At 39.0% G+C, this 121,896-nt stretch overlaps 3 protein-coding genes across 9 annotated transcripts in view; 2 read left to right on the top strand and 1 right to left on the bottom strand.

Annotated features, from left to right (window-relative positions):
- The first annotated feature begins 5,206 nt into the window (after positions 1–5,206).
- GNPTAB (N-acetylglucosamine-1-phosphate transferase subunits alpha and beta) lies at positions 5,207–78,916 on the top strand. 3 transcript variants are annotated; one of them, XM_003989173.6, is made up of 21 exons: positions 5,207–5,463; positions 29,364–29,449; positions 36,782–36,901; positions 38,211–38,252; positions 40,306–40,511; positions 45,945–46,009; positions 46,278–46,412; positions 54,946–55,107; positions 55,824–56,003; positions 56,232–56,402; positions 58,382–58,505; positions 59,823–60,026; positions 60,951–62,053; positions 64,549–64,748; positions 64,997–65,216; positions 66,356–66,469; positions 67,596–67,681; positions 67,928–68,026; positions 72,044–72,211; positions 75,189–75,279; positions 77,479–78,916. In XM_003989173.6, exons 1-21 carry the CDS (start codon positions 5,347–5,349, stop codon positions 77,554–77,556), a joined length of 3,771 nt encoding a protein of 1,256 aa, XP_003989222.3. In that variant the 5' UTR covers positions 5,207–5,346; the 3' UTR covers positions 77,557–78,916. The 3 variants fall into 3 exon arrangements, with proteins under 3 accessions (XP_003989222.3, XP_044918170.1, XP_044918171.1); XM_045062235.1 differs by lacking the exon at positions 56,232–56,402; XM_045062236.1 differs by lacking the exons at positions 5,207–5,463; positions 29,364–29,449; positions 36,782–36,901; ... (1 more) ...; positions 45,945–46,009; positions 46,278–46,412 and having other exon boundaries at positions 40,337–40,511.
- A 26,010-nt stretch (positions 78,917–104,926) lies between these two features.
- SYCP3 (synaptonemal complex protein 3) lies at positions 104,927–120,472 on the top strand. 3 transcript variants are annotated; one of them, XM_011284177.4, is made up of 8 exons: positions 104,927–105,060; positions 105,569–105,635; positions 105,775–105,809; positions 106,086–106,203; positions 107,050–107,149; positions 109,819–109,917; positions 112,693–112,797; positions 120,330–120,472. In XM_011284177.4, exons 1-8 carry the CDS (start codon positions 104,928–104,930, stop codon positions 120,348–120,350), a joined length of 678 nt encoding a protein of 225 aa, XP_011282479.2. In that variant the 5' UTR covers position 104,927; the 3' UTR covers positions 120,351–120,472. The 3 variants fall into 3 exon arrangements, with proteins under 3 accessions (XP_011282479.2, XP_023113139.1, XP_044918174.1); XM_023257371.2 differs by lacking the exon at positions 120,330–120,472 and adding an exon at positions 112,929–113,281; XM_045062239.1 differs by lacking the exons at positions 109,819–109,917; positions 120,330–120,472 and adding an exon at positions 112,929–113,281.
- CHPT1 (choline phosphotransferase 1) overlaps positions 112,835–121,896 on the bottom strand; it is a 35,835-nt gene continuing 26,773 nt past the window's right edge. The window contains exons 6-10 of one of the 3 annotated variants that reach the window (XM_045062237.1): positions 119,018–119,176; positions 118,439–118,564; positions 115,725–115,835; positions 114,377–114,454; positions 112,835–113,008 (exon numbers count right to left, since the gene is read on the bottom strand). In XM_045062237.1, the coding sequence (XP_044918172.1) occupies positions 112,964–113,008; positions 114,377–114,454; positions 115,725–115,835; positions 118,439–118,564; positions 119,018–119,176 (519 nt within the window). In that variant the 3' untranslated portion in view covers positions 112,835–112,963. Of the gene's footprint in view, positions 113,009–114,376; positions 114,455–115,635; positions 115,836–118,438; positions 118,565–119,017; positions 119,177–121,896 lie in introns of all 3 variants that reach the window. The other 2 variants (XM_019835408.3, XR_006601012.1) reach the window with 2 other exon arrangements.

Here is a 121,896-nt window from a genome sequence, read left to right as displayed (position 1 = left end):
ACCACAGAAAAAGAGAGGATGAGCCAAAGAGTAAGTGAAAAAAATTAGGAAAAATTTGAGAAAATACAAAGAATACATAAGATGAAACAAAGTAAATCACAGTAAACAACAGATTTTAAAACCTAGATGATTTGAGTACATTTCTGGAAGTCCCCCATAACAAAAATATCCAGGTCCAGATAGTTTTAAAAGTGAGTTCTACTCAAAATTTAAGCTTGTTTTCCATGACATTCTAGCTTCCTTCAATTCAATGCATCAAAACTTTAAGCTCTATGTGGGGCTTGAACTCAAGACCCAGAGATCAAGTGTTGCAAAAAAAAAAAAAAAAAAAAAAAGAGTCACATGCTCTACCCAACTGAGCCAAACAGGTGTCCCCAATTCATCAAAACTTCAAGAGCTGCCAACTCTATACTTGGTACTTTTATCAGTGCAAAATATGTTGACTCATATGATAAATTTTTTTGCTTGGCTACAATCAGCAAGGCACAATGCCATGGGTAGGGATATAGTTATGAATAACTTAGAAAAATCTCTCGCCTTTATGATGCCCATATTCTGTGGATAAAACACACACACACACACACACACACACACACACACACACACACAAAACACCCACAAGTAAATATCAAGCAAATAGAATGAAGTATACTCACACATGTGAACATTATGTATATTTGTTTATAAATACGGGATGTATTTGAATTCACAAAAAATAGTGGGCCATATTATGCTTTGGCTCTTGAAATTCAGAAACAATTAAATTTTTTAAATTAAAAAAAATTTTATTTTAGAGAGAGACAGCATGCATGTGAGCAGGAGAGGGGGAGAGGAGGAGAGGGAGAGAGGGAGAGAGAGAGAGAATCTCAAGCGGCTCCATGCTCAGCACAAAGCCCAAAGCAGGGCTCAAGGCCACAATCCTGGGATCACGACCTCAGCTGAAATCAGTGGGACATTCAACTAACTGAGCTATCCAGGCATCCCAACAATTAAATTTCTTAATAATTTTATTTATTTTCTATTTTTCAAAAAAAATTAGAAACTGTCCTGGCTTTCTTTTTTAAAATAAAGAAAGGGATGAGGTCACTTACAACAGGCATATCTTTTATGAACATGTACTATGTATCCTAAAAGGAGGAAAGGGGCAAAAATCAAAATATGTTTCCTAGGAATAAGCAAGTTTTTCAGGTCTAAAGCTTAAAATAAAGTAAAAGCGTTTCACAATGTGAACATTTTATCTTTTTTTTTGTTAAAAAATTTTTTTTAACGTTTATTCATTTTCGAGGGATGGAGAAAGACAGACTATGAGTGGGGGAAGGGCAGAGAGAGAGGGAGACAGAATCTGAAGCAGGCTCCAGGCTCTGAGCTGTCAGCACAGACCCTAACATGGGGCTTGAACTCATGAACCACGAGATCATGATCTGAGCTGAGGCTGAACGCTTAACCGACTAAGCCACCAGGGCACCCCCAAACATTTCATTTTCTTAATCTTGAATAAGGCAAGGACTCAGCTAAATATAGATTTATCAGGAGTTACTTTAACTTGGCTTAATCTGCTAGTTAAAGCTCTTTGTTTAGGTTCAATATTCTTATCAGCTCAAGGTAAGGCCTTCTAAGTACACCATCTTTATATACGATACATATGTTTTGTAGGCCCAGGGCAGGAGGTTCCTCTTTGTACAAGACTCTTTCCTTTTATTGTTCATTTTTCATCAAGGCCAAGCCAAAGGAGACTCACGCAAGGATGGTTGGTGTTTTAGGGCCCAATATGTAAAAGCATTCTTCCTTGTCTCTTGAATTTTGAACCAATTGAGAAAGCTGTGCAAGAAACAGACAGCTAGAGACCAAAGTGTTAGCTTTAGTACTGATAAAGTTAATTGGACAATGTTGTTTTCCGTTTGCAGACAAGTGGGCAACCGATATTTCGTTCTTGAATGAGACCGAGTTCCTAGGTTCTTGCTCAGGTCCTGGCACACATACTCCTATGCTGGGCAGATAGTGGATCAGAACTCTTGTCTCTGGCAGACTGGTTCAATTCCTTTCAGCCTCGCCAGTCAGGTACATTCCTCCTCTCGTGGGGTGAGGGGTGGGAATGAAGATCAGGAGAGCAAAGTTATTCTGTATTTTATCTGACAGCTCTACTCCCCCTGGTCCCATTTCAGCTCCTTGGGTCACCTCCAGTACATTTTCAACACCACAGTTATGATTCTTAAAATTCTTACCTGATCATGTCACTTTGCAGTTTTTATTTTGTTCAAAATTCTTTGTTCATGTTAAGATTAAGTCCTTTTTTCTAACTATGGCCCTCCTGTCCCTGCCAACCTCTCCAGCCCCTCCTGGTTTAGATTAGAGCCTTCAACGTGCCAATTTTGCCTCTCACCTTTAGTCCTCAAGCTTTGGTGTCAGCATCTCCTCCAGGAAGCGTTCCCTGATCTTCCAGGCTAAGTCAGCTCCCCTCACAATACTAACTTAATACCTATTTGTCCTTCTAGAGTGTAAAATCCAGGAAAGACCTATAGGTATCTAGTAGGTACCCTCAGGGCCTGGTTACATGTCCAGAGCAGAGTGTTCATTGATAAATGATGAATAAATGAACACAAAACATTTCTTGAACTTTTCTCAAAGACTGGGTTCACCACTGTATCACCCATTATCCTACTCTCTGGGAGATACTGGTGCCTCCACTATATCTCTCTGTTCTTGCCTCTATTTACGTTATTGGTCCCGAGGTGGTTATATTTTTTGAATCAATTTGACTTTTTAAAAAAATATTTTTTCTCTTCTTAACTCTGTTAAATTTAAATATCATCTGTTAAAGTTACTTCTTGCTTGGGAGAAGAACAGGAAACAGATATCTTAATTCTGCCTCACCCCCTCCCACTCCACACCAATCTGCCAGGGACTGAGAACCCAGACAACAAGATCTCTGAGAACCACATTTATTAGATTTTGAGAGGACTGAGGGGTTCACTTAAAAGGAAAACTCAGAAAAAGGAAAACTCATGGATTTCAGTGGGTTCCTGGCAGTCTTATGGTTTTCTTGTTTTTTCTGGCTATTTTAGGTTGACAGATAAGAGATTTTGAGATAAATGAGATGCCAATGCGTAATTTTCCACTGCTCAGATGCTGATAGTTTAAAATCGTTTCCACAAATTTCATACTGCTAGATTAATCTTCTGGAAGAGCATATTTAATTAGATCATTCTCCTGCTGAAAAGCCATTGCTTAATTAGAACAAAGCTAAATATTCTTTTCTTAACTTTTCTTACTTTGTAACTTTTTCTTAACTTTTATTTCTTTTCTAAACTTAAAATGTCCCAAGCACTTAAGTGCTTTCATGCATCATTTTATTTAATCTCCCTAATATCTCTATAAGGTAGGTACTAGAGATGTATCATTTTATACCAACACTTATTTTACTCAAGTTCAATAATACTGGCTCAGGAAAGAGACAGCAGGCAAGAGTGAGTTCTCTAGAAGAAAGGACTTCGACAATACTTCTGATACCCCTGAGGCTCTCTGGTTGGAGCATAAAGAGATAGGGGGGGAAAAAAAAGCATGCATCAAAACAAACTTCCTTAGACCCATGACTTCTAGGTAGGGCCAAGGCTAGGGGCCGGGACTTAAGAGAGTGAGACACTTGCCTTCAGTGCAAAATGTAAGGGAAAGCCAAACATTCACTAAGCAAGATGAAATATTTAATACTGTATTTAAAAAGATCAAAATTAACGCAAAATATCCACCAAAAACAAAATGTCAATTTTAAATGAAGACAAAATCTGTCTGACCTTGCACTTGTAGGACTCACCTCTCACTACTACTAGCCCTGTTTTTCAGCCTAAGTATACTATTCAAATCTCAATCCTGTCATTTACTGGTTGTGTGATGTTAGCCAGTTATTTCATTTCATGTACCTCAATTTCTTCATCTGTAGAATGGGGGATGATAATGCTATGTCCTTCATAAGGTTGTTGTGAGGATTAGCTGAACCCTGCTTACAGTGGATTCTAAGTAAACGTTGGCCATCACCATTGTGGAAACAAACACCTTAACAGAATCCTGTTGAATGCTAGATGGTTTTATACCTTTTCCCACTCTTGAAAAGACCTCAGAACTATGTGTCTCACACAACTGCCATAATTTTTGTCATGTATATATGGCATGTAATCAACTTTTCCTAAAGCAGGATTAAAAGAATTGACTAAAAAGTGTAAAAGCCTTACCTTGGATTGGAGTGAGGGTAACCCTTTTGCAAGTCTGTTCATTCCATCGACCATTCAGTTAAGTGCATATTTTGAATGTTTCCTTAAGCTAGTTCTGAAGATAATTCTAAAAATGCTATAAATGATGGCAACATTGGCTGAGTGCACTGTTTTCCAGGGTGACTAGATCAAGACAAAAATCATATTAATCAGGGTATACTGGGAAAAAAGAAAAATCTCTCTCAAATAAGAGGTACCGAGGGGAGGCCTCTTGGAAATCGCCTGGTGCCAAAGCATGATTAATTGACCACCACTGCCTTGGTTCCCCTGCTATAACTTAGCACGATTTCTATCTTGACTTTTTTGTAGTCAGTGGTTTGCGTGTTTATCTCCCCAGCCAGACTCTCCGGCAACAGCGGCCCGGTCTACTTCATTTTCTTGAATACCCGACACCAGGCACTTGCCAGGCACGGGACACTCACTACACACTCAGGGAATACATGAATGAATTGAATTTGGGTTTGGGCACATTTAGCCCAAAGGTTTCCTCTTTCAAACAATATAGTTAAGGAGACAAGGGAAAGGAGCCCCATACAGCATCTCCTCTTAACGCCGTAAAAATTATTTACCATAGTTTCCCAATTATTGTAAATGCAGAAAGGGGTTTGTGTACACAAGCACTCATAACGCCTTCTGTGGCACACCGATCTTGCAGGGACTGCTCTCGGTTGAGAGCCCAACCCAGCCTGCGGAGAGCCCGCTGCGCACGCGCTGACGGGAAGGGCCCTCGCCCGCCCTCCGCGCCTCCGCCCGCCAGGTGGCGCTGGCCGCCCCGCCGCCGCCTCCGCTGCCGCCACCTCCGCCTTTGCCTCTCGCCGGGCCGGACCGGGGCGGCGCTGGCCGCCTTGCGGGCCGCGGGTCCGCCTCCGCCGCGCCGAGGGCGTGGGCTCCCGGCTCCCGGAAGCGGCGGCCGCGGCGCGGAGCCGAGCGGGCGTCGATCCCCGGAGCAGCAATGCGTGGCGGCCGCCCCTTGTGACCTGAGCGTGGCGGCCGGGCTGGGGCCGCTGAATGGCGGCTCGCTGAGGCGGCGGCGGCTGTGGCTGCTCCGGGCGTGGCGTGGCGTGGCGTGGCGGCGGCCGGGGTGATGCTGCTCAAGCTCTTACAGAGACAGACCTATACCTGCCTGTCCCACAGGTATGGGCTCTACGTCTGTTTCGTGGGCGTCGTTGTCACCATCGTCTCCGCCTTCCAATTCGGAGAGGTGAGTAGCGGCGCGGGAGCCCGGGCCGGGGCGCCTTGGACACGCACGACCCCGGGGCGCTCCGAGCCCAGGCGCGCTTGCCTTTTGCCTCCCCATCCTCCCTGCAGCTCTGGGGACATGTCCCAAAGCCTGCCTTTTCCCCCGGAGGCTCCTAGAACTCAGATCTCCCCGAGCTCCAGTTTCAGCATCTGGGATCCAGATCTCGTCCGCCTCAGGGTTTGGGGGATAGGGTCTCGTTCTACCGATTCCTGTGCCCTCCAGGTGCTTTCTTCGGGGCCCCCAAGTTATTTGATTTTCTCGCTCGGGCCTTGTCCTCCCCGAAGCCCCCTCCCGGGACCCAGAGTCGGTGTCTTTTCCTATTCCTGAATTCTCCAAAATTTTCATTCCCTGCCCCTCCTACAGTTTTAATCCTCTGCAGTCACCCTTCTAATCTTTTCACTTTTGACAAAGGCACTTTGTCTTCTTAATCTCGTTTCTTTCCGGATTTCATAACTTTCTTCAAGGGGTGTGTGTTTCTTTGCACGTGAATTTGCAGTGAGGACCGGGTAGTGGCCCCAAATTTAAAGACTTACTTGTGAAAGGGAATTTTTTTTTTTTTTTTTTTTTTTTGCACTTTTGCTCTGTTATTGGGGACATCACCAGTTAGCCTGTAGAGGCTCTACTGGTAGATGTGCACACACAGATGTGAGAGATCTCTTGGCAGCCTCAGACATTCTTCCCTATCCTGAGATCAGCTGGAGGCTGGGCCCCTTCAATTGACCAGGAAGCCCTGTCTTAAACTCCAGCACCCAGTGTCTTGGGAGCCAACACAAGCCCTTGGGTCATGGGATATGCTAATAATTTAGACTCCAAATAGGAATCACACAAGCCAGGCCTTTCTTGATCTGTCCTTAGGTAATGTGCAATAAAGTAGTTCAGTTAGACTCTGTAAATTCTTTAGAGGGTCCACACAACAGGTTTGGGAGATGGAAACACCCAAGTTTAATAGATTTTGTGCCTCTCTGGATATGTAGATGAAATATTTTCTTGAATGAAACAACCCTTTGGTTTAGGTTGGATAGTTACATTACTGACAGTCTAATTTGGTATTCTTCATCATAAACAAGTGTACAGAGACTGGTTAGGTCAGAACTGGAAGAGCACATGCATATGATTTTAGAGAACATGTTTAAAAATAAGTATAGCAACTCAGAGAAAACTTGTATTTTCAAATTGTTAGAAATCTGTTTCCTTGTTTTAATATTTATTCCCCGCTTCCCCCCCCCCCCTTTTTTGGGTAGGAGGTTGCAGAAGATTTTAAAATTAAGAGAACGGTTTTTAGAAATACCACAGTCTACATTTGCTTAAGGTCTGTACGCATGCTGGATTGTAAACTTTTTTTTTTTTTAATTTTAACGTCTATTTATTTTTGAGACACAGAGAGACAGAGCATGAACGGGGGAGGGTCAGAGAGAGAGAGAGAGAGGGAGACACAGAGTCTGAAACAGGCTCCAGGCTCTGAGCTGTCAGCACAGAGCCCGCCACGGAGCTCGAACTCACGAACCGCGAGATCATGACCTGAGCTGAAGTCGGACGCTTACCGAGCCGCCCAGGCGCCCCGGATTATAAACTTCTTAAGAGAAGGTGCTGTCTGTTGAAATACTGTAATCCTGATGCAGGGTACCTGTGCCAGGTACTGCTGGAATATGCAGTCTAAATATTTGTGTAATGAGTGAATGATTTAATTATGTGGCATGATTTCAAGTGTACGCTTTTAGTAGTTCTTGTTCTAGAGAACTTTCCAGATTAAATTAAAATAAGTCTTAACAAGTAAGGGTGAGAAAGTGCCCCAGACTTGTAAGTGTGGAATATATACCTAATTATTATACCACCTGCTGTTTTATCTTTGTTCCATATGTTGCAACTTAATACAGTGAATATATCTATGCATAGTTGTCTTATTCTTGATAGAAGATTTTTTTTGGCCCCGAGTAATTTTAAGTTAGCTATTTACTAACACCCCTGCAGTGTGAAGGTGACTTAAAGGCATCAGTTGTTAGAATTTTTCATTTTCTGTATTCCACGCATGGTTATTTATTTACCAAAAGAAAGACGCTTGTCAGCTTTGAAATGGTCACAAACCTTAGAGTTTGGAATGGACGAAAGAAATAAGAGGCGAAGAATAGGCATGGGAGGTGGAGACAGCTGGTCTAATGCCACTAATATATTGCCTGTAATATAGTTTCTTTCTTTTAAAGATTTTGTTTTTAAGTAATCTCTACACCCAGTGTGAGGCTCGAACTCACAACCCTGAGATCAAGAGTTGTGTGGTCTACCGACTGAGCCTGCCAGATAACCCTGTAGTACAATTTTTGCAGCATAGTGGAAAAGAAAGCCATGGATCTGGGCAGGTCAGGGTTTGAACACTAGTGCTTGTATTAATGATCATGATGATAGCTAGTAGACAGGGCTTACCAGATACTAGGTGCTCTCTTAACTGCTTTACATATGTTAGTTAACTCATTTAATCTTCATGACATCACCCCTGAGATATGGGTAATATTATAATGCGCATTTTATAGGTGATGAGAGTGAAGCACTTGCACAGATTACTCCAGCTAGTTCATAGCAGAGCTGGACTTTAAATCAAGGCACTATATGGTTCCAGAGCTTGTACTACTCTTCCTGGTCTTTCACAGTCTGAGCTGTCGTTTTGTATGATCTTGGAAACGATACTGAACCTTTTGAACTTCAGCTTCTTTATCTTTGAAATTGAGATAAGAATACCTTCCTTGCAAGGTTGATAGGATTAAGTAAGGCTTTTTATGTAAGGTACTGCTTGAGGTTCCTAGTAATTGCAGACTTTCTTTAAATGGGAGTAATAAGTATCGGGGGTACCTGGTTGGCTCAGTCGATTAAGCGTCTGACTTTGGCTCAGGTCATGATCTTGCAGTTCAAGTGTGCCGTTGGGCTCTGTGCTGACAGCTCAGAGCTTGGAGCCTGCCTTGGATTCTGTGTCTCCCTTTCTTTCTGTCTGTCTGTCTGTCTCTCTCTCAAAAATAATCAATAGACATTAAAAAAAATGGTAGTAAGTATTGTTACTGTTATTATTCTCATCAACTATTTTATGCCGTTTCAAAATATTTAAAATAGTTAAAATATCAACTATTTTGAAATAAGCCCTTGAAATAGAATACTACCATCATACAGTTAATGTTACCAACTTGTTAATAACTTTGCTAATTGCAGTGGATAAAAGGACTAAAGTGGTCCTTGTTAATTGTGAGTTCATTAATATCTTTCTCCCACCTCTTGGTAGAAGTGGTATTGGCTGCTACCTTTTGATGAGCCATTTGTACACTCATCCAAATTTTGAGGAAGGAAAATGTAATTGAGGGAGGGAAGTATTAACACATAACAGTATTTAAAAATTTTTCCCTTTAAGTTGAGCCAGGTACTGTTTAGAGAACTCTTGGGAACTCTGATCAAACAAAAGCAGAGCTAGATCCAAATGCACAGGGAGGGCCCTCAGGATGGGGACTAATAACCACTGCAGTGCACTGCCTTGGGGTGAGGATAGCAGATAGGAGCTTGTCTGTTGTAAATTAGTTGATTGAACAAATCATGAGGCTCTGGGAGCCTCAGTTTCCTTATCTATAAATGAGGACACTAGATTAGATTACTATGCTCTGAAGATCATTTTTAGCTCAGCAACTTCTGATTTTAAATGTTTGTCCTCTGTTGGTTGCTACTACATAGAGTTTAAAACATGTGCTTTTGAGGTAAAATTTTATTATTTCAGGGCCATCATTATTTGTTGAACCATTTATATACAAATCCACAATTCCATATCTGAAAATTCTACTAAATTAACCTTAATTAAACATTAGTATCTTTTACAGTGAACATAGGAGTAATCTCACTCAGGACAATAAAGACTATAAATAGCTTCAGGTCAGTTTAGGCCAAGTTTTGCCACCAAATGAGTTCAGCTCAGATCAGATTTTGTTGCCAAGTAAGGTACAAAAAGGTCTTCAATTTTTGAGAACTTTTTGGATTTCAGGATTGCGAATAGAAGCTTGTAAATCACTGTTGGGTGTGTATGTGTGTATCTGCATGTGTGTGTGTGGTTTGTGTGTATATGAAATGTACCACTTCCTTGTTTCCTTATGGAAACAAGTAAATACCCCAAAATTAACTTTCATGAGGAAGCAGATTCAGATGGAATCTACCTGTAGTGGGTAGTTTTCCCCTGGCTTGGCTTGGCTTGTCTGCCTTCCTGCCATTTTGGATTAGTGAGATGTTACTGTTCAGCGAAAAAGAAGGTTGAAAACTGGGTCCAGCCAAAGTCATGCTCAGCTGCTGTGACCAGTTTCTCATCCTGGCTCCATTTCAAGAAAGAAATTAGTTACCATGTTTGTATTTGATTAGTTCACTCATTAAACATATATTTTGAGTGTGTTCTTTCTTTGCCGAAGGCAACAAATAGGTGGAGTCAAAGGGACCTGGCCTGAGAATTGGAAGACAGCCTCTGGCGTGATTCTAGCTCCTGGATAAACTGTGACCTAAGTGCTTTGTTACTTCCCCTGCTTTGTTACTACTTCTAGATGCCTCCTGGGCCGGCCGGCAGCCACTCTTATTTGTTATCTTATCTCCTGTGGATTTGTTTTGGGGTGAGGAAAGCTTTCATTGTTAAAAATAATGTCTTAAAATATCAAAATTTCTAAGACCCCCATTTTAGTTTTAATGTTCTATGAATATACATTTATAGAGTGCTTCCCATGAGAAAGCATGAACTATAATGTAACATAGTTGGCACTACAGAGAAAATGCCTTGGCCATGTAGAGCCTTTTTAAATCGTCTCTTTCTTTTGTGGGATTTGGGAAAGATACACAGTCTTGCTGTCAAAGCAGGGACCTTTTCTTAGTCCCTCTATATTCTTTGTACCTAGGAAGTGCTTGGTACCCAGTTGGTGCCAACTAAATACTTGATGCTAGATGGATGGATGAATTAATTGGGGTGAGCTTAACAAACGTCCCTTCAAACTCATTTATTTACAGTAAAGATAAGATTTCTACCCTGATGTTCAGACTGTCTCTAGCTACCTTTGATTTCTCAGACACAATTGGTCTGATTGTACTTTGTATGGTGAAAGGTTCTAGAAAAGATACAAAGAATTATAGCTCATCTTTGGCCATCTTTGTCTAGTTGAGGTGAGGCCATGCTATATATATGAGTAACAGTACAAGGAAGTGAGTGATTGAATGCCTAAATAGATACACAGTAATTGCTTAGAAAATCAGAGGAAAGGAAGAAAACCATGGGTTGAAACGTCCTAGAGGAAGGTGAAATTTTTTACAAGGAGGCAAACTTTTTCCTTTTGAACTATTAGTGGTTTAAAATTGCTGCAGGTGTTTGTTAGCAGCACTTCGGACAGAATCCGACTCAGACCTGCCTTAAGAAAAAGGTAGGGGCGCCTGGGTGGCTTAGTCGGTTAAGCATCAGACTTAGGCTCAGGTCATGATCTCACGGTTTGTGAGTTCAAGCCCCACATTGGGCTCTGTGCTGACAGCTTACAGCCTGGAGCCTGCTTCAGATTCTGTGTCCCTCTCTCCCTCACTCTGCCCCTCCCCCTTCATGTGCCCACGCGCTCGAGCTCTCTCTCTCTCTCATAAATAAACATTAAAAAAAGAAAAAAGGTAGTTTTGGGGGCACCTGGCTGGCTCAGTCAGTTAAGCGTCTGGCTCTTGGTTTGTCTCAGGTCATGATCTGCGCTGACCGTGTGCATACTTCTTGGGATTCTCTGTCTCCCTCCCTCTCTCTGCCCATCCCCCCTCACAGAGAGGTTGGGTTGGATAGAAGTGCTCACATGATGTCATCAGGAATCTCATTTATGTCCCTGTTCTCCAGCTTTGTTGGTTTAGTTCTCAGGCTAGTGCTGCCCATATGGGAGGAGATTGCTGCCAGCAACTCCAGCTTCTAGTCTGCCAGTTGAGTAACCCTAGCAAAAAGAGGGTTTCATTCTCGTTAGTGCCAGCTAGGTCCAGGGTGGCCTGCCCAGCCACAGAATGAGTGCCCTTGCTATGCCGTTGTTAACCATCTGAATCACCCCCAGAGTGAGGGTTGTGGGTGGCATAATCAGCCTTAAATGAACCACGTGAACTGAGGGGCTTCCCCAAAGGGAAATCATGAGGTTGTTATCAAGCGAAGGGCCGGAGCAACAGATGGCCTAGACACTGCCTCGAGCCAAAACCCATTTCCTTTCCTGGGCATTTAATGTTGACCTTGTGACTATGATAGCTCTTAGCCCTTTACCTTCTTCTAAAAGATGTAAAAATTGTTTCCCTTTTTTAAAAAGATTTGATTTTTTGGGGGCACCTGGGTGGCTCAGTCAGTTGAGCGTCCGACTTCGGCTCAGGTCATGATCTCATGGTCTGTGAGTTCGAGCCCCGTGTCGGGCTCTGTGCTGATGGCTTGGAGCCTGGAGCCCGCTTCGGATTCTGTGTCTCCCTCTCTCTCTGACCCTCCCCCGCTCATGCTCTGTCTCTCTCTCTCTGTCAAAAATAAATAAAAAACATTAAAAAATAAATAAAAAATAAAAAGATTCGATTTTTTTTTAAAGGTAATCTCTAACTCAACGTGTGGCTTGAACTCACAACTGCGAGATGGGTGTGTAGCAGTTGTCATGTTGAATGAGCACAACTGATGTGTAGCAAGTATCTTCATTTTTGTCTCCCGCTGGCCCTTTATATTAACTTGCGGGGTTGGTTCTGCCTCTGCTTCTGGGCGAAAACTCGGGTGGGCCTAAGCCTTCTCTTGTCACTCTAGGTAACCGAAAGTCTTGTGGTCACTTCAGGTTATAAAACATAATGTCATTTCAGCAACTTTGAGCCTGCTGAATTCATAGCCTCTTACCTCCCCGGCTCTGGCAGCTTTGTCTGCCTTTGACAGAAAGCTCTAGGCAGAAAGCCTGCAATTGAGGAAGGAAGATGAGGCACAGTGGGATGCTTTTCTCTTTCCTCATCTGGTGCTTCTCTTTCTCCATAGCCTGTTTCTGGCCCCTCTTAGGGGTCAGCACCCTAAGAGGTTGGAGCACCTAGAAGAAGGAAAGGAAGTGAGGGCAGGAAAGTCCTTCCGAAACAGGTGCCAGAGCTCTGGAATTTCCAGGTGTCAAAGCTTGTTCCCTCTTGAGTGCTTTCAATGCACTCCTTCAGAGACCACACCCTCAGAGCCATGACTGGCTTTAACTCTGATGAGAGCAAATGCGTCTTCATTTAGGCTGGTTGCTTATGCCTTCCTTGGTTCTTAGGAGTCTGATGCCATCGTAAGCCTCTCATCTCAGTCTCTGTCCTTTTCTTTTTGGGGCTCTGGACCTGATCTAAGTTGACCCACTGCAGGTATTCTCTCTTTTTTTTTTTTTTTAATTTTTTAAAATGTTTATTTATTTTTGAGAGAAAGGGTAGATAGAACGTGAGTGGGTGAGGGGCAGAGAGAGAGGGAAACACAGAATCTGAAGCAGGCTTCAGGCTCCAAGCTTCCAGCAGAGAGCCCGACGCGGGGCTCGAACCACGAACTGTGAGATCATGACCTGAGCTGAAGTCAGACGCTTAACTGACTGAGCCACCCAGGAGCCCCTCTGCAGGTATTCTCTTGTGCATGTAACTCATCTGGTGCATGGAGACCCACATACTTTGCTTTGTAGGGGAGGAATTTATCTTTTTCCTCTGCTCTTCTAAAGTTCTTGGCTAGGGCCCCCGTAACTAAAGACAGATTGATAAGAGAAAAGCATACAGGTTTGTTTAATATAAGTATTACATGTTGTGGGAGCCTTCATAAGGAAATAAAGACCCAAAGAAGCAGTTAAAGCTTAGTATTTTTATTGCAGGTTTGATGAAGAGTGGAGAGTTTGGGAAAAACGTGATAGGAGAGAAATGAGTATGAGCTAAGTGTAGTAGGCTGGGGAAACACGAGGCCTGTTTGTTCAGGTTCCTTTTGGCATCACTTGTTCTTCCGAGATAAGGATGCTCCTTTCCTCCAGGTGTAGGTAAGGCGTTTCTCACAGAGGGTCTGATGACCTGCTTCAGGGGAAGGTCATAAAACCCTTCCTGCACCTGCTGCTTCTCAGATCCCTTCAGCTTCAAATATTCAATAAGCCAATGTGCCATATTTGGGGGTAGCATATCCTGAACCCTGTCAGCTCGAAGTGAGGGAGGGTGGGCTGGCTCCAGCATAGCAGCAACCTCTTCCTTGCCCTCAGTGCAGGTAGCCGGCACTGTTTCTCAGCCCTTCTATTTCTCAGGTGTGATTGGGCATCCTCCCAATCACAGGGATCTGTAATGGGCTATCTTGGTGGTCTCACTGAGCCCTTTTCCTGCTTGAGGTGAATGGAAAGATTTTCCACCTGTCCTCTTTAGATAAGGGGGAACGGATGTGCAGAATGCCAGCAGCTTCCTAACCTGTACCCTTCTACCACAATTTGGATAAGTTTTCAGCCATCTCCTCCAGAAACTGCCTCTTGTTTCAACTCTTCATTTTGGAACGAGGTATCTGGTCTTTTGGTGCCTCAGAAGAAACTTAGATTTTTCTCAACTTACAATTGATTGAAAACTGAATCAAGTTTGTCCTGGAGATGAAACCTATTTGCCATTTCTGTACTCAGCATCCTCAGCACAAAGACATTGCCTTTCTTATCTTGCAGTCCCTGTGCCCCAGCAGAACACCAGAATCATTCATTCACTCAGTCAGTAAATTCTTTGTTTGAGCACAGTGCCGGGCCCCTGGGCATGGAGAGTGAACAGAGCAGACAGATTCCAGCAGAGGACCAGTTTATATTCTGGTTGTACAGTCAGACATTAAATGCTTCTTAATGACAGTTGTGAGAAAGGCTATAAGCAGGAGAGGGGGTTGTGGGAGAGACCAGCAGTGTCTAGTCTGGTTCCTGGGTCAGGAGAGGCTTTCTCAATGCAATTTGAGCTCAACTTTGAAGGTTGAAGGGTCAAAATTGCTGAGGCAGAGGACAGAGGTGGGCAGGTCTGTTCTAGGCCATTGGTTCTTAGCCAGGGACGATTTTGCCCCCAGAGGCATTTGGCAATGTCTGGAAACATTTTAGGTTGTCACAGATGGGGTGTAGAGTGGGGTTGGTGCTACTGGCATTCAGTGGGTGGAGGCCAGAGATTCTGTTAAACATCCTACAGTGCACAGGCCAGCCCCCACCACAAAGATTATCCAGCCCCAAGTATCAGTAGTGCCCAGGCCCTGGAAACAATGTGAAGGGCTTGAAGTTGGGGTACGTTTGAGAAGGTGAATTGAGGCATAAGTAGCTGGAGGGTAGAGAGCAAGAAGAGAAAGCGAGGATCTGGGGGACACTGGTACAGTTGGTGGCACCCTCTTCCCAACACTTGGGAAGATTAGGTGTTCAGGATTTGGGTGTTCTGAGAACAGTCAGATGCCATTCAAGGTTATTATGTACTGGCAGGTAGTGGGTGGAGGCCAAGGATGCTGCTGAACTTCTTGCAGTGCACAGTATAGCCCCCCAAACAACGTGTTTTCAGGTCCTAAATGTCAATACTGCCAAAGTGGAAAAACCCGGATTAGAGGGAGAGCAAGAATGGCTGCAGGGCACTTAGGAGCCTTGGACAAGGCTGGTAGAAGGGTATGTTAAGAGAAGTGGACAGATTGGAGAGATTTAGGAGGCAAAATTGTCTGGTCTTTATGTTGCATTATGTGCCAGATACTCTGCTGCCATGTTGGGATACAAAAGTGAGCAAGATAGACAAGTTCATCTCTCCCAGATGCTATCTATAGAGGCTACGAGAATGAATAGGTGCTTTGTTGAATGAATACTTATAAAATTTTATTTTTACTCAGTGATTGTGATCGAGCCTTAGGAAGGATGGTTTAAATGACATGCCTAACGTTTATCAGGCACCCTGCATGGTGCCTGGTACAAGGTGTTCAGTAAATGCCATGTGTCCCATCCCAGGATTGTTTTTCCCTTGGCCACGAGGCTCAATGAAGAGAGCAGCGGGAGACCTACCTTCTGGTCTGGTGCCCAAGGTCCCATTGAAGAGTATATTAATCCTTAGTGACAGAGCAGAAAGGTTCACAATTTCTTTATTATGGTTAATATGAAAACAGAGGGAGCAAGTGCATTAATTTAATACAGCTGTGCTTTACAATAATGCATGTTACTCTGGTTCCTCCTAAAATGTAACAATCAAGTGTAGCAGTGATGAGTTATGCATAGCTTTTAATATCTCTTATTGTCCTTTAGATTGATCGTTCCAGTCTTGTGATCCACATGCAGTATCTTTAGCAGGTGATTAGTCAGCCTATGTGTGATTCATACTTTGCACTAAATTAAGCAGGAAAAAAAAAGTGATCTTTCAAAAATGTTATAGACTAAGTCACACTTGTGCAGGGATATTGCCCACTTTAAAATTGCTTCCTAAAATTGTTTCTTCTTTTAGGTTCTAGTTTATTTTTCCCACTGGATATACCTCCCCATCCCCTTCATTACCTCATTCCATTAACTTCATTTCTATCTCTGATTAATTCCAAATTGGATAAAACCAAATTTTTTGAAGCTGATTATTCGACAGAGATTTATGGAAGTGTTTGCTCTGGGCCAGGTACTCTTCTGCTTACTAGAGACACAAAGATGGTTCAGTTTCTTTCTACTCTTGAGGAACTCGCTCTAGACAGGGAGATGGGCAAGCAGATAGATTAAGTTGAAGAAATAGGAATGGGTGTTTCTCAGACATAAGAGTGACATCTGAATTTGATGTTGAAGGAGATGGCTGAGGGAAGAAAGGGGAACTCCCCCGACCCCCTTTTTCAAAAGCAAAGGATGCCCTCGGTGTAAAGGCATTGGTTTGAGAGGCAAGAAGTTCTGAAGGGCTGCAGCACACTGGGAGTTGAAGCTGGAGAGGCAGTAGCCGCCAGGTTAGGACTTGCCTGTTGAGTGATGGGAAAGAATATGGATTCATCCTGAAGAAAGTAGGGGCCATGCAGATGATTATTATTTGGCCCTTTATAGAAAAAAATTTGCTGATCCCCTGGCTTGAAAGAACATTCCCTTGATGTGCAGGACAAAGGGAGCTGGCTGATCTGGGTTGGATTTGGTGGGCTCTGCTCCACTTTCCTTCCTCCTCCTGGGACCAGTGGGCCAGCCTAGGTGTGTTCTTCTCAAGATGGTGGTAAGGGCACAAAAAATCAGATGGATACTTGCAGACCTTTCTGAGGTTTAGACTTAGATCTGGTGTATTCACTGTCTTTTTATTCCCTAAACCCATCAAATTTGTTTCTGCCTTAGGACCTTTGCGTTACTGTCCCATTAGCCTGGAGAGGACTGCCTCCAGACCATCATGTGACGGGCTCCTTCTTGTCTTACAGGTCTCAGCTCAGTAGCATCTTCTCAGATGGGCCCTCCCTACCACCCAGCCTACAGTAGCCTCTTTCCCCAGCTCATTCCTTATGATAGTTCCCCTTTTCTTTTTTAAATAGTACTTAGTCTGAAAGTGTGTGTGTATTTGTATATTTAATGTCTTATCTCTCTCCACCAAAATGTAAGTTCAGGGAACAGGGTTTCTGTCTTATCCAACCTTTCTGTCTTATTTACCACTGTATCCTCAGCTCCTAGAATAGAGCCTGGCACCAAGAAGTAGAGTGCAGAAATACTTTGTCCTAGTATCTAAATATAGTAAGGTCACCTGCAATGATCAGTTTCGAAATTCAACCTTAACGGAAAGTATATAGGTTTAGATGATATACATGTGTACTTATATTAGGGTTCTTCAGAGAAACGGAATCAGTAGGATGTATGTCTGTGTGTGTATGGAAATAGATTTATTATTTAGAATTGGCTCACACGATTGTGGAGGCTGACAAGTCTCCAAGATCTGCATTTAGCAAGGCTAGAGACCCAGGAGAGCCAATGCTGTCGTTCTAGTCTGAGTCCAGAAGCTTGAAAACCAGGAAAGCTGATAGTATAATTCCAGTCGTAAAATTGGCAGGCGTTAGACTGAGGAAGAGCTGATGTTTCAGTTCGAATCCGAAGGCAGGAAAAGACTGGCGTTCAGCTCAAAACAGGTCAGAAGCAGTTTTCTCTTACTCAGCTTTTTAATTTTATTTAGGCCTTCAACTGATGCCTAAATAAAATTCAACTGATTTGAATCAGTCTGTTCATTCAAATGTTAGTTTATCCAGAAACACCCTCAATGACATGCCCAAAATAATGTTTGATCAAATATCTGGACATCCCCTGGCCTAGTCAAATTGACACATAAAATTAACCATCATGATAATTTAATAGGTTTTCTTTTCTTTTTTTTTTTTTAATTTTTTTAATGTTTATTTTTGTTTGTTTGTTTGAGAGTGAGACAGAGCGTAAGCAGGGGAAGGGCAGAGAGAGAGGGAGACACAGAATCCGAAGTAGGCTCCAGGCTCTGAGCCATCAGCACAGAGCCCCATGTGGGGCTCGAACTCACGGAACCGTGAGATCATGACCTGAGCTGAAGTCTGATGCCCAACCGACTGAGCCATTCAAGCACCCCCAATAGGATTTATTTTCTATAGCAGCTTTAGGTTTACAGAAAAAATTGCATGAAAAGTGCAGAGATTTCCCACATACCTCCTCTCTCCCAGCGTATTATCCCATTTTTAACACTTTGCATCAGTGTGGTGCATTTTTATAATTGATGAACCAACATAGATACATTTTGAAAAATTTATTTTGAGAGAGAGAGAGGATCCCAAGGGGTCTACAGAGTGCAACGTGGGGCTTAATCCTGCAAACCGTGAGATTAGGACCTGAACTGAAAGATATGGATGCTTAACCGACTGAGTTACCCAGGCACCCCGATAGATTTTTATTAACTAAAAATAAATTGAACATTAGAGTTCCATTACATTAGGATTCAGTCTTTGTGTTGTACTGTCATATCATGTATCTGCCATTTCACTATCACACAGAATAGTTTCATTGCCCTGATAATGCCCTTGCCCTGCACTATGCCTAGTGCTTGCTTGCTTCTCCACTGGCAATCAGTGATTTTTAAAACTTTTTTAAACTGTATATATAGTTATGCCTTTCCCAAAATGTCATTTAGTTCATTGCTGTTATATAGGAAAACAATAGATTTTTGTATATTAATTTTGTGTGCTGCAACCTTGTATCCTATAACTAATTGTTTATTAGTTTCAGAAGATTTTTTTTTGGTCAGTTCTGTAGGATTTTCTAGGCAGTCATGTCATCTGTCAACAAAGACAGTTTTACTTCTTCCTTCTCAATCTATATATCTTTCATTTCCTTTTCTTGCGTTATTGCATTATTTAGGACTTCAATATGTTGTTGAAAAGCAGTGGTGAGGGGTGATATCCTTGCCTTGTTCCTGACCTTAGTGGGGAAGCTTTGTGTTTCTCACCATCAAGTATAATGTTAACTGTAGGTCTTTTGTAAATAGTATTTTTAAATTGAAGAATTTTCCCTCTATTCCTAGTTTGCTGACATTTTTTAAAATCAAAAATAGGTATTGGGTTTTGTCAAATGCTTTTTTCTGCACCTATTATGATCATATGATTTTTCTTTTGCCTATCGATGTGATGGGTTACATTAACTATTTTAGAATGTTGAACGAGGATTCAAAAATTCATATCTAGAATATATCCCATTTGGTTGTGGTATATAATTCTCTCTGTACATTGTTGGGTTTGATTTGATAGTATTTTATTGAGGATTTTTATATCTATGTTCATGAGAAATATTATTTGTAATATTTTTCTTCATAGGATGAGTTAGGAAGTGTTCCCTCTCCTGTTCTCTGGAAAAGATTGTAGAGAATTGGGATAATTTCTTCCTTAAGTGTTTGGTAGAAATCACCTGTGAACCTCTTTGGGCCTGGTGCTTTGTTTTGGAAAGTTATTACTTATTGAGTCATATTCTTTTATAGGTATATGCCTATGCATGTTATCTGTTTCTTGTTTGAGTTTTGGTAGATTGTGTCTTTCAAGGAATTGGTCCATTTCAGTTAAGTTGTCAGACCTGTAGTCTTAGAGTTATTCAAAGCATTCCTTTATTACTCTTGTAGGGAGTATTGTAGTGACTGTTCTTCTTTTGAATTATTGTCGCAAACACAAATAACATAACATTTACCATTTTAACGGTTTTTAAGTGTACAACTCAGTGGCATTAATTACATTTTCATTGTTGTGCAACCATCACCACTATCTATTTCCAAAACTTTTTCGTCACCCCTAACAAACTCTGTAACTATTAAGCAGTAATAGGGACCTGGTAACCTCTGATTTCTGTCTGTATGGATTTGCCTGTTCTGAATATTTTATATCATGGATATTTCATATATTTCTTTACTCGTCCTGGCAACGTCTGCTTGTTTTTCAGTGTTTCGGGGGTTGGGGGGTAGGGGGGAGATTGGATTTGCTTACTCTGCCATTTTGCTGAAATCATGCTTCAGATTGATTAGTTTTGATTGTTGCTTTTTCACATGATATTTTTTTTTTAATTTTTTTTTTCAACATTTATTTATTTTTGGGACAGAGAGAGATAGAGCATGAACGGGGGAGGGACAGAGAGAGAGGGAGACACAGAATCGGAAACAGGCTCCAGGCTCTGAGCCATCAGCCCAGAGCCTGACGCGGGGCTCGAACTCCGGGACCGCGAGATCGTGACCTGGCTGAAGTCGGACGCTTAACCGACTGCGCCACCCAGGCGCCCCTTTCACATGATATTTTATCAAACACTTTATCCTTTGATGAGGTTGTTTGCTTTGTTTTGGCCATTGCTATGTCCTCAGAGTCTAGAATGGTACCACATAGTATTTATTGACTGAATTAAGTTACTAATTTTTGTAATTATTTGAGAATATGATTTTTAACAGCTTTATAATATTTGTATGACTGTACCATAATTTATTTTCGTGATTACCTATGTTTAAGTGTTAAACTACTGTGTCCAGGTTTTATTTTTTAAGTAATAATGGCCATTGTCATATTTATTCAGGTCTTTAGGTACATCTATGATGATTTTCTTGGCATGTATATCTAGAAGTGGCGTCAGCCAGAACAGAAGACATTTTGTTTGGTCCTTTGATACATGATGCTAATTGCCTCTCCTGAAGGGAGCAGTTTTTAAAATGGCCTTGCAGCTGTTTAAAAATATATGACATACTTTTCAACTTATTTATGACTTTTCTGTACTTCAGACTCATAAAAAGAGATCTCTTCTTGTCACATTTTTAAAAATGTTTATAACTAGCTAATAGTATGAGATAAAATTTGTTTGTTGATGGAAGCGAGTGCATTAATTATCACAAGCAGATACTTTGTGAAACTACTCATTTTACTAAACTTTTTAATGTAAATTAAAATTGTATTTAATTTTGCCAAAAAAAGTAAAAAAAGAAACCTTAATTTGATGAGTTTGGGATTCTGGTTTAATAGATTTTCTTAAAAATTTTTTTTAGTGTTTATTTTTGAGAAAGAGAAAGAGAGAAGGAGGGAGAGAGGGGCAGAGAGAGAGGGAGACACAGAATCCAAAGCAGGCTCCAGGCTCTGAGCTGTCAGCACAGAGCCTGACATGGGGCTCAAACTCAAGAACCGTGAGATCATGACCTGAGCCTAAGTCAGATGCTTAACCGACTGAGCCGCACCCACCCAGGTGCCGCTGGTTTAATAGTTATAATGGAAATATTTACCAGGTTCGACTATACTTTCATTCATATTTTGGTTACATTTTTCATGTGATACATTACAATTATTTGTATCATATTTGTCTCCCCAGCAGACTTAAGCCCTTTGAGGGAGTAAATAAATTCAATGTGTTTTCATAGTCTTAATATATTTCCTATAGTACTTTGTAGTTGTCAGAATATATAGATATACATCTGTTCACTTGTTTTTTGCAACAACCCCTTATAGAATAAGGTATTACTTAAATTTTACATTTGGCACTGAAAGAGGTTTAAGTGACTTGTCTAAAATCACAAAACTGGGGCCTTCTTGTGTGACTCTTGTTTAACTCTAAGGATTGAATGGCCACAACACTGTCCGATAGAACTTTGTGCATGATGGAAGTATTCTATAATTCTGAGCTGTCCCATATGGTAGCCACTAACCCAATGAGGGCTTGAAATGTGGCTGGTGTGACTAAGTTACTGAACTTTTTATTTAATTTTATTTAGTCTTAATTTAAATTAACCATATGTGGCTAGTGCACAGGGTTTTGGGCAGTGCAGGTCTAAACTCATAGGTAGAATAACTGTTTGCCAGGACATTATAGCAGAGATTCACACACTGGCTGCAGAGTAGAGCACTGGATTTAAAGTCCATCCTATACAATTCTGTGATTCTATAAACTCTGACCAGTAAAACAAGTAAACCTATGTATATCCCAGAAAGTCAGTTTGAATACATTTTGAAAGTCTCTTTGGTAGGGTTTTTTTTTTCTTTTCATTTTATTTAAGTGTGGTTGTAGGAGGTTTTTTTTCCCCTTTAGATATAAATTTTTACAGTGAACTACTATCAAAAGATTTAACATTTTTAATTCTGCCTTTTAATATGGTTTCTTCCATGATGTTGCCCACCTTTCTATCCCTGTGGCAAACAGTCCTCCTTTTCTGTCTGCTCCTTCATTTCCTTAAAAATCTCAGTTTTTGCTCCTAGGAAAAGGAGATTTTGTTAAGTTGCCATGATTAACCCTGTCTTTGGTTATCATTTTCCCTGACAGTAATCTGTTTTAATCTGTACTCATTTAAAAGCTGAAATATTCCTAAATGTTATTTATTTATAAGTAAATATTTCTAAATCATTTCATGTAAGTATTAGTCCTTAACAGGGATGTCAACTCTTTGAGGTCAGAGGCCTGATTTCTATCTTGTGCTCCTTAAAATGTGTAACAAATATATGTTGTGTGTCTAATTCTGTGAAGGATTCAAAGAATGTAGAAATGGTCTAGAAAAGTGTTCTTGAGTTTAATTAATGTTTGAGTAGATAATGGTCATACGTCTTGGGTTTGGGTCATTTCCTCTATGTGAAATGGGAGAAGTCACCCAGTTTTAGCAACCATTCAACTCCTAATAAGAAATGCGTTAATCTTTTAATTTAGTCACTTTGCATTGGGAAATGCTATAGACTGAGTGGTTGTGTCCTTCCAAAATTTATACTGTTGAAGCCTTATCTTCAATGTGATCGTATTAGCAGGAGGGGCCTTTAACGGTGGGTGGTGGGGAGGTCATGAGGGTGGACGTTAATGCTCTTATAAAGAGACATCAGAGAACTTCCTCACCCCTCTTGCCATGGAAGGTGACACAAGGAGAAGGCAGTCTGTGAACCCGGAAGCAGGCTCTCACCAGACACCCAGTCTGCTGGTGCCTTGATCCTAGTCTTCCCAGTCTCCAGAATTGTGAGCAATACCTTTCTGTTGTTTGCAAGCTACCCAGTCTGTAGTATTTTGTCATAGCAGTCGGAATGGTGATGAGCAGGTTGACTTCCTGATTGCTATCAAGGAGGAGAGGAGGGTTAGAAAAGATAAAACTTAGAATATCTTGTCTCTCTTTTACTACCTTTTAATGAACAAAAGTAAATTTTTTTCAGAAACTATGAAGAACATGTAATCTAGGAATATTATAAACTTTTTTTTTAGAATATTCTAAACTTCTAGTATTATTATTGATATGTGAAAAGCTCTGTCAGTGTTACAAAGGGTTCTTACTGCTTGAGGTTGGAGAGCCCCTACATTTTAAGTTTTACAGGGTAACAGGTCACATTTCTATGCTTGAAAAATTGAGGAAGGGATATTTGCTTTTACAGAGAGTTTTATACCCTTGTGTACCTAGCCTACTGTTGTCTCTTTATTAACTCTAGCCTTTAGCTTTTACCTTGAGTATCCTGGAATGAAATCTGAAAGCAGAAAGTCCTGGAGTGACACCATGTCATGTAAACTGTTCTAGGATGTTTGCCTTGTAAAACTAGTAGCCATATTTATTCATTCTAGAATGTTTATTGGTTTTATGTGAGGCACTGAGCAAGGTTCTGTGAAAAAAATTATAAAGAGATCAAGTTCGTGGCTTTGAGTTGCTCACAGAAGTTTACACAGATATTTAAACAGGTAAATTATATTGCAGCAAGAACCGGTGAACAATTTGCGTGGAGGTGTTGTATAGCGCTGTATGATCTGCACATCTCATTTACTCATCAGATCATGTGAAATAGGTGGCATTAATTCCCTCATTGTACAAAAGAAGAAATTGAGAGTAGACACATGCCCTAGATCATTTATTGATAAGCGTCAGATTTAAACTCATGTGTCTGATGTAAATCTTATGATCATTGCACTGTATGCCAGTTCTCTTCTGGATAATAACCTTCCTGTTTTCCTTAACTGGGGAATTCCTCTGATACAAAAGATTATGGAGTTTATGTCTCATTAACTATTATTCCACCACAGGCATGCATTTGAACTTGTTCTGTGGTGACAAAAATCTTCAACCAAAGCACACATCAGTTTTATAACTCTAAAAAGTTCTGATTGGTGCGCCTGGGTGGCTCAGTCGGTCAGGCATCTGACTTCGGCTCAGGTCATGATCTTACAGTTCGTGAGTTCGAACCCCATGTTGGGGCTCTGTTCTGGCAGCTCAGAGCCTGGAGCCTGCTTCGGATTCTGTGTCTCCATCTCTCTCTCTTTTTCTGCCTCTCCCTTGCTTGCTCTCTCTGTCTCTCTCTCAAAAATAAATAAACATTAAAAAATAATAATAAAAATAAAAAGTTCATCATCTAAAAATTTTAGTATTTGTGTGCACACACCAGTTAAAGGACTGTTAGATATTCTAAAAACCCTGGGGAAAAACATAAATTTATTATGTGATTGTGGTCATTTAGAAACATGCACGGGAAGCAGATTTGGGTTGTTGAATTAAGGATGGTAAACATACCAGTTTCAGAACTGGTTGAATGACCACATTTATAAATGTGTGTTTGACAAAGCTAGCTCTGTGTAAGTAAGCAACAGAGGAGGCAGCCTGGTGAGGCTGAGAGAGCCTGGGCAAAGCTAAACAGGATCATGGACTCCAGACTTGGATTGATTCACGTCTCAGCCCCATCATACATTGCTGTGTGGCCTGGAGCTTCTCTTTGGAAAATGAGCCATTGAAGTGCCTACCTTACAGTACCTTGTTGCAGGGATTCAGTGGGGAGGAGCACCTGGCATTATGGTGCTTGGTGAACGCGTGAACGTGCCCCTTCTCAGTGTTCGTTAAGACTAATCTTGGCTGCAATTTGTGAAAAATCATCAACAATTGATCTTGAATACCTTGAATGCCAGGATTATTAAAATAGAGTCTTAAAAGTAATAAATATTGTAAGCTAGTAGAAGAAACTACCTTTAGATGATTTTTTACAATACTTTATTAATAATACATTGTTTTTATGGTGTTTCAGAGCTCATATAGTATTTTAATAAATATTATTTTAGTTCCTTGTGTCTTAACTTTTACAACAAACTACTTTTAATAGCAGAAAAAAGTAAATACTTTGAAGAAAATAGTGTAGAGAGGAGATTTGGGGGGTGGGGGACGTGGAGATTGCTCAAAACGGTAAGTAGGAAATTTTTTGAAGGCCAACATTTTGCCTGTAAAAATCACATCAATTTCCTCTATAAAATGTTTGCATTACTATCAATACAATATTTTAAATGTCTTACCATTATAAAAATGATGGTTCAGGAAGATACGCTTTTTTTACCCAAGATTTCTAACATGCCTGGTACCTTCCTCATGCCTTTTGTTTACACACGTCAATTGAGAAGCACTCTTCTGCTACAGCGACACAGCAGACTGATGAAATACACTTTGTACTTAGTTCATAGTTGAGGAAATTGAGCACCCAAGGTTACACGGCTACTAAATAGAAGAACTGGGAGGGTCTTCCCCTGGAGGTGTCCCCTATCCCCAAATCCAGTCTTCTGCCACTCCTGCTGTAATCAGATAATACTTAAGAACAAAAAGATGGTATATAATGAATTGTGCTGGGCATGAATTGATAAGTAGAATTGTAAGTACTTCTTTACCCTCAAGCAGTTTCTAACTCCATTGGTCTGATAAGATGCTACCTTGAGGGGGTTGGTAAATAACAAAAAAGCTAAGGGATTCTAAGGCAAGCAATGCTAAGGGCAGTGAGTAATTGATTTCCAAGTAAGCGGTTGAGACAAATGTTAAAGTTCTGAGAAGGAAGCATTCAGGTTGGGCTAAAGAGTATAGGGAAGCTTTGTGGATGAAAATGGACTTGATTTTACAGTACAGTGTTTCTCCAGCCTTTTCCTCTGGTCTTTTGTTTATTGCTAATAATGGCTGAAAACAAGTTCTGATTGCAAGCTTAAGTCTATTTTGGCCTCTTTGTTGTTTGAAAGGTGTTTATATTTGTACAGCTTACCCCACAATAAATAATTTGGTAACTGCCCAGTCAAATTTCGACTCTTTTCCATCCTTGATAGTGTAAGAAAATGATCTGATGCTAGCCCTTAGATGATTTTTATTTTACAAGGCTCCTTTTTCATCCCCCATTAGCACATTACTCATTCACTTAAAGAATTTGGCAAGATTTCCATAATAGAGTGTAGTTGATGGTTGGGATTAAGCAGAAAAGGGAAATGGTTATGATGGAAGAGAATCCAGTTTCAGTGTTGATGGTTAGGTCCTGGGACCAAAGACCTAGAGGAGACCGAAGACAGGAGGAGAAGAGACATAGTGTCCCAGTGGTGTTGACCTGTGGGTGCAGGGAAAAAACCGTGCCAGTCACACTGCAGTCACACAGCCCTGTGCCTCCTTCTGTCATATGTTCTTAGGGCTGGAAGGTATTTCAAGGATGGTTTGGTCAGACCCACTTTACAAAATGTAAAAGAGGGGCGCCTGGGTGGCGCAGTCGGTTAAGCGTCCGACTTCAGCCAGGTCACGATCTCGCGGTCCGTGAGTTCGAGCCCCGCGTCGGGCTCTGGGCTGATGGCTCAGAGCCTGGAGCCTGTTTCCGATTCTGTGTCTCCCTCTCTCTCTGCCCCTCCCCCGTTCATGCTCTGTCTCTCTCTGTCCCAAAAATAAATAAACGTTGAAAAAAAAAATTAAAAAAAAAAACAAAACAAAATGTAAAAGAGATGAAGAAACAGCCTAAACAGATCAGAGAACTTGCTTAAGGTCTCATAAAAATGACAGAATTGGGATGAAACCCTGTGTCCCCCGAGTCATAACCCAGCATTCCTACTATCTCCCCTGAGAGCATAGTGTGCAGAACTCTGGGCTGATAGGAGCATTCCTCAGTGTATTAGATAAGGACCTTTTGCTGCTGCTGTTCTTTCTAATACACCAAAGTGGTTTGGAGATGGTGAGATTAATTTATCTGATGAAGGAAGGCACGTTGTGTCAACACATAGCGTGTCAGAATTTTTCAGCCATTTGTGAAGTGTGCTTTCTCTGATATTATCTTCCCATCTTCTAGGTAGCTCTGCTAGCCAAGAGGAATGATACTGAACTTCATTTTTTGTGGTTTGTTTTGTAAAAATAATAGATATACTGGTTGTCCTTTTGCAACTACATAGGGATGTTGATGGAGAGTCATTTCAGTTTGAGCTCAATTAGTTGATCCAAATCAATACAATCATATTATTAAAAATAGATATGTATTCTATATTTAGCAAGGAAGATGGCATTTTATAGCTATATGCCTGCTATATGGTTTGGTGCTATGTATGATACTAAAGTAGAGCTCATTGCCCCTCCTCTTGGAATTTCCAGTCCAGTTGGAGAGGCCAGTTGTATGCACATACGGCCTCAAATCTGCCATGACTAAAATGGGAATCCTACCAGCTCTCATCCCCACTACACCTGTTCCTCCCATGTCATTTAGTGGTCCCATTGTCTCTTCAGTCACTCATAGTAGAAATACTGGAAACCTGGCAATCACCTTTGCTTCTCTTCTTCTTCACTGCCCCATTCAGTCTGGTAGCAGATCCCTGTAACATACTCCCTGTCCCCCAGCTGAACTGCCATCAGACTCCTGTTCATCCTTTAAGACTGTTAACATTGCTTCTTCAGGGAAGTCTTAAGTGTCTTCCTTCAGTGCACTTGTAGCCAGCAATAAACTTTTCTATTAAGCACTGGCTATAGTTTCTTGAAGTCAAGGAACTTACCTTATTTCTTTTTGTAAACCCAGTACAAGGCACATTAGACCCTAAGTTTTTAAATCAGTACCTTGAGTGATGGGAGGGTTATTAGTTGTATTTATGGTGTTTATGAAACAGCCCAGTGAAGTAAGTCTATAAAGATAGGCAGAGGCCAGATGCTGAAAGCCTGAATACCATGCAAAGAAATGTTCAGTTGTAGTTGGGCACATGGGTTCACAAGGTCTTTCCTGTAGCCACATATTGTCATGTGACTGCATTCTGGCCAGTGAAAACAGAAGTGGTAGTGGCCCTTCCAAGTGAAGTGGCCCTTCCAAGAAGTTTCTTTAATGGAAGGGCATTTCATTCCCTCTCTCTCCTCTCTGCTGGCTGGAATGGAATCTAAATGACTGGGCTCCCCTGTAGTCATGTGAGTGTAGCAGGGCCACACATCCTAGGATTTGTAGCATGGGAAGGAAGCCAGAAGAAGCCTTCACAGAAAGGAGGACATTCCAGGAAGAGGAATAGAGTGAGAGGACACACTTGAAGGTCAGATAGAAGAAGATGACCTGGCAAAGGAGACTGAAAAGGAGTCACCAGAGTGATGGGAGGAAAACCAAGTGGTTCAATAAGGAGGAACTGGGCAGCCACTACCAACTAAGATAGAAATGGCAAAAAATGTCACTGGATTCGACAACATGGAGGCATTGGTAAGACCACTGATGTGGCGAGGGCAGAAGTGATATTGGGATAGGCTAAAGGGTGAATAGAGCCTAGGAGGTGACCTTCTAAAGACATTTGCCCTTGAAAGAATTTGGAACAGAGGGACCAGCTGGCAGAGCGTGTGGAGTGAAGGGAAGGTTTTCCTGAGATTACTGGAATATGCTGACGGGAATAAGCCTGTTGAGAGGAAAAGAGAGAGCAGGCAAGGTCTTAAGATGAGTTGATGAGATCCAGAGCAAGTGGACAGAGATGTGATATTTGCAAGGAGGAAGGACGCTTCCTTTGTGGTGAAGGGAATGAAGAAGAAATGGGGCACATTGGGTTGGCTTCTAGATTTCAAGTGCAGACATGAGGGAGCTCCTATCTAAAGACTTCCGCTCTCTCCTGAACTCTTCGGCAAGGTCATCAGCTGAAACTTCACAGATAGTAAGGCTTCATATCTTGTCAATTTCTTCTGTTTTAGCTTTGTTCTGTACTCTGAGGAGAGTCTCCAAAGTTTTGGATGGATCATGTCGCTTGCTTGAAAATCCTTCAGTGCCTCTGCTTCCCATGGCACACAGGGCACAACACAGTCAAGGCCTGTTCCCTTCTCAGCCCCATTCTCTCCACTTACTCCATCTTGCTGCAGCCAAAGCCAACTGCACCACTGCCCTGAAACAACTCATCCTTGCTGCTTCTCAGCCTCGGAACCTGTTCGTGTGATGGTGTCCTTTTCTCCCTACCTGGTGAACTCATTCTTGAAGACCCAGTTCTCATATTGCATCCTTTTAAATCTCTTTGATTTCCCTCCCCTTTCCACAGGCCAGTAACTATAGCTTTTATTTATATATCTGTATAACTTTATATATCTGTGTAGCTTTTTTATCTGGGTCGACCACAGTGTCTGGTATACATGAGTTGGCATTGGGTGAATGGATGAATTTTAATTGCTTTACCTGTTCCTTTAGTGATTTTTAATGAAATTGAAACGAAATGAAAGTTATATACTTTTAGTATTTGATGCAGAGAAAATATTGTTTCCTTTTTTTTTTTCCCTAGGTGGTTCTGGAATGGAGCCGGGATCAGTACCATGTTTTGTTTGATTCCTACAGAGACAATATTGCTGGAAAGTCCTTTCAGAATCGGTAAGAAGAAATCAGTTTTGGAGAGTAGCTTCTTTGGACTTAGAGGATGAGTCACGATTTCACTCTTGCTTTAAATGTAACAGTTCAGGTTGAAGGGGGGGCGGTGTCTTTCCAAGTGTAGATATGGTTTAACTTATTCAAGGCTACTCCTATCTGAAGGAACCTTGTAGTCTGTCCTCACATTTTATGGTTGAAAAATCTGATTCCCAAAGAGTAATCCTGCCTTGCGGTTTATTGAGTACTTTGAGTTACACGATCTCATTTTATTATTGCCCTAGTTCTATGAGGTAAAGGTAATTCAATCTGCCTGCAGGATGAGGAAACTAGCTGGCTACTCTGGCCAGTAGTCTTCTGGCCTGGCCCATATTCTTGTTGACCTCACTCTGTTAACCAGAGCCATTCTGTGGAAGCCACTGGAATTGACCCCCTACCTACCCCTGTGGTCACCATATCTTGCTGCCTCACTGTGAGGAGGAGCAAGCCTTACAGGTTGGGTCTTTTTCTCTTTAAGGCCAAGCTTCCTGGTGCAGCCACTCTTAGATGCTGTCTTCAACCTTTTCCTTCAAGATTTTTTTCCTCCTTCATAAGACAGACCTCAGAGTGGACTCAATCTTTCCCCACATCTTCCTTCCCTTCCTGCAGCTAAAATGATTTGCACAGGCTCTTTTTGTTTTTTGTCTATAAAATTAGTGCTTAAGTTGTTTTATATCGTAAAAGCAGTTTATGTCTGTGGTCGAAAACAGTTCAAACAGTACATAAAAATAAAAAGTTAAGCCTCTCTGTTCCATTTTGAATTTCCCCTCATCCAGAGGAACTGTTGTTAATGATTTTTTTAAGTTTATTTATTCATTTTGAGAGAGAGAGAGAGAGAGAGAGAGAGAGAGAGAAAGAAAGTGGGGAAGGAAGGGGCAGAGAGAGAGAGAGAGAGAGAGAGAGAGAGAATCTTAAGCAGGTTTCATGCTGTCAGCACAGAGCCCGACACAGGGCTTGATCTCACAAACCATGAGATCAAGAGTCGGACGTTCAACTGACTAAGCCACCCCAGGCGCCCCTGTTAACAACATTTTTGTTAATGATTCTTTTGGTAATCATCATTCTAACTTTAAAACAATAAGTGGAGTTCTCTCCTTTTTTATTCATTTTATGCAGTATCTATTGACTCTTTTCCATTGTAATGGTGCATAGCCAGTCGTTATGGGGCTAAGAGCAGTAGGTGATCAGAACAAATGTGGGGTAGCTAACAGGGGTAGTTAACCTCATTAGACCAGAGTCTAAATGTCAGAGGCCATAACCACAAACCTCCCTTGATCCTGACTGTCCATTTTCCCCTGAGGATAGTTCTCATAAACCTTTCCCTCTGCTCTCACTGAACCGGAAAACCTAACGAAACTGCAAATAACTACATTTGGTGTCGGTTGGCTCACCTTCAAAGTTATCTGAGGATCTGTAGACTGCATCACCAATTCCTCTGGAGCCCTTGCTCCCTGCTTAGAAGTACTTCCTTGTCCCTCTGTTCACTTTTTATGAGTCCCTATGTGGTTTCTATCAAATAAGTGTTTTTTAAAATTAGTGTGCTAATTAGATGTGTGCACTGTTATAGTCCTGACCATCTTAGGGAGGAAGGGCTATGGGATTCTTTGAATTGACTAAAGCTTTATTCTTTGCTCAGTGCCCTATGTGTGAATGACATCCCTCAATTTGCTCCTTTAACAGAAAAGGAATCTTTAAGCCTTACTCTGTTTTAGACACTGATATATAACTATCTGTGGTAAAGAATTTCATAGTGTGGTAGGGAGAATGGCTTGTAAGCAAGTAATTAGTGAAGTAGGGAAACTCTAGGCTTTTCTCTTAGGATCTCTTAAAGATAGTTTTCAAAGACTCTAGGGGTCTGCAAAATCCAAACTATTTTTTATAAGAGTTCCAAGGTGTTACTTGCCTTTTGTACTGTGCTGACATTTGCACTGGTGGTGTAAAAGCAGTGCTGGGTAAGATCGCCAGACCTTAGCATGAATCACTATATTCTTCACCACCCTATATTTGCAGGGGTAAGATAAAAGTTAGTTTCACTTAAAAATGTTCTTGTTGAAGCACTAAAAGTTATTCATTTGGTTATATCTTGACCCTTTGGCCACACATCTTTTTAATGTTCCGTGTGATGAAATGCACCTGACCGTATGGTGATTGTCTTGAGGAAACCCTGGTGTGGTTGAGTTGCAACCTAGACCAGCCCTTCTGTTTCATGGGACACCACTGTCATAACTTGAGAGATGACAGTGTGATTACTCACACTGGTCATTTGACAGATGTTTTCTTGACAGTGAACAAAGCAATTCTGTCTCTTAAAGGAAAATGAATAATAGTATCCATTGCCAATGATAAAATTTGAGCTTTCAAATGTAAATTAGAATTTGGGAAAACTTGTTTCTATCACTGTGAGCTTAACAGTTCACATATCATAAAGACTTCTCTGATTAGATAGATATGTGGCATTGTCCACACAAATCACATTCATTAATATTATATAGGAAAATTAAGGAAATATGTCACCATTTGGCAGATGTGTATAACTCAGTAAGCTGTTATTTTCCAGATAACCAATACATTGTTACAGGATCCTTACAGGTGTTTACAAAATCTTGCATGGGTAAAAAAGTCATTCAAAGTGTAAGAAAGACCAATGGATTTTGGTGTAAAAGCACAAAAAGTTCTTTAATGTGGCTTCAGATTCCACACTGCAACGAATTTTTAAGCAGCTACCACTTATTTTGGTAGGATCAAAGAAGAAAACCTGCTGTTACCTGAAAAGGCTATTAAAATACAACTCCCGGGGCGCCTGGGTGGCACAGTCGGTTAAGCGTCCGACTTCAGCCAGGTCACGATCTCGCGGTCCGTGAGTTCGAGTCCCGCGTCAGGCTCTGGGCTGATGGCTCGGAGCCTGGAGCCTGTTTCCGATTCTGTGTCTCCCTCTCTCTCTGCCCCTCCCCCGTTCATGCTCTGTTTCTCTCTGTCCCAAAAATAAACGTTGAAAAAAAAAATTAAAAAAAAAAATATAACTCCCTTTTCCAGCTACACTATCTGTGTGAGCCTGGGTTTTCTTTATACACTTCAGCCAAAACAACACGTGGGAACAGATTGCAGACAGAAGATGCAAGGTGCTTGTTCTTTTCTACTAAGTCATTAAAGAGATTGGCAGAAAAGTGAAACAATGCCTCTCTTCTCACTGTTTTTTTTTTTATTGTTTTGGAGAGTATTATTTTCATTAAAAAAGTTATTCATGTTAACATTTTAAGATGAATTAAGTATTTTTATAGTGTTTCATTTTCAAATATGGTAAATGTGAATAGTTACAATCTATAAACAAAAGTTTTTGGGGATCCTTAATTTTTTAAGTGTAAAGGGTCTGGAGAGTAAAAAGTTGGTAGAGAACCATTTCTCTCACATAGCAGTTCTTAAAACCTTAGTGTGCAGCAGAATGCCATGGAAGGCTTGAGAAGATAGTTTCCCCCACCCCAGAGCTTCTGCGTCTGGAGGTCTCACAGGCGCTCACAGAATTTCCATTTCTAACAAGTTCACTGGTGGTACCGAAGCTGCAGGTCTGGTGACTACGGAGAATACTACGGATTCTTGATGAAATACAGTTTTCCTACTTCTTCATTTTCATTTTAGCTGATTTTCCTAAGAAAAGCTCAAAATGGATTGTCTTTTTAAAATCAAATATTAAGCATCTACTCAACCTACTGTGCCTTATGCTGTGCTAGGTGCTGATGGTGCAGTTGCATGAATCCCTGCCCTGAAGGAGCATCCAAATTTTAGAAGGAAAAGTAGCTTTAGAAAATCCAGATACTGAGGTCAGCGGTTTTAATCAACCATTCTTGTTCTCTTTCTGAAAAATTTTGTGTATGGGTGTTAAATATTTCTCCTCCTAATTTTAGATTGCATTAAAATATAGTTTGGTTTTTATATAAGGATATTTCAAAATTGCCTAATTTTGAAGATGACAAGTAAATAGATCATATATAACATATCACATGTTCTAATGCATTTTAAAATACCATAATGTTTATAGGGAGTTTTCATCATTTTGCCAGTTTCTCTGCAAGTCTTTTTAATGTTATTTGAAGAAAAATTTTTTTTAATGTTTATTTTTGAGAGAGAGAGTATGAGTGGGGAAGGGGCAGAGAGAGAGGGAGACAGGATCTAAAGCAGGTCTCTGCACTGACAACAGTGAGCCTAGTGTGGGTCTTGGAACTCATGAACTGCAAAATCATGACCTGAGCCAAAGTGGATGCTTAACCGACTGAGCGACCCAGGTGTCCCTTTAAAAGAAAGGTCTATTCTATATGTCAGTAACAAGTGAATATGTAAATTATCTACTACTAATTATAAGGCATTAAGTCAGTCTGGGCCTAGTCTTGTCATCTCTAAAATGTAGGTATTAGATTAAGTGTAAAATCTCTTCCAACTCTTTGGCACTAAGATACCATTTAAGTTCTGAGTTTTCATACCTACTTTATAGAATGTAGAACCAAAGGACTACATTCGTAGTATCCTTTACATGTCATAGTGCCTGTGTATTCACTTAAACCAAACTGATTAAAATAAAAGCTGTATTACTGTCACCATGGCTTTGGTTCTGAGTCACAGGTGACTTGTTTAGTCTTCAACTCTAAGATAAAGGCTATCCTTCATCTGGAAACTTAGATATAGTGGTCTTGTGGTCAGAAATAAAGACTCAAACTCATTGTGGCCATGTCTAATAGTAGAAAAACAACTGACTCACTGACCTGGGGCAGATCACACGATCTCCTTAGTTTGTTAGTTTAACACCAGAGAATTAAATTGATCTTGTAATACAAACTTATTAGAAGAGCTAGTACATCAATCCATTATATACTTAATTATTTCCCCAAATGAACATGTATGGATATCTCTTGATTCTATTAAAAGATCTTTAATACCAGGTGATTACTTTTACAGGACAGCTTTGGAAAGTGCAATTCTTTAAAAAAAAAAAAGTTTAAAAAATATGTCATCTAAGCAGTTTTTTCAAATTAATTTTTAGTCTGAGAAATTGAGAGTGAGATGACCTTGGATAATTTAGATGTGGGTAATACAAGACTGGGCTTCCTTCCTTCCTTCCTTCCTTCCTTCCTTCCTTCCTTCCTTCCATCCTTCCATCCTTCCTTCCTTCCTTCCTTCCTTCCTTCCTTCCTTCCTTCCTTCCTTCCACAAAAGACTGATTTATATGTTGAGAGAATGAACTTAGAGTTTTAATTTAGCCAGTGAGTATATGTTAAATCCCATTCATGTACCAGGCCCTATTTTTAAGCTACTTGTGATGAACAAGAGAAACTCACTGACCTCATATAGAATTGGCATTTTAGTGGGGGAAACTTTTTTTTTTTTAACTTAAAAATGTGAACTACAACCTGCATATAAATCATTATTTCTCAGATTTCTGGACTGGCAGCATTGGCATTACCTGGGATCTTGTTAGAAATGTGAGTTCTCAGGCCCCACTCCAGACCTAATGAGTCAGAAACTCTGGGGATGGAGCCCAGCTATCTGTTTTTACAAGTCCGAAGGTGATTCTGTTGCCTGCTAACATTTGAGAACCATTGGTATAATAAATGTGATTAAAAAACCTAGCTAAGGAAGCTTTTGTGTACTGTTACTTATGGTGAGGAGAGAGAGTCTGAAGATATGGGAAAGAGAGGAAGTAATTGAAGCAGAGCACAGAATGCATAGTACCATTTCTGCCCTAGAGATACTCCATCTAGTGGAAGATAGACATGCATAAAAACTAGTACAACATAGTATGCTAAGAGTTCCTTAGAGTACAGAGTACAATGGAAACTGTGTGTTAAGCAGTACATTCTCTTTGTGGGAGGTGAGGGAAGAGGGCAATTGGGGAAGGAGGATATTTTAGACAGTGGGAGAGGCATGTTCAAAGGTGCAAAAGCTTGCAAGTCTTACCCTGCTTGGGTAAGCAATTGGAGTGTCTAGAGCACAAGGGGCACATTATGGAGGAGTTTAGATTTTATTCTGCAGACAGTGGTGAACATTAACGGGAGGGTTGGTAGATGCTCAGCTATCACATATGCCTGAGTATGAGGTGATTCCTGATTTCCTGTGAAGCTCTGGGTCCCTGGTTCCTCTTTGACCCCCATCTTCCTTTATGCTCTTCCTCGTGCTCCCCTTGTCTGTGCCACACTGGCCTCTAGTTCCTTAACTGTGCCTGTTGGGTGTCTGCCTCAGAACATTTGCACATGGTGTTCCCATTCTCTGGACCATTCTTCCCCTAGTTACTCACATGGCTTGCTTCCTCTCTTTCACGTCTTTGCTGAAATGCCACCTGCCTATGAGTCATAATGAACTACTATATTATAGATCTGAAGTAGACCTGAAAGATGGGGAGGATTTGGTTAAGTTGGTAAAAGAAAGGGGAAGAGAGCTTTCAGCAGGGTTAAAACTTGAACAGAACACAAACATGAGGCTTAGGTGGGATACTCAAGAATTAGATGCCTGCCTCACTCCTTATTTTGAGGAAAAGATAATAAGGAAAAACGTTAGCAGTATCAGGAAGGTCTGTGCTACTGTCTCACATGTATCATAGACTCATTGAACAAATACTGAGTGCCTGTATGCTGGGCACTTTTCCAATTGATTGGGTACTTTAGGGAACAAAACAAGAAAGTTTCCTGCCCTCTTGGAGCTTACATTCTGGGGGAGGGACACATACAATTACCAGTGTAGGTAACAAGTTAATTATTTAATATGTTAGAAAGGTGGTCAGTGCTATGAAGACAAGAAAATGCAGGGCAGGGTGAGGAGGGTTGGGAGGGGCTGGGCTTGGGGCAGCAGGGACTAGGAGGACTGCAGCATTAAATAGGGCTAGGTTTTCATTATGGACTGTTGGATAGCTCCTTTTTGGTAATTTTGTTTTGCTTTTAATTTCTTTTCTCTGTTTGGGGGCATTTGCATTGCAACACCCTTGTTTGTCAAACTGAGCATGTAGCAGTGTAAACTGAGCTTCTGGGACCTCCTGACGGTCTTAGAAGTGGAGTGATGGCAGCTTCTTTACAGGGTGGTTGTGAGGATTAAATGATGCAGAACTGCAGAAATTATCTGCGTGTATCTTGCAGAGAAAGATTTCAACAAGTCGTCTCCCAGCTCCAGCTTGAAGTCATGCAAGTCTGTGATACAGTTGGCTAGATTACCTTTTCATTGATTTTTTTCATAATCTTTGAGTTTAAGTCCTCTTATATACTCTTATTCCTAAATGTATTGGAAAAATGCGTGTAAGCTGAAGGTCCTGTGGCTTTGCCCTAGGCTCTGTCTGCCCATGCCAATCGACGTGGTTTATACCTGGGTGAATGGCACAGATCTTGAACTACTGAAGGAGCTACAGCAAGTCCGAGAACAGATGGAGGAGGAGCAGAAAGCAATGAGGTAAAATGGATTTTTAAAAAACAAAACACACTCTGGGGTGCTTGGGTGGCTCAATCATTTAAGCATCTGACTCTTGATTTCTGCTCAGATCATTATCTCATGGTTCATGAGATCAAGCCCCACATCAGGTTCTGCACTGACAGTGCAGAGCCTGCTTGGGATTCTCTGTATCTCTCTGCCCCTCCACTGCATGTACACATGCTCACCCTCCCCCCCCCCCAAAATAAATAGAACTTAAAAAAAAAAAAACTAACAATAATTGGAATTAAAAAGAAACAACAACACACAAAGTTCTATGAATACAAGTAACAGTGCATTTCAGAAGGGTAGGGTGATGTTCACGGTGCTAATCCAAACAAAAACCTGCATCTCAAATTCATGCCATTACAAGATTTTGTCACCCATGTGTCTCACCCTTGTTTCTTGGTACCCAGTGAGGACTCAGCCACTTCGTTAGATGGCCATTTTATGACTGTGCTATTCTAGTGATGCCTTGCTCTCTGAGGGCCTGAAAGGAAAGGAGTCTCCCACGGGTTCTTGCTTACTCAGTCTGAGTCCCATGTGTGATACCTTCATGAAATAAGGTGTTATTATGGAAAAAAGTTTCATGGTAAGACCCATTATTCCTTTGAAAATAAAACAGGCCTACAGACTTAACTTTTTTCCGTTTGATAAATACAGTACAAAGTATGTTCCCTTTACCCCTTTTAATGTTAAATCATACAATATGGAATTAGAAACTGCTAATTTGTTTATATGTGGAATTTTGATCATTTTAGTTCTTTTATCTGAGAAAGGTACAATGTACTTGAATGGAGAGCCTTAAGAGCTAAAAATCTGGCTGATATAACTTCCCCTCTGATTCCTTAGCATTTTCTGAGAATTTCTCCATTTCTCCATTTCTCCATTCATTTCTTCATAAATATGATGGGTGCTCCCCAGTTGCAGGTCATTGGCCATGTTACACTGCAACAAATTTTCTCTTTCTCTTTGTGTCAGAGAATAGGATACCTTCCCAGTGCATGAAAATAACTTTGGCAGCCTGGTACCATGTTTTAGTAGTAAAATGTAAAAGCTTAAGTCAACTTTCATGGTTACTGTGGGAGGTATGTGATAATAATTGTTGAGCATATTTCATTGAAACTTAAAATTTATTATGCATATTAAATGTTGTAAGCATTGTATTTCCTAACCTACTAGTTAGTCCAGTGGAGTAACTAAGAAAATCATTGTTGTTAGTTACCTTTTTTCACATTTAGGACTAGTACTAGCTCATGAATATGTAATAAAATATATTTGCTTTCATTAGAGAAATCCTTGGGAAGAACGCAACAGAACCAACCAAGAAGAGGTAAGTGTTTTGATTTTCCTTTTAGGAATAGAAGTTGAAGTGAAACTTCCAGGTTCTTACTTGTTTTTTGTTGGATATACAGTATTTTGTGTTTATTGTTCCTGTTTAATCCCTCATCTGCTAGCTTTTGACCCCCAAATTAATTGCCTCTTTTAGATGGGAAATCTTGCAATGCCAGAGGCATAGTTGATTGAGAACTCTTGTTTGGGTTGTAGCTAACAAAAGCTTTATTGTTTCTGGATGGGTTAGGTTTTTGGATGTAAGGTTTTTCTGCTCTGCTGTTTCCATCAGTCTGTCTTGGTGCGCTGTTCTCTTGGTCCACTTAATGTGTAACTTACACCCAGTGTTTTCATTTATAGGATTTATATCCATCATTCAATTGTGTGTTCATTATATATTTCCTTATTTTTAAAAGCTGTCATAGTTGTATGTCTTATATTTAAGGACTTGGGAAGGGGATTTAGCCCAATGCCAAGAATCAGATGTGTCTATTGTGATTTGAATCCTACCAGACTCTGGTAGGTCCTTAAAACAAAACTGCCTCACTGACAAGCAGAAATCTCTGTTAATGGCACTTTCTCACTTAACCATTAGTTTTAAAATAAAAGAGTTATTTTATAGAAATGATCCTGAGGAATTTTGAGATTTAGAAGTACCTTCTGAATCATTTCTTTATGTTCTGTATATTTATTTAGAAATATACCACTGTTAAAACTGTTATTTTTAAATGACATAAATAAAATTTTTAATTATTTAAAGTAATGATGCCATGTTACAAAGGATTGAGAGGAGTGAAAAGAAGATACTTCTACAGCCCCATTCAACAAACTGTGATCATTTTTTTATTCCCTTTTTGTGCATATATTTATAGTTGTAATTTGTAATCTCTGTGCAATTTTGTATCCTGCTTTAAAAATTGTATATAATCTACACAGCTATGTTCATAAATTATCTTCATGCTTCTTACTTATCAATTTTAATTGTTGTATAATATCCCGTAAAGTAACTGTACTATAATTTACTAAATATTAGGCACTTCTGTGTTTTCACTATTGTAAATAGTTTGCAATCTTATATTTGGGTCTGTGGCATTTTCTGTATGTGGGTTTGTTTTTCCTGTTTTGTTTCTCTTCTCCTACTTGGACTAGATTCCTGGAAGTGAACTACTGAGGTAGAAGCATATGTGTAAGTTTTTATGGCTCTGAGTATACACACATATACTATGAATATACACACATATACTATGAAATTGCTTCTCCAGAGAGAAAATGGGAACACCCATCTGCAGTGACACCAGCAGTGTTTGAAAGGGATAGGTTTACTGGGCTTGCAGTAACATTGAGTTCACTTTTTGAGCAATGCTAATTTAGTAAATAAAATGTGATAACTCATTTTTTTTTTTTTTTTGCATTTCTTTAAATATTAGTGTGGTTGGACAATTTTATATATTGCTTAACTAGTCATAGCTCTCTCTTTGTGAATTCTCTAGCCGTGTTTTGTCCATTGTTTATTTAGGTAATATGTTTATTCTAGGCATTCCTTACATTTAGATAGAAATACCTTATACATTCATATTAGAACCTTGTCACATTTGCTGTTGTTTCCATTGGTGTCGTGTCTTTTGAATGTACTTTATTGTATTCTGATCAGAATTGATAAATTGTATCTGGTAGGATGATACTCTGTTAAACAGAATTTATCTATTCCTGCTCTGCCAAATGATAGGCTTCACTGGAATTATGAATAATCTTTAAAACGGTAGTAATGAAATGCTTAAATGAAATGCTTAGTTTCTTGTGCACCTTTGAGTTAGTAAATTTTGGTGACAATCATATTAATAGGAGTTTGAAAGCTTGAGAGCTGTACTTGTTTAATAATTTTATGTCCTACTTGCTCTCTTTTTCTATTCTTGAGATAAAAATTCTTTATTAAAAAATTATGATTTTTTTATGGATCTAGAAAAACATCTGCAAAATTTAGTAGTACCAACAAGCTTTTTAGTGTTGATCACATTTTCACGAACGTTTGTGAGCATGTTGGTGTTTGTTTCCAGCGAGAAGCAGTTGGAATGTTTGTTGACATACTGCATTAAGGTGCCAATGCTCGTCCTGGACCCAGCCCTGCCAGCCAGCGTCACACTGAAGGACCTGCCATCTCTTTATCCTTCTTTTCATTCTGCCAGTGACGTATTCAACGTTGCAAAACCAAAAAACCCTTCCACTAATGTCTCAGTTGTTGTTTTCGACAGTACTAAGAATGGTAAGATCACCTTATGGGTATTTGAAAATCATGTTCTCATTGGCAGTTTGAATAACAAAATTCTGAATGGAACAGACATGATTCAATTTTAAAGAAGTGTCCGATAAACTGAAAACATAACAAGAGAGGCAGAAGAGCTGCCGCTGTATTTCAGCCCTAACTTCAGAAAGGGATTGCATACATTTTACTCTGTGTAATACACTTGTCTTTCTGTGCTGTGGTCAGGACCTTAACTTTGATACGTAGATTAACCTTATTCTCTAGCCTCTGAGTCATTGTGGAGGCTTATTGTTATTATTATTATTATTACCACCATATAACTCTTCAGCAAGGTTGTTTTCTACAGTATGGACAGAACATACCTGGAACATTCTTACTTTACGTCCTGAAATAACTGGTTATACAGTTGATTTGGCTAGATAATAGAATTGAAATTGTAATTTCCGGCCTAGAACAATACCTGCATCTAGAGATCCTATCCTCCTACTTGGCCACTGAGTTGCTGACCCCCATGCCTGTGTCTCCTCTGGTGTGCTGTCTCTCATGCTTCCTCTGCACTGAGACCCTCTCCTTAGAGGCTCTATGTTTTTCACTTGTGTAAAATGAGAGCTGTCACATTCCCTTTATAGCATTGAGGCCTAGTCTCAAGTTCCCATTCTTTCAGTGTCATACCTCCCAGCTTAAATCTTTGGAAGTATCTTCGATGTGTTCTTGCTTTTTATCCTCCATCACCAGTATATTGACCTCACCCTATTACTTTTGCTTTCTGCAAATGATTATTCTCCCCTTTCTTACTCATCTCACCTCCCCCACACCAGACCCAATTTCTTCACACAGGCTCCAGTGATAGCCACCTAGCTGCTCTGCCTACCTACCTATAAAGTTCTTCTCTAGTCTGCCCTGCATATAACTGTAAATAAACCAGAAAGCTCTGATTTTATTGGTTCGCTCCTTTTTTGAAGACAATACAGTAGTATTTGTTTTTCACACGATAGAGAATCCTTTTCCCTGGTGTTCAGGACTCAGCTTTGATTGCCTTGACTGCCCATTGTTCCTCACATTCCAGCCCTCCAGCATCTCCTCGAGGCTGCCCTTGTCATCACACGTGGTGCTGCTCTCCTGGTCCCCTTTCCCTCCTAGCCCATCTCCTGTTCTTTCCCACCCCATCTCAAGTTCTGTCTCCATGAAGATCCCGAGCAGTGCATTCACAGTGATTCTGTTTATTTTGACTTTTCTGTATCCCTGTACTTGTCACCCGACTCACAACTTAGTTGTTGGTTGTGCAGGAGTTTATGGTATTTTCATCTAATTTTTTAATCGAGCAGAAACCTTATCACTTACCAATTTGTGTCCTGAACATTATCTAACATCACACTATCTTCCTGGTACTTAATGAGGTATTTGTAACTTGAAAGGAAATTCAAGTTTCCAAGTTAACCTTTCTAAGTATAGATATCGTCCCCTTTATGCTATAGATTTGTTTCTGAACTGTTTTGTATAAAATATTTTTGTTTTTAAGTTACAGTTTAAATATATAGGGAAAGTAAAGGGATAATCTTGGACAAATTATAGCAAATTAATCTGTTTTCTTGTTTGGCTAAATTCAGCTTTGTTATGTATGTATGTATATATGTATGTATGTATTTCATTTTGAGAGAGAGAGAGTGTGGGTGGGACAGCGAGGGAGGGAGATGGAGAGAGAATCCCAAGCAGGCTCCACACTGTCAGCACGGAGCCTGATGCGGGGCTGAACTCATGAACTGTGAGATCATGACCTGAGCCGAAATCAGATTCTCAACCAACCGACTAAGCTACCCAGTCACCCCTAGCTTTGTTCTTTAAGTAACTATAGTTAAGGTGCTCTGATAACATTCCATCTGAAGAGAAAAAGGAATGACATTATGTTAAGAATTATAATAATTCAGTTATAATATCTATGGAGAGAGTCTTGGGTTTTTCCTCTGCTAATTTTATAACATAGTAAAGACTTAAGAGGTTGTAAATTTTGATATAAATAAAATCTATATTAAACTATAGTCTTCTAAACATTGCTTTTGAATTCCCACCTGGGTTTCTGTTTGCCTGCCCTACTTACTCATTTGTTGAGTAAAGATTTGTTGGGCCATTGCGGTTGTTCCAGGAAAAAGGGAAATGGCAGAGAACAAAAAAGACACATCCCTACCTTCACGGAGCGCATATTTCTAGTGCGCCATAGACACATTCTTTATCCTCAATTATCTAGATGAAGGATTGCCAAATTCTTTCTTAAAGGATCAGATAATAAACATTTTGGGCTTTATGGGCCAAGAGGCAAAATGGAGGATATTATGTAGGCATTTATATAAGTATTTAACATTTAGCCTTGTTAAGATGTCAAAACTGTCCTTCACTTGGGGCTGTACTAAAACAGGCAGTGGTTAAGTTTTGGCCATGGAATGCTGACCCTGATCTCGATAAAACATTTGTTCCACATTTGATGTTCCATTTATCTCATTTAACCTCTTTTCAGTTAATTATCAAAAACTGTTGACTTTTTTTCTCTTTATGAAATACGTCATTTCTGCCCCTCCGATGACTTTGCTACCCTATCGAGTGGACAGTACTTCAACAGCCACACAGTGTAGCCCTGTAGCCTGGGCCTGGGTTTCCTCAGCAAAGTGGTTTTTCCAGTTAAGCTTATTCCCTTTGATCTATAGGAATTGAATTTTCTCCTGTGATAGATCACTTTACCTCTTGACTACACTGACCTTTACAAGAAATTATAAAGTGTTTCCTTGTAGCTTTCTCGTGCTGGTTAAATTTGTACCCTTTGGGATCTTACAGAACTAATGTAATATACTCCCTTTCCCATGTGACATTTCTTTTCATTCTTACTCCTTTAGCTGTCTCTTAGGGGCTTGTGTTCTAGTTTGTTCTTCTCAGAATGAGTTTTAGTTTCTGTTACTTTTATAGTGTATCAAGTAGAATAGAACCTTTTTTTTCCCACTGTGGTTCAGTCTGCAAAGAGAGTGGGTCTGTTCATTCAGTAAGTATTTATTATTGAGTGCATACTCTGTGCCAGGTACTTTTCTCAGTGCTGAAAATGCAGCAGTGAAGAGAGAGACAAAAATCTTTGCCCTCATTGAGTTTACCTCTTGGCAGAAGGAGACAGACAAATACAGCATACAAATAAATTATATAGTTTGTAGGAGACAACTGGTGTACAGAAAAATTGAGCAGGGGAAATCGAGTGATGGGGCAGACTCACTGAGAAGGTGATTTTTGAGTGAAAATTTAAAGTAGGTGGGAGGACCAGCAACATGAATATATGGGGAAGGAGTGATTCACTTAAGTGGAATAGCCACTGCAAAGTCCCTGAGGCAGGAGTGTGTCTGGCAGGGAGGCTGGTGTGGCTGGAATAGGGTGAACAAGGGAGAGGGGCAAGAGATAAGCCTAGAGAAGTAATGGGGAACATAGCGGGTCTGCCCTGGCAGCCATGGTGAGGACTTTGGCTTTAACTCAGAGTGCAGTGAGCAGTCATTAGAGGGTTTGAGTACAGGAGTGATATGATCTGACTGATGTTCCAGAAGGAGCAGTCTGGCTGCTGTGGTGGGAATAAACTGAGGAGAGGCAAAGATAGAATCATTCAGGCAAGATTCAGGCAAGAGGGAAGGTGACTTGGATCAGAGTAGTGGAGAGAACAGGTTGGATTGAAGGTCAACCTAACACGATTTCCTGATGGGTTGATGGTGGGGAATAGAGCCCCGCTTTCGGTGAGCCCCAGTTCCTTCTCTCTCTCTCTCTCTCTCTCTCTCTCTCTCCCTCCCTCCCTCCCTCCCTCCCTCCCTCTCCCCCTCTCTCTCTCTCCCCCCCTCTCTCCCTCTCTCCCTGTCTCTCCCTCTGACCTTCATGGAACTCTCTCTCTCCCTCCCTCCCTCCCTCCCTCCCCTCCCTCACTCAGCACCCTCTCTCTATTAAATAAATGAGTGAGTAAATTAAGCAAGCAAGCAAGCAAGCACAGAATTACAGTAGAAATTCAGTATGGCCACAGCACATTGTTGACTCTTACTGAACTTGCCCTGGACTAAAACACCTGTCTTTCTAAAGAAACAATCCATGCTAATGCTCCAATACTTCTTAATTTATGCTCGTGTAGTTGGTTTTTGGTACCAGCTTAAAGGTCTTAACCTTTGTAGTAGATTTCATTTTGTTAGGTCTCACTCATTGCTCCAAATAAGAACTTTGGGGAACCCCTAGTATGTTATCCAGGATAATCACTTCTCTGTTGGCTTTATGTAAATCCACACATTTCATAGAAGCATGCCTTCTATGTTTTCCAAAACCTTGAAAGACTGTTGAACAACACAAACCTATGGCACGATCTTCGAAACCTCTCTCTAGGTTAATTGTGGCTTTATAATTTCAGTCTTCAGTCAGAATTGGTTATAATCCACTGAACTTAGGATCTAGGCTAAGTCTCTGTTATGTCCATAGAGATGACATGAGATGTCATTAGCTACCTTGCTGAAATTGTGCACAGATGACATACCACATCTCTCAGAGTTCTCTGATCTGCCAGCATAGGAGAGAGACAGAAAGAGACAGGTGCATATCTGATAAATTTATTTGTAATGAACTCATAATTCTTAGTGCTCAGTGCTTCCTTTAGAGATTAACAGTATACTGCAAAGGCTTTGATTTTTTTCATTGCTCACCAGTTCTATTTTTATGGTACCTCTGAAACTCTTTCCCAGGATCGACAGCTATCTTGACAGGCCAGACCCTGCTTTCCATGCCCATTTTGAAGATGACAGCCTTCTGACCTCTCCTGTTTTCCAAGATCCTTGGGATCTCCAGATGACAACAGCAAGCTGATGATCTCATTTGTCCCCGTCACTTTAGAACCCTCTCCCAGTTGGGCTGTGTCATCGCCCCTCTGCACCCTCCAACTTAATCTGCTCTATTCGGCCTTACCTGATGAATTTTAGGAATTCATTGTCACCCTTGAGGGAACCCTAGGACCTACAGTGGTTCCCTGCTGTTAATCATAATGCCATTGGCCTGGCTTTCAAGGGCCTTTCTTCTGGTTACCCCTTTTTCCTAGTACCCACCACTCCCAAATGTTTTACTTGCGCCAAATAATTCTTTTTTTTTTTTTTTATTAAATATGTCGATGTTTGCTCCTACATCTGTGATTCTCTCAATCTGTCATCTTCATGTTTCTGCTGCCTGTATGAATCTCTTCTACAGCACTGCAAAATTTAGCATTTAATTGCACACTGGTATTACATCATTCCCCTTTTGTGGGATGGGTTAATTTTGTTTCCCCAGCTACCTATTTTTGAGACCATATAACAGTCTGCTATACAGTCTCAAAATGCTTTGTAGTGTCCTGGCAGATATCATAGTAGTATTCATTAAGAATGTGCTTGCTTATTGTATTCTTTATTGTAGTTGAAGATGCCCAGAATGGAATGTTTAAAGGAAACAGCAAACAGACAGTTTGGAGGGGCTATTTGGTATGTTATTTTAAATCAATTGTATTTATACAGTAGGTTAGAATAAAAGTATAAGTAATAAAGCTGTTTTACCTTGAGAGGCTTTTTGATACTTTTCCTCTTAGCCTAGCTTACAAGTATTAATGAGTGCCGATTTAAGTAACTGTAATGTTCTGATTTTGAAGCTGGTAGATAGATGTAGTAAATCTTTACTAGTTTTCCCAGCTGTAAGTTTTTACCAGCCATATGGTGTGGAGAGTGAGTTGTGTTTTTCCCTCTCTTATTTTAGACCACGGATAAAGAAGTCCCTGGGTTAGTGCTAATGCAAGATTTGGCTTTCCTGAGTGGATTTCCACTGACATTCAAGGAAACAAATCAACTAAAAACAAAATTGCCAGAAAATCTTTCTTCTAAAATAAAACTGGTAAGAGCATAGGAACTGAGCAGTGAGTATAACACATTTCATGTAATGCCCGACTGTTCTCTGTGGTCCATTTGAATTCTAGCATAGCTGATAGTCATAAGCAGAGCAGGTCTCTATTCTGCCACAGTGTTGTCTTTCTTTATGGAAGATCCTTACTCTTTTCTTTTTATTTGGGCAAAAGTTGCAGAGTCTTACTTGGTTTACTGGATTCCCAGACAGAAACATGATTCATTTGTTTAACAAATGAGCTCCTACTGTGTCTCAGGTGCTGTTACACCTGCTGAGAGTATAGCGGTAGACAAAACAGACAAAAGCCCTGGTGGAGCTGACAGTGCAAGGAAATGGAAGCACAGAGGAGGGAGTAGGGGAGGTCAAACTCACAGTAAGTAGACAGGGACTGCAGCCTGAGCCTTTATTAAGAGCCTTCACTCATAGAGGGAGGATGCGTCAGATACTTGGAATTTTGATAACGTGAAAGCCTTCTTCACTAGTAGCTAATTGAGCCACCAACGTATTTAGAACTTGTACCTATTAACTCTATATGTTTTTGGTTTTTTTCTAAAATTTTTTATAACATGTATTCATTTTTGAGAGAGAGAGAGAGAGTGTGAGTCGGGGAGGAGCGGAGAGAGAGAGACACAGAATCCGAAGCAGGCTCCAGGCTCTGAGTTGTCAGCACAGAGCCCAACATGGTGCTCGAACCCACAGACCGCAAGATCATGACCTGAGCCAAAGTTGGATGCTCCACTGACTGAGCCACCCGGGCACCCCTAACTCTTAATGCTTTGATGCCATTTGTTAGGGTTGACTCTGGAGGCTGACCCAAGACATGCCTTTTCCTTAACATTTATTGTTTTCAAGCCACTTGCTCTATTGTGTGGGTGTTCTTTCCTTTTGACCTTATGTCAAGACGCCTGCGGTTCTGTCGGAAACATTCCTGGTTATGAAACATGAATGCCTTTTTCTTAGAAGGCATAAAGTTCTGGGCTCAGAAATTTTTAGGGTCTGGTTTTCTTGATTTTCCAAGGAAACATTCTTTAAATTCTGCCACGGTCAGGTTCCTGATTCTTACTTCCTTCTATTGATGTCGTTCAACAATTTAGAGGTGAAAGGGTAGAGATGAGGAAGCATTGGTGGGGGAGAGCAGTGATTGGAGAGTTCTTGAGTTCCTGTCTTGACCATATTTTTTATACCCTGCCCCACTCCTAAAGTTCCCTTTAACTTCTTTTCTCCATAAATGTACCACTGTTTTAAGATATACTACATCACCTCTGTAAGTGCGATGGTAATAGAATGATACTTATATTCTTTCTTTTCTTCATATTTTCCTAAGTTTTTTTTATGGTACCTGGAAATATGGTAGTGTGCAGCTAGATCAGGGTTGAATTATTACTTATCTTCAGTTATTTAAAAATAGATATTCCTGGGGCGCCTGGGTGGCTCAGTCGGTTAAGCGGCCGACTTCGGCTCAGGTCATGCTCAGGTCATGATCTCGCGGTCCGTGAGTTTGAGCCCCGCGTCGGGCTCTGTGCTGACAGTTCAGAGCCTGGAGCCTGTTTCAGATTCTGTGTCTCCCTCTCTCTGACCCTTCCCCGCTCATGCTCTGCCTCTCTCTGTCTCAAAAATAAATAAACGTTAAAAAAAAAAATTAAAAAAAAAATAGATATTCCTCCTTCCTCTAAGTTTTTTTGTTTGTTTGTTTAAATTGAAAAAGTTTGGCATAACACTGTGTAAATTTAAGGTGTACAACATGTTACTTTTTTTTTTTTAATGTTTATTTTGAGAGAGAATGAGCGAGCAAGAGAGAGGCAGAGAGAGTGGAAGAGAGACTGCCAGGGAGGCTTCACGCTGTTGGCAAAGAGCCTGATGCAGGGCCTAATCTCACAAACTGTGAGATCATGCATGACCTGAGCTGAAACCAAGAATCATCCGCTTAACCGACTGAGCCACCCAGGTGCCCCTATGATATGTTACTTTAAATACATTTATGTATTGTAATATGATTGCCATGGTAGCAGTATTTATCACTACATAATTATAGCACAGTATTGTCTATATTGATTATACTGTGTATTAGCTCTCTCTGGCTTATTTATTACTCATTGCAAAGTTTGTGTTTTAAAACATCGGTCTTATTCCCCAGTCCCCCATCCCCTGGTAAATACCATTTTACTCTGTTTTTTATGAGTTTGACTTTTTTGGACTCCACATATAATTTGTCTTTCTCTGACTTGCCTCACTTATTAGTGTAATGTACTAAGCGTTAGGTCCATCTATGTTGTAACAGATAGCAGGATATCCTCCTCTCTCACGGCCAAATGGAATATTATTATATTCCATTATGTATATATACTACATCTTTTTTTTTTTTTTTCTTTAATCTGTTCACCTGTTGATGGGCATTTTGGTTGTTTCCATATCGTGGCTATTGTGAATAATGCTGTAATAAACATGGGAGTGCAGATGTCTCTTCAAAATCCTGTTTTCATTTCCTTTGGATATATGCCCAGAAGTGGAATTGCTGCATCATATGGTAGGTTTATTTTTAATTTTTTAAGGAACCTCCATATTGTTTTCCATAGTGGTTGGACCAATTTACATTTCCACCAACAGTGGACAAGGGTTCCATTTTCTCCATGTCCTTGCCAGCACTTGTTGTCTCTTGACTTCTTGATAGTAGCCATTCTGACAGGTATGAGGTGGTATCTCATTATGGTTTTGATTTGTATTTCCTTGATGATGAGTGATGCTGAACATCTTTTCATGTCTGCTGACCACTTTAATGTTCTCTTTCAAAAAATGTCTACTTAGTTCTGCTCATTCTAATTTATTGTTTATTTATTTATTTATTTCTCCTTTTTAAATTGGATTTTGTTGTTGTTGTTAAGCTGTATGAGGTCTTTATATTTTGGATATTAACCCCATTATCCAATATATGGTTTGCAAAAATTTCCTCCCATTCTTTAGGTTTTCTTTTCATTTTGTTAATTGTTTCTCTTGCTGTGCAGAAGTTGTTGAGTTTGATGTAGTCTCATTTATTGATTTTTTATTTTGTTGTTTGTGCTTTTGGCATCACGTCCAGAAACTCGTTGCCAAGATTGCTGTGGAGGAGATCCTTCCCTTTGTTTTCTTCTACGAGTTTTATGGTATCAAGTCTTATGTTTAAGTCTCTGATCATTTGTAGCCAATTTATGTGTGTGGTGGGAAGGAGGGATCCCTCTTTTCACTGTTCTGCATGTGTTTTTCTCCCGTCACTTATTTTTCGTACTGATTTGGACAGATAAAAGCATAGATTAGCGTTCGTTTCCCCCGATGTTTATTTAGCTTCTTGGCTTCCAAGCTATTGGTTCGAGAATTATAGACACGTGTAGCTGTACTTCTGACTGTTAGCTCAACTTCCTTATGCAGAAAGAATGACATTCTTGAATCTGTTTATATGATTCCAACTGTAATACATTTTTAAAGGAAAGAAGGTTCATGATGCATCTCCATCCTCCACTCGGGTTTGACCACCCCACTGCTCTTTGGCTGCTGCAGGTGCTCACCAGTGCTGACGGCTTTTGGTGCGTCTGTTGGTGGATGGGTGTGTGCCACCAAAGAATGCCAATCCAAGTAGCAGTTAACCCTTCAGCAAACTATTTTGGGTATGGAGTGGTGTGTGCAGGTAGAAGTAGGGCGGGGGAGTAACTTGAATTGGACGAGGAGTACCAGCAAGCTCTGTGCTCTGTGCGTGATGATACCCCCTTCCACCATTCATTCACCCAGCTGGAGCTTTATTTGGACTCCCAGACTTGTCTTTGTGGAGGCTATCACCCCCTCTGAGGGTCAGGCTGAGTACCCACAACATTCATTACAGGTCATTTTCCTGATGCCAACACCTGTGATCACTTTCAGGGATTAGAACTTCTGGTTTTTGTAGGCTAAAGAGAAAATGACAAAGGGGAACAAGAGGAGTGTATCAGCAGTTGAGGCCAATTCTTCGAGTGACTGTTTTTCTGTAGGTTCCTCTTCCTGGTTTTATTATGAATACCTTGAGAATGAAGTTTCCTGTCACTGGGTTCCCAGTCCATTTAGAGTGTGAGCTTTTAGTAAATGTCTGCTGTTTGCCAGGGAGTGTGCTGAGGATCACTGAGTGAATAAAAGCATTTAAATAATTTTTGGGGGTGATCACTTCCAAGTAAGTGTTTCTACAGTGTTGTAGGAACACCTGGGCTTTAGTTGTACTGGGGCAAGGAAGGCTTTGAGAATAGAAGGAATCTTAGCTGGGCCCTGAACACAGCAGCCGTTCTCCTGGCAGAGAAGGGAGGGGGAAAGACCATTCCAACAGTAGGGAACAGCTTGAGCAAAGGACTGGAGGCCTATAAGTCAATGATTTCCTGAAAACCAAGGCAGCTGGTTCCCGGAGGCTAGAAACCAGGCAGGGATTTTGCTGGTGCTGAGAAAGGGGAAAAGAGATTGAGGCCAGATTGAGAAAGATCTCCTGTTAAGGTGCCTGAACTTTATCCTGGAGACAGGGGGCAACCAGGAGCACTTAATCTGTTTCTAAGGAATGTAATAGGTGAAGGTATGGTAGGCAGAGATTAAGCAAGATGAGGCTGTGCAAAAAACCAGTTCAGCCACTGTGGCTATAGCCCAGCAAGATGTTCAGGTTCAGCAAGTGCCTTGGCAATGGTGCCAGTGATGAGAATGGTTCCAAAAACATCTGCAAGAAATCCTCAGCATGACCTAGTGACTTATTAGCCATTGGTGAGAGGGAAGGAAAAATGAAAGGGGAAGTGGATGTTACTAGTGAAGATGGAAGTGATGGCTTCAACCACATTTGGAGCCTCCATGGGAGAAGCAAGTTTTTTGGAAAGGAAATCCAGAGCTTAGCTTAGGGCATGTTATGTTAGAGGTGCTTTGTGGCATGTGGGAGAAGAGGGCTATTGGACACTGGACTTCAGGACCTAAACGAGCTGGACCGTTTTGCCCTCCCAGGGTCCTCCAGGAGGACTTGAGGTAGGCCTGTGGCCTCCGAGTCACCCAGGGCTCGGTTCTGTCCTTCAGACCCTGCCTGGGCACGAGTGCCCAGGACAGGCACTGCCTGTTCACTTGTGTACCCCTCATGATTACCACAGGGCCTGGCACCTAGGGGGCCACTCCAGAAATGCTTGTGGAAGGCATGAGCAAGAAGAAATGCTGTGACTGAGAACATACCTGCCGTGTACCATGGCCTGGAATATAAAGGGAAATGTTTGAGCAGTGTGATTATTCTCAGAAGTCACTTTGGGTTTTGGTACCATAGTCATATACATACAACTTTGCATTTATCGTTCTGTTTAGAGCAAAACCAGATCTCCTCACTCCCGAGGAGGGGAAGTAGGGTTGAATGCAGTTGCAGTTGCAGAACAATAGATTTGAATTCATTAAAACTTTTATGTGGCCTATAGTTTTACAAATAAGCCTTTTCTATTAAAAGCTTTCTAGTTTGATGTGATTAATAACCCTTTATCTGTAGAATTTTTGTACATGATGGACACAGAATTCACCTTTTGGGAAATGAGATTATCCTTTGGTCTTTATTTTTAGCTCACTCTAAATCATTCTGTATTTTCAGACATTTTTACTCATAGTGGAGTTTTCACTTGTTTTTTGATTTTTTGTTCACTTCTTTAACATATGTTAGAGCATGTGGAAAAATCTTCCCAAAGCCCTCAAGTACATTCTACCATTCGGTTTATGATTCAGTACTACTGGTTGCTGAGTGAGTGTGCAAAAGAAGTGGAGAACATGGACTTATCTTCAAGCTACTTAGAATCATGTTTTGGAGATAGTATGTGTGCATGTGAAGTATTCAAGCAGCAAGACAAGACAGTGTAATATTAGGTATCGAGCAGAGTAGCAGAGGCTTCGGGTTGGCATTTAGAGTCAGGAAAGGTCTATGTGGATTAGAGACATGAGAGAAGTTTTCAAAGACTAAGAGCCTGTACAGATCCTTGAAGGCTGACCAGGGTGTTTGTTCCGACAGGAAGGACAGTGCGGGTGGGGTGAGAACAGCATATTGTCCTACCTGGACTCTGTTCCCTCAAACCTCTATCCAAGGCACATTCAAGGTAACAGTAAATTATTGTAATACTGTATTGATGCCCATTTTAGTGACTTCCCTGAAATTACCTTATGCACCTGCTCTTTTAAAGGATAGTACCCTTTGGCCTGTTTTATTCCTAAAGTAGGCACTTCAGTAGATTAAACAAACAACTCTGGAACTGATTTTAGTTTTAGAAAATTCTTGAGTTGTCTAATTACTGGAATGAGTTTATTTTTCATTTATATTAGTTGGCATGTTTTTCCCCCTAACCTTATGCCACCATGTATAGGTATATCGATCCATTATTCTAGATAATGCTATAGTAAACAAACATCCTGAAACCTCTGGCTTAAAAATAACAAACCTTTATTTCTCCATCAGGTTAAAGAAATGTCTGTTGTGGGTCTGCAGTGGGTGGGTGTAGAAGTTGTTCTCTCTTTGAGAAACTTATAATTTAAAGAACTTAGATGAGGGGCGCCTGGGTGGCGCAGTCGGTTAAGCGTCCGACTTCAGCCAGGTCACGATCTCGCGGTCCGTGAGTTCGAGCCCCGCGTCGGGCTCTGGGCTGATGGCTCAGAGCCTGGAGCCTGTTTCCGATTCTGTGTCTCTCTCTCTCTCTGCCCCTCCCCCGTTCATGCTCTGTCTCTCTCTGTCCCAAAAATAAATAAACGTTGAAAAAAATAAAATAAAAAAATAAAGAACTTAGATGAAATGATAGTTTCACATAAGAAGCTATATATGGAGGCAGTTGCCCATAGTTGCCCAAACTAGGAACTCCAGCCTTGGGCACTTACTACACCCACTTTTCCTTACCACCTCCTGTCTCCCTGCAGACGTAATTAAGTGTCCAGGATTAGGGTGCCACCTAGTGGCTATCAGAGGATACTTCCTCCCCAACTTTTTCACCACTCACAACTTGATGGCAGCAGAAAAGCTTGTTTCAACATGTAAATAGTTCCTGAAGCTCTTTACCTTTTATCTTTCTAATTAGGAAAATGTCTATGAAATTTCAGAATGGTTTCCCAGACTACAATCATTTCGGATAGAAGAGATTAAGATAAGGATATTTACCCAATGTTAAAACACTACATTTAATAAACATTTGGTGATTTTATATTCCAGGGAGCCCTCAGAGGTGCTGTGGGAGGCAGTGAGGGAGGGAGGGGAGGAGCAGGGGAGGCTGGGGTGGGCAGTGAGACTCGGTAGATGTCCAGATAGAAGAATATCTGCCCTGCCTCCTACCTGTCCCACCACATAGCAAGGTAGGATATGACAGCAGTGGGAGCTGACCTTCGGTGAGTGCTTAGTATATGCCAGGTGCCATTAGCATGGAAGAAAGTAATCTGTCAGAAGACAGTATCCACTTGTGCATGGACATGCCCATACACCCACACAATTTGTGTTAAGGGGAAAAATATAAATGAAATTCTAACTTTAGCTTCTAGTTTTTGGCATAAATAAGCTGAGGAAACATTGAAAGATGAGGTAAATATAGTCATGTAGCATATACAAGAGTTCAAAATGAGCCCACAATGATTTATGTTTGCTCTGTTTTATAAAGAAAGGATGCCATAAATTAAGGAACTGGCCCTGTTAGAAGAGTCAGTTGGGCAGAAGGTTTTGCTTTCCAAGATTAGTAGTTTCCAATCCTCCCTACCCTTTAAGGTCTGAAAGCCTCTTTTCATAGGAAATTGAATGATACAGAGTTAGAACATGAAACAGCTCAAGGGTGGTGTGGACTCTGGTAGTGGTGGGAAAGCCTGTTTGTAAAACATGTTGATGTTTGTGATGTTCCCTTAGACATGATTTCTTTGAAAGCTTTGCCCCCAAAAGCACTTTTTGTATGGAAGTCCTACAGTCAGTCGTGTCAAAGGTGCTCCTCTTAAATGTGGGGCACAGAAGCCGATTGGAGGCCCTGCTAACGGGCGTGCTCTCTGCCAGTCTGGGCAGTTACTTTGCAGGTTTCTCCCAGTAGAAGCAGATTGGTAATATTCTAGAACAAAGGTCACAATTGGTGACCAGTTGTGTTTTGTTTGAGAGCATGACCATCAAAAACATTCGAGTCAGCATTGAAAAATGGGGAGATTTCTTACAACACTCGGGGATCCTGGTGTCTCAGGATCTGGCCGCACTTGTCAATGTTGAGCAGTGGCTGCAGCTTGTGGATGGCCCTGAAATGTCCCATTTCCCACAACTCCACCACTCGCTCTGCTTTACATGCCTGGTCTCTTCCGTTCACTTGGGAAGTGTGTCTGGCGTGTTCAGGTCTTCTTTTGGTGATAACAGCCTTACTAGTTCATAATCTATATAAAGAGATACATTTAATCTTTAAATATATATACAATATATTTAAGCATGCATCATACACTATGTATATATTTAAAGATTAAAGATCAAACTGGGATCAAACGTGTCTCTTCTTTGAGGTTGAGTTTTTCTACACGTAACGCTTCTGTTATTTTACAGTTGCAATTGTATTCAGAGGCCAGTGTAGCTCTTCTGAAACTGAATAACCCCAAAGATTTCCAAGAACTGAATAAGCAGACCAAGAAGAACATGACCATTGAGGGAAAAGAACTGACTATAAGTCCTGCATATTTATTGTGGGACCTGAGTGCCATCAGCCAGGTAAGGCATGAACCTGGATCAAGGGTTTAGATTGTTAAAGATTTGTAAGTCATTATATTAGAAGGAAGAGGATTTCCAGAGAGAGAGTTGATTGGAACTTTTCTAATTTTCCAATCACTGCCATTGGTTAACATTAACCGAAGTGACCTAGAATCAGATCCGAGAAACTTCTCTCTTTAGAAAGTGCAAAAGGGGGCAGCTGGGTAGCTCAGTTGGTTAAGGGTCCAACTCCTGATTTCAGCTCAGATCATGAGCTCACGGGTTTGTGAGATTGGGATTCTCTCTTTCTGTGCCCCCACTCATGCACACGCTTGCTAGCTCTCTTAGAATAAATAAACTTAAAAAAAATTAAAAAGTACAAAAAAAAGTTGGGTATGTATGTATGTATTTATTTATTTAGAGGTGGGGAGGGGCGGAGAGAGAGAGAATCCCAAGCAGGTTCCACACTCCTGGTGGAGCTTGATGTGTGGCTTGGTCCCATGACCTGAGCTGAAATTAAGAGTTTGATGCTTAACCAAATGAGCCACCCAGGCACCCTTATGTTGTTGTTTTAAATATGCCAAGTGTTTCGCATTTTTTTGTAATGTTCAAATGTAGGGCTTGGTCTTTAAAAGTCTGCCAGAGCCTGAGAGCAGATTGGGCAGAGGGATAGCCAGGAGGAGAAGGTATGACTTAAGTGGTATTTTACACCTTCACGTGTGAAATGGTTTTCTCAGTCTAAGCAGGATGAAGATGTTTCTGCCAGCCGTTTTGAAGATAATGAAGAGCTGAGATACTCCCTGCGATCCATTGAGAGGCATGCTCCATGGGTTCGGAATATCTTCATCGTCACCAATGGGCAGATTCCCTCTTGGCTGAACCTTGATAATCCTCGAGTGACAATAGTCACACACCAGGTCCATGACTTTCCATGTATCACGAGGCTGTGGTTTTTCTGTTGCTCACTGCACCTTTACCTATCCCTCATTTCATTCCCCGTACCCTCCCCCTCCCCACCTGCATCCCCTTCATTTTTCTTCTCATCTCCCTTCCTTCCTCCCATAACCAAAACCAAAACCAAAACAAAACGATTCTTATCCGCCCTCTTTTTCTCTTGCCTTTTTATGTCGTCATTTGCTTAAAAGGATGTTTTTCGAAATTTGAGCCACTTGCCTACCTTTAGCTCACCTGCTATTGAAAGCCACATTCATCGCATCGAAGGGCTGTCCCAGAAGTTTATTTATCTGAACGACGATGTCATGTTTGGGAAGGATGTGTGGCCAGATGATTTTTATAGTCACTCGAAAGGTCAGAAGGTGAGTGCCTAAGAGGAAGGGATGCCTAGCTTAGAAGTCACTTAGAAGTTATAAACAGTAGGTCAGGACATCGAGTATGCGTACTACTGTATTCAGTTTTGAGTGCTAAGCTCAGGAGAGTTAATAATTTGGGAGTACAAAAACTGTTCCCTAGTAGTTTTTTACTTTTCTGCCCTGTCAGACACCTAGAACCCACGTTCTAAATTATTCTATTACAATAACAGCAGAAAAAAGTAAAGTCACTATGAAATATGAAATCGTGGTTAGAACATCAGCAAAATGGCCAAGATAAAAGTGAGCTCACTTTTCTGCTTACAGCCATGGATAAAATTTCATTTAAGGCAGTGGTCTCACTCTGGCTTTGAGAGGCATGATGGGGAAGTGGCTTTGAGCACAGAGCCCGGAGCAACGGTTGAGGACCGTCCTGGGCCAGTGACTAGATGTGGGTTTCCTGTCTGCAAAGTGCGGAAGCTAGGAGTACGCCTGTGGTGCTGTTGGAGGGAATCAGTGATGAGTTGGAGACTTAGTCATAAGCTTTTAAGTGCCAGAACCCTGCAGGTGGAAGTGCTAACTGCACAACGCTACTTTCCTGTTGCTGTTTATGCTGCCCCAGAGTGCTCATCCTCTCCTCCCCTGTTCACTTGCCTCCTCTGTGTTTGTGGGGCTGCCACGCTGAGCTGCGGCTCGGCAGTGGAGACGTACAGAATCAGGGCCTTGAACGGCGATTTCCGTGCCGGCAGGTATGCCCTGGTGCGAAGAGTGGGAGTTCAGGAGGCTGAAATCCGGGCCAGAGACTAATTCCCATCTGAACTGAAGTGAACTTGGAAGAACAAATAGGAGTTAACTAGATGAAGAAAGACACTCCAAGTGGATGGAGCACGCAGAGGCATGGAGTGCATTTTTTAAAAAATTAATTTAATTTAAAAAGTAACCTTGTGGGGCGCCTGAGTGGCTCAGTCGGTTAAGTGTCCGATTTCAGCTCAGGTCATGATCTCACCACTCATGAGTTCGAGCCCCGTGTGGGGCTCTGTGCTGAGGGCTCAGAGCCTGGAGCTTGTTTCTGATTCTGTGTCTTCCTCTCTCTCTGCCCCTCCCCTGCTCATGCTCTGTCTCTATCTCCCAAAAATAAATAAACATTGAAAAAAATTAAAAAAAAAAAAAAAAAATAAGGGCGCCTAGGTGGCTCAGTCAGTTAAGTGTCTGACTTCAGCCCGGGTCATGATCTCACAGTTTGTGAGTTCGAGCCCCGTGTCAGGCTCTGTGCTGACAGCTCAGGGCCTGGAGCCTGCTTCAGATTCTGTGTTGTCTTCTGTCTCTGCCCCTCCCATGCTCATGGTCTGTCTCTCTGTCTCTCAATAATAAATAAACATTAAAAAAAAAAATAACCTTGTACCTTGTCACTCATTTTGAAAGCAGGTGAGTTCACAATTCAGAACACTGTGCTGATAATGTATCACAGGACCTTATGCACAGACGTAAGGATATTGAGAGTTCCATCTGCTGCTTTTCTCAGCCTTGGGACGAGATTTTACATAAACACATTTGGGAGTTAATGACAGTTGTTAACAGAAAAGCAGTGACTTGTATGATATACTTTCCACCTGCTTTGTCACGTTTTTTATTCACATTCAAGCCTGACATGTTGCTATTTTATTTCAAAATACATTATAAGACCATGTGAAAAACTAACCCATGAATTGAGTCCTTGTCTGCTTTCCTTGAGTAATGGAAAAGAGTAAATGTACTTAGTAAGAATCATCAACAGAGCAGGAGGACTTTGCAAACTATTGCAGGTACCTGCAGACTTAATGCAATATATGCCACATGGATGCAGACAGCCCAGGGAAAATTGTAACCTTTTCTAGAGGCTCACTCAATTTCTTTTCTTTTTTTTCCTTTTCTTCTTCTGTTTTTTAAAAGGAATCCTACTTTGAGATTGGAACGTGTCAGAAACCATTTTCTTTCTGGCTTTGTCCTAGGTTTATTTGACATGGCCTGTGCCAAACTGTGCTGAGGGCTGCCCGGGTTCCTGGATCAAAGATGGCTATTGTGACAAGGCTTGTAATAATTCAGCCTGTGATTGGGATGGTGGTGACTGCTCTGGTAAGGGTGTGTTCACATGTAATTTGTTCATGTTTATGGACTTTTTTCATTCTTTTTTTTTTTTAACGTTTATTTTTGAGAGAGAGATTGAGCAAGTGAGAGTTGGGGTGGGCAGAGAGAGAGGGGATAGAGCATCCAAAGCGGGCTCCATGCTGACAGCAGCGAGCCCGACTCAGGGCTTGAACCCACAAACTGCGAGATCATGACCTGAGCCGAAGTCAGATACTTAACCAACTGAGCCACCCAGGCACCCCTGAACGGTTTTTCATTCTTATTGAATATGTACAGTGACTTAAACATTCTTCTTGTATGAAAACAATCAGTAATCCATAGATTCTGGAGATAGTAGGGCTAGTGTCCCCATGTAGATCAGTTTTTTCATATTCTCCATTGTTGAGGGCATATTTCCATGCTGGCCCTGCACTTGAAAATGCCTTTTATTATTTAAAATACGAGAATCAGGAATAGCCTTAATTATGTAAACTCAAGAGCAAGAATCACTCTCAGTCTTGTAGGAGCTCACAGCTGGTGGCTTTCAGCAGCAGCTTGCTGTTAGGGAGTAACTAAAGAGAAATAAAGATCTTCCCCCTTACATGGTTATGTTTACACTTGTTGATAATAACGTGTTTTTACATTTGTTGATTGCCTTTCAGTTTATAAAGCATTCTCCATTATCCACTTGAATTTTTTAGTCACCTAAGGAAGAGAGAATGTGTGCACAGGTATCATCCCCATATTCCACATGCGGAAACAGATTTGGAAACGTGTTGAGTATTAGAAAAAGCAAAGCTTTAAGTTGTAGTCTGGTCAGATCTATCCGATGCACTGAAAAATATAAGCAGCTGCAATGAGAGAATGCAGACATTACCCGGTGGATCTGTGCAGTCCAGAGAACTCAGCCCCTAATAGAACATTAACATTTGGTAGTGATATTGGCACCCATATTTGGACATGTTTTGGCAGTTCTGACAGTCAGTCTTCAATAACCTCTTCCTGTTTCCCTGCTCCTCCACACAACCTCCACACGCCCCCCACACGCCCCTTGGAGCAAGTTCGTACTTCAGGGCTGCACAGCTAGTAAGTGCCAAGGCCTGGTCATCCCATGCCTAATCCTCTGGCAAGCGATGTCCCCTTTTCAGTTTGTTTTCTTCTAAAGGTACATGAAATCTGGGTGAACCTTTTCTGGCTGAAATGTAGGCATTAATCTCAATAGCACTATTGAGAAAGAGAAACTGCCCTTTGTTCAAGATGATAAGCACATCATCTTGATATGTGTGATAAGCACATAAGGATCCTGTTCTCTTCCTTCCTCTACAGGTAACAGTGGCGGGAGTCGCTACGTCGCAGGAGGCGGGGGTACTGGGAGTATTGGAATTGGACAGCCCTGGCAGTTTGGCGGAGGTCTAAACAGTGTTTCTTACTGTAATCAAGGATGTGCTAATTCCTGGCTTGCTGATAAGTTCTGTGACCAGGCTTGCAATGTCTTGTCCTGTGGGTTTGATGCTGGCGACTGTGGGCAAGGTATATTTATTGCCATAAAACATATTTAGACTAAGGGGATCAAAATCCTTGATGAGTAGAGGGGAGTTTGTATTGTTGTTATTTAAACTAATTACTCTCTCTGTATTCTTCACCCATCCTTGAATTCAAACTAGCAGTAAGTGAAAAGTAAGAGATCTTTAAAAAATAGTAGATACTGGAGCTGCTGCTTTTCCTGCTATTGCACCAGTCTGGCTGATTTTGTACTAAGCAGATACACCTTTGTTGAAAATATATAGTAAAGGTTTAATTTAGAAATAATAAAAAGAGACCTTATAATGTACTAAATCCAATATAATGAATATTGGATCTTTTTTTTTAGTGTTTATTTTGAGAGAGAGTGAGAGAGAGATAGAGGGAGAGAACAAGCAGGGTAGAGAGGCAGTGAGAGAGAGAGAGAGAGAGAGAGAGGGAGAGAGAGAGAGAGAGAGAGAGAGAGAGAGAGAGAGAGAGAGAGAATCCCAAGCATGCTCCACCGTCAGCACAGAGCCCGATGTGGGGCTCGGTCCCACAACCCTTGGATCATGACCTGAGCTGAAATCAAGAGTTGGATGCTCAACCAGCTGAGCCACCCACATGCCCCTGGATCTTGCTGATAGCTTATCAGTGGTGGTCGTTTGGGCAGAATGTCATACTTTTTCAAATGGACACAAAGCTGAAAGTTCATCACCGAAATTTGCCATATCTCTATAGTGAGTTAGACTCTGCATTTCATGTTGATAATAGTGATTGCTTCAGATAGTAAAATGAGCCCTATAACAGCAGCTCTTGTGTTAGAATGTTTGACTATTTTGAAGTCAATTTAAAGTCATTCTTAGAAAGTGAAAACTCAAACCCTCAGAATTAAAGGAAAAGGAGGGGAAAATGCCTCATTTTTTAAAGTCATGTTTGTGTTTTTTCCTCTAGATCATTTTCATGAATTGTATAAAGTAACACTTCTCCCAAACCAGACTCACTATGTTATTCCAAAAGGTGAATGCCTGCCTTATTTCAGCTTTGCAGAAATAGCCAAAAGAGGAATTGAAGGTGCCTATAGCGACAACCCAATAATTCGACATGCTTCCATTGCCAATAAGTGGAAAACCATCCACCTCATAATGCACAGTGGAATGAATGCAACCACAATACATTTTAATCTCACGTTTCAAAATACAAACGATGAAGAGTTCAAAATTCAGATAATAGTAGAGGTTGACACGAGAGAGGAACCCAAAGTGAATTCTACAACCCAGAAATCTTACCAAAATTTGGTTAGCCCCACGACACTTCTACCAGAGGCAGAAATCCTGTTTGAAGATATTCCTGAAGAGAAACGCTTTCCAAAGTTCAAGAGACATGATGGCAACACAACAGGAAGATTCCAAATGGAGATGAAAATTCCCCAAGTGAATATTTCACTCCTTCCGAAAGAGGCCCAGTTGAGTCTCAGTAACTTGGATTTGCAACTAGAACGTGGAGATATCACTGTGAAAGGGTACAACCTGTCCAAGTCAGCTTTGCTGAGATCATTTCTGAAGAATGTACCAGATGCTAAAATAAAAAGAAATCAAGCTATAATAACAGATGAAAGAAATGACAGTGTAGAGGCCCCGCTGGAAAAACAGGTTCACAAAAGCATCTTGCCATATAGCTTGGGAACATTTGAAAGATTACAGAAGTCACCTTTTCCAGCAGCAACAGTAAAAGTGAAGGGCCACTACCAGAGTCAGAATCCACCCCCAGACTTAGAAATGGAAGGCAAATTTAGATCTGAAATTCTGATCCAAGAAGTAAGAGGCGAAAGTGTGTCAAAAGAAAAACTCTCATCTCGAATTGTTCCACTGCAAGACCAGGTGGCAAAAGAAAAAATCACAGGGAAAGAACAAGAGAAACACAGAATGGAGGAAAATGTGAACAATTATATCGATGTTAATGAAGTATTACCTGGTAGAAAACTGCAGCATCACGCAGACAGTTACCTGGGCTTTTTGCCATGGGAGAAAAAAAAATATTTCCAAGATCTTCTTGATGTAAGTTACATCCAGCCTAATTGCGTCCCATGCTCAGGAAGAAATAAATAACCTTGTGAGTTATAACTATAATAGGTGCCATTTATTTAGGATTTCCTGTGCCAACCATTGGACTAAATTTTTTTTTTTTTTTACGTGGTTTAATATAATTGTCCCAATACCCTTAACATAAAAATACCTTATAAGGTTATCTACTGTCAGGATCCCCGTGCTACAGTTTAGAGTGAAACAGCCTTAGAGTGAATGAGTTGGGAAGTTAGCCAGGAGCAGGCCCCGAGTAAGTAGTGGAACAGGGATAGTACCTTACCTTCACTTGGCAGGTTGTGATTTCAAAAAAAAAAAAAATGCTTTTGTGTATGTTGTGTGGGCCAGACCTAATATTTCTCCAATTTCACTGATGGAAAATACCCCAAGGTGCAGATATATTCATTAGCTTCCAGTGTGAGCCAAGCCTCAAAGTTTGAGTGCTCACCCTCCTGTACCACGGCCTCCGCGGTGTCATGGTGTCATTTGTACATCTGCCAAGTGCTGGCACTGTGGTCACTGCTGGGGAATGCAAGACTATTAGAACACAGCTCATGGAGTCTCAGGGGGCAAGCTGGGAGGACAGATTTGTGTGTAAATAATTATAGCAAAGTGATAGGGGTCTCTTGAGGTAGGGGCAAGGAGTCCAAAGGGAAAAATTCCTTAACTCCACTGAGTATTGGGGGAGGCATCGTGAGGCAGTGCCCCATAAGCTGACCTTTTAAAGGTGTGTAGGAGTTGACCAAGAAAAACACTGTGGTCTAAGCTGGATCGTGAGCAGAGCACAGTCATGAGTAGATGTCCAGCTGGGAGAAAAAGAGGATGAAGAAGGGAACTTATTAATCTCATTGTCTTTGGAAAGTATTTGTTCCTGACACAGTAGTCATTTACTAATTGTTGAGTGAGGGACTGTGGAGTTCTTGCTTATGATGATTTCCTCACTTTTCCAAGCCCTTTTCTTTATGTTTTAAATGTTTATTTATTTTGAGAGAGTGAGCAAGTGGAGGAGGTGCAGAGAGCGGGAGGGAGAGAATCCCAAGCAGGCTCCACCCCATCAGCACAGAGCCCAATGTGGGGGCTTGAAAACATGAACCGTGAGATCATGACCTGAGCCGAAACCAAATCGGATGCTTAACTGACTGAGCCACCAGGCAACCCCTTTATTTTAAGTTACAAAAGTGTTGCAGACTAGTGGTAAAAATTGCAAGCAATCCAAAAAATACACAATGAAAAAGGGAAAGATCTGCATCTTTCCTTCCTTAACCTCCCTACTTGAAATAATCACTATGAAAAGTTTCGTGGATACTTTTCCGGTATTTTTATATAGATATGCAAACATACAAACTATATAATACCTGTTTTGCAATGGTGAAATGACACTATTTATATCGCTCTGCCATTGCCTGTTGATATAGTGGTGAGCAAACCCATGCCAATGTCATTGTTTTTTAATAGCTCTGTTTGTTTTGCAATTAACAAATAGTGTTGCAATAAATATTCTTGTACATGTATCTTACTCTGGAGGAAGTTTTTACTTCTGTGGGTAGAATTGCTGTGTTACAGTTAAATTTGACTGTGTCCTTCTGAAACCCTGTACCGCTTCATACTTCTACAGTGTATAGTACAAGAGTGCTTGTTTCTCCACAGGCTAGCCAAACAGCAGTTAATGTCAGTCTATGGTGTTTTGTTTTGTTTTACCAGTTTGAGAAGCAAAAATATTTCATCTTCATAAAGTGTGTTCGTATATTTTGCAAATATTCTTTACCCATTCACTTAGTTCTGCCTCTTACTGGTTTTGACAGGGCTCTTTATGATTTATAACATTAACACTATTAAGATGGCAAAACAGTTTTTTAGTCCTTGTGTTCAGAACTCAAGTGCTGACTGCTTTGGTGTCATCAGTAGAAATAACTTGATATTGATCAAGTTATCAGGGGCACCTGGGTGACTCAGTTGGTTAAGCAGCATCCAGCTCTTGACTTCAGCTTAGGTCATGATCTCATAGTTTGTCAGTTTGTGCCCCACACTGGACTCCATGCTGACAGTGTGGAGCCTGCTTGGGATTTTTTCTCTCTCTCTCCCTCTCTGTCTTCCCCTCCCCTGCTCGTGCTCTCTTTCTCTCCCAAAATAAATAATAAATCTTTTTTTTTTTTTAAACAAAGTGCTATCAAAATTTTTTTTAAATACATTTTCTAAATATTGCATTGAATTGGCTATAAAATTCCATGCTTATCCTTGAAGAATACCCTATAAATAGAACTGTATCATACAACAGTTGTTCACAAGCCAATAGTGGTGTTACTTTCACTGAAATCTAGTTCTGCACTTAGGATCCTTAAAGTGACCTGTTAGCACTCATTTCATTTGCCATTGTTAGTGGCTAGTTATATAACATAGTACCTTTATCTGTTAACAGAGTATACACTTGTGCACTAAACACAGCGCTGTGTTACATGGAATTCTCTTTTCAGGAAGAAGAGTCATTGAAGACACAGTTAGCATACTACACTGATAGCAGACACACTGGGAGGCAACTAAAAGATACATTTGCAGATTCCCTCCGATATGTAAATAAAATTCTTAACAGCAAGTTTGGATTCACATCTCGGAAAGTCCCTGCTCACATGCCTCACATGATTGACCGAATCGTTATGCAAGAGCTTCAGGATATGTAAGTATTGATTGTTTGAGCTGCTTGCACACGCTCAGAGCTGCTTTAAGTCTGCTTAAAATTGACACTTCGCTGTGCTACATGTATGGCTCTAATACTTGGTGACTGATGTGTTGAAGGTTTACCTAAATAAGCAGGAAAGAAAAAGATCTAACTCCACAAATGTTAGAATATATTTTAATGTAGATGAATGTCTATATATATTTTTTAAATGCCCAGAGCTCACTATATATGTTATGTTTGGGCAGGTTTCCTGAGGAATTTGACAAGACGTCATTTCACAAAGTGCGCCATTCTGAGGATATGCAGTTTGCCTTTTCGTATTTTTATTATCTCATGAGTGCAGTTCAGCCACTGAATATATCTCAAGTTTTTGATGAAGTTGATACAGACCAATCTGGTGTATTATCTGACAGAGAAATCCGAACACTGGCTACCAGAATTCATGACCTGCCTTTAAGTTTACAGGTGTTGTATTTTTTTCCCTAAACTTTCCCCTTTTCTCTTACATATTTCAGTACAATGCAGGTAAAAGTAATTCTCTTATGTAATGAAGCTGTTCACAACTAGTCCATTTTGGTGCCAGAATTAAACCAAATTTGAGGTTCATATTTTATGAGATTACGTTTTTAGGCTTTATGCATTGCTATTGTATTATCTGAAGAAGAGCCAGACTATCCCTGCATATAAGATTGTTGTGACAAGTTCATTTGGGAGTTTCGGGTGTGGCCAACTGGAGTTATGTCTCAGCCAGGCCTAGGTTGTTGCACAATCCCCAGTGTCACGGTATCCTCTAGTCCCAGGAGTGAGAGAGTCGCTAATAGTGCCAAAATGAATCTAATCACAGGACATCCCATCTGGGCACTCCACTGACCATCCTGTGTAAAATAGAGCCTCACAGTCCAAGATGTATTACTTCTAGATGAAGATGAAATATTTGTGTTTGTATTATCTCATTCTGTTTTTTCTAGGGTGTTTTTATTTCTTTTTTTTTTTTTTTAAGAATTTTTTTTTTCAACATTTATTTATTTTTGGGACAGAGAGAGCCAGAGCATGAACGGGGGAGGGGCAGAGAGAGAGGGAGACACAGAATCGGAAACAGGCTCCAGGCTCTGAGCCATCAGCCCAGAGCTTGACGCGGTGCTCGAACTCACGGACCGCGAGATCGTGACCTGGCTGAAGTCGGACGCTTAACCGACTGGGCCACCCAGGCGCCCCTAGGGTGTTTTTATTTCAAGAAGCATCTAGTCAGACTCTCTTTGAAGACAGCAGTTAAATTAAAAAATTTTTAAGTTTATTTTTGAGAGAGAGAGAGAGAGGGAGAGAGGGAGGGAGGCAGGCAGGCGTGAACGGGGAAAGAACACAGAGAGAGAGAGGGAGACACAGAATCCAAAGCAGGTTCCAGGCTCCAAACTATCAGCCCAGAGCCCATGAACTGCGAGATCATGACTTGAGCCGAAGTCAGCCACTTAACCAACTGAGCCACCCAGGTGCCCAGAAGATAGCATTTAAAGAAGTTTTGGAGACATTTACATAATTTTTATTTTTAAATCATAGTTATTACTTGTATTATACATAGGTTTATCCTTTTATTTTTGCTTTGTTAGGATTTAACAGGTCTGGAACACATGCTAATAAACTGCTCAAAAATGCTTCCTGCTAATATCACTCAGCTAAGCAGTATTCCACCAACTCAGGAAGCCTACTATGATCCGAATCTGGTAAGTGGCATGAGTTCCTTTATGTAAAACAGAAAATATACTTTAAACAGTAGAAGCAGGCTCTGTATTTATCTTTGGTAGAAAACAGTAGTCCAGATAATCCAGAATCGTTTATATCTTGCTTTTCTTCTGCCTAGTGGAACTAACATTGAGATTGGTTGCTAATATTCTGTAACCAGACATCTGTTCACTAAGTATAGCAGAAGATAGCCAGTGAAGATACTTGAGAGAGTTTTGCTGGTGGCACATCCTGTGTTCACACTCATTCAGGACTTCACCTGTACTTCTGTATCTGTCCTTCACTGTCTGTCTTTCCTCCTCTAGTTTTCTTTCTAAAGCTTATAAACTTTGGGTTCTTAGTAAGACTTTACAGTTACCAAACCCCTGCACTTACACAGAATTTGCACGTTTCTCAGGAATATGATTTACAGATAGAAAGCAGTTATTCTTATGTTGTTACAGGCACAATTAAAGATTATTGAGAGATTTTAGTTCCCTTTTGAAATGCATACATTTTCCTTTATTAGCAAAGCATTTCAGTATTTGCCAGCTTTCTGGCATGAGATTTAGAATCAACAAATAAATATCCTTTGTATGTTAAGAATTAAGTAAAGTCTGCTAACGATTATAAGTTAGTCTTGAGGCTTATGCAGATAAACTGCTTGGAGCATGAGTACCAGTTATACTGGCAATATAAGTTAACATTACTCAAGTGAACTCTTAGCAAGATGTTGGCTTCATTACTGTAAGTAACTGATTACATGTAGGTTATTTTCTAATTAGACTTTAAGAATGACAGGTTAGCTTATGAGTATCATGTAGACCAGTTCATAACAGTTTGTTAAAAATTTTTCTTTCTGAAAAAAAATTGTAACAATAACTTATGAGACTATTTTAACAGATAGTATATAGTAATGTGTGATTAAAAAAAAATTTACAAAAACAGGCAGTTAGCCTGTAGGCTATAGCATGCCAATTAGATATTTTTCAAATATTGGATTAAAATATTTGTCTTTATTACTGAGCCTGTGGTTCCCTCCTCCCCCCTTAAATTTTATAATGAGGTTAGTGCTTCACTTGCCTCACCCTGGTCTTGGCCTGATGCAATGTCTGTATTTTCTCATAGCCACCAGTCACTAAGAGTCTAGTAACCAACTGTAAACCAGTAACTGATAAAATCCACAAAGCATATAAGGACAAAAACAAATATAGGTAAGTAGTACATACATTTTCTCTGTTTAAGAATAATTGTAGGAGTCTGGTATTTTCATAATTTTACAATAGTTTATCTCTTAAGCCTTTTAAAATTTATGTGAAATTGTTTTCTTTAGTAATACCAAAAGGTTAAGTCATTCTCAGGATGTTGACTATTAAAGTTTTATAAACTACTTTTCTTATTGAAATTTTGTTTTTATTCCCATATAAATATTTAAACTCTTTAAATGTTTTGATAATTAGGTTTGAAATCATGGGAGAAGAAGAAATTGCTTTTAAAATGATTCGTACCAATGTTTCTCATGTGGTTGGCCAGTTGGATGATATAAGGAAAAACCCCAGGTACTTTTTTTTTTTTTTAACCCATAAACTTTTTTGAGTACTTTTTTAAGTTCATAGCAGAGTTGAACAGAAAATAGAGAATTCCCGTAACTTTAAACAATTACCTTTAATTATGCAAACAAACATGAAAAAAAAAAGGCAGTAGGACTCAAGAGAAGGAAGTGGCTTGTTTTGTTTGGAGTAGATGGAAAGGTCTAATGGTGAAGTAGAGTTTGAGCTAGAGAAAGCAGTTGCGAGTTGAGATAGGGTTCCCCCAGGCACAGGGACTAGCATGGACTTCTAAGAGTTTGGTGACAGAAGCTATTCAGTGAGGCCAAGCCGTGGGCTCCATTGTGGGGAGTGAGGCCAGACAGCTGGGACTCTTGTAGCCTTTCTAAAAAGGTGTTTCTAGAAAAGTTGTTTTGGCAGTTGGACTTTTTAATTCAAAGTAAAGTTCAGATTAGTTTCTGAGGAAAAAGAAATGTTCTCATAAATGTGAAAATGAATCCAGTAAACTTCAGTCATTCCTTGGGGATGAATAAATGTTCAGGTTTATATTAGCCTTGAAAATTTCCAGCCTGGGCACCCTAACATTTGCCTAAGATAGTTTGATAAAAATTGGTTAAAACCTGCATTTTTGAGTTTTGAACTTTAGTGGGAAGCATTTCATCAGGAAAAAAAGGTCTTTTTTTCCAGGAAAATTGAGTATGTCTCACCTGAGTCTTTTAAAATGCTTTTGTAAGTCTTTAGTTTCCTTATATTAAGATTTTATTTATAAATGATCAGAAGATATAAAATTTCTAGACATTTTAAAGCCATGGTATTTTTTTCTGAAAATCTCATTCCTGGTTGTGGGTGGGGGCAGAAATGGGAATTTTAAGAAAAATGGAAACACCTTTAATGCTTATTTAGTATATTCAGTAATTTGGTACAATACTTCCTACAGAATAACAAGTATTTCCCAGAAGCCAAGCAAACAGTAAGCCATCATAATAATCACCCGGCTTGCAGCTCTCTGTATTTGCTGTTCCCTCTGACTGGAATGCCCTGCCCTAAGTTTTAAAAATAACTTTAAAAACCAATTTCAATACTTGCTTTTTGCTTCTCCCATTTGTTGGTGTGCTCTCTCAGTCATTTAGTTATCTATAGCAATACCATGTGAGAATTTGTAGTTTTCAGTTGTACCTTATACTTTTATGTCTTTGTACCAGTTTGAAAGTTTTTGGATGAGCAGTTCATAGACCTACACGGTACTTAAAGAGACAGGATTTTAACTAGAAAGACACATGGCAGTCCAGGCTTAGTGTCTCCCCGGCCCAGATACCTCCTGTGACCGTGAACAGTCTGACCATTTTTAACTCTTGATTTGCTTTTACTTTTATGGGTGCTCATTTATTTTTCTTTTAATGTTTATTTATATTTGATAGAACACAAGGGGGGAGGAGAAGAGAGAGAAGGAGACACAGACTCTGCAGCAGGCTCTAGGTTCTGAGCTGTCCACACAGAGCCCGATGTGGGGCTCGAACCCACAGACCATGAGATCATGACCTGAGCTGGAGTCCGTTGCCCATCCGACTGAGCCACCCAGGTGCCCCTATGTGTGCTCATTTTTAAGTTAGGAGTGGAAAACCAGTATTCTGACTGAAAGTTTAAGGACACACTTGCACCATTAACAAGGAGTCTGGGCTAGGCTGAATCCAGGCTTTTTCTTCCGGCCTCCTCATCTCTGCTGCCCTCCTGCTTGTGTTGGCTTCATCTTCAGGCAGGAGATAGCGCAGCCACAGTAATTCTAGATGGCCCTGCAGATGGAGCCATGCTCTGAGGCAGAAAGGGACTGCCCCTTTTGTGCTGTCCCTCCACTTTTACTCCAGTCACTGACTGTGAAGAGGAGGGATTCACGTAGAGTCAGGAGCTGCCTCGGGGGTGAAGTGGGCTTGCCTCCCTTTGAATCAGCTCATGGGGAGAGAAATACTGAACAAAATGCAAATTCTCTTTGGAAGAAAGGGGGTGGTGTTTGCTGGGCACCCAGCAGGGTCTGCTTTAGCTACTTGTATCCACCCCCACCCTTTGTCTCATGCACATGCCTTCTTCTTTCATTTTTCCCAACTTTCTGAAAAATTTTGAAGATACAGAAAAATTGAAAAAAAAATAGTACAATAAATCTCATAAATACTTAACCCAGATTTTAAAATTGTCAGCATTCTGTCATATTTGCTTGATCTCTTTTTATCTACACATACACAGACACACAGACACAGACACACACACACACACACACACACACACAGGTTTTGTTTTTGTTACTGGATGGTTTTTTAACCATCTGAAAATTAGTTTCAGACATCCATATACTTTACTTCTCATTATTCTAGTACATATCTTCTAAAGCCAAACCATTCTCCTTTATTTTTATTTTTTAAACATTTTTGAGAAGGAGCATGTGCGTGCGTGGGGTAGGGACAAAGAGGGGTGGGAGAGAGAATCCCAAGCAGGCTCCACACTGTTAGAGCAGAGCCCGACGCAGGGCTCAAACTCACAAACTGAAATCATGACCTGAGTTGAAAACAAGAGTCAGACACTTAACCGATTGAGCCACCAGGAATCCTCAAACCATTCTCGTTTATACCAAAGACCATTAACATGTATCTGAGAACCTTAACAGTGACTAATACCACCTAATAGATCATCTATATTCAAATTTCCCTAGCTGCCTCCAAATGCCCTTTATAGCTATTTTTTTTTAAAATGCAGGATATAATTAAATCAAGGCTCATGCATTGTTATTTTGTTAACCTGCCTTTTTAGTACTCCTTTAGTTTAAAGCAGTCCTCAAGTTTAGAGAGTAGATAGGATAATGAACTTTCACCCATCACTCATCTTCAATAAGAAGTGATTTATGGTTGTTCTTTCATCTAAACACATCATTCCTTTACTACCACTTCCTGATTGTTTTTATGTAAATCTCAGACACTGTATCATTTTATCTCCAGATTTATATATATATATATTTCTCTAAATTATAACAACTCTCTAAAAATAACCAGAATATCATTATTTATTCCTTAATATGATAAACTATCTGGTCAGTGCACACATTTCTCCAGTTGTCTTTTCTAAGCATTTATGTTTTTTAAGTTTATTGATTTGAAGTGGTATCAAGTAAATTCACTGCATTTAAATCTACAGGTTTTCCCTCAACCTCTCTTAGCCATATAATTTTTTGTGTGTATACGAAGAAATCCAGTTATATATTCTGTATTTTTCCTTACTTAGGATTTCTCTGATTGTGTCTCAGTTCTTTGTGTGTGTGTGTGTGTGTCTCTCAGTTCTTTAACATGTTCCTAGGTCTCTGTTTTTCCTATAAATTGGTAGTTGAATCTGAGAGCTTTATTAAAATTTGGCGGGGGTATTTTTGTTGTTACTTCCTTTATTTTAAAATGCACAAGTACTTCAAAACTGGTGTTATCCCTGACTACTGTTTCAGTGGGTGACTTTGCCTTGAAGGGAACTTGAAACAAGTAGGGAAGCATCTGTCATGTGCTTTTTGCTAGAACAGTAGTATCTTATATGTTCGTTGGAGATATATTAAGAAGTCATCAAATTCACAGAATCTATAGCTATAAGGTACCATATCTATGTCACTGTTCTTAGTACTATAACTGTGGCAGTTTAGAGAACTTGCTTTTAGGTGCTTAACAGTTTTTCCCCTGGCTGCCAACAAAAATGCTCTAGTCAGTAAACTACATTTATTAAACACTTAACTGGGGACATGCTAAACAGAAATCATTAAATTAATTTACTCCCAACAGCTAGAAGGCACTTTTAAGATTATCTTCCCTAGCTCTTCTTTGTTTTATAGGTGAGGAATATCCAAAGAAAATTTTATAGGATATTACGCTCCCAGAGAATCATATCAGTACATGCAACAGCTTGGAACATGAGTTCATTTAAAATATACTTGGAATCTACATTTCTTGTTTTATTATGTCAAGATCATTCTTACCATAACCAATAACCCCAGATCTCTATTATCTCTAGGAAGTTTGTTTGCCTGAATGACAACATTGACCACAATCATAAAGATGCCCAGACAGTGAAAGCTGTTCTCAGGGACTTCTATGAGTCCATGTTCCCCATACCATCCCAGTTTGAGCTGCCAAGGGAGTATCGAAACCGTTTCCTCCACATGCATGAGCTGCAGGAATGGTAAGGTCTCATGTTCACATATGGGGTGTGTGTGTGTGTGTTTTAGAGAGATGAAATTTCTTTATTATTTGATCTATAATTACTTTGTAAAAATACACTTAAAAGTTTTTATTGAGCTTACTGGCCAAGCACATCTGCTGAGCCTCATTCTCTGCCATAAGAATAGCTACCCTATTTCTTGAGTACCTGCTGTATGGGAGGAGAACATAGTAACAGAAGCTGAGTGATTTGCTCAAGGTGAAGTAGCTGAGAAGTGGTAAATCCAGCCTGATTTCCAACCCTCCAGTTCCACTGTAATCCAAAGCTATTTTATAAATGTTTCCTTCATGTCTTATTTTACTACTGTTTACCCCATGCAGGGCTAGAAATACATAGACGAAAGGAGTATGGTACCAGGCTATGAGGCATTCACAGTCCCTTCAGGGAGACAGGCTGCAGGCAAACAGTTGTGATACCAAGTGCTGTGGCATGGTTCAGTGCTACTGGAGTTTGGATGGGGGAGTAGCTAATTCTGTTAGGGGAAGGTGACATTTGGACCTGGTTTTGAATTATGAAAAGGACATTTCCAGGTAGGAAAGCATGTTCCTGGTAGAAGAAATGGCATGTGCAAGGCACAGAAGTGTAAAATAGAGTGCTTTGGAGAGAAGGGAGAGATTGTGAAGAGCTGTATCTGAATTAGGCTTTTTTTCTTTAGAGAATGGGGCTCCCCAGAGAAATTTTTTTAGATGTTTGTAGCGATCAGACTTCATGATTTGGAAAGATAACTAATAGTATGGGGTTGGAGTGGTGAGGAAGTTGTTTGGAGTGAGGCAGTATTGTCTAGAAACTGGAGGCAGGGATACAAGTACTAAGCATTTTAGTAGTTATGAAACAGTCAAGGTGTGAAGCAAGGACACACAGTTCAGGAAATAAGGAGAAAGCAGTAGACAGAATTGGGACAGATTGTAGAGAGAAAATTAGCAATCTTGGCAACTAGAATGCTTTGGTGTCTTGGAGTTGGGAAAGTGAGACAGCATGTAGATTGCTAATATTTATATATTTTTATTTTTGAAATGAGAAGTTATTACTAAATTGTGGGTCTTGTCTTCTAGGAATGGTTTCTCCTCATTTTATTTTCCTTTAGCTCAAAGGAAAGAGATTTCTGGATGGTTTCCCCAAATCCAGTTTGTGACTTAATTTATCTTCAAGGGCCTAATTGAGTGAGAAAGGAGTGGGCTTAAGAGTAGTTTGAGAGGACTCTGATTTCTGTGCTATACAAATGAGATAAATCAGGTGTAGGACCTTTTTTCAATTCCCTGATCTGGGGGCTTCATTTTCCTCATCCTGCTCCACTTCTGGATCATCTCTCACTGCTGAGCACCAGCACCACCCTACCTTCTAGAAACTTTACTTTTTCTCTTTCCTTTCATGACATCGTGCTCCTGTGTCCCCTATTACCTTTCTCTGGTTTCCTGATAGGCTTTCTTCTTGTTCCTTGGGTACAGCACTTTCTGCACTGTACAGCAGTCTATAGGGTGCACTTGTCTCTCCTGGTAAACTGTGAGCCCACTTCAGGAGCAGAGATGGTGTCTTACTCTTTTTGAGTCCACAGTGCCTCTCTAGCACATGGTAGGTGCTTGGTGGATGTGAGTGACTGAGGAAACCTCCAGCTCTTTTAAGGTTCTCTGGTTGCTGGGACAATTTTTTAGTTGTGTTACAGTCTGTGGTTTCTTGGCTCTTTAAATTACATATTGATTCTGAATGACATTAACTGACTGCATTGGTTTTGATCCTATTAAGAGACATAGGAAATACAGGAGGAAAAACAGACGTACCATTATCAATACGGGACTTGAAGTAGAGACATCCACTGCCAAACTGTAAATGAGGTTCTGAACTCAGTGCAGAGGCCTAAATTTGGTAGTCATTAATACATCTTACAAGCCTATGTTAAAAGCATATGTTTAATTTTCATAATAAATTATTTCCAAATTACAGATGAGGAAACTGTGCTTTACTGCCTCTATCCCCAATATCCTATTTCCAAGTCCAGTTGCTTCTACTCTCAGATTGTCTCTTCTGTTGCTTCTTTCATTCTCACTGCCCTTCACTAGGTTTTCATACCCAGACTAATGTGACTGCCTGGCTGGTTACTTCTGGTCACCTGACATGCATCCTTCAGATGGCCACCTTTTTCACCCTGTCTCTCTCTCTCTCACACACACACAGACACACACCTGCCATTTCATATGCTTTCCCACTAGAGTATTATGTCCAAACCCCATTGCATGGTTTTCCAGAACACCTGCAGTTTATGCCCACCTGCCTTGCGGTGGCTTAGCTCTCTCCCTGATGCCCCCTAGGCCTGACTTGCTTCATTCTGCAGGACTCAGCTTGCTAATCTGACTCTGCTGATGCTCACAGCCTTACTCAGCTAAATGCTTTCCCTCTCTGCTTCAAGGCTTGAATGAAATGTCACCATCCCTGAGGTGCTTTCTTCATTATGCTGTTTTCCCCAAGACTTTGCTTTTGATAATACATTTTTGGGTCCATCTTGTGTGATGGCTGTTCATCTGCAGGTCAGTGACTCCCCAGGTCGGTAAACACTTTAGAGCATGGACTTCGTCTTGTTCATCCGTCTGTATCCACAGGAAGTATTGACTGAGTGACTATGAAGGAATGGATATGAATGAATAAATAAAAGTAAATGAAAGTGTGCTTTTGTTTAAATTCTAAATGCTAGAAGTAATTTTCTTTTGAAGTCCTCTTTTCTGCCTGGATAACTTTTACAATTCAGATATAATGTTTACCATGACATAATGAAAAATCTGAACTCGTGTTGGAAACGTACATTGTATTAACATTTTCAAATTGCCTCCAGTGATTTTGTGTTTCAAGGCTTTTTGGTAAACTAGCATATAACTAATACAGTGAAACTATGCACAGAAACCAAAGACTGTAAGACAAACATATTTGTTTTTTCTCTCTCTCTGAATAGGAGAGCATATCGAGACAAATTGAAGTTTTGGACTCATTGTGTACTAGCAACATTGATTATGTTTACTGTATTCTCATTTTTTGCCGAACAGGTAAGTGTTAAATATTTTATGTGGGGATCAAACTGTTTTTTAATATGTGAATATTTGATTCTTTTAGTAAGTGACATTAATTTACAACAAGAAAATTTTAATTTCTTTTGGCATATAACTCAGGTGTCGATATGTCAAACATATTTCAAAATATTCAGGCAACAAACATAATAGCTTTTTATTCATTTACCTTCTGGATACACTACGAGTATTCTTTTTTACCTGGAACTCAGTAGATTAACTTGTAGACATCAAGCTAAAACAAAAAATCTCTAAGTATTTCTAACCAAAAAACCACCTAGAATCCTCATCGGACACTGATTTTCTATGGGTTTCCAATTATTTTTCTTATAACCTTTCTAAAAGGTGACCACCACAGTGTCTTATCTTCAGGTCTCCCAGTGTTCTGTGGACAGTGCCCGTTGTGCTTCTGTTTCTCTCAATTACATTTCCTTTGAATTGCTGGGAGTTCTCTCCATGCAGGCATGCACACAACTCCTTCAGGAGTATAAGGGAGGTTTGTGAGGTAAAAAGAAAGGGATCAAAGAATCCTTATTTGGTGTAGGCATGCAATGCTCTAAACAGAAAGGGCTGAAGAAGAAAGGGAACAGTGTCTGGGCTGACCTGACTTACTGGGGCATGCAAACCTCGCCTCAGCCTTCATTTGAGGTGACTGTTGAGTGGAGATTTTCTAGCTGTCACTTATGGGAAACTTGCACTGAGTTTACATAAACTGAGAAGGAGGAAGAGGCTGAAGTATTGAGAACCTTAGAATAAGCAGTGCATGGGCCTTCTGCTGCAAATGGAAGGAAATGGAGATTGGGCAGTTGAACAGGATTGCTATTTAATCTTCACCTGCATCCCAGTAAATCTTGTTCTTGATATTTGTTGCCATTATTCCTGGCGGGTAAAAGTCTTAGAAAAAAATCTTCAAAAAAAATTGTTCCTGCTTTAGAACAGAGGTCCAATGAGGAATGTAGGAGTCAGCTTTGTGCTGCCTGTGATGGGGAAGGAGAGGCATCTCAGCTCAAAGGAACAGCTCATGGCAGTGGGAAGGAACAAGAGGGCCAGTCTTTCATCTGTGTCATTTATACCAGCAGAGAACAGGGAACTAGAGAGTAAGAGGGAGAAAAGGGAAGAATAAATCCTCTCTTGTCTCCTTGCTCTTTACCTACTTGAAGCAAATTCCTTAACCTCTACCACGCTCCCCAACAAACCAGCCAGTGCTGCTGCTTCCTCTGCCCCACAGTCCCAGCTCATCACTCAAACCGTGGTGGCCTGTGCTTGGGCAAAGCCCTGCTTCTACCTTGAGATGGAGGGGTAGACAGTATGATCCCAAATTGAAACCATAAAGAACATATTTGTTTTTCTCACTGACACTTTGTTATGATGGGGGTCAGGTTTTTTATTTGATGTATCATGGATAAATTTTTTTTTTTAATTTTTTTAAATGTTTATTTCTGAGACAGAGCATGAGTGGGGGAGGGGCAGAGAGAGAGGGAGACACAGAATCCGAAGCAGGCTCTAGGCTCTGAGCTGTCAGCACAGAGCCCAACGCAGGGCTCGAACTCACAAACCTGATCATGACCTGAGCCGAAGTTGGTCGCTCAACCAACTGAGCCACCCAGGCACCCCGGATAAATGGTTTCTATGAGAAGTATTTATCCAAGTTCTAAGCCAATACTTTACAAAGTAGCGTTTTGTGTTAAAACCCATTTCACAAATTAGGTATTACCTATATTTTCAAATGATATTGCTATGTTTAAGGGGAAAGTGATAGGATTTTAATACAGGGTTTTAAAAAAAATTGACATATTTAGTCATTTTCAGATCAAGAGGCAGTGTTTTAATAAGCTACACAGGTTTCTAGAAAGACTTGACAAACAGGCATCTTGAATATAAATATGCTTGGTAATCACTATGTAAAAATTTGTGGTTATAGGTCTTTTAAATAGTGGAGCTGGGCCAAAATAATTTTAATCCTTGTGGGTTTAAATATTTTGTGGGCACATATCTAGGCATATTGACTGTATAACAAAAGTAGTAGTTGGTTTTATTTTGGGGAGGAATGATGGAGACTTGTTTGCTTTTTTTTTTTTTTTTTTATGTAGAAGACTGGAAATGATTAAGGTCATATGACTATCAGAATTTAACATGTGTCGACATGGAGAAAATTTATTTTCTGTCTTTATTATCTAGTTAATTGCACTAAAGCGGAAGGTATTTCCGAGAAGGAGGATACAGAAAGAAGCTAGTCTCGATCGAATCAGGGTATAGAAGATCTTCATTTGAAAATCATCTACCTCAGCATTCACTGAGCATTTTAAAACTCGGCATCACAGAGATGTCTTTGTGACATCAGCCAGATTGGCCTGAAGAAGGAAAAGCATCCAGTACAATACTTGTTTTGTGGTGTGAATATAGCCTACTGACCAGTAATTGTTTAACCAAGACATGGAAAACTTGTGTGCTGAGCAGCTCTGGACTGGTTTTACTTTTAAAGCATTTGCTCCTGGACCCATCATTCTTTTACTGAAAAGGCTCACTGACAAGAGACAGCTGCTAAGTTCCCATAGCAACCATTGCCAATTAACTTTCACATGAGAAGCCTTGGCTAGCTTGGGAGCCATTGCTAAGAGAACCCAGTCTTTGCATTCCAAAGCCTTTTGCTGTGGTTTTACATTTTTGGGTTTGTTTTTGTTTTTCCCATTTCCTATTTTTAAAATAAGTAGCTACTAAGTTAACTAGTTACCCTTGCTTCCGCAAATAATGAATTGGGATATCTAAACACATTTTTATAGATGTTATTTAAATAATGCAACAATACCACCTCCTACTGGAAATACCTAAATTATGGATTTTATTAACATTTAAGACTGTAAGTGGTCAACTACTGAGGAGATCAATGACTGACATCTGAAGTACTTTGTGCTTGTTTACTTCAGCCCCTAAGAATGTGATTTCATGTGGAGGCCTAATTACAAAGGGCTAGTTAAGTAGCAGAGCTACCTTTCAGATGTAATTATGTTTTGGAAATGTACATATTCAAACAGAAGTGCCTCATTTTAGAAATGAGTAATGCTGATGGTACTGGCACATTACAGTGGTGTCTTTTTTAATACTCAGTATAATTCTAGTAGCTATCTCTTTCAGCTGGTTTCATATAATGCAGGGGTCAGCAAACTTTCTGTAACAAGCCACATAGTAAATATTTGCAGGCCATATGTATCTCTGTTGCATATTCTTCTTTATTGTTTAGGTGTTTTATTTTTTTTTAACCTTTAAAAATGTCAAAACCGTGTTTAGCTTGCAGCTGTACAAAAACAGGCCACCAGCTGAATTTGGCCCACAGGCCATTGTTTGCTGACCACTGGGATAGAGAACTAGTATTTTTATGTATGAGTAAGCCCTGATGTTCAGCTCTATTTTATTTATATCATTATATGGTGGATTTCTGGAGACCAGATTCCGTAAGTCCTTTTTGAACTCTAACAGGTATTTTAGATCATGATCTCAACAGTATTCTTTCAAAATGGCACACATATTTTGTAAAAAAAACTTGTAAATACAGTGTTTGTGCTATAAGAGTTATGTATTTCAAAATGTGAAATCTCATAAAAACTTACATTTTGTCTGATGCTTTGATTTTTAAATCTTTGAGGAATGAGTTTATTGTTATCCAGAGTCCATAATCACTTGAGTGCTTGTACAGTGTATCAGTGTCTACTGAACACTACTGATAATAGATGGAAAGTAGTGTAGGAAGGTAGTACTAGAACATACTGGAGAATGTCCTTTTATAGGGGGGAAAATAAGTTCTAAATGGGATTTATTATACAGTAAAAATTTAGGATGTATCTGGGTATTCTAAACATGAATTTATTATAGAAAAATTATAGAGAAATGAATGGGTGTACTGGAGATTCTGTAGTTAGATGAATAGTCCATATCTAATTAAGAACATAACAGATAATGTGATAGAAAACAGTATCCTAGAATATTCATAGAACCATTCATCTAAATGGTTCTGTAGAATTATTAGAGTGGAAGAACCTCAGAAGCTGATGAGTTTCAAAAATTTTAAAGCCCCAGAACCATTAATTCAAATGAAATCCTACCGAAGACTAGTGTATAATACAGAAGGAAAGCTCCTCATCCTGCTTGACCCCAAGCTGATGCCTCCAAACTCTCAGCCTTGATTGGAAAAATTTTCAAAATGACTCCCTGGACTACCCGTTGCATTTTATCATCAAGGACACCAGAGTTAGGAAGATTATGTGATCTAAGATCTCACAGTCAGAAGCATATGTAGTCAGACTTCTGGGATTTGATGGACATTGTTTGCTACAATTCAGCTTTCTCCTAAAATGTGGGAGGCAGTACCTGGTGTTTACCTCAGAGACTTATGGTGATGATTAAAATAAATGGCAGATGTAGTATACCCAGCACAATGCCTGGGAAATGACTCCTACCTGGTAATGTCAGTGGTGATATGGCAGGGTGAAAGTGTATGTGTAAAGGACTGCTATCTAGACCAGGGGTGAGGTTTTTCATCCCATTTCATTGGGATGAAATCATTACATTGCCCTTAGCTAAGAAAGTTATACATATTCTCATTAAAAAAAAAAATTAATTTTTTTGCCTACCCTGTTTCTCTGAAACTATTTTATTTTTTGAGAGAGCAAGAATGCACAAGCAAGAGAGGGGGGAAAAGGAGAGGGAGAGAATTTTAAGCAGACTCCATGCCCAGCAGCCCCTGATGGAGCCTGATGTGGGGCTCAAAATCATGACCTGAGATAAAATCAAGAGTCGGATGCTTAATACACTGAGCCACCCAAGTGCCCCCAAAAGTGTTAATTTTTAAAATTATATCTACATATACCAAAAAGCATACAAAGTATGATGAGTAACAGCTCAAGGATTTAAAAGGGAAGTGTAATCATAACTCAGGCCAAGATATTTAAGGAAGAAACAGCAATGATCCCACAAAAATCTAGATGGTAGAAAACAAAGGAAACACCATCTAACCTCATCCGTTGAGGTGAACACAAAGCCTGGCTCAATTACCATAAAAGAGGAAAACCACACACCATCTTATCTCATAAGAATCCCCTATGAGGGGTGCCTGGGTGGCTTAGTGGGTTAAGCATCTGACTTCCGCTCAGGTCATGATCTTGCAGTTTGTGAGTTCAAGCCCCACGTCGGGCTGTGTGCTGACAGCTCAGAACCTGAACCCTGCTTCAGATTCTGTGTCTCCTTTCTCTGCCCCTCCCCCACTCGTGCTATGTCTCTCAAGAATAAATGTAAAAAAAAAAAATCCCATATGAAAACTAAGCCAGATTCAGTTATCTTTCAAAGGGGAACAACTCTTTTTATTGATCAAACTGAGTCCACTCAGGGAATTCAAGGTTGACCCAACACTTGAAAATCGGCAGTTTTTGGGAATGCAAACTGGTGCAGCCAGTCCGGAAAACAGTATGGAAGTTCCTCAAAATAGTAAAAATAGAACTACCCTATAACCCAGCAATTGCACTACTAGGTATATTATCCAAGAGACACAGGTATGCTGTTTCAAAGGAGCACATGCACCCCAATGTTTATAGCAGCACTATGAACAATAGCCAAAGTACGGAAAGAGCCCAAATGTCCACTGATGGATGAATGGATAAAAAAGATGTGGTGTATATACACACACACACACACACACACACACACACACACACAGTGGAGAATTACTCGAAATCAAAAAGAACAAAATCTTGCCATTTGCAGCTACATGGATGGAACTAGAAGGTATTATGCCAAGCGAAATTAGAGAAAGACAAATATATAACTTCACTCATATGAGGACTTTAACATAAAAAACAGATGAACATAAGGGAAGGGAAGCAAAAATCATATAAGAACAGGGAGGGGCACAAAACTGAAGAGACTCTTAAATATGGAGAACAAAGAGAGGGTTACTGGTGGGTTGCGGGAGGGGGGCTCATCTGAATGGGTAAGGGGCACTGAGGAATCTACACCTGAAATCACTGTTGCACTATATGCTAACTTGGATGTAAGTTAAAAAAAAAAAATTTAAAAAAATAAGTAAAAAAAGACAGAACCGAAAACAAAACAAACAAAAAAAATCAGTACAGTTTACATCAGCAGGACTGACAACTGCATGACCATCTCAATGGACCTTTTTTCAAAAAAGATTATAAAAAATTTAAGAGTCTAGCATAGGACTTCCATCTGTTCAACAGTTACCAAGATTTTGCCACATTTGTTTGAGCTATTTGTTTTTCTTTGTTGATATATTTTCAAGTAAATCCCAACTTCATGGAGTACAAAGTCTCAGTAAGGAGAGGTGAAGGAGCTTCTTGTCAGTCTTAGTTGCTCCTTCTTCCACTTGCCCTCATGACAGCTACATCTTTGTAAACACATTGTGTGTGCTAAATGCTTTATGTTCATAATCCCATTTCATCCTCCCCACACCCCTACGTTATCATTGGGACCTAACTAGTTTAAGTGGCTTGCTCAAGGTCTGTAACTATTAAGTGGCAGCATCAGCTTTTGACCCAAGTGTCTCCAAAATTAATTCTTAGCCACTACGATACAAAAAGGGACTGTAAGGTTCAAAAAGAACAACCCACTTAAGGGATAAACAAGGGTGGAGGAGACAGATACCCTGCCAGGACTGTTGTTCAACACAGCCCATCCCTGCCTTGTATGTCAGCATTTCTCCCCAATAGTGGAGTCGTGGCAGCTCCTGGCTCATATCTCTCATAGAGGCAGGAAGTTTCCTCTCTGGCTCCAGTATAGAAAACATTGATGGAGAGGAGTTACTGTGATTTGTGCCTACTTCTATAGACAGGCAGATGGAGACTTTTACCAAAAGAAAGAGGGGAGGGGTGCTGGGGTGACAAAAACACTAGCTTCACAGAATAAAGTTTGGGTACATGTGGAAGATCAATTTCCTGGGTTACTTAAGTTGAAGGCAAGCTGTCATACTTTAAAAAAAAAATTAGAGGAAGAAGGCTTCTGGGAAGATGGTGGCATAGGAGGATGCTGGGCTCACCGTGTCCTGCGGATCACTTAGATTCCACCCACACCTGCCTAAATAACCCAGAAAATCCCCAGAAGACTAGAAGAATGTATTCTCTGGAGCCAAGCGTAGACGAGAGGTCCACGGAAGAGGGTAGGAAGGGCGGAAAGGTGGTGCGCACTACACAGACTGGCGGGAGGGAGCCAGGGCAGAGGGGCAGCCTGCCAACAAAGCCGAGCCCCCGCGTCTGGCTTGCAAAAACGGAGGGGCCGGATGGAGTGTGTTCTGACAGCAAGCGGGACTTAACATCTGGAAGGTTATAAGTTAACAGATCTGCTCGGAGAACAGGAGGGCTGCAGGACAATGGGAGGGAAACTTGTTGAGCCCCGGACAACAGAGCGCAGCTTGGCGGGGAACAAAGGTGCTCCCCAGCGCCATCTCCCTCGCCCATCCCCCAGCCAAAATCCCAAAGGGAACCAGTTCCCGTCAGGGAACTTGCTTGCACGTGCACCGCACAAACACCCAACACTGTGCTTCTGTGGATCCATCCCTCCGGCGGGGGGGCGGGTCTGACTCCCTCCTGGTGCAGCAGGGCCCCTCCCGAAGCAGATACCCGAAGGATAAGCGAGCTGAGCCTACCCCTCCTGCCCCTGTGCACCTTGCCAATCCACCCCAGCTAATACGCCAGATCCCCGGCACCACAGCCTGGCAGTGTGCAAGTAGCCCAGACGGGCCACGCCACCCCACAGTGAATCCCGCCCCTAGAAGAGGGGAAGAGAAGGCACACACCAGTCTGACTGTGGCCCCAGCGGTGGCCTGGGGGCAGACATCAGGTCTGACTGCAGCCCCACCCACCAACACAAGTTATTCAAGACAGCACAGGGGAAGTGCTCCTCAGGTCCGCACCATTCCAGGGACTATCCAAAATGACCAAATGGAAGAATTCCCCTCAAAAGAACCTCCAGGAAATAACGACAGCTAACTAACTGATCAAAAATGATTTAAACAATATAAGAGAAAGTGAATTTAGAATAATAGTCATAAAATTAATCGCTGGGCTTGAAAACAGTATAAAGGACAGCAGAGAATCTATTGCTACAGAGATCAAGGGACTAAGGAGCAGCCAGGAGGAGCTAAAAAATGCTATTAATGAGCTGCAAAATAAAATGGAGACAACCACAGCATGGACTGAAGAGGCAGAGGAGAGAACAGGTGAACTAGAAGATAAAATTATGGAAAAAGAAGAAGCTGAGAAAAAGATTTAAAAAATCCAGGAGTATGAGGGGAGAAATTAGAGAACTAAGTGATGCACTAAAGAGAAATAATCTACACATAATTGGTATTCCAGAGGAGGAAGAGAGAGGGAAAGGTGCTGAAGGTGTACTTGAAGAAATAATAGCTGAGAACTTCCCTGATCTGGGGAAGGAAAAAGGCATTGAAATCCAAGAGGCACAGAGAAGTCCCTTCAGACATAACTTGAATCGATCTTCTGCACGACATATCATAGTGAAACTGGCAAAACACAAGGATAAAGAGAAAATTCTGAAAACAGCTAGGGATAAACATGCTCTAACATATAAAGGGAGACTGATAAGACTAGTGACGGATCTCTCTACTGAAACTTGGCAGGCCAGAAAGGAATGGCAGGAGATCTTCAATGTGATGAACAGAAAAAATATGCAGCCGAGAATCCTCTATCCAGCAAATCTGTCATTTAGAATAGAAGGAGAGATAAAGGTCTTCCCAAACAAACAAAAACTGAAGGAATTCATCACCACTAAACCAGCCCTACAAGAGATCCTAAGGGGGATCCTATAAGACAAAGTACCAGAGACATCGCTACAAGCATGAAACCTACAGACATTACAATAACTCTAAACCCGTATCTTTCTATAATAACACTGAATGTAAATGGACTAAATGTGCCAACCAAAAGACATAGGGTATCAGAATGGATAAAAAAACAAGACCCATCTATTTGCTGTCTACAAGAGACTCATTTTAGACCTGAGGACACTTTTAGATTGAAAGTGAGGGGATGAAGAACTAGTTATCATGCCACTGGAAGTCAAAAGAAAGCTGGAGTAGCCATACTTATATCAGACAAACTAGACTTTAAATTAAAGGCTGTAACAAGAGATAAAGAAGGGCATTCTATAATAATCACAGGGTCTATCCATCAAGAAGAACTAACAATTATAAATGTCTATGCACCGAATACCAGAGCCCCCAAATATATAAAACAATTACTCACAAACATAAGCAACCTTATTGACAAGAAAATGGTAATTGCAGGGGACTTTAATACCCCACTTACAACAATGGATAGATCATCTAGACACATGGTCAATAAAGAAACAAGGGCCCTGAATGATACATTGGATCAGATGGACTTGACAGATATATTTAGAACTCTGCATCCCAAAGCAACAGAATATACTTTCTTCTCGAGTGCACATGGAACATTCTCCAAGATAGATCACATACTGGGTCACAAAACAGCCCTTCATAAGTATACAAGAATTGAGATCATACCATGCACACTTTCGGACCACAGTGCTATGAAGCTTGAAATCAACCACAGGAAAAAGTATGGAAAACCTCCAAAAGCATGGAGGTTAAAGAACACCCTACTAAAGAATGAATGGGTCAACCAGGCAATTAGAGAAGACATTAAAAAATATATGGAAACAAACAAATATGAAAATACAACAATCCAAACGCTTTGGGATGCAGCAAAGGCAGTCCTGAGAAGAAAATACATTGCAATCCAGGCCTATCTCAAGAAACAAGAAAAATCCCAAATACAAAATCTAACAGCACACCTAAAGGAAATAGAAGCAGAGCAGCAAAGACACCCCAAACCCAGCAGAAGAAGAGAAATAATAACGATCAGAGCAGAAATAAACAATATAGAATCTAAAAAAACTGTAGAGCAGATCAACGAAACCAAGAGTTGGTTTTTTGAAAAAATAAACAAAATTGATAAACCTCTAGCCATTGTTCTGAAAAAGAAAAGGGAGATGACCCAAATAGATAAAATCATGAATGAAAATGGAATTATTACAACCAATCCCTCAGAAATACAAGCAATTTCAGGGAATACTATGAAAAATTATATGCCAACAAACTGGACACCCTGGAAGAAATGGACAAATTCCTAAACACCCACACACTTCCAAAACTCAAACAGGAGGAAATAGAAAGCTTGAACAGACCCATAACCAGTGAAGAAATGGAATCAGTTATCAAAAATCTCCCAACAAATAAGAGTCCAGGACCAGATGGCTTCCCTGGGGAATTCTACCAGACATTTAAAGCAGAGATAATACCTATCCTTCTCAAGCTATTCCAAAAAATAAAAAGGGAAGGAAAACTTCCAGACTCATTCTATGAAGCCAGTATTACTTTGATTCCTAAACCAGGCAGAAACCCAGTAAAAAAAAGAGAACTACAGGCCAATATCCCTGATGAATATGGATGCAAAAATTCTCAATAAGATACTAGCAAATCGAATTCAACAGCTTATAAAAAGAATTATTCACCATGATCAAGTGGGATTCATTCCTGGGATGCAGGACTGGTTCAACATTCTCAAATCAATCAGCGTGATACATCACATTCATAAAAGAAAAGATAAGAATCATATGATCCCGTCAATTGATGCAGAAAAAGCATATGACAAAATTCAGCATCCTTTCTTAATACAAACCCTCGAGAAAGTTGGGATAGAAGGAACATACTTAAACATCATAAAAACCATTTATAGAAAGCCCACAGCTAATATCATCCTCAATGGGGAAAAACTGAGAGCTTTCCCCCTGAGATCAGGAACACGACAGGGATGTCCACTCTCACCGCTGTTGTTTAACATAGTGTTGGAAGTGCTAGCATCAGCAATCAGACAACAAAAGGAAATCAAAGGCATCAAAATTGGCAAAGATGAAGTCAAGCTTTCCCTATTTGCAGATGACATGATATTATACATGGAAAATCCGACGGACTCCATCAAAAGTCTGCTAGAACTGATACATGAATTCAGCAAAGTTGCAGGATACAAAATCAATGTACAGAAATCAGTTGCATTCTTATACACTAACAATGAAGCAACAGAAAGACAAATAAAGAAACTGATCCCATTCACAATTGCACCAAGAAGCATAAAATACCTAGGAATTAGCCTAACCAAAGATGTAAAAGATCTGTATGCTGAAAACTATAGAAAGCTTATGAAGGAAATTAAAGAAGATATAAAGAAATGGAACCACATTCCGTGCTCATGGGTTGGAAGAATAAATATTGTTAAAATGTCAATACTACCCAAAGCAATCTACACATTCAATGCAATCCCAATCAAAATTGCACCAGCATTCTTCTCGAAGCTAGAACAAGCAATCCTAAAATTCATATGGAACCACAAAAGGCCCCAAATAGCCAAAGTAATTTTGAAGAAGGTGGCCAAAGCAGGAGGCATCACAATCCCAGACTTTAGCTTCTACTACAAAGCTGTAATCATCAAGACACCATGGTATTGGCACAAAAACAGACACATAGACCAATGGAATAGAATAGAAACCCCAGAACTAGACCCACAAAACTATGGCCAACTAATCTTTGACAAAGCAGGAAAGAATATCCAATGGAAAAAAGACAGTCTCTTTAACAAATGGCGCTGGGAGAACTGGACAGCAACATGCAGAAGAATGAAACTAGACCACTTTCTTACACCATTCACAAAAATAAACTCAAAATGGATAAAGGACCTGAATGTGAGACAGGAAACCATCAAAACAGTAGAGGAGAAAGCAGGAAAAGACCTCTCTGATCTCAGCCGCAGCAATTTCTCACTTGACACATCCCCAAAGGCAAGGGAATTAAAAGCAAAAATGAACTATTGGGACCTCATGAAGATAAAAAGCTTTTGCACCACAAAGGAAACAATCAACAAAACTAAAAGGCAACCAATGGAATGGGAAAAGATATTTGCAAATGACATATCAGACAAAGGGCTAGTATCCAAAATCTATAAAGAGCTCACCAAACTCCACACCCAAAAAACAAATAACCCAGTGAAGAAATGGGCAGAAAACATGAATAGACACTTCTCTAAAGAAGACATCCAGACGACCAACAGGCACATGAAAAGATCCTCAACATCGCTCCTCATCAGGGAAATACAAATCAAAACCACACTCAGATATCACCTCACACCAGTCAGAGTGGCCAAAATGAACAAATCAGGAGACTATAGATGCTGGCGAGGATGTGGAGAAACGGGAACCCTCTTGCACTGTTGGTGGGAATGGAAACTGGTGCAGCCACTCTGGAAAACAATGTGGAGGTTTCTCAAAAAATTAAAAATGGACCTACCCTATGACCCAGCAGTAGCACTGCTAGGAATTTACCCAAGGGCTACAGGAGTACTGATGCATAGGGGCACTTGTACCCCAATGTTTATAGCAGCACTCTCAACAATAGCCAAATTGTGGAAAAAGCCTAAATGTCCATCAACTGATGAATGGATAAAGAAATTGTGATTTATATACATAATGGAGTACTATGTGGCAATGAGAAAGAATGAAATACGGCCCTTTGTAGCAACCTGGATGGAACTGGAGAGTGTTATGCTAAGTGAAATAAGCCATACAGAGAAAGACAGATACCATATGTTTTCACTCTTATGTGGATCCTGAGAAACTTAACAGAAATCCATGGGGGAGGGGACGGGGGAAAAAAAAAAAGAGGTTAGTGGGAGAGATAGCCAAAGCATAAGAGACTCTTAAAAACTGAGAATAAACTGAGGGTTGATGGGGGGTGGGAGGGAGGAGAGGGTAGGTGATGGGCATTGAAGAGGGCATCTTTTGGGATGAGCACTGGGTGTTGTATGGAATTTGACAATAAATTTCATATATTAAAAAAATAATAAAAAATAAATAAATGTTAAAAAAATTAGAAAAAATTGATTATAATACAGTGAACCTTATAATTTTTTTATTGGAAAGATTCAAAGAAATGTTTGCAAAGCATCAGTACAGTACCTGCCACATAATACTCCCTAAATGGTTCACAATTATGGTTATTATGGTTCACAATTGTCCTACGTTGTCTTTCTGATCTGCTTTTCCTCCCCTGCCAGTCTCACCCCTGCCCACACTGTCAGCCACACTGCATTTTCCCAAACATGTTCTGTACCGTTATGCCTCTGTACCCTTGCAGATAATATTATTGGTTGACCTGTCTTTTCCTTGCTTATCTATCCATTAAACTCCTACTCCTACGTCAAGGTAGGAGTCCATCATCAGTTGTTCATCTAATGAGAAGTTTCCTAAGAGACTGACTATATCGCCTTAGTTCTTTAAAGCAATGAAAAAGGAACCAAGGGATGAAATATTTAGGCTTTCAAATGACCTTGACAAGATTCTACACCACTGGTTGCTAAAGAAAAGGAGAGGACATTTTGTCAGGAATCCATGGGCAATGATATACATGGAGGAGTATTAATCTGGTCTTCTAAGAATTACCTGAGTTCACTGCAGCATTATTTGTAATAGCCAAGATATGGACACCTAACTGTCCACTGATGGACATACAATGGAATGTATACAATGGAATACTGTTCAGCCATAAAAGGAAGGAAATCTTGCTATTTGTTAACAACACGGATGGACCTTGAGAGTATCATGCTAAGTGAGATATCAGAGAAAGACAAATACCATATGGTGTTACTTATATGTAGAATGTGGAAAACAAAACTCATAGGGACAGAGAACAGACTGGTGGTTATCAGAGGGGAAGTGGTTTGGATGGGTGAAAAGGGTGAAGGGAGTCAATTACATAGTGACAGTAACCAGACTTATTGTGGAGATCACTTTGTAGTATATGCAAATATCAAATTGTTACCCATCTAAAACTATTATGTTGTTATATGCGAATTTTATCTGGGACTTTAGGCAATCAAAGTGTGATCAAAGTCAATAAAACCCTGAAAACTTTGTTTGCCAAATTTAGATACAAGTGGTAAAATATATGGCTAAAAATAGGAAAAAGTTTGCAGAGTTTAATTGCAAATTAAGGCAGATACAAAAGTCAAAAAATGTTTTTAAATTATCCAGGGGAAAATCCATTTATGCACAGAAAAAATGAAATACCTAAAATTTAATTGTGTATTATCTCTTGGTAGTGAGATTACAAGTGAATTTCATTTCCTTCATAATTATCTTCTAAAAGTTGTTTTACAATGAATATTTATTACTTTTTAAACTAAGATAACAATTTAACAATAAATTTTAGGTAAAATTTTAATGACCCATATTAAATGCTTACTGGGAAGTAGAATGCGTTTTATTAGCTAACTAAAGAGAAAGCTAACTTTGAAAATCCATAAAATACCCTTGGTTCCATTTTAGGAGACTGTGTAATGAATGAAACAGTCATTCCAATTCTTATGTTTTTATTTAGTTGGATAAGGATTAAAATTTGAAACTTGAATATAAAGGAATTCTCATTTGGAGCTAGAAAAGCCAAAAGAGGACATAATCTAATCTTGGCTATTCAGAGGGCAGGTAATTCATTCATATCTTTTGTTTCTTACTTCCTTTCTGTTTTTCACATTAAGTTTCCTAACGTTTGAAAACATAAGGCACTGGTGTTAGTAAGACACGAGATGGAGATATTGAGCTGTTCTTGTTAATGTGGCAAATCACATTGGTGGTTCCAAACTTTCATCAGTATGAGAATTACCTGGAGAACTATTTAAAATGCAAATTCCGGGGCGCCTGGGTGGCGCAGTCGGTTAAGCGTCCGACTTCAGCCAGGTCACGATCTCGCGCTCCGTGAGTTCGAGCCCCGCATCGGGCTCTGGGCTGATGGCTCAGAGCCTGGAGCCTGTTTCCGATTCTGTGTCTCCCTCTCTCTCTGCCCCTCCCCCGTTCATACTCTGTCTCTCTCTGTTCCAAAAATAAATAAACGTTGAAAAAAAAATTAAAAAAAAATTAAAAAAAAAAATAATAATAAAATAAAATAAAATAAAATGCAAATTCCCAGTCCCCACCCACAGAGTTATTCATTTGTTAGGCCTTACATGGGGCTTAAGAATCTTCATTTTAACACTCCTCTACCCATCCCACCCCCCTACCACAACATGTCCCCACTTCATCCTCTGCAAGTGATCCTGACATAGCCTGGCCCATAAACCACACTTTGAGAAACTCTTATATTTGAAGCCACAGGTATATATGAAAACATTTAGAGAAAGAATACAAATTGAGAACTGAGAAAAACCAAGTTCTGGGGAACTACAACATCTGAGGGTCCACTGAAGAAGGAAGAGTTATCAAAGATACTGAGAAGTTGCCAGAATGAGAAGAGAATAAGAGAAGCCAAAGGAAGACAGGAGGGAAAAAAAGTAGCTAAAACTTTTGCCTGTTGTTGAGAGGCAAATGAGATGAGGACCAGAGAACATCCCTTTGACATGGAGGTCACTGGTCACTTTAGAGTGAGCACCAATTTAAAGAGGAAAGGGCTAAAGGTGGTTGGGGTATTTTAAAGGGTATATGGAAGCAGAGGAATTTGAGGCAATAAGCTTAGATAATTCTTTCTTGAATCTGGAATGCTAAAAGGAAGGCATAGGGGACTAACAGTTTGTTTGGAAATAAGGCCCAGGAATTTAAATTGTGGAGAGATTTGAGTATTTGTAAATGGTAATGGGAAGGGGTAGAGCAGAGAAAGGGAAAGAAATAATGGCTAATGTAAGATTCTTGGAGCACAAGAGGCCATGGAATTCAGAACACAGGACGAACATCTCTAGTCTAAGAGGAGGAAAGAATGGACACAGATGTAGGTAGGTTGTAGCTTTGATGGAAAAATTTTGGAGGTTTCAGTGTGAACTACTCCCTCAGAAAAAAAAGGAGGAGGGTTAAGTACTAAGTGAAAGAGGGGTGACAGTGTTGAAGGCTGAGTAGAGTAGAAAAGGCTTTAAAATGGTAATTGGGGACAATGAATTGCCACAGGGAAATGGGAGAATCTAGGGCAATGCTGAGGGCCCAACTGAGGCTAGAACTCATAAATAAAAGTGCTACAAGTTTGCTCCTTTGGTTAATTTGGTTAATTTGGTTAATTTTCCCCAGAGGCACTGGAGCAAGGGTAGGTAGTACAAAGAAAGGCAATTAATTGGCTGTTTGCAGAAATAACATTTTGCCATACAAATGTAGTGAAAGCACAGGTTGTTATTTGCAAAAGACTGACTAAAATGATGGAATTTGAATCAAAGACAAGAGGAGGGCCAATGGAAAAAGGAAAAGTAAAACAGTAATGGACTGAAAGTCTGGATGAGACTGGCAGGTTATAGTTATTTATATATATATATATATATATATATATATATATATATATATATATATATATCTGTTATAGTGGAAACAGTGGAAACAGATGAGACTAAGCTGGAGAGGTAGGAGGTATTGATTGGTTTGAGGGTAAGATGTCTGACAGGAATTTTGAGGGTAGAACAGCTTCATGTGTGGCCATAAGAGTTGGGGGACTTTGAATGGAGTCTTTGAATGGAGTGCAGGGCCAGGTCATTTTAGATGAGGACCTTAAGGAATCGAGAGGTGAAAGGATGAGGGCAGGAGTCAAGGTGAGAAGATTGTGCCAAACATCACCGTGTTCAGTAAATGAACACGGAGACCAAGAAGGATATCAAGGATGCTTGGGATATCTGCCTAAAAGATTAGCTTTCCAAATTGTGCTCTTTATTCTAGTTGTGATTGCAAAATTATTAACTAGTTATGTATAATTTTATTCTTTTCAAACCTTCTAAGGAGGGTCCTTTGTTTTGGTGACTGCAGTTACAGGGTGAATACAACAGAAGCATGAGAAGCTTATCTTGTTTACTGAAGAAAGTAATAGAGTGACCCAAAAGGGAAGATCCAAGGCAACGGGAAAAAGGAAAACTTGGCAAGAGGTGTAGTGGGGAAGCAAGCGAGAGAGATAGTGGGAGAGAACGGATAGCTGCTATGAGGCCCTCTTATGCGGACTTGGAGGGAAAGAGCTCCCTGGTTAAAGAGATGTCTAGGAAGTTGTTCTGTTTGATATGCAAAGTGTCACTTGACTAAACTTAATAAAATCATATCATTTGCCTATTACAGGTGCAATGAGATGGGACATGTGAGAGAATGGCCTCAAGACTGTGAGGGGAGCCTGGGTGGCTCAGTCGGTTAAGTGACCAACTTCGGCTCAGGTCATGATCTCCTGCTCTGTGAGTTCCAGCCCTGCGTCGGGCTCTGTGCTGACAGCTCAGAGCCTGGAGCCTGCTTCAGATCCTGTGTCTCCCTCTCTCTCTGGCCCTCCCCCGTTCATGCTCTGTCTCTGTCTCAAAAATAAATAAACATTAAAAAAAGTAAAAAAAAAAAAAAAGACTGTGAGAGCAGTAACTACCACAGGGTCCTTTCAAACCAGCCTATGCAAGCAGTCTTGCTTTTGTTTACCTGTGGGCTTCTTAGGTCTTTTTTTGAGAACTACTTCCTTAAAGACTCAGAATGACCTGTAACATTTTATGTTCTAAGTAACTCTTATTTTTGGAAAAAAACTCATATTTTCTATCCCTAAATCTGCATTTGTTAATAAAACATTAATTTTTATGATTAAAATTTTCTATGTTATTTAATATGTCTGGCACTGATAGGCACTCACATGTTTGATATTCAGGAAATAGTATACCAGTGACTCAACAAGTACCCATTATAATATTAGTAATGTTGATAACTTGTATTTACTGAGTACTTAATATATACTATTGAGTGCTTACTAAGAATTTTTATGCCTTATTTCACTTTTTAAAATCCAAGCTTCTATGAGATAAATACTATTATTTTTACTCCTCCTATGTTAGTGAAGACTAACAGGTTTAGAGAGGTCAAGTAATTTGCCCAAGGTCTCATGGTTAACAAGTGGAAGAGCCTAATTTAATTTTGTTCTGTACTTTCATGTCATGTTTTAAACCATTTTTATTAATTTCTCCTTGAATAACACTATGCTTGCTGTTAGGTGTGAACACGTGACTGATTTTCTAGGTGATAAAATGTAAGCAGAAATAATGTGTGTCACTTCCAGGTCTAGCCCATAAAAACTTCCTACCTGGTGCTCCTCCCTATTCTTTTCCTATTTAGCTGGCTGGGATAGAGACCACTTCTGTGGCAACTCTGAAAGCCACAAGTTGAAGATGGCAGAGTTTCCATCAGTTTGGGTCCCTAAATGCCTGCATACATGAAAGCTGCCCTGAGGACCTATTTACTTTCCCAGTATAGTTATAGGAGAAATAAATTTTTTTTTAGTCATTATACATACTTGGTTTTATTTGTTGCAGTAATAGTCTACCCTAGCTAATGCAAACTGGGTTAAAAAAATTCAGTTATGCACTTTTGTATCATTCAGAATTGTATTTGGTTGCATTTCACATAGTGATTTAACCAAATATATAATTGCCCACACTGTAGCAGATACAGGGAGGTGCAAAATAGAAAACAGAGGTTTGTAATAACTTATTTGCAGAGATGAATACAATAATGCCTGTATCCCTGTAAGTACAGATTTATGCTGCTTCTCCCATCAAGAGGGAGAATTTATTTCTTCACTCTTTGAAGCTGGGCTTGGTCATTTGAATAATTTTGGGACATGGGACAAATGCAGAAGTTTGAAAATGATTGTGCCTTGGGGCTTGCTCTCTTTTGGCTTCAGTTAGAACCTAGGAACTGATGTGGATGGGCTTGAACTAGCTTCCTGGAGAGCCCACTTTGAGAAAAACTGAAATACCCCAGCCAACAGCCTACATGTTCCCAAACATTATAGCATCAAACAAAAATGGGTATGTACAATGGGATACACATGAAATATAAAAGGATGTAGAAAGTTTAAAAGTAAACACACGAGAAAAGATATCCTGGATAAATACTGAAGAAACATGAGGACATTTTATTAATATTAAACAAAATAGAATTTAAGGCAAAGAGCATTATTAAGGTCACTACATAATTATTAAAGTTTCAACTGACAGAAAGATGAATTCTAAACATATATGTACGTAATTAAGTGTCTTCAAAATACAAAAATCAAAAATTGACAGCACTATAAGGGAAATTTACAAATCCACTATTGATGTAGAATATTTTAACACATATCCAATAACTCTTCCATTATTCCTAGACCAAGGAGACAAAGATATCAGCAAGGTCATAAAAGATTTGAATGACACAATTAGTGAACTTGATTGAATGGACATACCTATAACTCAACATCTCTAAATTAGACCTTACTCATTCTTATTAAGCACACATAGAATAATTTTTATGAAGTTTATTTATATATTTTGAGAGACAGAGGGAGAGAGAGAGAGAGCAAATGAGGGTCAGAGAGAGAGGGAGAAAGAGAGAATCCCAAGAAGGCTCCACACTGTCAGCTCAGAGCCGATATAGGCCTCGAACTCACAAACCATAATATCACCACCTGAGCCGAAAACAAGACTTGGATGCTTAACTGACTGAACCACCCAGGCGCCCCTAGAATAATTTTTTAAATGGACCTTGTGCTAAGTCATAAAGCAAGTGGTAACACATTTCAAATCACAGGTATGATCCAGATTATAGGTATCAAGTTAGAATATTTCAATAAAAAAGATAAAACTGAAGAACTACATTTGTTTAAAAGTCTAAAAACATACTAGGTAACTCATGAGTCAAAGAAGAACTCATAATGGAAATTCTAAAATACTTAGCACCGGATATTAATGAAAATACTGCCTATCACAACTTGTGGGATTCAGCTAATGGGCACATAGAGAGAAATTTATCCTCTCAAAAGAATATGTTGGAAAAGAAGTCTTGAAAATAAACAAGTTAATGATCCAACAGAAAAAGTTAGAAAGAGAACAACAAAAGAAAATAGAAATAAGGAAATAATAAACAGCAAAAATTAACGAAAGAAAACTAAGATTTAATAGAAAAGATCAATAAAATATAAAAGTTATTTTTTTAAGCCTGGTGATGTTTAAAAACCAAGGAAAGATTTAGGAGAGAATTTGGCATATGGAGGTTAATGGTGACCCCCTGAACGTGAATCTCTCCACACATCCTCTCTGAGAACCATAAGATAACAAAAGAGTGAAAATAAAATCATACACAACCCATGCCTTCAGCATTACCAGGAGACAGAGAATACAATGAACTTCTCTAAGTAGAGAAACGACAAATTCCAACAGAGCTTGTGCCATTGCTGCGAGCCCAGGTATAAGTACAGGTACAGATATAAGTCTGCGCAGGGGAGGCTTAAAAGACTACACAAAAGTGGGCTGGGGAGCATAACACGTAGATGGAACAAGATAGAATAACATCTAGCAAGACAAAGTCTAATACTAAGAGCCAAAATACAGAACACAGGCCTAGGATTTGGTAGTTCATGGTACCAGCTAGGTTTTGAAGGTAAGCATGACCCAGTAGTGGTGGCAGCCTCAGGGCCCCATTGCTTCCAGAGAGAATCAGATAATAAAGAAGGGGTGGTGCCCCTTGGAGATACCAGAAAGTTAGAAGGGTATAATTAAACATCCTGCAGAAGCAAAAGCTAACAAGTCACCTAACCAAACCTCCTCATTCCCACGTTATTATCACTTAAAGAAACTGCACTTCGTTATACTGACAGAAGAAGGTGCTCTTGAGCTAGAAACACCATCCACAAAAAACAAACAAACCCCAGGAATAGGGGAAAACAAAAACAAAACAAAAACAATCCAACTCCACACAAAACTCAAACCAAAAAATCCCAAAACAGACAGGAACAGGGAGGAAATAATACCGCAGAAATTTAAAAATCTAAGTAGACTACTCTATACATCTCTATGTATATGTTTACAAAACTAAATGAAATCAAGAATTACTTAGAAAAAGACAGTTTACTATAACTGACCTTAATAAAGACAAGTGTTTAAAATGACCAATTTCTATAAGAGAAATCAAGAAAACTATCAAGGAGCTACTTCACATGACATCATGAGGCTCAGATTTTACAAAGAAATTTACAAAAAAAGCATTTAGAACCAAAGAATCCCAACACAGTTGTTTCAGAGCATAGAAAATGAAGGAAAACTTCTAAATTCTTTTTATGAAGCAAGTATAACATGATCTAAACCTGATAATTGCAGCAACATAAAAGATAATTATAAAATAATATTCCTTATGAATGTTAATGCAGAAAACCTGATCAGACTTCAATATTACAAGAAGAAAATACCACACCATGGCCAAGTAAGATTTATTCTAAGAATATGGAGATGAAGTAATATTAGCAAACATTTTAATATAATTTATATTAATAGGTATAAGGAAAAAACTGTATGATTATCTTGATGGATGCTTGAAAGAGCCTCTAACAAAATCTAACACTCATTTTAAATAAAAGTACAGTTGTAAAATCATCATCTTAATAATGGGGAAATACCTGAGGCATTCTTACTAAGGTAAAGAAAAACACAAAATGCCCACCACCTCCACTACTATTTAACTATTTGACACTGTTTTAACTACTATTTAATCATTTGACACTGTTTTCGCTAATGAAAGAGTCAAGAGAAAATAAAGACAGGAATCAGAAGAAATAAAATGATCTCTATTTACAGATATCATGAAAAATACCTGGAGATCTCTAGAGACTCAGTGAATAAACTCACTCAAATGTGAAAAGAATTCTGCAAGGTGGCAGGATATAAAAGTAACATGCAAAACCCAAAAGCCTTCATACACACAAAAGATAATCTGTTAGGTTATACAATGAAAGAGGAAATAAATTTCACTTATACTAGCAACAAAAAAGACAACATATTTAGGAACAAACAACAAAAAACATTCAAAACCTACATTAAAATACTTTAAAATACTTCTTAAAGACACAAAAGTATACTTAAACTAGTGGAAAGACATTCCTTGTTCTTTGTTGGAACATTTTAACATCATTAAGATTTCATTTTTTTCCTAAGTAAATTTGTAAGTGTAATGCGATCCCAATAAAAAACCAAGGTTTTTCTGAAACAGGAAGAAACAGAAAACTTGGAACAGACCGATAACCAGCAAAGTAATTGAATCAGTGACCAAAAAATTCCAAAGAAACAGAAGTCCAGGGCCGGATGCCTTCGCAGGCAAATTGAACCAAATATTGAAAGAAGAGTTAATACCAAATTCTTCTCAAACTATTCAAAAAAATAAGGAAGGAAAACTTCCAAATTCATTCTACGAGGCCAGCATGACCCTGATACCTAAACCAGAGACTCCTCTAGAAAAGAGAACTAAAGGCCAAATCCCTAATGAACATGGCTGCAAAAATTCTCAGTACTAGCAAACCAAATCCAACAATACATTAAAAAAATTACCACGATCAAGTGGGATTTACTCCTGGGTTGCAAACATGGTTCAATATTTACAAATCAATCAATACACCACATTAATAAAAGAAAGGACAAGAACCATATGGGCAGAGTGGCTCAATTGGGTAAGCATCCAACTCTTTTTTTTTTTTAATTATTTTTTTTACATTTATATATTTTTGAGAGACGGAGTGAGACAAAGTGAGAGTGGGAGAGGGGCAGAGAGAGAGGGAGACCCAGAATCCAAAGCAGGCTCCAGGCTCCGAGCTGTCAGCACAGAGCCCAACACAGGACTCGAACCCACAAACCATGAGATCATGACCTGGGCCGAAGTTGGACGCTTAACTGACTGAGCCACCCAGGCGCCCCATAAGGATCTAACTCTTGATTTTAGCTTGGGTCATGATCTCATGGTTCATGGGATCGGGCCCCGAGTCAGGCTTTGTGCTGACAGCATGGAGCCTGCTTCATATTCTCTTTCTTTCCCTCTCTGACTGTCCCTCACTTGCACGTTCTCTCTCTCTCAAACAAACTTAAAAGAAAAAAGAAGAATCATATGATCATTACAATAGATGCAGAAAAAACATTTGACAAAGTACAGTATCCATTCATGGTAAAAACCCTCAACAAAGCAGGTTTAGAGGGAACATACTTCAACATAATAAAGGCCAGATATGAAAAACCCACAGCTAATATCATCCTCAATGGGGAAAAACTGAGAGCTTTTTCTCTATGGCCAGGAACAAGGCAGGGATGTTTACTCTCACCACTGTTATTGAATATTATACTGGAAGTCCTAAGCACAGCAATCAGAAAACAAAAATATATAAAAGACATCCAAATTGGAAAGTAAGAAGTTAAACTTTCACTATTTGTAGATGACATGATATTCTATATAGAAAACTGAAAGACTCCACCAAAAAAATTGCTAGGACTGATACACAAATTTAGTAAAGTTGCCACATACAAAACATATAGAGAAATCTGTTATGTTTCTATACAACAATAATGAAGCAGCAGAAAGAGAAATTAAGGAATCAATCCCATTTACAATTGCACCAAAACCAGTAAGATACCTAGGAATAAACCTAACCAAAGAAGTGAAAGACTTGTACTCTGAAAACTATAAAACACTGATGAAAGAAATTGAAGATGACACACAAAAAAATAGAAAAACATTCCATGCTCATGGATTTGAAGAATATTATTAAAATGTCTATACTACCCAAAGCAATCTACACATTTAATTCAATCCCTATCAAAATACCAACAGCATTTTTCCCAGAGTTAGAACAAACAATCCTAAAAAATTGTATGGAACCACAAAAGACCCCAAATATCCAAATAAACCTTGAAAAAGAAAAGTAAAGCTGGAGGCATCACAATTCTGAACTTCAAGTTATATTACAAAGCTGTAGTAATCAAAACAGTATGGTACTGGCACAAAAATAGACACGTAGATCAATGGAACAAAATAGATAACCCAGAAACAAACCCACAACTCTTGGGTCAATCTTCAAGAAAGCAGGAAAGAATATGTATATATAATGGAAAAAAGAGTCTCTTCAACAAATGGTATTGGGAAAACTGGACAGCAATATGCAAAAGAATGAAACTAGACCACTTTCTTACACCAACACAAAAATAAATTCAAAATGGATGAAAGACCTAAAGGTGAGACTTGAAACCATAAAAATCCTATAGAAGAACATAGGCAGTAACCTCTTTGACACTGGCCATAGCAAATTCTTTCTATATATGTCTCCTGAGACCAGGGAAACAAAAGCAAAAAGAAACTATTGGGACTTCATCAAAATAAAAAGCTTTGGCAAAGTGAAGGAAACAATCCACAAAACCAGAAGACAAACTACAGAATGGGAGAAGGTATTTGCAAACAACATATCTGATAAAGAGTATCCAAAATATATAAAGAACTTATAAAACTCAAAGCCCACAAAATTAATAATCCAATTTAAAAATGGACCAAAGGGGTGCCTGGGTGGCTCAGTTGGTTAAGGGGCCAACTTCAGCCCAGGTCATGATCTCCCAGTTCGTGAGTTTGAGCCCCGCATTGGGCTGTGTGCTGACAGCTCAGAGCCTGGAGCTGGCTTCAGATTCTGTGTGTCCCTCTCTCTCTGTTCCTCCCCTGCTTGCACTCTCTCTCTCAAAAATAAATAAAGATTTAAGAAATAAATAAAAAATAAATAAATGGGCCAAAGACATGAATAAACATTTTCCCAAAAAAGACATACAGATGGCCAACAGACATATGAAAAGATACTCAATATCACTGATCATCAGGGAAATGCAAAGCAAAATCACAAGGAGATATCACTCACACCTGTCAGAATGGCTAACATCAACAACACAGGAAGCAACAGGTGTTGGCAATCATGTAGAGAAAGCAGAACCCTCTTGCACTGTTGGTGGGAATGCAAACTGGTGCAGCCACTCTGGAAAACAGGATGGAGGTTCCTCAAAAAGTTAAAATAGAGCTATCTATGATCCAGTAATTGCACTACTATGTACCCAAAGAATACAAAAATACTAATTCTAAGGGATACATGCACCCTGATGTTTATAGCAGCATTATATACTGCTAAATTATATAGCTAAATTATGGAAGCAGCTGGACTGTCCATCAACTGATGAATGGATAAAGTAAATGTGGTATAGGGGCATCTGGGTGGCTCAGTCGGTCAAGTATCCCACTCCTGATTTTGGCTCAGGTCATGATCTCACAGTTGTGAGATCAAGACCCAAGACCCACATCAGGCTCCATGCTGGGTGTGGAGCCTGCTTAAGATATTCTCTCTCTCTCCCTTAAAAAAATGTGCCAATATAATATATACATATATATTACTTAGCCATAAAAAAGAATGAAATCTTTCTATCTGCAATGTCATACAATTAAGTGAAATATTCAGAAAAAGACAAAGCCAGATGATTTCACTCATGCAGGATTTAATAAACAAAACAAATGAGCAAAGGGGAAAGAAAAGACACAGGGAGGCAAACCAAGAAACAGACTCTTAACCTTAGAGAATAAACTGCTGCTTACCAGAGGGGAGGTTGGTGGGAGGATGGGTAAAATAGATGATGGGGATTAAGGGGTGCACTTGCTATGGTGAGCACCTGGTGTTGTATGAAATTGTTGAACCACTGTATTGTACACCTGAAACTAATATCACACTGTATGTTAACTAATTGGAATTTAAACAAAAACTTTAAAAAGTCAAGGTTTTTTCTTTCTTAGACATAAGATGATGCTAAAATTCATATTTAAATAATGTAAGAATAACTAGAAAAACTCTAAAAAAATAGCCATGGGGGAACTGGTCTATCAAATATTAAAATATACTCATAAGTGTCTGTAATTCAGTGTACTGGTATATAAACCAATGGCATGTAACAGAAAATCCAGATGTTGACCCACTCCTTATGGAAATAAGTAAAGGCAGTGATAATAAAGGCAGTATTTCAAATCAGTGGGGGGGAAAATATTGACATTTTAGTAAATGATGTTGGGATAACCGGATAGATATTTGGAAACAGATGGAATTAGATCTGTTCCTCACACTATATACAATTCTTTCTGCCCTTCAGAGTTTACATTCTAATGGGGGTTGGGGGAGACAATAAAGTAAATAAGTTACCTTTACAATAAAAAATGGTAAGTGTTGGGAGAAGGGTACATGGGGAAGGGGAATAAGGAAAGAGGCGAAATAAGGTGCAGAGTTTGCATTTATAATATCTAAAAGTAGGGGCAGAGAAGGCCTCATTGATATGAATAGTAGCATTTGAATAAAAACTTGGTAACATGAAGTAAGCCATGTACCTAGACTTGATTCCAAACTAGATAAGGGCAGAAAATTACAAGCCAATCTCAGTCATGAAAATGGACACAAAATACTGTACAAACCAAACAACAATGTGCTTAAAAAGTTAATCCATCATAATCAACTTGGGTTTATCACAGGAATTTAATGATTTAACATTAAAAAAACATAAATCTTATTCACCGCATTAACAAAATAAAGAGAAAAGATCATTTCAATAGATATAATAATTTAATAAAATGTAGCACTCATTCATGATTTAAAACAGAATTACAAAACAAGCAAACAAAATCTCTCTTAATGGAAATCTTAGAATCATAACCTTTAAAACAGGAAAGAATGTTCAGTATTGCTGCTTCTATTCATCTTTGTACTGAGCATTCTAGCAAGTGCAGTCAGAAAAGGAAGGAAAAAAAAGTCTAAGAATTAGAAACAAAAATGTCATTATTCAGATGATATGATTATAAAATCTCAGCCCCTACAAATTATTAGAAGCAGTAAATTTTTAGCAAGTTGCTGGATATAAGATCATATCAGAAATCAACTGGATTTTTAAACAACAGCAGTTAGAACAAAATAACAATAAAGTATAATTTATAAATAAATCTATTTAAAGTGCAAACCCTGCACAGACAAAAAAAGACTTAACTTTATTGAGGGATATTAAAGAAGGTCTACGTAAATGGAAAATATACTATATTCAAGCACAGAAGACTCCCATTTACTCAAACTGAGCTACAGATTCATTGCAATTCCAATAAAAATCCAACATTCGCCACCCCACCCCCCCCACCATGGAACTTGGAAAACAGATTCTAAGGTTTACATGAAAAGCAAAAGTTCAAGAATACACAGAATACTCCTAAAGAAAATAAATAAGGTGTAAGACTTGCCCTATTAGACAACAAAGATTTAATTAGGCTGGAATGATGAAAAACTCTAGTTTTTGGAACAGGTATAGAGGGACTGACCAGTGGAACAGGATAAAGAAACAGACCCCAAAACATATAGAAACCTGTCATACAAACATGGCTGTTGCAGGGAAAGCATAAATTGGGTTCCACATAGGGCAAAACAAGTAACTGGATTCTATCTTGACACTAGGCACAAAAATCGATTCTAGATAAACACTTAAAAAATAAAACATTAAAACCTTTATATTTTTGTGACTTCAAGATAAAGATGTGTTTCTTTGAAAAGATACAGAAAACAGTCATAAAGATTAATGTCTGGTATATATAAAGATTTATAAATCAATTAAAAAACCCCAAATAAGAGATTTTCATGGAAAAGGAAATGCAAATGGCCAATAAGCATAACAAGAGCTTAATCTTACAAGTAATTACAGAGACATAAAGACCCCAAAGTAATATCATTTTATACTAGAATGGCAAAATTAAGAAATGTGACTATTCTAGGGGTACCTGTGTGGCTCATTTGGCTAAGACAGACTTCCACTCAGGTCATGATCTCATGGTTCCTGAGTTCAAGCCCCAAATCAGGCTTGCTGCTGTCAACCCCAAGTGTGCTGGGGATCCTCAGTCCCCCTATCTCTCTGACCCTCCCCTGCTGGCACTCCCTCTCTCAAACATAAATAAACTTAAAAAGAAAAAAGAAAAAAAAAAAAAAAAACTCTGACTATTCCAAGGGGTGAGTACATTGAACAATGAGAACTTTGTCGGTGGAATTGGAAACCAGTTCCCCATTACTGAATGTCATCCAGCCTATGACCCAGCAACTTCACATCCAGATTCTCTGCGAAAACTTTAGCATATATGTAGATCAAAATTTCATAGTGACATTGTTTATACAGGCTATATTCTGAAAGCAATCCACATGTCCATGGAATGAACTATGGAGCACTGAGTCACAAAATACTATACAGCAGTGAAAATGAAAGAACTATGGCTACACCTCATAATATAGATTCTCTTAGTGACGTAATGTAAAGAGACGCAGAATATTACAAAGAATACGGTACAATTTTTTCTTTTTTTTGTATGGCCCAAACGCAAACAAAACCAAGCAAGTTTAACGGCACATATGAAAGGCAACAAAATAAGAAAACAGGAGGATGAAGATTTACACAAAATTCGGGATAATTAAAAAAAAAATCTCTGAAAGGGGAATGGTGGGGGATGGGATGGTAAGGCAATCCTGAAGAAATTCCAAGGGTTCTGGTAAAATTCTACTTCACAAATGACATGGTGTTTAACCATGTTTCATTACTTACATATTCTTCTGCAATTTTCAAATGCTACAAAAATTTGAAACTTAAATTAAAAATCAAAACTACCTCAACCATACTAGACGCGCAGGCTACCGCCCGCAAGGCACTCTGGGTCAGCAGTCTCGTGGTCAGTTGCCCGTGGGGGCGGAACCTGTGGCCTTCTATAGGCATGCGCGCTACCACCAGCCAATCAGCGACGCCCCCAGACGAGGGTCGCTTGGCTTTTCTCCCGCGGGAATTCTGAGTTGCCTCAGAAGAACGTCGCGACAGCCAAGCGGATACTTCAGGTGAGGTGGTGGGTTGTAGGATGCTGGAGTGGCGGGGACACCTGTAGAAAGACCTATATCTGTGGTCATCGGCCATTAGGGGTTTTTTCAGGGGTGAGGAGGGGAAGATTTTGTCTAGCGCGTGAGAAGGAGCCAGGGGCTACTCTTAATTTGTGAGGCAAATCTTTCCGACTGGCACTACCTGGGTGGGGCCTCTGATGGGAAAATCGAGTCCGTGAACTTCACCGAGGGCAGGGCCTTGAGCAGGCTAGGGCCAGGTGGAAAGCCGCGGGCTGAGTGGGTTCTGACAGGTCTCGAGACCCCGAGCAAATTTATCTCTGGGGAGGAGGTGGGCCTTCGTCTGTGGGCGCATCCCTCCCTCGTCCCCGCCCCAAACCCGTCAGAAACAATTAAAATGAACCGAGGGCGTCTCTTCGTTTGTCCTCGATGTCTATGTTGTGAAAAATCTTAGGTGGGATTGTTATTTTCCGAGGCACAGATTGCAGAACGTTTTTATTTTATATTTATTTTGCTGTAAACTCATTTTGGGGCATGCTCACGACCGATCCTGTCAACAACTACAATTTCGCTCTGTGACTGAAATGCACAGACTAGATTTGCCCGAATTTAGCCAGAATCTGGCAGAAGCGGGACTAAAATTCAGATCTCAGTCCTCAGGTGCAAACTCACCATCGACGCTGTCTTTATCTTCGTTAACTTTCGGGCCAACAGATTAAGTGAGGAGACTCCCCATATGTTATTCACCTAAGATAATCTTTATTTGATAGCGCTAATTTTGAAATTTACCGGTTTACTTAAATGGTGTCTTTGGACTCAGAAGGTTTGAGAGACTTATTTTTTAAAAGTCAGAAAACAACCAAATATGGTGCCATCTGGAAGAAAGCATACAGGGAAATCTGGGAAGACATCAGTGGAGGATCAGGTCGTAAGAGCCTATGACTTTGAGAAAGAAGATAAAAAGGATCTGAGTGGTTCAGAGGAGGATGTCACTGAAGGTACAGTATATCTAATATTGTTGGGCAGTGACCATGTCCTGTACTTCACTTGTTTTGAATGCACTACATTTTAAACGATAATAAAACTTTATTTGTAAAGCATGTTGATGTGCTTCATGTTTCTCATTTGGAGTTAGAAAAGCTTACACAGCATCTCTTGCCTTTACAGTCATTATTCTCCAGATGTCTGATTGATTGGTAAATAAAATATATAACATTTATGGCATAAATAAATATAATATGTAAAAATAAGTAAGTACAAACCTGGCCTATTATGACATTAAGACGGGAAGACTTGCAAAATTGTTCCTATAAAATGGTCATGGATCCTGATTTAATTGCATCCAAACTGCAGAGAAAGTACTGTGTTTATATGTCTGCTTTAAACAGTAATGTTGGCAAAAAATCCTAAAAGGCCTCAAAATTAAGATACTACACCATGAAAAATTACCATGAAAAATGGCATACTTAGTTTTGAAAATATTTTTCTTTCTTATTGTCAATGCAGGGAAGACTCCAGTAATTGAGAAGCACGGGAAGAAAAGGACTTCTGCAGGAATATTTGAAGATATGGGGTGATGTGCTCAAAATAATTTTTGCCTGTTATATACTTTAAGAAAAGTCTACTTGGTTGTCCAGCAACTATTGTATGTAAAATACTGGGTGTGTGATATTTTGATCCTTAATTGAAAGCTTTTTGATGTAATTTCACAGGGGTGAAGTACAAAATATGCTGGAAAGATTTGGAGGTATGTTTTAGGAGATATCTATTTTTCATGTTTAGCTTTTTTAAATCATCTCTAAATTAAAAAATTTAGTTAGGAAAGTCAGAATCGGGATAGTAATAGCTGAAAGTTTTCTTAGAAAAAAAGCAGTCTTGCTTTTTAATATTCTACTTTAAGATTTAATTTTAAATGTCTTTCCAAAACTGTTGAACCAACTGTACCCCTATTTAATTTGAACATGTGGCAACAAAATAATTTTCATCAACATTAAGTTTTAACAAGTATTTATTTTCAATAAAGCTGACATTAACAAGGCTCTCCTTGCCAAGAGAAAAAGACTAGAAATGTATACCAAGGCTTCTCTCAAGACTAGTAACCAGAAAATTGAACATGTTTGGAAAACCCAACAAGAACAAAGGTAAGGTTGTTGGCTTTCACAGACACAATGTTTGTATCATTTCTTAGTATCCATTGGTGCAAATTATGAAAAATACTATCATTTTCTATTTATTGGTGTCTCTAGTAAAAAATATATTTGGCTTTACTTTTCTCTAAGTCCTTTCTTTAGTCTTATAGCCGTACTCCTTCATAGACTTGAGATGATTTCCTAGAAATCAGTGATTATCTTTTTCTCCATTTAAATAACCATTGAGGTTTTTTTACTATAAAGGTTATTTATATTCATTCTATAAATTCACAGACTGAATAAAAAGTAAATGTCATCTAAATTATGAGTCTTGTGATAGTTACCTATTTAACAATGTAGAAAAAGATCAATCTTATTGTAAATAATCTGTATATTTTAGCTGATGGCTTAATGTTACTGTTTACAAAATCATTGTCATACCAAAATGGGGAAAAATTAAGTGAAATATTTCTATTTGGAAATCTTATATGATAAACATAGTAACTTTATTGAATCTGTTTATCATATCAGAAACTATATTCAGTTGGAGAAAATGAGAAATAAACTGCATGGAGATAAAATGAAGTTTTCTGGAAAATTTGTATATATAATAAAACTTCCATAGATTTTAAGAACTAAAGCATACAAGAGGGATTTTCTGTCAGCTGGTTAGGAAAATAAATACTTCTAGAATCAGCATAAATCATTATTTTACTTTTTGTTTTCACATCTGAAAATTTAAGGAGCCATTATTTCCTTCCTTTATTGTAGTATTAATTATGTCAAATCAGTTTTGTTTTGAATGTTTTTTCTATTACTGGTATGAAATATGATAATACTCATTCTTATGTTTTACAGGCAGAAGCTTAATCAAGAGTATTCTCAGCAATTTCTGGCTTTGTTTCATCAGTGGGATATAGATGTGCAGAAAGCTGAGGAACAAGAAGAAAAACTAGCTGTTAGTATCACACTTAGTTTTATAATTAATCTATTATAACCAAGTGTCAAGTGGGAATGGAGAGCCTAGCTGTGTAGTAGATCCGTAACACTCAGCTGGGTTTCACTTCCCATGCTGGCTATGTGTTTTGGCCCTGCTGAACGGTAAACCAGAGAATTATGGGTACACACCGTATTTATAAAAGCTGTTGTTCCTGTATTGGTTGTGATTCTTGCAGTTCCAAGTGACAGAAATTGTCAAGGTACAAAAAACATTATTGGTTTATATAAAAGAAGTCCAGGAGTAGTTTGGTTTCAGGCATAGCAGGATGGGTATAAGGAAGGATTGTTTACATAGTGTCATTTGGGCTCTGTCTCCAGCTCTTAATAGGCTCTTTCAGTGTGGTAAACAAGATAGCTTCTTGCATTTGTAAACTTGCTACAAGTTTAGTAACCTCAGTGGATTAAAATAGACTTTCTCAATAATTTGCAGAAAGAAAAGTCCATTGGAGGAATATCATTGATCTAGTTTGGATTATTTGCCCATTCCTGAATGAGTCATTATGGTTAAAACATGGTTTACTTTTAATGACTAGACTGTTGTTACATGCCCATCTTTATAGGAGATGGAAGTGAGCCCCTCCCATATATAACTATGTTAACTATCCTTGTATTCTTTCATTTATAAAATTATCACACATTTCTTATTTAAGAGCTAAGGTACTATTCATATTAAATAATCTTAGGGGTTGGTTGATCAGCTCAGTTTTAGAAATGTTAATATGAAACAACCAAGGGGATGTGTTGAGTAGGCCATTGCTATATGAGTCTGGAGTTCTGGAAAGAGACCTGAGTTGAACTTACAAAGTTGGGAATTCTCAACATAAATACATCATTTAACCATGAAATTGGATAAAATCACCAAGGGAGCAATTGTAAATGTGAAAGAGAAGTAAGTCTAAGAACTGAGCTCTGAAATAGGTACTTCAGTGTTTAGAGTTCAAGAAGATGAGGGATAACCAGTAAAGGAGACTGAGAATGAGTGGCCTAATAGGTAGAAAAAAAAAGACTCCAAGTGAAGTCAAGAAAGCCTTTGATGGGGTGCCTGGGTGGCTCAGTCGGTTAAGCGGCCGACTTCGGCTCAGGTCATGATCTCGCAGTCCGTGAGTTCGAGCCCCGCGTCGGGCTCTGTGCTGACAGCTCAGAGCCTGGAGCCTGTTTCAGATTCTGTGTTTCCCTCTCTCTGACCCTCCCCCATTCATGCTCTGTCTCTCTCTCTCTCAAAAATAAATAAAAAGTTAAAAAAAAATTAAAAAAGAAAAAAAGAAAGCCTTTGAAGAGAGAGGATAAACTTTGTCATATGCTACTTATAGGCCACATAGGGTGGATTTGGCAATGTGGAGGTTGTTGGTGTTCTTGATCAGAATGATTTGGTAGAAAAGAGCGTACAAAAAGTTGACTGGAATGAGAATAAGAGAGAATAGGAAAGATAGAAATGGGGTGGTAGCCTGAGTAGAAAAGGAATAGTGTGTGGTTTTTTGTTTAATAATGGAGAAAGAGCAACATGTTTGTGTGCTGATAAGAATAATCTTGAGAAAAAATAAGGAATTGAAAGAGGGGGACAATTGCTAAGTTCTTTAGAATGGTTGGGACATGTGAAAAAGTTGGCTGTAGCAGAGAACAAGGATAGTTCATCCTTAAAAATAGGAAATAAGGTAGAGTATGTGAACACAGATAGATGTAGTTGTGTAGGTAGATATGGTGATGGGGACCAAAGTTCTTTTTGGATTACTTCTATTCATTTAGTGAAATAATTAAGGTCATTGGATGGTAGAAAAGAAGTTGCTTTTTGAAGTCAAATGAGAAGGTATAAAATACTTTCCTGAAGAGTGGGCCAGTGAATAGACTAGGAAAATGTAGTTTCCAAGTAGCGTTAAGGACCAATTTAGGCTAGTGATCACAGCGATCATGATTTAAAGTGAGACCTGCCAGCATATAAGTGTGGGGTTTTCTGAAGTCATGACCAGCTACAGACAGGGTAGCTGGAAAGTTGAATTTAAAGAGTTCAGAGTAGTATAACACATGGTTACTATGAAGTTTGCTATTGTTAATACTATGTAGAGGTTGCAGATACTGGCAATTACAACATCTAGGGTATGAGTATGTGCATGAATGGCTAAAGTAGAATGGGAGACAAAAAAACCATTGGTGGAAAGTAGGCCAAGAAACTGAAAAATCAAAATTATTGGAAGGATTAGCCAGGGTGATACTGAAAGCACCAAGAATTAAAACATATTTTGTGTATTGTTAAGTGTTCCTACTCAATGGCTGTTAGGTTTATTACATTATTGTTGTATATGGTGGTGAACTTGGTAATAATAGTTAAAATAGTGTTGATTAATGTTTATTTTTGAGAGAGGGGCACAGAGAGAAAGGGAGACAGAGAATCCGAGGCAGGTTCCATCCAGGTTCTGAGCTGTCAGCATAAAGTGAGATGCAGGGCTCAAACTCACGGGCCATGAAATCATGACCTGAACCGAAGTCGGATGCTTAACCGACTGAGTCACCCAGGTGCCCCTTAAAACAGTGTTGATTCAAAAACTATACCTTTTAAACTTAATGCAGAATTATTTTTTGTTAAATTTTAAATTTTATCCAAATTGTTATAATTTTTTTCTTTTACATTTGTAGAACCTGTTTCGACAGCAACAAAAGGCTTTTCAACAATCTAGAATTGTTCAGAACCAGAGACTGAAAACAATTAGACAGTTGTATGAGCAGTTCATAAAGGTCTGTTGTATTTGGTTATGTAATACATTCTTATATAACATTATATTTGGAAATAGAAGATAATTTTTTCCTTCTAAGTTTAAGGGAAAAATTTTGCTTACATATTTTAAATTCTTACTTTCCATTTTGTTACAAGTGTTAAATATATTTTCATTTCAAGACTCTAATGTTATCGTGGGGATTATTAAAAACAGGAGATGGTGAATTGGGAATTTTACCTAAATGTACATATTATGCATAAAATTCATACTTTATTAACTTTAGTAATAGTTCTATCTTAACTAAAAATAGAATGTCCATTAATTATTTTAGGTAGTTTTTTTACTTGTCTTTGTATCTCTAATATTTGCTAAATAGAAAGTACCCAATTGAAAATGAGGAATATCTTATTTTTTACTGTATTATATATGTGCTTTATGGTATATTTGCTTTTAGGATTATTACAGTGACTAAAAATAGCTTTATATGCCATCTTATAATCGTAAGAGATGGCTCATAGAATAGAATGAAAAAGCCAGTTGATTAAAAATTTGTGGATTGAGAATTAGCTGACACATATGCATATTAGCAAATTGTGGTTTGTGGCATTGCCCTCTTATTCATGCAGATACATATTTTTTTAGTATCAGTTCATAGGAGTTCATTGGAACTTTTTGATGTGGGGGATTCTTTTAGATAATCTTGTTCAAATATTAAAATGTCACCCCTTTTAAAGGAATTGGGATGCTCTCTGTCCCAAAAATAAATAAACGTTGGGAAAAAAAAATTTTTTTAAATAAATAAAAAAAAAAAATAATAAAGGAATTGGGATGCTCTGAATAAACTAGTAAAATAGTTTAAAACAATTATTTTTAAAGAAGTTTAATATGTATGTACACCAAAGTTATTTTTAAAAGTGTTTCCAATCAGGCGCACCTTGGTGGCTCAGTTGGTTGAGTGTCTGACTTTGGCTTAGGTCATGATCTCATGGTTCAGTTTGTGAGTTCAAGGCCCACATCGGGCTCCCTGCTGTCATCGTGGAGTATGCTTTGGATCCTCTGTCCCCCTCTCTCTGCCCCCCTCCCAATTGCGCTCTCTCAAAAATAAATACATGTTTTTTAAAAAAAGATCCCAATCAGCTTGCTTTAATGCACTCTAAAAACCATTTGCTAATTGGTAAAGGTAGATGAAGTACTAGATTTTTTAAAAATCTTATCACTAAATGTTACACTTAGATTAGGAATTTTAGTATTATATTTGATTCCTACATCTCCCTTATTCTTCACATCCATTTATTAGTAGGTCCTATAATTTTTGCTTCTGCAGTGGTTCTTTCTCTCAATTCCCAGTGCTACTATCCTAGTTTACAACCTCATCATTCTTTGCTTATACTATTAAACCTCAACTGATCTTTCTGTTCTTCAAACTACCCTTCATAGGTCTGTCATACTATCTTCCTAAAACATCTTTTCCCTCCTGAAAAAGTCAGTAACTTCTCATTTTCAATTCTTAGGTATTCAAGATCTCCCTCCCACCCCAACCCATAATGTTATCTTCTTTTTATGCTTCAATTACTACATTTGTCTGGTAATTCCCACTCCTCCAGATAATTGCTTTCTCTGAACTCACTCACTATATACTTCCATTATGCTTATGCCCTTGCCCTAAAATACTTTTACTTTTTCTTTCTCTATTGAAATTGCATTCTTTTGACAACTAAATTGGAATTAATCGTGTATTTTCTACTACATAGCCATAGCAAGTTGCATTTCCATTCCTGTGACAAAATTTTGCATTGTTTATATGTTTCTTCTTACTGTGATAAGAGCGTGATCATGTATTATTTCTAAATTTTTCCATACACTTAATATAGTACTTTTTATATAGTAGGAGTTAAGATCACTGTTTGTTAGATGAATAGTAAAGATTTATAACATAATTTGTTTCTCATAAATTGAAAAAAGTATATTATAGATCATTTTATTCCCTCTAATAAATTCACACCCCACTATTAGTCATAATAATATAATAACATAACTACCTGATATTTTGAAAGCTTATTAGAAATTTTAAAAATTATGGTATTCTTTTTTTTGGTTCTATTTTGACCTTAACAGCTCATTAACTTGTTATTTTGAGTAAAATACACTACTGTCGTACCTCCTATAATAACATTTGATCCATGTCTGATGCTTTTTATTCCTTTAGTGCATGTCTTGGTTTCTTCTATTAGAAAATTTTTATTTAGATAAATAGTGCACATTATTTAAAGATCTTACCTTTAAAAAATTTTTTTTAAAGTTTATTTATGTTGAGAGAGAGTATGAGCGTGAGCAAAGGAGGGGCAGAGAGAGAGGGAGAGAGAATCTCAAGCAGGCTCTGTGCTGCCAGTGCAAAGCCCAACATGGTACTCAAACTCATGAACTGTGAGATCATGACCTAAGCCGAAATCAAGATGGGATGCTTAACCAACTCAGCAACCCAGGCACCGCTTTAATTTTTTTTTTAATGTTTATTTTTGAGAGAGAGAGAGAGAGAGAGCACGAGTAGGGGAGGGGCAGAGAGTGAGGGAGACATAGAATCTGAAGCAGTCTCCAGGCTCTGAGTTGTCAGCACAAGAGGCCGATGCAGGGCTCAAACCCACTGACTGCAAGATTGTGACCCGAGCCAAGTCGGACGCTTAACCGACTGAGCCACCCAGGCACCCCTGAAGATCCTACTTTTGAATACTAATTATACAAGTTTAGAATCTGAGATGAAAAGTGGTGGTAACTGAACTGTCCTTTTGCATTTTAGAGTATGGAGGACTTGGAAAAGAATCATGATAATCTACTTACGGGCGCACAAAATGAACTTAGAAAAGAAATGGCTTTGTTGCAAAAAAAAATTATGATGGAAACTGTAAGTCACTATATTTTAAATTGAGAAAAAATAAGGATTAATGCAAGCACTGAAATATTTTATTTGCTGAAATATGTATAACACTTATCTAAAAATTAAACAAATGTTTACTATTTCCTTTCACATAACAGCAGCAGCAAGAGATGGCAAATGTTCGAAAGTCTCTTCAATCCATGTTATTCTGATGACTCTTTGAAGGAAGAACTTGAACCTAAATGATATGATACAATTATAACATTAGCTAAGAAGAATGTAATTGTTTAGAGTGGTTTAAAAATTCTAGTTTAAAGTAATACATCGTGTTAATCTTTAGCTTCAGTGCAAGAACCCCTTTGTTAACCTTCACATAAAGCTGAACAGTTATGTGAGTAGTAGCAATTCCTAAATTATATATACTAAGCCTTCAGTTCTTTAATAGTAATTGTGAATTTTTCTCTTTAACACTTGTCAATTAATTTTTAGCAATAAAAATGATTTAATTTCAGGTTTTGGCTTCAGTCTGCATTAGTCCCAAAAGGTAGAAAGCACAAGCATAAAAGGTTAAATTGTTCTTCCTTAAGAAAAAATGTACAAAATCTATGTTATATATACATCCTATCATGTATACTCAGTTGCACAACCAATTCTAATGAAATTAAGATTTCAAAAGAAAATCTATTCTATTGACTTATAAAATTTATTAAAAGAAACCTAAGTTTGTGTTCAGAAATAAACTGCTAAAAACTAATAAGAAAACCAAACAAGATCTATAAATAATCAGTTTTAAGACGTGGATTTGTGAATATGTCATTTCCACAAAAACATCAAAATGCCATTTAATTGGATTTGGTCCACAATTAAATGACACATGCCCTTAGTAACGATTAAACGTATATCTAACATACTTAATTACTTATGGTTTAAATGCTTCACATCTGTCTTTACCTAGAAAATATTTTGTTTTTCAGTTTTAATATTCAGTAAATATATAGAAGTTTGATTACATTCATTTCCAAACGAACAGTTGATTTTATACCTTGTCTCTAAAAATACGCATTTTTTTAAACATAGCATATGAAACACTTGATTTAATAAATATTAAATTGTTTCACATTTGTTTAAAATAAGTTAAACTTACTATTTTTTGCTGAAATTGCTTTCATTGAATCAGTCAAAACAAAAATATGCCCTTAGAGGAAAAGGAGTGATTTTCTCCTGTTTTTCCATGTTTTAAATTCTAATTTTTACCCCTATTACCCACTTTTACTTTAGTTAAGATTTTCCAAGCCTAAAAAATAAGCCCATACTGAGTCTCTTTTTCTAGCTGTGATAAGTTATACAAGAAAAAATTAATGATTATCTAAGGAGACAGTTCCAATTTTTTTTTTTGCATTTTGTAAAGGACTTCCCTTTTAAGCCAAAGTTGGAATGTAAATCTTAAGTACTATTCAAACACTTTAAAAAGTCCTATCCAAACACTTTAAAAAGTTTACCAATAGTTAAAGGCAAAATAAGTACTCCAGAGTGATTTCTATGTACTTAATTTACATATTTTTTTCCTTTTAAAGAATAATCCCCTTTCACTATTTTTTCAATATACCTTTTTGTCTAAGACACAGTATGTGTTCATTACTCCTTTAATTTTGATTATTTCATCGTATGGCTTAAGGTCTATAGACTGTTGGATAAAATTAAAAATAAGGTAAGATGGGAGTGTGAATCACAACAATCCTTGTAATAGTTCTAATTTTCATAATGAGCAACATAAATGCTTTTAAGTGAGAGTGGAAAGATAATCAGTACATAATGTATTTAGTGGTGGGACAACTGATATTTATATCATCTCCCTATCATGAGCCCATGTGTATTTGAGGTTAATTTTGCTGAAATTTTAAAGGGAAGATATTGCCATGTTTTCATAAATTACTAATTTTCTTATGTCAACTGTGCTTTAGCTGCTGTTTCATGATTCATAAAAGGGAATGTTTAAAGTCCACTTTTTTGTGAAAATTAATTTTAACTCAGAATATCAAGGAATGTATAAAGATTCATTTGTTTTCTGAACTGGTAAGACAAATTCCTTTTAGTAAATACAAATTATAGAAAATTCCAGTAGCCCATTTAAATTCTAGTTGCAAGCAAGTATTTCTTTTTATACAACATAATTAACATACCTCTTTTGAAAAATGGCTAATTAAAAAAAATCATAACATCATTTGACTCAATAATTACAGTATTACAATCCATGAACTTATATGGTATTATGAACTCATTTGTCAATTTTTAGCAATTAAAGTAAGCATTGCCCTTAATATGGCTAAAATCCTTTAAGTCCTAAATTTTTATTTATTTATTTATTTTTTTAAGCGTTTATCCATTATTGAGAGACAGACACAGAGCATGAGCAGGGAAGGGGTAGAGAGAGGGTGAGACACAGAATCCCAAGTAGGCTCCAGGCTCTGAGCTGTCAGCACAGAGCCGGATGCGGGGCTCGAACTCACAAACTGCGAGATCATGTCCCGAGCCGAAGTCCGTTGCCTCACCAACTGAACCATCCAGGCACCCAAGTCCTAAATTTTTATGTAATCCCTTAGCAATGAAAACCCAAAGTATCTGATAAAGATTTCTGAGATAAAGAGACTCATCTTTAGAACCACAGTGGTTTACTTTCTTATCCTCAGAAAATTGAAATTTCTTTCTTTGGCTTTCTTTTTAACTAATATATTGTAATACTCTGGTAATACCTGTGATCAAAAATGTCGATATACAGTGAGGGCTTTACAACTGAAATAAACATAATGGAATCTACAGGACTTAATGTTTTACATTCAAATATAACCTTATTTATTGTATACTAGCCTCCTGCAAAGGGGAATTTCCTTCACTCATAGGTTCCCCTAACTGCTTCTCCTTTTTTCCTTGGGCTATTAGTCAATATGCTTGTGAACCTGTTCAGGTGCTTCATGACATGAAGTCTTGAAGATATTTAGATGAAGGTGTCTTGAAATTTGCAGGCACAAAGCACTAAAGTACATCATCATATCAAATGAAGAAATGACCTTTGGAAGCAAAAAAAAAAAAAAAAAAAAAAAAAAAAAAGGATTAGGGCCTATCTTTTCTGAAGCAGCAGTTATTTTTCTGTCCCCTTCCCTACCCCACCCCCCCAGAATCTCAAACCTTAACCTAAATTCTTCAACGAGAAAATTACATTTTAGAGTACTTTCATATATTTCATATTTGGACCTCACTATAATCCTCTGGAACATGCAGGATATTTCACAGTTATAAAAACAGGCTCAGAATGGTAAAAGGCCTAGACAAAAATACAAAAGCTGGAAAGTAACAGAACTTGTCTTCTGACTCCACATTCAATTTTCTGCTATGCAACAAAGTCATAAATTTTCTATTAGAAGGGACTATTAGTCACTTAATAAAATCATCCCATCATATACATTTCTTTTTCCTTTGAGATGGTTTTAAGATATAAAGGCCTGGAAAAGACACAATAGTTGAGGAGAGGTATATACAAAATTGTGTTGAATACAAAATTAAGGAGAAAGGCACACTCTAAAAAGTTTATCAGAGACCAGGGGCAAATGCTTCCTTTCAGAGAAAGGAGGCTCACAGCTCTGCCAGTGGAGAGAGAATTCTCACCCATAAGGGGAAAATCTCCCATATCATTTACTTGAAAAGTTCTGTCTGACCGTTTTGTCTCTGAAGCAAGGACCTTATGTTTTTGTTTGGTCCACAACCAAACTATATGTCATCATATAGTGTCTTTTGTTGTTTTTTAATTGTGATCGACATAGTGTTTTAGAGAAAAGTTCAATTTGCCTTCATCACCATAATCTCTACCAGTGGCATAAACCAGGCCAACTCATGACAAAATAAGTACCTGAATTTTTTTTTTTTTTTTAAAGTAGGCTCCATGCCCAATGTGGGGCTTGAACTCACAACCCTTAGATCAACAGTTTCATGCTCTACTGACTGCGCCAGCCAGGCACCTGGTTCTTGAATTTTTAACACCTGATGTTTTAATTACATTAACAATTCCATTTGGCAATGTATATTTAACTTTAGTAAAAGAAACCCTACATTGAATTTTTGGATATTTTGAATAATTACCCCCTATTTTTAAAATTTAGATTGTTTTGGAGCCCTAAAAATATGTATAGTGGATAGCAAATTAAAGAAAATTATTCTGATTTTTGAACACTTTTTAGACTATTGCCTGAAAAACTTCTGAGGATTAAGATTTACATCTCACTACCATTTAAAAAATGAAAGATTTTTGAATGGACCATGAATGGGTATTAAGCTATTTACTCCAGAAAAAAAAAATAATACTGTAGAACATAGTATAAGGATCATCAGATGTACTATGGTCCATGCACAGAACAGATAATATTTTAATGCTTAAATCTAACAAATACAGTAAATTATTCAAATTACCAAGAGATTCACTGAAGGATTTCTTTTAGCACACTTTAATATGTGTTTATGTATCACTAACAATTAGGTGAAAGTCACTGAGGTCCAGAGGTAGGGGAAAATACAGCAAAGTTGTTCAGAACCACTATTAACTGAACCCATAAAGACAGTATCTCAATAAAATAAAAAATTGAATAATGCTCCCTTTATCCATGTTTGTGATTAAGGTGTTAACAATAGTGATTTTCTTTTCTTCAGATGGCTAGAGCTTCTCTCTTAAGCACCATAATTCTATGTTTTATAATCATTTTGAATAGAAACTAATATATGTATTACGTATATACCACTTTTTTTTTTTAATTTTTTTTTTAAATTTTTTTTTTCAACGTTTATTTATTTTTGGGACAGAGAGAGACAGTGCATGAACGGGGGAGGGGCAGAGAGAGAGGGAGACACAGAATCGGAAACAGGCTCCAGGCTCCGAGCCATCAGCCCAGAGCCCGACGTGGGCTCGAACTCACGGACCGCGAGATCGTGACCTGGCTGAAGTCGGACGCTTAACCGACTGCGCCACCCAGGCGCCCCTATACCACTTTCTTAAATAGAATGTAGACAATGAGAATTTAACCTTTGCTTGATGAATCATCATTATTGATATAAATTATGCACTGTCCTCATGAGGCATACAGGTACATCAGGTTGCCTAATTCTAGCACAAAATGGTCCCAGAATCCCATACTTGGTAATACTGTCTTTTCTATTTTGTTTCTTCACTATTAGCTGACAGTTCTTGATGCAATAAGTGCCCACGTTTGCTAACACTAACTCCATCTAATTTACCAGTTACCTGCTATAAGCTCGGTATAATTCTAACAAGCTTGATTAAGTAAAAGTCAGACACTTAATAAGTATTTGCAGTTCTCTGGGCAGAGTGAGATCATTTTTGACATCTTTGTATTGTTTTTGTAGGGGAGAAAAATATATTTTTAAGGTACACAGTTGTGTTTTTAAAGATTTAAGTTGTTGGAAGCCTGATCTCCAGATAATGTGGGCCATTTCTATACACACACAAAAATGATTCACGGCTTAAAAGGAGTATATTTTTAATATTCAGAAACATTTACAGTATACACAGTGAGGCTATCTGCTATCTCACTGAAATGACTCTTAAGCATAGGGTTATCTGACATCTAGTAAGAATAAATAAAAATCTTAGCAGAAAAGAACTTACCATTGCTATCCAAAGAACAACATATTCGTCTATAAAATTATTAAAGTATTGGTCTAAAAATAAAAGACCTGGGCCAAAAAAGACAGTGTCTTGAAGATAGAGTTCACTTTTGGTCATGTGAGCTATCTATAAAAAAGTAAACAAAATAATTTCACTATTAAGTTTTAAATATTTTAGCTTTTACTTTTCAGGACAGAATCATAACTTTAATTCACTATTAAGACAAAGATAAAGAGACCATTTAATCTCACATTTGATCCGGAAATACTGATTCTAAAACTTCTCAAATTCATGACTAGGTAGCTCGTTAAAGTTCCCAATATATAAATTCCTTGATATCAAAAAGTTATAGTTGATAATTACAGCTAAACAGATAATTAAAAGACTTACCATACAGAAAGGAAATTATCTCCCTGAATATAACATTAACTCATTCACAGTTTTACTTAGAACATGAATAGCTATTTATTGTAATGATAACATCATTAAAAACCTAACCATTGTATGGAATACTTTCCAGCTTTGTATTTGAGGACCAAGTACATTATTTACACCATGAAATATAAATTAATTTCTTACCACCAATTTTTGTGAGACTTTAGCAAAGACACATCCAAACATCAGGGTATAAAGACAAGGATGCTTTTCAAACACATTAGTTGCTGACTTTTTATAGATCATTATTGCCAATATAATAATTATTCCTATGTGGAGTCCAGGTGACAAAACACTAGTGCCCTAAGGGATAAATCAGAAAATCAGCATTATATTTTAGCACTACATTTATCACAGTGCAAACATTTTCTGAATATCTATTTTGTGTTAAGAATTAGAGACCTAAAGTAGGGAGAATGATGTCCATGGCCTAAAGGACTATGTAGATCTTAACTGTGCCTTCAAACTTCCACAAAACTATAGGGTTACAAAGAAGTAATACAGTGCCACATATGTTTGATTTCAGTTTTATATACACCACACATTTTAAACTAACAACCACTAAAAGGTAACAATATGATCTATTCTATACAAAATTTTACTATGCTGAAGGCATAGTAAAAATCCAACATTTGGATTGCTAAATTAACATATTTTTGTCCAGATACTGGAATAAAGCTTAGCCTGCCATTTTTATTATTTATTTTTTTAACATTTTGTTTTTTAAATTTTTTTATTTATTTTTGAGAGAGAGACAGAGCATGAGTGGGGGAGGGGCAAAGAGAGAGGGAGACACAGAATCTGAAGCAGACTCCAGGTTCTGATGTCAGCACAGAGCCCGACACAGGGCTCTAACCCACGAACCATGAGATCATGACCTGAGCCGAAGGCAGACCCTTAACTGAGTCACCCAGGCACCCTAAGATTTTATTTTTAAATAATCTCTACATCTAACATGGGTCTCAAATTTATAACCCTGAGGTCAAGAGTCACATGCTTGATTGAGATAGCCAGGCATCCCAACCTACCAATTTTAAAAAATATTTTAACCACTAATTAGGAAGAGTTTAATTCTGCCCTGGTCTCTCTATATACCAACACCTCCCACCCTCACCTTCTTTTGCATTTAGACTGCAAATGTCTTCTTGTGTAACACTGTAAATCCAGCCCATTACATTTTTACCTATGTGAATCAGGATTCTCTCAGTACTGCTTATCCTAAACAAAATTTAGACTAAAAAAAATAGTGCATTTATCTGTATTATGGTTCTGTGGATTTTATTCAAGAAAATCTGCTGCTAAAACCATCGGAAAAGCACCAGTTTAAGTTAGAAATCAACCACTTCTTAGCCATAGTGTTTGATTTTTTATCTTCCTTCAAAATATAATCAATTATTTCTTAATAAAATATTCTGTAAAGTAGACATTGATCCTGACTAAATCTTATTTTCTTTAGTGGAATTCATGTTCCAGGTAGTACTCTATCATCCATGGTCAAGCAACAAGTATTCGTAAGTACCTCATGCACAGTGCTGTCCTGAGATCAACTGAAGAAAACACACTTCATAAAACGACAAATTAATTTTTCCAAACATATCAGGACTTAATGTATCTATATGATTTATATTTTGGTTTTGAATTATGCACATAATATGTATTCATAAATATTGATAATTTATGAATTATGTGGATTCCTTTGAAATTGTCTTGAGAGCTAGTTTAAAGTCATTTAAGAGAATGAGACTTTTTTTTTTTACTAAAAATGTCATATTTCACGTTTACTACTCTTATTTATTAAATCTGGCTCCGTATCACTTTCTTTTTTTTTCTTAAAATCAAATCTATCCTGAAAGGACAGAAATTTTGAACTACAATACCAAGGAAATCAAGGAGAGTAAGTTACAGCTCAAATGATTCTAAAAAGGCATTCCAACAGTGTTTTGACAGAAGATGACGTCTTCTGTCCTACTGGACTAAGTACTTATCTTCTTAGGTTGTTTGTTTGTTTTTTTAATGTTTATTAATTTCTTTTGAGAGATAGAAAGAGAGAGATAGGGAGAATCCCAAGAAGGCTCTGCACTGCCAGTGCAGACCTGGCCTTGATTCCATGAACCACTGTGAGATCATGACCTGAGCGGAAATCAAGAGCCAAAGGCTTAACCAACTGAGTCACCCAGGTGCCCCTTTATCGTCTTATGTTTATCTTAAAGATGACAATATGGCTTTTTAAAAACATAAATATTGTATTTGCTTAAAAAGCTGGCAGGAATTCTGACCCTTTCCCATATAAAAGCACTGAAGTTTAAAAAAAAAATATATATATATATAAATAAATACATGGGGCGCCTAGGTGGCTCAGTTGGTTAAGCGTCCAACTTCGGCTCAGGTCATGATCTCATGGTTTGTGAGTTCAAGCCCCGCATCAGGCTCTGCATTGACAGCTCAGAGCCTGGAACCTGCTTCAGATTCTGTGTCTCCCTCTCTCTCTGCCCCTCCCTGCTCACGTTGTCTCTCTCTGTCAAAAAATGAATAAACATTAAAAAACATTAAAAAAATAAATAAATACAAAAGTATTATAGTATGAGCAAAGGGGATGGGGAAAAATAGTTACAGAGAGGGAGGGAGGCAAACCACAAGAGACTCTTAAATACAGAGAACAAACTGAGGGTGGACAGAGGGGTGGGGGAGAGGGAAAATGGGTGATGGGCATTGAGGAGGGCACTTGTTGGGATGAGCACTAGGTGTTATACATAAGCCAATATGATAATAAATTGTATTTAAAAAAATGTAAAAAAACAAACACACGGTGTACCTATTCAACTTAAGAATTAAGGTTTAAAATTTTACCTTTTAAAATATTAGAATAATTTTTAAAAATTTTTAATGTTTATTTTTGAGAGAGAGAGAGAGAGAGAGAGAGAGCGCGCGCACAAGTGGGGGAGGGGCAGAGAGAGAGAAAGACACAGAATCTGAAGCAGGCTCCAGGCTCTGAGCTGTCAGCACAGAGCCTGATGGGCTCAAAC

This window comes from Felis catus, chromosome B4 (assembly GCF_018350175.1).
Source record: "Felis catus isolate Fca126 chromosome B4, F.catus_Fca126_mat1.0, whole genome shotgun sequence".
NCBI lineage: Eukaryota > Metazoa > Chordata > Mammalia > Carnivora > Felidae > Felis > Felis catus.
The sequence above is the reverse complement of the archived record's forward strand: the minus strand, read 5'-3'. Positions and strand labels throughout refer to the sequence as shown.

What these genes read in the sequence shown, in the direction of transcription:
- GNPTAB (XM_003989173.6), top strand. Translation starts at nt 5,347, where the DNA reads ATGCTGCTCAAGCTCTTACAGAGACAGACCTATACCTGCCTGTCCCAC. An exon ending in ACCTGAGTGCCATCAGCCAG is followed by an intron (nt 55,108 to 55,823) that starts GTAAGGCATGAA and finishes TGGTTTTCTCAG; the next exon opens with TCTAAGCAGGATGAAGATGT. An exon ending in GGATGGTGGTGACTGCTCTG is followed by an intron (nt 58,506 to 59,822) that starts GTAAGGGTGTGT and finishes CTTCCTCTACAG; the next exon opens with GTAACAGTGGCGGGAGTCGC.
- SYCP3 (XM_023257371.2), top strand. Translation starts at nt 104,928, where the DNA reads ATGGTGCCATCTGGAAGAAAGCATACAGGGAAATCTGGGAAGACATCA. An exon ending in AGAGGAGGATGTCACTGAAG is followed by an intron (nt 105,061 to 105,568) that starts GTACAGTATATC and finishes TTGTCAATGCAG; the next exon opens with GGAAGACTCCAGTAATTGAG. An exon ending in TGTATGAGCAGTTCATAAAG is followed by an intron (nt 109,918 to 112,692) that starts GTCTGTTGTATT and finishes TTTGCATTTTAG; the next exon opens with AGTATGGAGGACTTGGAAAA.